Below are 144,179 nucleotides of genomic sequence, written 5' to 3'. Positions count from 1 at the left end.
GCATTCTGAATTCCAACAATCTATTCATTTTCTAACCACTTTATCCAATACAGGGTCTTGGGGGAGCCAGAGCCTATCCTGGCATGCAACAGGCACCAGGCAGATGGGTTGTCAGTCCATCACAGAGCACACACAGGCACAAACATACACAAACTCAAATAGAAGCCAATTAACTTATTGGTATGTCTTTGGACTGTGGGAGGAAACCGAAGCACCCAGAAGAAACCCACAGGTGTACACAGAGACAACAAAAACTCCACACAGATAGCACTGATAGCAGAACTAAACCCAGGGCCCCAGCACTATAGGCAGCAATGCTAATCAATAGGCCATTGTGTCACCCACAGTCAGGATTCATTCACTGACAATGCAGTGTGAAATATACTTTGGAAGAAGCTCTGGATAAAGATGTTGGCAAACAAACAAACTGATAATTAATATATGATCTGGGCATGAATACAGAGTTTCAGATGGCTGTTATTCTCTTACACTAATTGAAAATGAAAAAGATCAGATGCATCCATTTAATAATGCTACATGCATTTTTGTATGGATCTATTTCCATATAACTTTCACCTAGTTTTTTGTGGCCATATTGGTTATTACATGGTCAAAGTACAGTGTCTCAGGGTAATGTCACACTTCCTGACACGTCAGGATTTAGAACAAGACGTTCCTTCACTCTCAGCTGGGAAAGAAGCTATAAAGAGAACCTCACTCTAGTTAGAAACATCCCACGCACTCTCCCCTCTCTCCCCTTTCGTCCTCTTTCTTCAGTTCTGTGAAGCAAACAATAATGTAATCAATAAGGTAAACAGTCGTAAGAGCCAGAAAGCTTTTAGAAAAATATTTTCATAGTATGGCAGGACACAGCACACATTCATTTTGTATATAATGTAATACAAAATAATTTCACAAGTTATTGTCCAGGGTTGACTTTGCAATTCAGCAAATACATTTAGAATGCATATACTGTATTTATATACATTTGTAATCTTGCATGCAGAACAATCTCTGTCCATATATGTGAGAGATCCCCTTTACTAGTCTCCCACTGTTGCATAACGCTCCTTGTAAATGGAAGATGGGAATAATGAATTTTAAGTCCTTGCTCATAATAAAAGTGACCCTGAGATAAGACAGTAGGTATCACACTGTCAGCATCATGAAGTGCTTCCACCCACAAAGAGCTCTGAGGAGACAGCAGTGTGAAGTGGCATGTAGGAGCTCTGGACTCTAAACTGGAGGGCTCTGTGTTCAAATTCCGAGTCAGATATGGATGTTACACCCTTGAGCAAGGTACTTTTCCCAGCTGGCTCAAGTAAATGCTCTGCTGTACAAATAGGTCTCCAGGTTGTTATTGTAAATGAGCATTTGTCCTTAGCTGACTTAGTAATTACACAGTGCAGTGCCCTGAAGCATATTGTGGAGAATCCTATGAACATATGAGGCACACTGTTGGATCAAGTTCACCCTTTTTTGGCCTGCCATGGGTCATGTTCCCAAAATTTGGCAACTATCTCAAATTATTACTGCCTAAAGCAGGGCAGAGTAGGTTTGAATGGCGGAGGGAGAGTATCTTATCTTCAGTTTAAGACCTGAACCAGGGTTCTGTTGTGTTTAGTTGCAGAGATATAACAGAATGTTTGAGGAGAAAAACATTCCAGGTGGAAATTGGTTCTTGAGGGCATAAACAGCAAAAGGATAAATTGGACTATGGTGGAACTTGAGTCCAAGTGGACGGCCTGTGCATCAGTGGTAAGAATGTGAACTGTTCCTTCAAAAGCAATTTAGAATATGTGAACCCGATGCACTGTCACGCGTGTCACATCTCCTATCCATTTTGCAAGAAAACTCTTTGGCTGGATGTCGGGTGACTCAATACAACCACTATACTGGGATAGAATGAGTCTGTGGGCCACTCTGTCCCCTAAGAACGTGGGATAGATGGGTAAGGGATGATAGAGCCTTTTGTATTTTCAAGGTTAAACTTCAGATTTAACAGCCTAGACGTGGGCTAGCCATTGGAAATGGTGTCACTGGAAATTTGTGTCATTGCCAAAGCCACGGGAAAGATGTGTTAATATATTGGTGCATCTAGTTTCAGGGTCAATGAGAGAAGCCTGCACATACAGCCACGGAGCCTCACACAATGCCATCCATCTAAGTTATAGCAGAATGAGCCAGGCAGACCTGACTGTGAACAGGGACAGACTGCAATTCCATCCATCCATTTTTAAAAGCGCTTCATCCAATTCAGGGTCGTGGGGGAGTCAGGAGCCTATCCCAGTGAGCAATATGCTCAAGGCAGGAAACACCCTGGCCCGGATGCCAGTCTATCGCAGGGCACAAAAAGGCACAGACTCTCATACACCAGGGACGATTTTATCCCTATCAATGCGGCTTTGGCTTATGGGACGAACCCGAGTGCCAGGAGGACAGGCACACAAATCAAAAAGTAGTGTCCATGACAGCACCCCAGGTCTGGAACTGAACCTAGGGCCCCAGTGCTGAAAGGCAGCAATGTCAACCACTGTGCCCCCCAGCTGCAATACCATGTTAGGCAAATCAGGACTTAAGGAAACTGTTGCACAGAAACTCCCTCCCTCACATTCATTAATCGTAAATAGTTCACGTTTCATTTATCAGATTATTAAAATTCGACGGCAGCTTTCTGCAAGGTTACTCGGATTAAAAAAGGGAGCTTTTAAAACTTTACACAGCAAAAATATACTACTGTTTAGTGTTTCTAAAGGAAAATAAACCAATACAATAATTCAACGTAGGACAATAAAACAAGGAACAGAAAATATTACAATTTAAGGGTATAGAACGGTCGCTTAACTTACAGTAAAATAAAAAAACAACATGTAATGTCCATTCATACACAAGGTGTAAATAATTTCAAGGCATAGAAAGAGATGCGTCTAAGCGTTATATTTGACATTTCTTAAGTTTTAATTAGTTTTAATGACCACTAAGCTATAACCACGTGAATACACACGAACACAACAATTTATAGAACAGAGTACTATGCGTGTACAACGACCCCACAAACCTCATCGCAACCGATAACCTTTTCCTCTTAGCATTTCCTGTTCCTGAAGCTGCGCTTGTTGATGACGTTCATCCACGTGTGACAAGGAGAGGATGTGTTTCAGATGGTAAGTAATGCATAGTTAAGGGAATTCTCGTTGAGAACAGCGAAAAAATGAGGCGTTTGTGTGTTTATTATCAGTCGTATATTCAGTGGTATTTCCTCATGAGAGAAAGTGAATGTTTTAGTGTTTTTTAGAAGTACGTAAGAAGATATACATATATTATATTCGTAGGTGATTTTTTTGTAGTTTATTGAAAGGGAAGTCAGTAATTTGTTGCAAAAGATGACTGAAAGTGTACCCTTTTAAAGTTTTAAAAATGCAGTAAGCAATCACATACTGGTAGTCGATGTTTTGATAGACAGGAACACTGATAAATGAAAGGAGGTCGTTAAGCTCGTTTGTTTAGCATTTTGTAAGGCATAAGGGATCCGACAGTCTCGTCCATCAGTTTCTTAAAGGAAATCAGACTTCATCCTCTCTAATGAGTACTTTGTCCGATATTTCCACAATACATACCTGATTTTTGTGTGTTCCGTGAGAAATTTTAAAATGCGTCCCAGATTTTATTCACACCTTAAAAACCTGGTCCTTCTGAGCAAATTAACGCACAAGCTTCTCATACTGTGAAATGTGTAAACACTGTGCTGTTTCATTTCTCTGAACTGAAAGGCACAGTTTTTTAAGTATTCGAGAATGAGAGCTTGTGTTATCTAAATACTTAAGTTTTGTTTTTTTATATAGTACGTATTTTATATTTAATAAAAGCGTCAGTCATGTACTATATCTGCCTTTGCTGTTGTTATGCTATTTAAATTTTAACATGACTAGAATTGTACTAATTTGATTTACATGTATTAGGAGTCCCACCTGAAGACATGTGGCAGCAAATATGAACCACCAGCATCACTACACAGCAGACCAAGTGATTATTATGCAGTTGAATTAAGGTGAAATTTTAGCAAGGATAGATTGTTCAAGCCTTGAATGCACTTTACCCAGGACAGTGGAATTAACACCTCCTTGAACCTTACAAGAAATGTCATATTTATTGACCAAGCAGTCAGGACCTTCTGTCTCTTCAAAGCTTAGCACCTCTTACAGTGCATTGCCCCCAGTCACTACACTGCAGTATTGATTTAAGGGAAGAGTGCTATCTAGTGGCCCACCTACCCCTCTCACAGTAGCCACCTGGTTTTCTTTGGAGGTCTACTGACCCTGGTCTAACTAGGCTCAGGTTTGATTCGTTTCTGAAATCTGACAAGATCAGGTTTCAAGGTAGTAATATTGTACTGCACTATATAGTATAGTAAGTCTATACTGCATAGACTTTCTTAAAAACAGAAGCTTCTTTCTCACTACCTACTGTACATGTACTACAAAAATGCACGTGTTTATTGAGTAGTTTTTGATAGCTCATCCCATCTGTTATGCCTTTGTTGTGATTCCCTCCCAAGATTTTAAGACTAGCAGGACTGCTTTTAACAGACCACATCGATGTGGAGATTGGCAATACTGTCTATGTGCAGGTAAACCACACAGAAGTGAACAGCACGATGTCTTCTGACACAAATGATGTCGCAGACCTCGCCAAAGAAGTGGGTAAAGATACCGAGCGAAGACCTTCCGAAAATCAGCAAAATGATGTCCAAGCAGGACAGACACAGTCTCTCTCAAAGCGGCAAAGGAAGAGGTTACTAAGGAACCAACAATGGGAAGAACAGCGGGACCTTCGGAAGTAAGTGGTACTACAGTGGTGTTTGTGACATTCTGCATGCTTCATAAATCGTGCTACAAAATGAATGAGGAAAACCTCTAAAATCCAAAGGCTATCCTTATGTGTAATTGTTCTTGTACAGTTATGAATTGTGCAAAATAACAAGTAAAGTTTTACTCCATGCTAAAAGGAGATGAAAAGAAACGCAACAATTTGGCTGTGGGGGCTTCTTCGGGTGTCAGTAATGAAGTGAATTGATAACGTGAGGTACTCCACAGTGCACGGGGACTGTTCCACTGTTAGTGCCTGTAGGAAAGAGGTTCATCTGGCACAGCTGTTAATAGTGATGTTGTTTCAGCTGTTAATAGTAATGAATCATTTGGCTGACGCTTTTATGATCCAAAGTTAATTATAGAGAGCTGGGGTGAACTATGTATTAACACCTACTGCTGCGGAGTCGCTTACAATTGGTCCTCGGTTTCAGTGTTTTATGCCAAGAAGAGACGACAGGGAGGCTAAGTAACTACTTGACCTCAGCTGTTGTGTAGCTGATTTTTATTGCAAGGTCATAGGCTTCTCTGAGACATTTAATGGTGGTAAAAAAAGCCCTTTTTGTATTTTGTAACTGGCCTTTTGAATGGAAATGGCTTCTGAGTCGCAGAGATTTCCATCTGCTTTCTTGAGAACGGAAGACGAATGTTGTCCAGAAGGGGTTCTGTTCCTTCAGGGTCATTCACCTCTTCTCTTTTTTTTTTTTGCTCTGCTCTGGGGCTAGAGACAAGCTTACCCCACCTGACAGTAATGTGTAGTTTGCGTGAGTGTGTGTGTGTCCCCTGCTTTAAAGACAGAGGCGCAAGGAGAAGAAACAGAAGAGGAAGCTCGAGCGTCAGAATCAGGCGGAGGATGGCGTTGACGGAGGCTTCAGGAAACGGGTGCGGAGAGAGGCCACGCCCAGCGCCCTGCGGCTGGTGGTGGACTGCAGCTTTGACAGCCTCATGATGCTGAAGGTGGGCTGTGTTAGGTGCTTTAGACAGTAGTCTCCCACCCTGTTCCTGGAGAGGCCCAGTCTCGTATCTTTCTTCAGTTTCCCAAGACCTTGTAAAGGGTGTTAGTTCAGTTAAAGAATTAGCCAAACTGTTCATGCTCAAGCTATTAAATTAAATACATTGGAAAAAAATAATTTAATTGAATCCACTGTCCAAAGACATACTGGTAGGTTAAATTGCTTCTGGGAAAATGTGTGTGCATGTTTGAGTCTTTCTTGTGATGGACTGGCGTCCCATCAAGGCTGTATCCTGGCTTGCACCTGTTGCTTGCTGGGATAGACTCCGACTCTCCCATGAGCCTGAATTGCATAAACAGTTAGAAAATGGATGGATGAATTCATTGTCACAACACATAGTCATTTGTTTGCCCTTGAATGCTAAAGATGTACACAGGAGGGGACCATTACTGATTTTTAGCCGTTGTTTTTTGACAATGGTAGCATCTGACATTATTGAGGCCAAATGTGAGCAGTATAAGAGTACAGAGTGCTCAGAACCTTTATTATTCATATAAAGAGGGATTTTAAAAAAGTTGTATTCAAACGCAACAATATGATTAGATGGGGACAAAGCTCTTTTGCACCAATTTCAGCTTAGTAAGGCAGATCCTTTGAAAAAAGGAGCTCCAAAAACATCTCTTTTTGACCCTCCAGTAGAAACCTTTTTGGTTTGGTTTTAGAGTGATGAGGCTACAGGATGGCTTTGCATCTCAAATGCCATTATTATTTTCTAGGATGGTTAAAGAGGAGGCTTCCCTATACTAAAGGCCGATCCTGATGATTAAATGCATAAAAGTTAGGCCTGAGGCAACTATGTATGTGATATTCTATTGGTGCAAACAATTCTGAAGCGGGGATTTATTCACTCTTTAGAGAGACCGCTTCTAAACAAAATAAAGACTGTAAATAGCTCTTTAGTTTGAACTGGAGGCCCTTAAAGAAACTTAAAAGAACCATTTTCATTTTCATAACCATTTCCTGATAAATATACCAGCTGCATGCACTTCTGTAACATTATTTTCTCAGAGACTGTACATAAGATCCCAGACACCAACACAAGATTGTTTTGTTGTTTTTTATTCTTCTTAAAGCACTAACAAGATTATTCATTTACTGAAATCAGCTTATCTCTTTGAAAGCTTTACAGATTTAAGTTTGCAGCAAAGAAAAAAAACTGTTTGAATCTCGGGCATAAATGTATTAGAAGTGAGACATATATATTATATGAAATTATAACAGAAAAAAGGATTGTCTTTCTAAATTAATGATTTAGATGAGTAGAAAATAATACGGGAAATGACATTCTTAGGCGGGTTGCAAAATATTAAAAGCCTCTAGTATGACCCTGTTTCAAGTTCGATTTTAGAAAAAAGAAAACAGAACAGTTACAATAGGTCAACAGCATTTCTTTAATAACCCAGTACCTAAGACTTTTGGCTATATTTTCATTGAGAAGTAAGGGTAAAACTCTATAGATTTCTATAGCAAGAAGCTCTAAATCGATTCATGGAAGTGCTAATATTTTCTATATTTTGATCCACCCTAGTTCTACACCTTAGTTTATATAGTTGGTCAAATTAACTGATTGGCTGTTTACAGTTCTTTATAATTGTTTCACCCACGCTCCTAGGTGTTTTAGATTAAGTGGTACTTTAAATAAACTGAAGGTTTTGAGTAATCATATGTAAAGACATACAATAATCCTGTGTATGTGTAAGAAAATAATTAGTTTAATTGTTAAATATCTACTCACTGGAACTAAATGACTATTAGAACTAAACAGAAGACTAGGCCCTCATTTGTAATACCTGTTCTGTAAGTTTAAAAATGAAATGAAAAGTGCACAGAAATGTTCCAGATACAAATTTGATAGAAATACGCTCATGCTTATTTACAGTTTTTCTTTGTTTTGATGCCTGGGTGACCACCAAAAATTAATTACTATGTACTGATTAGTAGAAGTCTTGAAAAAAGACACTATCAAGTTGATCGTGTACACGACAGTTGCTGTACTTGTTTTGAATAGGATGTGAAAAAGCTCCACAAGCAAATTCAGAGGTGCTATGCTGAGAATCGCCGGGCACTGCACCCTGTCCAGGTATGAGTGTTAACCCCTTTCTTCACAGTTCTCAATTCTTAACTGCAGTCCAGTCTGGCCCATTGTAATAAAACTAAAGAGACTTAGGAAAACAAATTCTCTGCTGGAGGAGTATGATAGTGTTTCTTACAGTTTGTGTTCAGACACATAGTTTGTGTATCTCAGTGTCACGAAGGAGTGTAGGAGATTGTGGGCCAGTCTCAGACTTGACTTTAATGTACTGCATTATACTCAAACATGAATAATGCCAAATGTGGACTAAATTCATTAACCTTTTCAACTAATAAAAATGGTATCTGCATGACAAAAATTATGTATTTTTTTGTTTTTTAAATGTTCTGAGATGCTGCCAGTGTACTGAAGATTATTAATTATAAGGGACACCACCAACAATAGTTGATGGTAGTTGTTTTTGCCATTATTTGCTTATATTAATATAGCTCTTTTCATCCTATTAATCCAGTGAACATATGCAGCATTTTTTAGAAGACATTAAAGCAGTACAATAATCAAAACCCTGGTGGTAATGCATTAGTCTGTCTTAATATTCAGATATTAAAGAATCCTATTATTGAGAATTTTAAATTAAATTTAAATGCAAATCCATAACAAAGGTCATTCACATTTCCTTCAGTTTTATCTCACCAGCCACGGTGGACAGTTAAAACAGAACATGGACGAAAGCAACAAAGGATGGGTTAATTGGAAGGTAGGATATTTTTCTTTGTTACAAATGTAGGCTTTGTGGTACTGTTAGAATGACTGCTGCATTTAGTGTGAAAGAAAATAAAATAAAAGATTAACTGGGCCGATGAAAACTGTTTTTGCTACTGAATGTCTTAGGTTTTCTGTGGTGTGGTGTACATAAAATGTTCCATTTATGTAGGCAGATGAATTGGATGCAGTATAAATGGTGAAATATTTTTATTTAGTTCAATAAGAGTATTAGAAATTGATTTTCGCTTTTAGTAGATAAATACGATAAGTTATCCCCGAGATTTCCTTTCATTTGCACTTGCTCTCACCTCTCATGTCCATTTTCATGTGTTCTTCCTTTGCTTCAAAACCCTGTTCTCGGAGAGTCACGAGCATGTGGGTTTTAAAGGCTACCCTTGGATTAGTTTCTATAAGTGACAAAGTTGTGCAGGATGTTATTTCAGTTAAATAAATTTAACAAGTCAAGACTTGAGTTAAATGCATACTTGTTAACTTAATCAAAAAAGTATATTTCGTTCTATTTCTATACTATTACATTGTTAAGAAACAAGATCTTGAAGATCATAAAGCTTAGAGATAAATAGCTTGTCTCTTATGTAGCAGTTGTTAATCAGGATCTCTTATCTATGCATCACTAAGGACATCAACATCAAGTCGGAGCATTTCAGTGAAATCTTGAACAAAGAAGATCTGGTGTATTTAACATCTGACTCGCCAAATGTGCTACAGGAGCTGGAGGAGTCAAAAGCTTATGTTATTGGAGGACTTGTGGACCACAATCACCATAAGGTACTATTCACGTGAGCTGCCATCAACAAAATCTTTAAAACTTTATCTGGCCCTCTGTGATCTTCCTTACACTTGTGTTAGGCTGTTTTTTTTTTAGGTTTCTAACCTCAAAATATAAAAATAGCTTTGCAGTATCCCTTTAACTTGTATTTCTGTTCTGCAGTTTAGCAACAGATCAGTCAGTGAACTGCAGTTTAGCTTATTCGCATATGATTGTGCATGTTTTTTCTACATTTATTGGCTGAGACGTCTGACGTGGTTACCTAGATGCAATGAGTGCTAATTTCATTTTAAAAAGGTGGTATGTTGGGGGAAAAAACCCCAAAAATTCAGAACACTTCATTTGACTGAGTATAGGTCAAGTAGGAAGCTGCATCAGTATGCGTAGGCTGCAAAGTAAAAGTTTATTCCATACTAAATAGAAAAGAAAATAAACAATGTTTCGGCTGTGGAGCCTTCTTCAGGTGTCTTTGGGTCTTCTTCACACACCCAAAGAAGGCTCCACAGCCAAAACGTTGTGTTTCTTTTCTTCTCTTTTTAGCATGGAGTATAGGTCTTCTACATCAGTTTATTACAAGCTTAACCTTGACCTTTGTCACAGGGAATTACCTATCAGAAGGCTCAGGACCTGGGGATCAACCATGCTCAGCTTCCGCTTTGCAACTTTGTGAAGATGAACAGCCGAAAGGTTTTGGCAGTTAACCATGGTGAGATGTCCCACTGCATATTGCAGTGTAGAATTTGCAAAGCCATACTTTTAATTCCTCTTATCATTTCTATTAATGGATGGAAACTCGCATACCCTCAGAGTTCCTGATTTACCGTTATTACTGCAAATAGTATTTAGGTACCAAAAAATGAACAAAAATAAAAGGTTGTGCATGGAAGAACAAGAATGTCATTTGATTTGAATTCCATCGAGACATTTCTCAAAGTGTCCTACTGAATTAGCTGTGTGAAAATGGCTGGCTTGTTTCCCACACTTCCTCATCACTTCTGCCTTCTCTGATGATGATCATAAAACATTTCTTTGGTTTCACTTTGCAAATATTTGTATCAGGCCCTCTCACAATCTAAAACCCGATGAGAAATAGGTCATCCTATCTAGGAATGATTCTGGTTGCGTTTTTTGTACTTTTCTAGGGGCAAAAAAGCCCTTTTCATAGTGCAGGGGCCTGAAGCCCAATCATGAAAAGCTATTATTCTGCAGATTTTATTGGTAGCCTTGAATGGTAAATGAGCATGTTAATTCCCCCTAATGAAGTACATGCTTAATCCAATAACGGTAAATTCCTCAGAGACTAGCTATACTGAATACCAGGAAACACTAGTGCTCTACTGGACGAGGGTTGTCAAAGTGTGATAATCGATTGTACACTCAGTATTTTAAGTGTAGTCCCACAAAAGGATTGTTAATCTTGTTTACTTTTATTTAAATTCTACTTTTTTCACACTCTACGTTTTCAGTTTATTAAAGGCTTTTCTGTTGCTTCTTACCAGTGTCTGGTGTAGGAAAACGATGAGTCAACATGAACTCCCGAGTCAGTTAGGTCGCCACCCATGCACGTGCGAGTGACAAGGGGATTCTTCTCTTACAGTGTTTGAGATCATACTGGCGTACTTGGAGAAGAAAGACTGGAAGGAGGCCTTCTTCACCGTCCTGCCTCAGCGGAAAGGGGCAGTGCCAGTGGGACATGAGGGCAGCCTGGCTCAGGACACCTCTCCGGACAAAGGCGAAGAGCAGGAGTCGCTCGACTCGGACAGTGACTCAGAAACAGGCAACACTGTCGCACCAAACTCTGACGCTGATGTGCAGAGCAAACAAGGAAAACAAGACCAGAGCTACGAGGAAGTGAGCCGCAACAATTCGGAAGAGTCACCCAGGGAAGGAACCGCAGCATAGGCAAACAACGCTATAGAGACCCTGAACATTTTCTTTTTCAATAAGTAGCAGATATTCACAGAGTTGTATTTACTGAATCTACAGAATGAGGGGCTATTTTTTTGTTTGTGACATGAATTAAGGAACACGAGCAACAAAATGTGTGGTGCCTGTAGTGCATTTGTTGACCTGCCTTATACCTGATTTTTAATATATGCATTCATGGGCCATGAATTTCCTGTACATGCAAGCAAAAGAATTTATCTTCTTTTGGATCTTCTGCAAAGGTGCTGAAGTGTTGTGGTTCCATTTATCTTTGATTTTTAACTTAAAATGATTGATTTGTTTAACCTCTCTTTAAAATTATTTGTATGTAATTTGTGTTATTTTAATACTGCCAATTTATGTTAAGAACTTGCTTGTACAGTGTACAACAAAGACATTGGCTTAAGTCACAGAAAAGACTTCTTCCAGTTATTCTTGAAGTAATTTTGAGTACAGTGATAGCTAAGGTTATGATGTATTCCCAATTGCCATATATAATTAAGCCATGTTACAGGCAATATATCAATGAGCCTATTGGTTGTTTTAAACCTGTTATTTTCTTGACATCAGTCCTGAACATTTTTTATATTGTAAATATCCACCTTCATAATAATCAAAACTGCATAAAAAGTAAGCATTCTGCCATGCAGAAGAGAAATATACAATAATATTCTGAAAATAAAACATTTTTAATCTATATGGGATACTGCTGAGATATTACTTATAAAGTTGTTGACTATAAAGTAGTAGAAAAGGATGATCCATTCACCCCCTTCTAACCCCTTCTTCCAATTTAGGGTCATGGAAGAGCCAGAGCCTATCTTGGCAAGCAACAGGCATCATAAGCCAGACAGAGACACAGATATACACACACTCACACCTAGGCCTAATTTTCCCAGAAGCCACTAAACTTATCAGTATGTCCTTGGAGTGTGGGAGGAAACTGGAGCACCTGGGGGAGAACAGACAAACTCCACACAGAGATCACCCCAGGTCTCAGGCTGGGGCCCCAGTGCTGCAAGGCAGCAGTAGTAACAGCTGTGCCACCATACTGCCCAAGAAGGTTTATTTCAAATTAAAAATACTGGGGAACAAAAGCTCAAATAAGAATATGTTCTATTTCTGCCAGAATTCTTCTATAGCCTATGATATGTTATTTGAATTTCATCACTGATAAAATAATTTGCATTTAAGATAATATGGATGCAGCTATTTTTAACATGGTTTCGATGCTTTGAATGAGTTCTAAGAAAGAATATTTTCTACTCAGAGCATTGTTTTGCCAAGGTTTCCCAGTTCGTATGACCATGTCTGTATGAGTTCATAAATATTTGGTTTGGGGGCTGGCACTATATATGTAGCATAGCACTTGTCATGGAAGAAGTAAAACGCAAATCTAAATCTAAACTCAGATGTTGCTATCCATCAAAATAAAATGGCTTCCAAAAAATGATGTTTAGAGTGAGATGTTTTTCCTTTACTCCAGTATTTTTTTAGGTCTTCATTTCATAATATTCAAGAGGTTGGCTTTGAACCACTTTTTTGTGTGCATTCCTCTGCTTTCCTCAGGGCCTGAAATGCTGCCGCGCGGTCATGAGGTGATGTCAGTTTCTTGCTGTAACGGAATACAACCTTTTTATTTAATGTCAGGTTGCAGATGCTTGGGCTGGTCAGCGTTCTCGGGTTTGTCTGCCTTTCGGTGGTACAGCTATCTTGTGTAGTTGCCGATGACGACCTCTCTGTATGCTTCCTGGAGTTTTCCGTTTTCCCTTAAAAACACAGACCATTTTTTAAGTGAATATTTTACTTCATTCTTCTCTGCTGCTTATTTTTTCAGGATAAAAGTGTTTCTGTGGCCTCATGGGTACTTGCAGGATTGAGTTTGTGTAAGAGACTCATCTCTCCTCCAATCAGTGTTGAACCTCTGTTATCATTTGTTCCCGTGTGCGGTTGCAGGGTTCAAGGCAGTGCTCCAAGACACGAAAAACACAAATGGTGTTTCCACATTGGGAGGGTTTGTAACAAGGGGATTCTATTGGCGATCTAAAAATCGGCGATCCTATTTTTTGTTAAAGAAATACTTCCTCTTTAAATCAGGTGAATATCATGTTTTTTTTTGCCAGCCACGATGGTAACTCTAATCTCAAAATGCGGAGATCACATAAAATGACATCACTTTAAATCAAGAGCAGCATGAGAGTATCAGAATGATGAGACAATTAAAAATGTAATTAGTTACCATTTAGAACAAACCTCTTAAAAGAGGGATCTTAAACTAATAGAAAAAAATAATTTGGATAATTTTAGTGTAATTAACTGTGTGTGAAATTTACATATGAATTATACATACTTTAGGAATATTCAAGTTTTACCTGAATCACAGCTTAGGATTTGAGAAGGATATAGTCTGTTAAAAGAAAAGCAAAGAAAATTTAATTAATTTTTAATTAAGTTTTAGATTCTTATACATCATTAAATTGTACACTGCTGGGGAAAAGGTTATGTTATTGGAGGTATTTTAAATACAGCAAAACAAGTCTTTTATTGGATTTATATATTTCTACCCTATATGTCATACAAAGTAATAAGCATGCATCCATGCAAAATATTAGACAACAAAGACATGGAAATAGAGGATAAAAGAAGGCACTGTATATTGCCCTGAAATGCAGATACTTTCATTTTAGGCTCATAGGCGACTGACACAGAACTTGTTGGTTGCCTGTGGTGATTGTGCTTGGGATTCAAAGATTTCAATACCTGCTGCTTGGAGCTCCATAAATAGAGGGTGATCGAGAGACTGAAGAGCGAGACTCAAGTTCCACTAAAACCACCTGATTCTCCTCTGAGCTTTTCTTTAGATGAAAACCCTCTTTACCTATGGCTGCACGAATGATGTTCAGCACCAGCTCCTTTTCTGAAACAGGGAACGTTAGACATTCATGGGGAGGAATACATTGCTCTGCTGTGGTTGCCAACATGATTTGTTGATTTGTCACATTTTGCGCTTATGTAAGCATGGGCATGGAAACCAGCAACATCATCGACACCCAACAGCAGATATTAGCAAATGACGTTCAACAGTAGAGAGAAAGAAGCATATTTTTCCAAAAAAAAATAGACTATGATGTGTGTGGGCATGGGTAAAAAATGATGATCAATAATATCTCTACAAATTCTGTATGTCACGCCCTCTGGAGCCAGAGGGCGCTCCTTCTCTGTCCTGTCTCTCATTTCCGGTTCTTTGCTGTCCTCCCTGTGTTTCTCTCTCTCTGGGGCTATATATTTCCGGATCTTTCAGTCTGCCTTGGCTCAGCATTGACGTTCGGATGTCCTGAGACCTGCCTAGCTCCAGGTCGCCCCACGTCCGCTACCTGAGGGCATAGGTTTCTATACGGCATTCCCTGAACAGCTGAGCCCGGGCTAACCCCCGTCTCGCTGCTACGCAGAGGGTCTTTTCGCTCTCCTGCCATTCTACGGTTCGTCCTTTCCGACATCCGTGACACTGTAGCTACAATTGGAGTGTTATTCCTGAATAACAGATGTTTAATTCCAATATTCAGGATTCCACACAAAAAGGAAATATAGATTATGATAGGTTACTATGACTATATTAGTAAATTAATTCACCTGTAAATATAAGATATTGAATAAAACACAATTAGGAAAACTGACAAAATTAGAAACTCATTTCTGATGTTCTGTTAAATGTACTCAAAAATGTCTCCATTTTTTGCACCTTTTCATCTGGTCTCATCTCTGTGAGGTTCTGGTGTCCCTGCTGAAACCAGATTTTCACGGTGGCAATGTGTTGAAATCTAAATAAGGTTCAATTACATTTTTTAAACATCTTTTTCTAAAGATGTTTGAAACCCTTTTCAACATATGCCAATACCTTTTTATTGTTTGTTATACTAATCTGTCAGTCAGAATCTGTAAACTCTGTAAAGTAAAGTGGTCTGAAGTTTCACCCTACCTCTCTGGCCTGCAGTCAGAAGCCAGTGTTGAACAGCTGCAATGGTGTCTGTCTGGAGTATCTGGCATAGCATGTCAATGATCTATGCATTGAAGGTATAGAAAAGAAAAGGGCAAGGAAAATGATCATGCACATTACTAATTATTAATAATTACAGTATAATAATAGCAATGAGTAAAGAGTAAACTAAGCTATAAAGTTTTTGACCAATTAACTCTGATTTTTGATGGTTAAAACCATTTGCGTTTTGAGATCCAAATCAAACAACTCAAACATTTCAACTTAATTACAGTACCAGGTACTTAACTGTCATGATATTTAGAGCTCAGAGACTAGAAACAAAATATAAGACATATTAGACAGGCCTTACCAGTGGCTTGCAGGGAAAATTGTTAAAGAGTTAATCTGGAACCACCTTTTTCCAAAAAAGTTTTTACAGAAGGGAAATAAAATATAAACTCAATTATATTCAATAGCATGTCTTTGGTTCAATGAAACTCTTAATAAATCTATAATGATAATTCTATTAATATGATACCGGTGGATCACAGGCTTTTAGTATTTCTCTATTTTTAGCTTTTTGAAATATTGTGGACAATGTCTTCTCTTTGCTTTACACTGAACATTCCTATTTGTTACCACTCTGTGTATACAGGTAGAAAGCACATGGCACACATGTGGACGGTGGACACACAATTTGATCAAAAGTGCTCACCAGCAATTCCTGATTCAAATTTACTTCCTCTTCCCTTGAGCCATTTCGTCCAATCAGAGGGCTGGATTGTTGGGACCCAGAACGTGTTGATGAAGCTGTGCCACTACCTGGAGAGACTGAACAACGGGGCCTTTTCATAGGCATACTGTACATAGATCACTTATAATCCAGTGTTACTCATTTGGGAGAGAGTTATATAAGCAAAGAATATATTCTGGCAACTCTAAAGTAATGGCATTTTATTCTTCTGATTTGCATTATTCAAGTCTGGATTATTGGAATTTGCCTTATGTTTTGTACAAAAATCTTTTGTAGAAAAGGGGGAAAAAAGAATGATAGTAAAAAGAATTAGATGACTACGATGGTGGCAGAATATGGTTTCCTGTACTTTGAAGCTGATGTCCAGATTGTGCTCAGCTGATCACATCAATTAAGAAAGTTAGTTCGCTAATCAGTTAAGAAAGGTTCTACTTTTTATACAGAAAAAAAGATGAGAGCCCTTAAAAACTATACATATTCACCTCTTTCAGGTTTTGTTGGATTGAGCAGTCCTGCCTTCTCTGCTAGGTCTCTCAGTTCCTCTCTCCAGGCTTCTGACACTTCGTTAACATGTGATAAAGACACAAATGTCATCCTTTTGCTTTTTAACAACATTGCTGATGACTTTTTGCCATTTGAAGCTGGGGTGTCCAACATCCTTTGTCTTATTTGTTTTTGTTGAATTGCCAATTACGTTAAACTCCGTGTCGAATGTGACATCGGTTAAATTTCCTGGAACGAGTGTCAAAACATGACCCCTTACCAAGTAGTTATCATTTATTCCAGCACTCAGTTTGTTTTATAAATAAGCCTTTTATGTCGTTAAATCAAGAGGAAGATTCAAAACATGACCTAGGGTCATCGAGCTCTAACATTATACTCATCACAAAGTGGTGTTTTTGTAGTATAGTTAAAGGTTTGAGATGAAGCAAGACTTTTACTAGCATATGCGGTTTCCTTAATTCAGCATAAGCTTTGGTCATGTTGGTTATCAGTGAAGGAGTAGCTCTCATGAACTTATTTGAGTTTAGGGACCAACAGCAGACTATTTGCCTCTCATTACTTGTACAACCACCTAATCTATGAGTCTAATGTTAGTCTAGAAATAAAATTGTGGAAGAAGTGGACATTTTTTCCACTTCTGAAAAATAAAAATCTGTATCCTTCTAAACAAGTTCTAGCTCAGTACTGTTCAAGCTTAGTAAAAATTGCAAGGGGACCATTGATGGATTGAAGCAATGGAGGCTGGATGTACCATATGCAAAACAAATGTGAGAAGAGGTGTTTGTTTGAGATCTATTGTATGTAGTTGTATATCATGAAAGTCTGTAAAGATTATGATTTAAAACAGCTGGACAGAATTGGCTTTGCCTCTTGTTATCTCCCATGAACGTCAGTTAAGAACTTCTATTTATGCACAGAAGCGACTTTAAGACACACTGTCTATTAAAAGATGGTTAATAGTTGCTCTTAATTGTGCTTCTGGCCACTGGGATCCAATACAGATGTTTACTCTATGATTGCATTGCACAGTATGTCACTGCAGTTTATATTTGAATTCCCTTCATATTAGACAGGAACTATAGATCATTTACTTATTTCTTAGTAATAAAGTACACGAGCATGGGAAACATTCCATCATCACTCAGACAGGATTACATGATAAACTCACAAGTTAAAAAAATATATTTTCTAGGAGACTCACCATTTCAGACAGATAATGTTAAAAGCTAATGAGAATCAGACCTTTGAGAAAATTCATCATTGCATTTAGATGTGATGTCATGCAATTCACTCCACTTAATGTGTTCCATCACTGGTCTAGATTCACTTTCGGCTTAATTCCTACCAAGTGAAATCAGTCATTCCATATGGTGTACTTGTAAAATATTACACTTTTTATGACTTACATAACTGCAGGGAAGGCAAATCCATCTCTTTGAATGGGAAGAGCTGCAGACCACTGATGGTATCTCTTGTGCAAGAGGTGGGAGTTCCCATTGCACTGCTGGGGATTTTGCATTGCAATATAAGGTATTTCTCAGGTGACATGGGCTTTCCCAAGCAGTACTGTGTCGTCTGACCATAGCCCTCATCATTCACAGTGCAAATTGGAATGTCATTCAGGCCTGGAACGGAAAATTTAGTTTGATAATTTCATTATCAAATATCCTACGAAACCAAGGTTATTCAGCTCCTTAAAAACCGCTAGTTAACCCAAAAAGGATTAATTACAAGCAAGTAATGTTGAGTATATTGTATTTAAATGTGTATTTTTCACTAGATGTGAGTGCATACACATATTTCCATCACTGAAGTCAATGCATTAACCAATTAGCAAAATGTTTTTGTATTGTGAACTTATTTTGACATTTTAATTCAAATCTTAGGAAAGAAAATCATACCAATTTGTAATTCCCTGCTTTTTTCTGTTTTTGCTCTCTCCCTTCATAAGAGGTGAGTTATACTATCAGATACTGTATAGCCCACATGATGTCAACAGATGTTTGCGCAGGTGTTAGCGTTACTGTTTGCTACAGGGAAGCGCGAAACGTTACCAGTGTAGGTCTTTGGACTCTTCAATGTTCCCTTTACAGCCAGTGTGGCTGGCACAAGGTGGGGTGGGGCTGACTAACCTTTCATGTGGCGGACTCTCCGCGGGTGGGGGTTGTTTCTACAGAAGAAAGGGCTGCTACTTTGTGCCCCGAAGCGCATGCTGTGCTGGCGCAGGAGAACCAGGCAGGGCTGGGAGTTCAGGGTCTTCTTCCCCACCTTTAGAGAGACTTTACTCAGCTCGCACTTCTGTGGAGTGCCTGCTGGAAAGGTACGTCGAGGACTGGCTTGAGCCAAGACAGGCAGATTTTCCAAAGGTTTAAAAGCCCTGAAATACAGGAATGTTTCTTACTTTGTTGTTTTTTCTCTTTTGGCTCCTTGACACATTTTATGCAGACCGGACATTTTCTTATTGCATTTCTTCAGGCTGGGAACCATGTAGTGTTCAGCTACACGTCCAACAGGAGTGACTTCAGAATCTAATAGCTGTAATTTTTCAAATTCTTGAATTCTCTAAGAACACTTTTTAATTTTTTTATTTCATTTCTTGTATGCATACGCTCATGTGGTTTGTACAGAAATGAGAGAACTGACAGTCAGCATTTCAGTCTATACCGATAATTTCCCACCAAACAGAGCTAAGCCATTTAGGTACTAAAGTAAATTTTAGCTTTTGTGTGTGGGCCATTTCTCTAAATTATAAGCTTCTAATCACAGAAGACACTACACATTAGGGAATCGTCAACTCATGTTCACTCCCTCTGAGACTCTGCTTCATACATTTTTGCATATATTGATTCTAAAAGGCTGAACAAGCTCATCAGGAGAGCAAGCTCTGTCATTGGGCTGACCAGGACCCCTTGGAGGTCGTGGCTGAGAGGAGAACGGTGTCCAAACTAGAGGCCATCATGGACAACATCTCCCATGACAGGCTTGTAGAAATGAAGAGCACGTTCAGCAATAGACTGATTCATCCACGGTGCGACAGGGAGCGCTACAGGAGGTCATTCTTGCCTTCTGCCATAAGACTGTACAACGCATCCACCTTGCGTCTGGGCAGAGGCAACATCGACAGTGACCTGTTTCTGGACTGAACACATCTACTGCTACATCTGTTCTCTTTCTTTTCCTGTTTACAACAGTTTTTGTGCAATATATGCCAGGGACCCGTGCAATACATTTATATTTATATCTATATCTATATTTACATCTATATTTATATTCATATGTGTGATACGATTTTTCTGCGTACTGTTCTGTTCTAGTTTGTTCTTTGTGTGTCCTGACTGTGAGTAACTCTTTTAGTGCACCCCTCACTGTACTGATTGTATTGTATGTATTGTACTATTATTATTATTGTATCATTCGTTACACTGTGGCTGTGTTGTCTGTGTAAAGCTGCTGTTGCACTGCAATTTCCCTCACGGGATCGATAAAGTATCTATCTTTTTCATGCAATGTCAACACTTATGCAACAATCCAATGAAGCTGCAGTAGTCACTAAATTAATTAAACTCACAGGTGTCATAAAAATGAGGACATTTTCACATTTAGGACATTGAGAATTGAGTCACTCACCTTCAAGAGTGAACAGTGAACACAGGTACTGTGACTCAACTGAAACATATGCTGTAGCTATATTTTTAACATATATCACATAGCTTGCATAAAAATCATAGAAAGAAAATGTAAAAACACTACTGTTGTCAACATTTCTAAACACAATAGATTTGAAATACACAGAACTAAGATTACTCTTTCATAAGATGTTGGTATTATTAAGTAAAAAGTATAGTTTAACCTTAAAGGTAGGAGGGAAAGAAATACTGATTTTAAAATATATAAAATATGATGTTGTTTTTTTTTAAATAGTGCTGTTTAAAAAACTGAATTACCATTTGTCAATATTAAAATATATTTTCAAAAAAGAAAAACCAGCATGAACTCACTCATTTCTCTTAATGGGATGCAGTCCTGCAGTTATGGCCATTGTCCATCAGTTGTTGTGAGTTACCTGCTGAATTAAAGGAGAAAAATTCACATTTAAAAATTCTGAATACTATTAATTTATCATGTATTATTGGTTGGTCTTACTGTTATTAGTTGCATAAAAAAAGAAAGGAAAACATATGCAGTATAAGATATATACCATCATATTTCCTGTTCTTATTTTACAAATACTTGAGAAGTAGAGAGGCAGTTTCCATTAACATGAATAAAAATAAACACACTGCAAGTTTACCTTAGTAATTTTAAAGCATTGTGACATCGATGATTTATTCTTGCAGCTCCATTGTGACATCATGACTAGAAATGTATTTAGTAGCACACAGCCTTAATGCAGGGGAAATGAACACACACATACAAAATACATACATTTCTTTGCTCTTGTACAATATGTATATGAAATGTACAGTAACAATCTCGTATATATATATAAATCCAGTTTAATCTTTTGACTGAAAGTTTGGTTGTTAGCATCACCCAATTGATCTGACCAAAGCAATGAGGCAACTGGGATGTCATGCATATTTTGAAATTCAGCTCCAATCTTCAAGGGCTACAATTAAAAAACAGTTTGGATAACTTAGAGATTTGCTGTACTGCATGTCCAAAGACTAAATTACTAATATTCTTCACATAACAAAGCAAATAAGAACCAAAATTCAGTATAGTGGAATATGTTTTAAGACCTTACAGGTATATCAAACCACGTGCAGAAGAGTAAGGAGTATTAAAATAAGACACACCTGACAATTGAAAAAAGTAACTAGATTGGATCTTGAAAATTAGTTAGTGGTATTACCTCAGAACTCTTTAAACTAAAAATATCTGATAATCCACATCTTGTAGTCAGTACAGACGTAGAGAAGACCCCCAGCATTCTGAATTCTACTGTTCTTTGGTTGCTAGGGGGCATTATTTGGCCAGCAGCCATATTATCCTGCAACTCACAACTGTTAACCCACTGAAGCTAAGCAGGTGTGAGCCTGGTTAGTACCTAGATATGATACCTCCTGGGAAAATCTAAGGTTGCTGCTGGAAGAGGTGTTAGTGGGGCCAGCAGGGGGCGCTCACCCTGCGGTCCATGTGGGTCCTAATGCCCCAGTATAGTGACGGGGACACTATACTGTAAACAGGTGCCGTCCTTCGGATGAGATGTAAAACCGAGGTCCTGACTCTCTGTGGTCATTAAAAATCCCAGCGTGTTTCTTGTAAAGAGTAGGGGTGTAACCCTGGTGTACTGGCCAAATTTCCCATTGGCCCTTACCAATCATGGCCTCCTAATAATCCCCATCTATGAATTACGTCAGAAAAACGTTGTTCCATTAAGGACAGGAACGTAACTTTTTGTTCACTCTGTTGTCTCAAATGATTCTAGAGCAGCAGAAAGGCTTAACCTATCAAATTCAAGTAACGTCTTCTGTTGAAATACCACATTTACTGTAACGTACAAAGATATCAGTACGGTACAGTACAGAGATTGTTACTGCGAATATATCAGCGCGACTAAGTCCTATAGAAATTCCATTTTGAACACAAAGCTGATGAGTGATGCATTCTTCGATGCATCGCTAACAACCGTGTAAATACCGCCATCTTGTGGTAGACGTCTTTGTTATTTTCAAGATCAACAAGTAGATGGCACAAAAATAAGACAAAGCTACTCAGGGGTTTATAGAAATTCCTTCTATAGATCTTCAACAAAATGTACACAAGTATATTGATAAAATAAACAAGATTTATGTTCACAGAATATTTCTTATAGTGTTTTCTTATTTAATTTACATTTTCAAATCTGTTTTGAAACCATATACTCTAGATAATACCATTTGGTACACATCTTATTTTTTTGCTAAATATGTTAGCTATTTCAGAATTATGTATTGCAGTTTTGTCTACGATATGACAAATAAACTTAATGTAAAAAAGTTATCTAATCTTTTTAAGTTAACTTTATGGAATTAATAGGTATTGTTTTAATTTTTTTATTGATTTTACATTTTAGTATAATAATCATTTGAATTAGTTTCAAAATATATATATATACATACATACCTAGAAGGTAATAAACAACAACAACCCTAGCAGGTTGTATTGAGACACAATTGATCCTATGTTATGCACATCAACAGATCCAAATTTGTATTCATGAACATATTAAAGGATTAGTTCTTGAAGGCTGGTGGTATTCTATAATAATTTAAAAGTATTAAATTGTATTTAAGCATTTAAAAGAACTTAATAATACAGCCTTACTTAATGTAACAAGAAATTAATATCAGTTTTAAGAAGTGGTTATGATGGTAGACCTTAATTATGATAGACAGTAAAGTTCAAAAGCTCTTTGCTAGGCAGACCTGCAGGATAGCTGCTGGATTTGACCTAGTCTCCACTGTTACATTGAAGCAATGTGCAGAGCAGTTAGTCTTGGTGTTCAGTGATAAATTGTAATCAGTCTGCATCAGAGTAAGATACCCACCTGCTTTAAAACCTCCATTATTGTTCCTGTGCTAAAGAAGGACAAAATAGCTTCTTTAGCTATATATGACTATATTCTTAATTATTATAGACCAGTTGCTCTTACTTCCATTATAATAATAATTCCCTCATAATTCAAACATATGATAATTTGTTACCTCCAAACTAAAGATTCACTTCCCAATCTTCTACAGTTTGCATATAGGGCCAGCAAGTCAGTGGACAATGCTGTTAACATGGGCTGTCACTACATTTCGCAACATCTAGAATGTTTTAGTATTTTAACCCTGCATTTAATACTATCATTCCAGAACTCCTTCACAATATTTTTTTGTTACAGCTGAATGTTCTACCTTTCACCTGACAGTGGATTTCACAAATAGAAGGCAATGGGTGTGGCTAGTCCCTTCTTTGTCAGACTATCTGTTTGTGAACTCTGGCGTATCTCAAGGATGTGTGCTTTCCCCATTGCTCAATTTCTTGTACACCAAATTATTAGTTTGCAGACAACATCACCCTATAGTTCTCATCACTAATGCGCTCAAAAACACCTGGAGCTTATTACCCTTAGAACAGTGGAAATGGTGGTTGATTTCCAGAAACATTCTCCAAAACCTGTCTCCTTTTTATGTTTTATATTTTATTATGTTTTTGTGAACTCCAACACCCTTAAACAGGACATGAATATCACCAGTTGCACAAAGAATGAACAGTAGAAAATATACTTTTTGTACCAACTGAAAGACTTTAGTGTCACTCAAACAGTTCTAACACAGAGCCATTTTTGAGAGCTTTCTGACCTGCTTCTATAACCGTTTAGTTTGGCAATGCATTTGCCTGCTCCAAAGGTAAACTGCAGTGTGTTGTACACTCTGGGGAGAGGGTCATTGGCTGTCATCTGCCCTCAGTTGACAGATTGTACAATTAGAGAGCAAAAAAAATGGCAGAAAATACTGCTGATGTCCACTCCCAGGTAACCACCTGTTTCATAAACTTCCCTCACAAAGATACTACCGGTCTATTAAAAGCCACCCATTATTCTTCTTTCCTGGGGCTGTCTTTTTCCTTCACCAAAATTTCCAGTTATACAGTAGGCTCACAGTCTTGATAATGTCTATTATCTTGTTTGAATAAGGTTTGTGTGAAATGTGTTTGTAGCACCAAGTACATAAAGTCAATTCCTTGTACTGTACATGAAATATACTTGGTGAATAAAGATGATCTGGATTCTGTTTAGAGATACCCATCAGAGATTTTTAAAAACTGAAACGGAAATGGTAGACCTAGATAATGACCGTTTTCTCACAGTTTGTCTGAGCAACTGTTAGAGGAAACACCTGTTTTTAACTAGTCGTTTCAAACAATTATTACAGAATAAGGAAAAATGAGACAAGAGATGTTTTATGAAACTGAGATTATAAAATAATTACCTTTGAAGAGAATTTGAATGGTCCAAGGTACAATTAAAATCAGAAGAGAAGTGATGGCAGCATTTTAAAAAAACTTTGAAGCACAGAAAAGATTCATACAAAGAGAATGTAAATCCAAATCTAGAAATTAGTGGTCCAAATTATTTACTAAATTGCTTAAGAATCTAAAATAGACCAAAAGCACTTTTTAAAACTATTAAAAACAATAATATCCAGTTAAAGAAAATCATAAAAAACAGGGCTGTCCTGGTATCCTTGGTGCATATTGTTAACTTACATGAAAAAAGAATGTAAGATTTCTCATGTCTGAATTCATGTTAGCATTTATGGAAATTCTGGCCAGGTTACGTCACTGACTTTCAACTTGACCCAGTTAATGTAACTTGCTTGCTTAATATTAGCGGACATTACACTACATTCAGCTGGAGTATCCTGCATAAATTTAACTTCATTACTGAATTTCAAAGTTTCTTTTCAATGTTTTCGGTCTTCAGCTTGCTTATTGTTTTTTTTTTGTGACAGACATTAAACAATTGCACAAATGTAACACACTCTTCTTGTAAGGCCACATTTATTACAGGTAATAAACCGACCATGAAGATAAAGTTTGGAAATTACAAAGAGGTCTTTCAGCCATTGAATGCTAGTAGTTGCTTATTGAGCAGTTTCTTTTAAGTCTGTCTATCACCTTCAGCAACATGGCTAAGTAGGTTGAAGAAGTATATATTCTTGATATTCTTCTAGATATATATTCTTGTAGAAATATGTATATATTTATATTTCTACAGTAAATGGTCAAAACTGTACACAAACGTTGCAGATTAAGTCTTAATAATGCATTTAACAATTTTAGCATAACATCCCATAATTTAACTTCTACATTTATAACAATTTATATAACATTGCCTAGAAGTGAAAATGAAGCATCCTAATCATAACAAACAGTTGTTGTTTTTTCCATAGGCAGCCTTACCAAGCTCACTTTTTACTATTTCATATTTTAGCACGCCCATTTGTTTGCAGTGACGTAACCGGAGCCTACAGGCCAATAAAGCGAGCTTTACGGGAGAAGGGTGCCGACCAACATTGACAATAGAGCCAATAGCGAAGAAGGGACTGTATGCTGTTGACACGAGTAGCATGCGTCAGCAGAGAAACTGGGTTTACTCTCCAGACAGCACTACTGTCGCAGAAACAGACTTTTTCTGTTGGAAAACTATTGCTGAATTTGACGACAGATAAGCAGAGTCGCAATGTAGTTCAAAACGAACAACTTCATGTCGCTGACGGAAATGCAGTTTTGGCTGGAGCAGCAGCGCCTTTGGCTGCTCCCGTTTGGCTTGGCCTCGGCTGTTTTTATTCTCGTTTACTTTGTGCTGCAGTCCCTGAGGCTGAGAAGTAACGGAGAATCCTCAAATATCCCTCCTGGTCCAAAGCCTTGGCCTCTGGTAGGAAATTTTGGCTTTTTTCTCATCCCGGAGTTTATCCTGAGGAAGTTCAAGGCCGGCGGCGACAAAAATAAAGCGAAAGAACCGGTCTTGTTTTCTCCCCATGTTCTGCTGACTGAGCTGTCCAGGGTTTACGGAAACATCTACAGCATTTTCGCTGGGAACCAGCTGATAGTTATCCTAACGGGCTATGAGGTAGTCAGAGACGCGCTCGTTAACCATTCTCACGTGTTCTCTGACAGACCAGATGTTCCTCTCATCACGATCGTAACGAAGCAGAAAGGTAAGAAATACGAAGTGCCACGTTGGAGGTCAGGTGCATTAGTTCAGATATTACACTGATCCCAAATCATTTCATGCAGTAACTTTCAAATGCGATTATAACAGATAACCCAGATTATTTTGACAGCAAATGTCTTTATATTAATGGTCATTTCCCTGCACTCGCCATCCCGACTAACCCTCTGTCGAATAATAAAAGCTAAAAAAACTTGAGTTGGACAGTATGGTTGGCTATTATAGGTTCATACTCTGAATTAATATTACGTACCTGTAATTGAAAGCATTTAAGGAGGAAGACAGAAGGTGTGACTACAAATGAGGCTATTTTATTTCAGGTATAGTGTTTGCACCTTACGGTTCGGTATGGAGGCAGCAACGAAGGTTTAGTCATTCCACCCTCCGGCACTTCGGCTTGGGCAAACTGAGTCTGGAGCCCTGCATCCTGGAGGAGTCGGCTTTCATCAAGAAGGAGATGCTGAGACTCAGCGGAGACGCCGGGGAAGCCTTCAACCCTGCTCCCATCGTCGGCAACGCCGTCTCCAACGTCATCTGCACGGTCAGCTTCGGCCGACGCTTCCACCACCAGGACCAGGAGTTCAGGACCTTGCTGGGCCTCATGTCCAGGGGCCTGGAGATCTCCGTCAACAGCCCTGCCTTTCTCATTAACGTTTGTCGCTGGCTCTACTACCTGCCTTTCGGCCCCTTTCGCGAGCTCAGGAAGGTGGAGTCCGACATCACGGCTTTCCTGAAGGCTATCATCGCCCAGCACAGAGCCAGCTTGGACCCGGCTAATCCCCGTGACTTTATAGACATGTACCTCCTGGAGATGTCTCGGCTGCAGGAGCGGGGCGGAGGAGCAGGAGAGACCAGTTTCAGTGAAGATTACCTGTTCTACATCATCGGGGACCTGTTCATCGCAGGCACTGACACCACCACCAATACTCTACTCTGGAGCCTGCTCTATATGTCTCTGTACCCACACATTCAAGGTATAGAGAGACAGGCTTTGTTACCCAGCAACATTAAAAAGATTTACAAAGCTGTGGAGTGGTTACAAGTTTTCTGATAAAAATGACTTTTTTGCTGCACTTGGTATCCTATCCTAATGTATTTTTAGTTTAAAAGGTACCCACAGAATATAATATATAATTATACTTTGATTTTGTTAATCCTTCAAGAACTGAGGGATATGCATTATATATTTCTAGAACATGTTCTGAGTTATACTGTAATGTTTTCTCGATTCATTTCGAATAGGCCGATTTCTCCTCATAATTTATGACTGACTCCAAGTCATGTGAATCAGCTGCATCCCAGTATAATCACGAGCTGTAACTAGCATATGAAGGGCTGTCTTTGTTTTTACATTTTTCCTGTGGTTAGTAGAAAACCAGCTTGCATGAAAAACAGGAACTGCAAAAAGACAAAGAGCCAACTTCTCATTAAAAGACATCTTCATCAATTCTCCTCTCTCCCCAACAGTATTTAGTATTTTGGGGCGGAGCGGTGGCTCTGTGGCTAAGGATCTGTGCCTGTGACTGGAAGGTTGCCGGTTCAAATCCCGCGGCCGGCAGAGGAATCCTACTCCGTTGGGCCCCTGAGCAAGGCCCTTAACCCCAACTGCTCCAGGGGCACCATACAATGGCTTACCCTGCGCTCTGACCCCAGGCTTCTCTCCCTGTCTGTGTGTTTTTGTCTCATGGAGAAAAGCTGGGGTATGTGAAAAGACGAATTCCTAATGCAAGAAATTGTATAGGGCTAATAAAGAAACATTACATTACATTAGTACTAGATTCCTGTGTTGGTTACAGTATCATTTGCTAACTCACCTTATCGTTGATGAGAGACCAATTTACTGTGGCTTTAAAGTGAGGAACTACTTAGTAGCACACATACCAACTGCTCCTATTACAAATATAAAGTTCATGCACTGTACTGTCATGCTTTATTCCTGGTATTTCTTTTGCAGAAAAGGTGCAAGCTGAGATAGATTTGGTCGTGGGGCCGGACAGAGTCCCTTCACTAACTGACAAGCCAAGTCTGCCCTTCACAGAGGCTACAATCATGGAGGTACAGAGAATGACAGTCGTGGTGCCTCTGTCTATACCACACATGGCCTCTGAAAACACATGTGAGTACTCTTCAGACAGGTTTGGGAATATTAATTCACAGCAGTTGTGAGAAATTCAGGGTGAATTTTTTAGGCTGCTAATAAAAAAACGTTTCACAAAGTTGCAAACATTTTCCTTGAGTTTCATAACTGTAACATGGAAATATTTGGGGTAACCTATAATTGTCATTTGGAATTCTAAAAATGTATAAAATTCTGGGTTGCTTTCCTCTTTTCACATTTCGTATTATTGTAATTGCATGCCATTTCTTTTTTTCTATTCTTTTGTCTACATTTCCCTGTGTACAAAATAAGGATCTAAAACATTTTGAAAATGTCCTCATTATTTGGAATTATGATACAAAATGGCATTTTACTCTGATGCACATCAGATGAGATTTGATCATTTTTGGGCTGTTTAATGAACAAATAATGGAGACTGAACAGTAAACTTTCCAGATGAATTATCTGTTTGGCAGAATGCAGGATATATAGAAATAGGTTACTACATGTTCTCTATGAGTCAGCTCCTGTAGCCTTTGCAAATATGCAGATACATTTTTCTTAGAAGAAACTACTGGATCTTTTTAACTCATTCCAGCCTCTTTGCTGAGTATTGATCTTAAAAATATTTTAAATATGAACAAAAGCAATATGACAGATGAGTGGGCAATGATCCCAGAATCCCACCATGTCTTGTTTCAGATAATCTTGGTAACTCAGGGCTGTGTTTTTATAGAGTGCTGTTTCACCTTCAAATCTAGGTGCCACTTGGAATGCAGTGATTAGTTTGTAAAAAATACTAAATGTGCAGTTTTCATTGGATAGGTAAGGAAGCCAATTCTACTCTCCAAAGGGTAAGCATGAAAGCAAAAGCAGGTTGTCCTAAATAAGGAAGCTACATTTTACCGAGACAAATATAATTACGGAAGAAGTATAGAGGAATCAGTTTCATTTAGAAAAAACAAACATCTAGTAATCCAAAAAATGAAGACAGGGGAAAAAATGGTAAATAAAGCAGTTTAATTAATAAAAGTTTGTTTATGAATGTACTCAACTGTAGTAGTCTTTAATAGATGTAATTAACACATCAGGCATAAGAAAAGACTGCAGAAATTTAAAAAAAGTCTCAGGATGCGAACAGTGCTAAAGTGGAGTGGTATGGTGCACGGCAGCACAGCAATTAGCAGAGGAATGACAACTAATGTCTGCTTGGTTTTTCTATTATTGTTTAAGATCATTCTGATCTGTGAAACATGTCATGCCATGGTTTGACAATACTTACAGTATAAGTAGCTCTAGCAGTGGTTGTGAATGCAACACAGCATTTACTTAAACACAAACATGATGTCATCAGTTATACTAAACGTATAGTTCATGTAGGGTTGTTATTTATATTGGCCAGTTTAAAACCAGTAACCTACTGGATGAATTTGTTTTGAATTTCAAAGATCTATATTTGAATCAAACCTAAAATTGAACATTTTACAGGTAAAGTCCACACCTGTCTGTTATAAGTCCAAAGGCTTGCCCACTATGCCATTCTGCCTCCTTATAATTTGGTACCCCAATAAATCATCATAAAACAAACAAGTGTACAGTTGTGCGACTACTTTCTATACATACACGTTGAAGTCTGCTAACAATATTAGGTGGTTTTCAACCATAATTCCTCAGAATGAATGTGACAAAAATATGTAGTATGTGATCGTACACCAGCAGTATTGAAGCTGAGAATAAGAGACACCCTGAAAACTCCTCTGAATTGAAATGTCATCTTGCATTTTCACAAGACCATTTTTTTTAATTGACATTTTAATCAGGACATCAGACCAGACTGACCAGACAAAAAGTGTCTATGTGCCTTCAGATCTCCTTACAAAATACAGTGTCCACATTGTGACGTGACAGTTTGTTTTACACGTTCACAACTATAATCACTATTTACAGATGTGCCTCATGTCATCTGTTCTGTCCATGTGTTAACTTGTTTCCCCAATTAACAACCACTGTTTCTATATATAAATATACAGTACAATATATACTAACGTGTACATTATACCATTACTGTTGCTTTTATATAGCCTTCCGAGGATACACAATCCCCAAAGGAACTGTGATTGTTCCAAACCTTTGGTCTGTGCACCGAGATACCGCAGTATGGGAAAAACCTGATGACTTTAATCCCTCAAGATTCCTGGATGAAAATGGACAAATTCTTAAAAAAGAATTCTTCATCCCATTTGGAATAGGTAATCTTTTCACACTTCAGAGTTGCTGTTATGAAAGATTTTTCAGGTGATTCAGCTCGCACCTTTCAAGCTTGGATCACAAAGTTACAAACACATCAAGAATATTAAAGTGACACATTTTTTTAATTGCTGGTTTGGTTTCCAGCCTTATTGATCAGAGGCTTTCAAATTGTGTGGAGTGTGTTGGACAAGATGGCTGGCTAATATCAATGGAGAGCAGCTGCAAAATGAGACACAGCTGATTTGAATGAGTAATTGGTACACAAAGTGAGTGGAATTGTGCCCTTGTTTGTCGAGATAGGTACTGGGTCCAGCACAGTTTGAAAATGTAATATTATATCATTTTTATGTTTTAAATAAAGTAAGTTAGCTTATAGCTTGAAATGTAGAGAGGTCTTTTTGTGTCAAGGAGGGTGTTTGTGTTTGGCAGAAGCACAAATGCTTTTTAATTTCCACAAAAGGAGCAACTAATCCTGTGGCTTAAATGTCAGAAAAATAAGACACTCTGCTCTTTACTAAAAAAATGTTCACGTCCAGATGGGAATGTGGTTTGTGAGGTAGAGCAATATCTCCATCTTTTTCAAATTAAATCAGTAAAACGTCTCTTAAATGCATTTTCATTTGTTTTCTGAAATCGTTGTGGTACGATATCTCCTGTGCTGCAGTGGTCTATAACAGTGAAGGGCAGGTGTATATTGTGTCATCTAAAAACATTGCAATGTTTTGCTATAAACCAGTTCTGCCAAAAAAACGACAGCTTGTTCATTCCAGAGTATGTCTGTTTAAACACATCTATTGAGGGAGTAGGGCTTTAGCAACACACTTGCACCCTGTAGTCTCGGAAAACATAGCATATGGTATTAAATTTCCAGTATATTGCAATGATTTTGTTTGCTGCAGCACGTCAGTAAATTTTGAATGCAAAGTGCAGAAATGGATTCTTTAGGAACTTTCATACCTGTCTGGAACTCAGGAGGGCTGCCTGCTTGCAATATACCACTGCTATCTGGCTATGTGTGGAGATGACGGGGATTATAGTAAAGCTGTGATTTTTGTTTTCTCTCTAGGCCGCAGGGTGTGCATGGGTGAGCAGCTGGCCAAGATGGAGCTCTTTTTGCTGTTTTCTAACCTGATGCAGGCCTTTTCTTTCAAACTCCCACACGGGGTTCCCCCACCACCAATGCACGGAAGGTTTGGCCTGACGTTGGCTCCATGTCCCTTTACTATCTGCATAATTCCTCGTCAAAAGATGTCCAACTGAACACCTGCAGGAAGACATTAATATAATGGTCCAACCTCAACCGGTGTTGAAATAGAGCTGTTTTTGGAGAGGGATGCAGCACACACAATTGTCTGACGATGGAAGAAAGCCCAAAAGAGAAACCAGAAGAAAGAAGACATTTAATTTTGGTTTTCATAGTTCCAGTATGTCATTTTGATTCTGACTACACTGTCTTGTTGACAATCCCTGTTCCTTTAAAAAACAAAACAGCAGAATCTTCCATACTCATACCACAGGAAAAAAAAGCTTGGTTTAACTTTGTATCTGAAAAAAACCTACATTTGGTGCCTCTCTTACATATGTGATGGGCTAGCTCACATGAATTTTCTGGTTTAAAATAGAGCATCACTTATGGTATTCCTTCATTAATTTTTTTAGATTGAAATATCGCAAAAATATCTGTCATTATTTTGGTTAATGCTGTTATACAGCTGGGCATTTTACAGAAGCATTTAATGTAAAGCATCCTGTTTAAGGTTAAAATAGAAGTGACCCATCTGAGATCTGAACCCATAACCCATTACAGATTAGAGTCCTAACCAATATCAGTGCCTGATAATTGGTCTGTCATTCAAGTACAACCTATGCTCAAACAAAATTGAGATATTGAGTTCAGATGACTACCTGGGTACACAGGCAAGACATTTTAACTTACCTTAGATAAGTTTATACTTTTGATTGCTCCAAGGATATATACAGTGCATATCAGAGCAGAAGATTAAGCACTTGCTCTGAAATAAGTGGTTACATGGGAATGTTTTTTTTCTGTTTGAAAATAGTACTTGATGAGTAGTTCAGAAAAAGCATTTACAATCAATCAAGATGTGGAAGGAGACATCATTCCAACTTTGTGTCTTGAAACTGGTATTGATATATCAATTAACTTTCTAGTTCAATCATATAACCTGTTTTAGTGGTGAAGAAATTCAATGACAGGCGTAAATTTGATGTCTCCTACTATACTGTTTTGCTAGATAATTACTTTCAGATTTCCTTCTGAATTGTATTTGCTGCTCAATTTAAAAAAAAAAACAATAATGCTTATGAGTAAATAATGTGTGGAGACTTTGAATTGATGTACCATGCAATGTTCCAAAAACCTAAACTAAAACCTGTGCAGTGTCTTTACTTCCAGGTTTTAGCATATTAAATGCACTTTTTTATACCAAAGGTAAATTCATACTTTTGGGACAATTTCAAAGCAAGCACTTAAGCACCTCTCAAATAAAAAACAAACAAATCATTGTTCATTCTAAAAAAAGTTTTGTTAAGAAGATCCTGTTTAACAGATGTGTAAAAAATGATTTTAATAAAATATTTTTGACTGCACAATAAAGGTAAATAATTTTACTTGATTAACAATTTAAGAAAGCAATCTCTGAATCAAGATTATGACAGGACAATGTCGGCAGCTTTCACCATCGACCGTCCTCCTACTTTCTGAGTGCGACAGCAAGCCCTTCCAGACAATTACAGTGAATCGAGCAATTTCCCACGGTGAGTATTTACAAAGAGGTTTAATATTTTTACAACTTCGCCCTTCTAGTGTTAAGCCTGTGGTCATATGAGCAAAATCGACATCTGTATTAATAATAATGTATTTGAAAACTCTAGGCTAGAATAACTGTTATGAAATTTCCACTTTAGCATTACGTACAACAGGTATTCAAAAGAACCTTTTTAATATAAGATACACAAAATCAGACAGAGCTACGCGAAGTATTTTTTTGTGTGTGACATTACCAATGCACGCATCCAGGTTCCTGTACCTTGGATATTTACAGATGAAATGACATAGGTTAATCCGATGAAGTATTAACTAGATTGTGTGCTAAAAGGTCGCCAAGCTGCGCGGCTGTGCGCTCATGTGACCAGGGCCCGGAGTCTGACCTTCCCACTCCTCCGCGCTGCGCGCTGTCTCGGCTGGCGGAGAAGTGCGGGTTTGTCTGCGCTGCAGAGCAGGACTCGGCCCAGCCTTCACTTCATCTGCGCTTGAGAGAAATCATGGCTTTTGTCACTCACCAGATCATAAGGAGCCTTTCTTCCTCCGCCGTCAGAAGTGGCGTTATAAAACATGTCACGATTATCGGCGGCGGGCTGATGGGTGCAGGAATCGCGCAGGTAAAATTACTGTAAAACTGAACTGAAGTTGCAGCAGCTGGGAAGCTCGTTTTTATAAGGCCCCTCGCAGTCAATGCAGTGTGTAGTTTACTGTAACCGCTGTACCTTGCATTGTGTTGTGATTCAGTATTATCATAAGAAAACTGCTTACGATTTCTTATTTGAGTAATATCCTGATCCGTTATACACTTGTAAAATTAATTGTTTTGGTATTTGTTCTTGTGATTTTACAGTATCTGTGTGCACCGTCTGCAAGTTTGCAAATGAAGTGTGTCAAAGTTGAACATGGGTTAGCGCTGTTTGCCAATTTTCTTTGACCGTATTTATGCAGTTCAGTTTCTTGAAATGTCGAGAATGCGGACATATCACTGATATTATCCGTTCAGTGTGCTTAGTTCGTTATCTTTCAGTCAACAAAAATGTGAATTTTTCAAATTGATTTCACGTGTTGATGCTTTGGTTTGAGTAATTGGGTTAGGAGAAGTGACGCTTACCGTATCTTTGAAGCGGATTTTAAATATAAAGTTAACTCTCTGCGATCTTTTTTCATTTAAAAGTTATTTGTATTGCAGTTGACTTTGTCAGATTTATCTCCGCTGATACGCCCCTCAGTTTTTTTCATCTAAAACATGAATTATTAATTCCTACTTAATCGGGTCACCGGTATCAGCAAAAACATACAGAAAAGCTGGCAACGCACCGGTAGTACTGTCGTTTACTACAACAGTATCAAATGTGTATAGACCTCATGATGATTTTCAGTTACAGGTAGTTCTTGATGGCAAGTGCTCTTCATTTGCACGTTTGTGGTTTTACGTGCCTGAAAAAAAATACAGTTTCTTAATTTAGGAGGAAAGCTGTAACTACATTAGCAGGAGCTCTATGCAAAGGGACATATTTTCCTTAAACATGTTGTTTATTCTAATTAATATTTAATTCGGTGCTTGATTTGTTCAGGTGCGACAGTGTACACCAATGCTTTGTTCGTCGAGCGCAACCGATAATATTGAAAAGTTGGGGCCTATGTTTAACATTCACCATGTAAACTAATGAAATGATCAAATAAAAGTCAACAATTAATAAGAAGCTAAAACCCTAAATAAGAAAAACATTTTAGTGTTACTTAGGAGACTTTAAAATGAATGTAATTTAAAAAGGTTCACGGAGAGTAAAAGGACTGAAGACAGTTTTACAGTCCAGATTTTGCACACCGTTCAAAAAGTTTGTGAACTGCTTCCATTTGTACCTCCCTCAAATGTGTTGGACAGAGATCTGGAGATTAATGGCCAATTAAGAAAATTGATTCTGTATTCCCTTAACCATATATTACTACATTTGGAGCTTTGTTTTCAATTGTTATACCTTTGTAAAGTCCTTTTATGACCAACCTTAGAAACATTTTAGAATGGAGAGAAAGTTTTTTAAAAATAAAATATACTGTTATGCTTTTGCTATCCATTCTTCAATGCCTTAACTTTAACAAGCACAGCAGGACCAGGGGATGTAAAACAGCCCCAAGGCAGGGCATGTTAATTAATGTTTGTTCGTTATAGATGGGATCCAGTTCTTTTTCAATATGAGGTTCATCTTTCTGTACTAATCACCCTCCTGGTGGGGAAGTCTATCATTTAGCCAGTGCTGCTGTACCACATAACTCAGATTCAAATTCAAATGTTACTTTTTGAGTGTTGTGAAGATTCACAACTGTTGCCTGTACACCTGGAGAAGAGAAAATATTGCCAGGTGCTCTTTCTGGTGGACTGTAAACAATTTCATTAGCCTAAAAGAACACCGTCTTTGAAACGGAGGTGTCTAATACATTTTTTTAGCCATCGTTATTGTTGTTGAGATTGGTGTTCTTTGATGATCTTCCAACAATTCTTTGTACTTTTAGGTTGCTGCATCAACGGGCCACTCTGTAGTGCTGGTGGACCAGTCAGAAGATATACTAAAGAAGTCCACCAAAGGCATTGAGGACAGCCTGAAGAGAATTGCCAAGAAGAAGTTTGCAGACAAACCTGAGGTTAGTTTGTATTAAATAGATTAAATAAGAGAGAAGCAGTAGTTACCAAATGTAGGCATTGATATCCAGATGTCTAGTCCTTTTCTAGGAATTGTGTCTGAAGCGTAGAGAGATGTTTTATTGCACTTTCAGCAATGCAGAGAACTCTTTCCTGGCTATCTTTCAAGAGCACAGTTTGGAAGCAAGAGGCCATTTGTGCACTCAAGCTTATTTGGTTTCTGGTAGCTATTTGATTGTAGGGTCTCTTCCATAGGCTTCCTGAGTGAAATGTTGGTATTGACCACATGACTAGGTAGCTTGTTATAGACACGCACAAAATAACGGTAGTATTTCTTTTGCATATGTACAGTACAGTTAAGAGTTTTTCCAGTGGAATTAGATTTTCTGGCATGAATAATACCGACCATCCTTCCATTTTCTGACCGCTTGTTCCAGTTAAGGGTTGTGGGGGAGCCGGAGCCTATCCCAGAAAGCAACGGGCACAAGGGGGAATACACACCAGACAGGACCACCAGTCCATTGCAGGGCACACACAGACGCAGACACACACACACTCACACCTAGGGTCAGTTTTCCCAGAAACCAGTTAACCTACTAGTGTGTTTTTGGACTGTGGGAGGAAACTGCAGCACCGGGAGGGAACACAGGGAGAACATGCAAGCTCCACACAGATAGCACCCCAGGTCCAGAATTGAACCCACAGTGCCTGGCGTTGCTAAGTAGCAATGCTCCCCACCATCATGCCTCCCTGACTAATAACTTACACGTTGATATTCTTGGCACAGCTCACATTGTTTTTTATTTAAACTTTTCTACCTCGTGTAGCCATTGGATATTTGGCAGGTAAAACAGCAGTCTCCCAAAACAGGCTCCCAGTAGTTTGCTAGTGTTCATCCCTATCTTTCCCGAGTACGTGTTCATCAAACCTGGGTTTATAAGTATTCAATTCAATTCAACTTTATTGTCATTAAACTTACACAGGTGCATAGTATAATGAAAAGTGTTTCTCATTAGTCACTCAGGTGCAGTATATAAATAGGACAGAAGATAAGACAATAGACAGTTACACAATAGCAATAACAGTAACATGTAATAACATAACATAAATAACATGTAATCAAGTAATCAAAACTGTGCAAAATTCTGCAAACAGAGAAAATTTAACAGGACAAAAACAGTGCAAGGTAATTCTTGGAACAGTGCAAACAAAAAAAAAAAGTAGCATGAAGTAGTATGTAAGTAGCAAATCTGAGAAGTTATCAACAGAATATATATCTCTCGCCTCACAAGTAGCAATAATTTAGACCAGGAATGGGCAGTCCTGGTCAATGGGCCAGTTTGCCTGAAGATTTTCTATGACTCGTAAAAACACCAGGACCAGTAAAGCCTGGAGAAATTATTAAACTGGTGGTATTGGGACAAATAATGAGCTGATTTAGGTCATTACGAGGGTGGCTGCAATGAAAGCCTGCAGGTGTACTGGACTTCAGCCACCAGGTTTGCCCATCGCTGCTCTAGAGACTCAAGTTCTTCTCTTCCTCCTTGTAGGAAAAGAGTTAGTGCTGCGATTTCTCTGCTTCACTAATGTGTTGTTTTGGGGTTTCCCAGGCGGGGGCAGAGTTTATTCAGAAGGTCCTGAAGAATGTCACCACCTCCTCAGATGCTGCATCAGTGATTCACAGCACTGACCTGGTACTAGAGGCCATTGTGGAGAACCTGAAAATCAAGCAGGATCTCTTCAGTGGGCTAGACAAGTTTGCCCCAGAGTGAGTCCCGATTATATAACTAGAAAGTGTATATTTCAGCTTTTCCCTTTGTTATTGTACAGTTATACATATTGTAAAATTTTTAGTACAAGTTATTATTCTCACAGTGGTAAGGGCTCTTATGAGTGGCCAAAACATCCATAGGAATCTACTTACATATACCGTGGTATTCAGTACAGTTAGATTTTCAGAAGCCTGCTTATTAAGGTCCTCATGAAGGATGAATTTTCAAATTGGAGCCTGTAAGCTTTCAAGTAATGCTCTTATTTAGATTGTGAACTGGTGAAGGAATAAAAAAACGAAGATAAGGGATAAATGCTCAGTTGGGGGGGGGGGGGCATAATTATTGGAGTATAAAACATTAACCATAGAAATAAAATAAAAAAAGGCTGAGCTTAAAGAAACCATCAGTGCAAAAAACATGGGTTTTTGTGTCCATGCGTAATTTTCATTTGTACTTAGACAAGAAGGGAAAGCAAAAGGTGAACAAATATAAGATATACATTTATAAATGTGCGATTTAAATCAAGGGCTTGTGTTAAAAGTCTGCTATCCAGTAGTAATTTTATTCACCTTTAGAATATTGTGCACTGTAGTGGTCATTACAAAAATATATTGCTGCTCTGAAATCAGTCCAGTGAAGATCAACCAGATCCACTTCTTTGGTTTAAAGGAATGCCGTACACTGACAGGCAAAATTCACTTTTTAGTCTTGGAGCAATTAAAACTACGAAGGTGGTTCTTCAGAATCAACAATGAAAAATGAACCAGAGGATGCAAATGGAAACTATAGGGTAGTGCATTTAAAATCAAAATGAGGCATTTCTTGACACAGAGGGTTGTGAAAGTTTGAAACAAGCTGCCCAGGATGGGCTCTCGTCTAGTTTGTAGCTTTTCTTATGTTCTTAAGAGGGGAAGGATTATGTAAAAAGCTGCAGTCAACTGAGTTCATAGCAGCTTTCGACTTGAACCGCTTGACACCTTCTGACCCATTAACCCAACATAGCCCAAATGTCTCACTTGACCTTAGCAACTGTTTTCATGACCTGGTTTCACAACAGATTCCAGACAGGTAATTGAGAGTCAAATCAAATATGAATATACAGTGTATTCTAAATCTGTATTTGGTTAACACTAACACTTCTAATGTAACATGTTAAGGCAAATTACTGTAAGATAATCTGCATTTGGTGCTGTTGCTGTGATGACAATAGTTAATGTGTTTCCCATTAGAATTTTGAAGAGATGAATGTTAAAAATGTTAAAAATCATGACCAATTGAAAAGTTGTTGAAGTAACGCCACTGTTTGTCCTCTTTTCCAGTAGCAGTTTATTGTAGGACCTCGACAGGTTCTAGTTAAATACGTTTTTTCAAAAAGCAATGCAAGTTCAAAAACACTGTGCATCTTTGGTTATGAATTTAAGATTTTATCAATCAGGTATTACGTTTACAAGCTGTTTTATCGAGAGTGTTACAGGATGATGTCTGTTTCCTTCCTTCTTCTTTCCAGTCACACTATATTTGCCAGCAACACCTCTTCGCTGCCCATCACTGACATAGCCAATTCAACCTCCAGACAGGACCGGTTTGGAGGACTTCACTTCTTCAACCCGGTGCCTTTAATGAAACTTGTGGAAGTAAGTGCACAGTCACAGCAGTGTAGGAAGTCAGCATCATTCTGCTGTGTATTGCCGTGGGACCACTGATGTCCATTTGCCCGATCTTTAATGTGATCACATTTGAGAATTTGAGAAGTTGTAAAAGAAAAGTGTAACTCCTCTGTTCTGAGAGTAGTAAAAGACAAAGACATAAATATTAAAAGTCCTGCTTGTTGCAAAGAGTGCTGCAAACAAAAGGGAGAGATGTATTTTTTAAATTGGTGTGTAATTGCTAGAGCTCTGGGCTAAGGACTGGATGGTCATGGGTTCATTGTTGCGTCTTTGAGGCACAAGGTATTTCATTCAAACTTGCTACCATAAATGCATCACTATAGACACTGTATATCACTCTTGAGATCTAGGTGATCTTTTGTAAATGCAAATTTGTTTTCCCATGACATGTTCACTTCCTGGTTAACTAAATGATCTTAACTATGTCTTAAAATAAGGAAAGGCAAGACTTGTTTTCACGTTTTGGATTTGAGCAATAGCTAATCACAGTATATCAAACGGGTAAATCCAGCATTAAACCAGTGTGTACTGTATGTGATAGTGGATGAGAAGCCTGTTGCTCATAGTGGGGGTATTTTTAATTGATAATGTCTTAGTCTATGTTTTAAAATGTTGTTGAATGTCTTATTGGAAGTTGCTGTTTAATATTTGTTTCTTTTATATCTAGGTCATTCGAACACCAATGACTAATCAGAAGACCTTTGACGCTCTTCTGGAATTCAGCAAAGCTCTGGGGAAACATCCAGTTTCTTGCAAAGTAAAGTTTTATTTAAATATGTATTATTGGTTTTTAATCACAGAAAGGAGCAGTCTCTCATAAGTATGCTGCAGGCTGTGGAGGATGTTTGATTAGAGCAGTGAGAATGAAAGTCACCCACGTTGAAATACTGGCAGTCAGTACTGCCTAGTCCCCATGTCTGAAGACACTGGTTCTACTACTGTTTAAAGTTTCCACAAATTTTGAATGATAAAGAATTTAAGTGTTTTAACAGTCAGCCATGTTAATTGTCCAAAATAATTCACACCTGATGCTTCAGTTGTCTTGTTTTTTATTGTTGAGATTTTGGTATTTTGGAAGATCAGCCAGTATTAATGTTTAGTCAATCAGGGCCTTAAGTGGCAGTGTGACTGGCAGGTCCTTTTTATTACATCAATTAACACCACTGTTTAAAAACAATGATAGGTTTGTTAGTGTACACTGCTTCTACAAATTGCTCTTGGTACATGTTTGCTTTATTGGAAATGTATATTAGAAGAATTTTATTTATCCCAAACCTCATCAGCATGTTTATTTTTGTTCTTCCAAGGATACTCCTGGCTTTATTGTGAATCGTCTGCTAGTTCCATACATGATGGAAGCCATTAGGCTACATGAGAAAGGTAAATCTGTCATTCTGGCGTCACCTGAAGAAATCTCTACAGGTGAAATGTTGCATCTCTTTTCTTTTCCTTTCAGCATGGAATAACTTTTACCTGTTCCTTATCCTGCTGTAGGTGTAAAACTGCCAGAACATTAAAAATTGAAATATTTAGTTTGTTCTCTGCTTATATAAAAATGTTGGTTCCCTATCGCTGATAGTCTAAATGACTCGCATTGTACCGATTAATGATAGTGACTTTTTACGAACATTCCTTTATAAGGCATTCTTAGTTCTATACGGACCAAAAATTTAAATGATAAACACCCGTTCATTGACACACAGAACACTTAAAATGAGAGGAAAATGGGTATGTTGTTCAGAATTAATGCTAATTACTAACCTGGAAAGTACAGAATGTTCATCTTCGTTACTGCTGCATCTTATTAATGCTTACACTTGGAGAATGAGTGAAGTATCGTGGGATGTGAGTCTGAATCCATCTTCTGTTCCCAAGGTCATGGATCAAAGGAGGATATAGATGTTGCCATGAAGCTGGGAGCTGGCTACCCAATGGGCCCCTTTGAGCTGCTGGATTATGTTGGGTTGGACACCTCTAAATTTATCATCGATGGCAAGTATAATCTTTTGGGGAGCAGTGGTAGAAAGTTAATATTTTTGCGAGGGGGTTAGGGTTAAAATATAACAGTGTATGATTAATCAATAACTTGTTCACTTTCAAATCCAAGTACCTTCCTCTGTCTTGAAGGTTACCCCCTTAATTGTTTTCTAAATTCTGGAGTCTGCAGGTTTGAATTACTTCTCTAATTTTCACTGTTAACAGTCTCTCTGTTCAATAAATATGTAGACTTCATTTGTAGAAAGAACAAACTGCGAACCAAGACATTTTTGTTAAAAGTTGTGTGTAGCTGGCAGAGTGGCACAATAGTTAGCATTGCTGCCTTGCAGTTCGAGGGCCCTGGGTTCAATTCCTGGGGTACATTTGGCGTGCAATGTGTGTTCTCCCATGATCACATTAGTTACTCTAGATGTATAAATAATGAACGAAGTGGACATTTTTTCCCACATTTGAAAAATAAAAATATGTATCTATCTAAACGCTGGGGCCCTGGGTTCAATTCCAGACCTGGAATGTGTTCTCTCCATGTTCTTGTGGGTTTTCTCCAGGTGCTCCAGTTTCCTCCCACAGTCTAAAGGCATTTTGGTTGGTTAACTGGCTACTTGTAAGATTGACCCTGGTCCGTGCCCGTGCCCTGCAATGAACTGGTGTCCCATACTCCCCCTGCTTGCTGGGTTAGGCTCGGCATTCCCTGCGACTAGTATTGGATAAGGCGATTTGGAAAATGGCTGGATATATATGTCAAAAATGTCACTTTGTGATGCTCTAGAACCCTTCAAAACTGCAGAACAACCCACAGTAATATTTAGGAGGGCTTAAAAATGTGTATTGTTCTCGGTTTTATTCTGAGAATTGTTGTGGTTCTGTGTTGCAGGCTGGCATGAAAGGGATCCAGACAACCCCTTATTCGCTCCCAGCCCCATGCTGAATCAACTCGTGGAGCAAGGGAAGCTGGGGAAGAAGACTGGAGAGGGATTCTACAAGTACAAGTAACAGGCGGCCTTCCATAACGGCTAAGGGGCTGCCTCTCTTCCGCCCTTTAGAACGCTGACATTGGCTTGGAAAGAGAAAAGGGACAGCGACTGAAAGTAAAATGTGAAAGGTGCTGTGAATCTGAAGGGGGTGTGTTGCGCTATGCATTCGAAGGTTGTATTGTTGTCGCACTTATGAAATTTCAGGTGCAGCCTCGGTGCCTTCTGAAGCACTAAAATGAAACGTTGTTGTGGTGGAACTTCTTTGCCTTTTGTTGTTCTTCTGGATGTCATCTTTGTGACTGACGTTTTTGCAGGTGTTTGTGTCATTAAAGGTTCATTGAAGATACTTGTGTTGCCTACCTAATATGTTTTATGTTTTGACTCCTAATTTAGTGAATTGGTACATTTTCTCAAGCATAGGGGGTTACTCATCATTTGAAGTTAACTTTCTGTGTTCATTGGTTATGCGTTTTTTGTCTTTCATTGTTGTGGGGCTACTTCTGTATTTGAGCAGGGTTTCGGTTGAGAAATGTACAGGTCTGCGGGAAAAGCTATTAGTCAATAGCAGCTCAACCTAACAAAAAGGAATCTACCAGCTTCTTATTGTTTTATTCTTCTGGCATTTAAGTTTTAAAGATTTTGAAGGGCAGTGAATGCCCAAAAAGACAGTAGTGAATTTTAGTCTTTTAGTAAAACATAATATGTTCCTAGTTTAGTGGTCTTTATCAAAGGCTGCCTTTTTGTATAAACTGTTTCATTTAAAAATGTTGACACCAATATATGCATATAGATTGGTACACTTAAATTTGTGCATGTGTTGTTGTAAGTCTCAAAATATGTTAATGATGTGTGAGGCTCTAGTTCTATAAGTGAGACTAAGCCCTTTTAAACAGTATGTAGTCTATGGTAGAATAAGAAACGTCATTAAGATGCAGTTGGAGAGTAGGGCCACAAGAGGGCGAGGTGGCATCACAAATAAAAGCAGAGGCAGGTCCTTGACTCAACTGGATTTAAGCATCTGGTTTTGTTTATGCTGACTTGTGACTTTTGTGAAATCACTAATTACTTCTACGACTTTTCAGAGATGCCTTTTGTATTGATACACTTTGGCAAATTTGATTTTGTCTGGCACAAGCTCTTTAAAAAATGACGAATGAAAAAAACATCTGCCTCATTTTATGACACTTTCTGAAATGATGGCCTCGTGTGTCACTGGTTGGAACAGGAGTAATATCTTTGGTACTGGGGAGGTGCCCGAACCAGAGGGTGGGATGAGGGGAGATGCAGATATCTTGAAATGTGCACTGTAATCCCCAGAGCAGAGGTTAAAAGTATCATGCTCTGGGATGCCTTATTTCAGACTGTTTATTGTTCCATCTTGGTCCTTCATAATTACATTAATTAAGCTATTTTCTTCCCTCCATTTCCTTATCAGTCCTTAGCAGACCCTTCATAGATGGAGGAATACAGTTTAAGGAACAGAAGTGAGTACCACTGGACATAGCCAAGTACAGATCATTTTTCCTATTACTGTACTTATTACATAGCCTGTTTCTTGTTTTACAGGATTGTTTTCTTTGTACAGTAGGTTAAATGTGATATTAAGTAATCCAGTATAGTGCTTTTCAAAATATGGCAAAAATTTGTAAGCTAAGAGGCATACTGCTGTATTGGTGAACCTTAGACTAGTAAGACAAATATATCTGGCCTACATACACAGATCTTTTTATACTACAGAGCAGTATGAGGAGAAAAATCTAAAAAATAAATAGTTTTTTGTAATAGTACCTTTTTTACCATTTAATAACAGTGCAATCAGTTAATAACCTTATTTTAGTTCTTTCTAACAAATGGTCATTTAAAATTGTACCAACCTACAAACTTGGATTTTGAAACTGTACTGTCCCAACATGTAGGTGTATAAAAAAATAGATGTTTGAAAGTGGGCTAGTCATCCTAGAAACTGTGCCTTAAACACACTTAAAAATATATATATTTATATTTGAAAACTAAGTACTTGCAGGTCTTGAACAATATGTTTTGGCATGAGCACATTGTCTCTGAGTCTGTCACAGTGTCATGATGAGAATTTAATTGCCCTTCCCATTCCTACTCATAATTCAATCAGAAATTCAATCAACAGTTACCCATACTCAAGCCGTTCCTTATCTGGCATTTCTAATTGCTGGATGTCTCACTTGTGGAAGGACAGACCACCCATGATATTGACCAGTCCTGCTTTTGAGGCTTTAATCTCAAAATGGTAAAAAAACCTTTGTGAAGAAGTGTAGTGAAATTCAGGATATTTCACCATGTGATAACTGCAGCCTTGCTGGGATCTGTGGGTAAGAAACAGCGCAAAATTAACACACGCTTTTAAATTATTCAAAAATGTATTCTCTTTGATGGCTGGCTGGAAACAGCTCGGAGACCTGTTTTATAATGGCAGAAGAAAGCTGACCAAGGCTAAAGGGATATCTGTCAACCTGCAACGCCTCTCTACTTATAAGTGTTCTTGTAAGACAATGCTGAGGGCAAGATCATAGCATCAAAGGTGCCATATTAAGTGATGAAAAGAGCTGAGGAACATGGAGGTTTGGCTAATCTGCATTTGTCCAGCACAGCAAAGTGAATTATAATTGATTCAACTCATCCTTCTGAGACTGAATACATTGAGTGGGAGAGGTAGAAGAATGGAAGGAAAGATCTATACTCAGTGTTCTATCTTTAATGTGACCAAACAGCAGGTTTACATCAAGATTTAAATGACTGTTCCTTCAGCGCTTTGAAGTCATCTCCACATTTCAGCTAAGGCCATTCAGAAATGAACTGCCTGTTCTTTTTGCGCTGCATCAGAAGTGTAATTAAAGAGTCAGAATTCAGTGGAGATGGTTAAAAGTGTGTACTCTTCTTAGGAGCTGCTCTGAGTGAGATTCCAAGTTAGAAGATGGTGTGCAGTAGCTCCTGTACTGTAAAAGTGAAAAACAGATCTGCAGTTCAGTTAATGCAGAGGCAGTTAGCATGAATTGTGTGGGATGCTGGAAAACAGAAAAAATGTTTAAATGCATGACCTCTTCATTCACACATGGTACACTTGAAGTTGCAAGTTACAATAGTTCATGTGGACAATAAATAACTATAAGGAGTGCCGATAGTTTTCACATTATTTCATGCTCTCGGCAAAAGGCAGGAATCAAATGTCCTCAAGGCTCATCACAATGGTTGTGTGGCCACAAACCCTTTTACCACGTGTTGACATCAATCATTTGTTGGAGGAAAAAGAGATGAATACTGTACCTATGCAATCAACATGTTTTTTTCTTTGCAGTTCCTGCAGCCATTTCACTTCTTTCACCCTTAAATTATGTTTGAGCACTCAATGTTTAATTGAAAACACATTCATGTTTATTCATTATGCAAATTGACAAAATGTGACATCATTGTAAGGGAGTGAAGAACTTTTTTGCAAGGCACCATACTGTACATGTGGTCATTTTGAATAATGGGGAACGATTGCACAAAACACATTTCTCATCCATTTCTTTTGGCAATCAAAATGTAGTAAACTACTGTAAGTATTGTAATTATCCTGATAGACTGTACTGACAATGCATTGTTAAAAACTGTAACACAGAGACTCAATTTTCAGTCAATGCTGTCTTTTTATTTTCTTAAAAAAACAAAAATATGTTTAAACACATTTAAAATGTAACCACTTGGAAGCAAAGTGCTATCCCAAGTTGACAGTGATTCAAAAATAAAGGAAAAATGTATCAGTTAATACTAAAAATGTTACAGAAATGCTTGCATGGAGTAGAAATGGCATAAGATCACTATTAGCTACCAGAAACAGAAGACAAATACATTGCAATAAAATAGACTGCCAAGTGCTGGGATATATATATATATTTGTTCCATTTGTTTGTTGAGAAAGGAAAATATAGGCTTCTGGTTGCCTATTTTAACTGCTTGTTCATATAATCACCTGCAAAAATACCAAGAAAAGTATAACTGACATATCTTGACAACTTTTTAAAAAAGTACACGTATTGAGCTCTAATGTACATTTGACAAAGACTGAGAGGTCACTATTTGTTACAAATAGTTATCAAAAGAAGCCTTTATTTTTTCTCATTTCTGCAAGACGCTTCAACAGGAAAAACAAAAAACATGGCCTTCCTGTTTCCAAAGCTTATTTATTTTCCGTATAAAAAAATAAAAACAAAAACAACCACTGAAAATATACACCAAGAAATTAAAACTTAAAAGTTAAAATATAAAAGCATTCAAAATAAACTTGAACCCCAAAAAAACTAATCGGCATTGATCCTTTTGCACCATTTTGTTTTAACTAACAGAGGTTTGAGTGTCCGTTTCCTTGACAACACATGATCCCTCTATGTTCTGCGTGGCAATGTAGTCTGAACAGGGTGTGTGCCAAGGTGAAAACAAGGGGGGGGCATGCTTTCTAGCCAAATGTGGATAAAAATATCTAGTGTGCCAGGCAGAAGGAGTGCTGTAGAGGGCAGTAGGATGAAAAAAACAAAAAAACTGAGGTGTTCGTAAACAGCTTAGACACAGGCATGTGCGACTGTGAGAATCCAGGAATTTGTACTCTTCAAAACAGGTGGCGAGTTTGTGGCTGTGAGAACGTTGATATTTTGTTGGGTTTTTTTTTGTGTGCATACTGTGTTCAAGTGAGGGTCAGAGTGTGATTGTCTTTACAGTTCAGTGTCTCTAAAGCAGTGACTGCAGGATGAAGAACGTTGTCAATGCTCTGGGTTCCTCTTGGGGTGGACTGGGCCATTTGGGTCTAGCAGGCTTCCATCTCTAAAAGGGGCCCCGAAGCTGCTGCCTTCGCTTTGCACGTGGAGAAAGTGTTTCGTTTTCCTCCTGGGAAGAGCAGAGAACAACACTAAAGCCAAGCTTACAGTCAACACAGTCTCAACTCAATACAGTCCTCATTTATTTGCTGCATAGAATCCAAATTCTAAAGCTGATGAACATCCCTTACTGGACTTCGAGCATGCAAAATTGTTCTTCAGTCTGTTCCTGATGAGATATTTATGTGCAGGAGGTTTGTGGAGACACAAAAAATTAATACTTTTTGATCACACAGAAAACAGGTTTTGAAAGACAGTATTTTAAGATACTTCTGTTCCCATTACAGCACCATAGTATTACCATAGGTTCTGTTGTTCCTATAGTAATACTAATCTTCATAGATAAACAGATGTTCTGTTAGAGCAAAAATAAAATGTACAGAAATTAACAGAAAGATTACTTCTGCAGCACAGTTTCTACCTGTAGAATGGCAGCATATTCACTCTGAAGATAACCACAGTCTTTATAGTTTATTCAGATGAACGGTATGAACTAGAAATAATCGCATGGAATTACACTGTATCCTTGGCAAAAACCTGCAGCTCACGGTGGTAAGTAAAGCACAAAACAAACCCATGGGAATGAGCCATTTAAGACGATTGCCAGTCATGCTGGAAGTTCATTTTAAGTCTCTCACTGCATGGTTGTGCTCCTCATTGGTATCTAGCATTTTGCATTCAGTCTCTGTTGACAGTTTCCCAAGTTTAACACTATATAGATAAAACTTTCATCTCTGTAGTCTGCAGGTCACTCTGACACATAAGGTAATCTCCTCCACTGTGGTGCAATTTCTAACTAAATGTTTATCTCTGCTACCCTGCAGTTGAATATTTGGCAGTTACCATACAGAGAAGAGGGGAAAGTAAAACTCACATTTCCAGCTTTCCGAAATAAAGCAGACCAACAAAGCAAGATGATTTTAAATTCCCTAAGCAAAAAAAAAGCTATGCAACCAAAAATAGTTTTAAAATGGCTAAAAGCATGTATTCATACGTACTGAAGCTTGTTTCAGCATGGGTTGTAAACTAGTGCAAGTGATGTGCGCTATATACTGTATATAAAATATTAAAAAAGCTTAATTTCACAAAGAAAGTTCACAAACCAGCCATACTTTGTTTAGTTATAAGGACATCAGAGGGTTGGTAGTACAGATCATAATATTCAAAATACAATTAGATTTTGCTTACCAATATGCAAAATTATGCTACAATTTCAAAACTCCAGGGAAAAGGAGAAATCTCGGTATTGACAGTAAACTCTTTTGTAATTCAAAATTGAGTTTTTTCCAAGCTTTGTGCAAGACCAAAAACAAAGACCAAAGCGACGCTCAGGCAGTCGCTTGGGAGAACCCGAAACTCGATCTCTACTTCTTGACATTTCAGTGAAAGCCTCCCGACTTCCCACCCCCCACCCCTCCTCAGTTCCCGTCCAGACGGCTTTGCCACATGTGGATGAAAGAGGCTGAGGAGAGCCGCCTTTCCCAGGGAGAGCTGACCCCGAGCCGCGGAAAACGGGGCAGGCAGTGCCGGTGAGAGCACCCTGTCGCTTTTATTTACCTCCTCTCCCCTTTTCATCCCAGGATTTCAAAGCCCTGCTCTGACCGGCTCTTCCTGGGAAGGTTTTTCCTCTCGGCCTCAGATGAAAACACTGGGCTTCCTGTCGAGGAAGAAGGCTGTGAGGGGGGGTGGGGGGCGCCAGTCCAGGCCTTCACAGCCTCTCGGACACAAACGCCGGGATTCAAGAGCTACTCCCCATTAGCACTCAGGAATGCCGACTGGACGAGGAGGAAATGAAACACTCTTCTGTTTCAAGGGCTGGCTTCTCCTGGCCAGGGCGGCGGGCTGTCTTTGAAGTGTGGGAGGTTAAGATAACTGGCCCGGCCCTACGGTTCTCAATCGTGGCCTTCATCTCCGACTACAAATCAAAGGGTCGCAGCTGTGCTGCTCTCCTGCCTGCACTCTTCTCCCCTCGGCTTGGGTCTCTTTCAAACTCGTACGCTTGAAAAAAACATTTGAAAATTTGCTTGCAGAAAAAAAAATCTAGCAGCAGGAAGTAATAAAATTGAACAAAATAGCGTGCTATTGGCTACATCTTTTAAGCTTTCTGCAGACGTTATAGCTGAATTAAGTTATTGAGTGAATCGAATTCTGGTGTCGCAAAAAAGTCTTGGATAGGAGGTTACAGAGAATATTTCCTGATGTAAAGTTTCAAAATCAGCTGTGCAGCAGCTCTCGTCCTTTAGGTATTTCTTATGAGCTGATCTCAAACTGGTCAGATGATTCTGAAGAGACCAAGTCAAGCTGCACTTTAGCAGCTATGCATCCTGTTTTAATTAAGGCAGCACTACCTAATTATATATCTTTGTTTCTGCACCGATAGGAAAAAAGGAAGATTCTAATTAGAAATTACCCCCATAACTTCCTTAAATATGGAAATGAAATATGACCTCACTAAATGCTTGTTACCCCAACCATCTTAAACTGTGTCTTGGGAGATCAGTGGGGTGTTGAGAGTGCCATGTTTGTAGTAAAATCTGTGGTGGATCACTTGCAAGGCTGTCTTCTTAAGGAGTGCTCTATGGTTTAGCAGTGTATATAGTGCATAGAGAAATCTGATGCAAAACAACATCTATTCCCTTAACTGTGAAAAGTACCTGTCCCATTGGTAAATGCTGAAAACAAAAGACTAAAGAATTGCTCTTCTGACTTTTACTATTCTCTGTGTACACTTATGAAGATTATAGAGTTTCAGTGTCTTTATTATACTACATAATAAACTGTATGTGAAAGACCTGTTGCCTGCTGGGAGGAATCCGAAAACTATCATTCTTGCTTATAAATCCATCAGCATTTGGCTCTCCTGAACGACAAAACATCTGACTACGTCACGAACAGCAGATTCTTAGGAAGCCTAAATACAAAACCAGGCGTCCAACAACACATTCCTTTTACAGGTTTTTAAAGTAACTTTTCCCTTTTCATTAGTTAACTTTTAACATTCTTCCCTTCACCCAGAAAATAAAGTACAGTAAGTAACGTGTATTTGTTTTACCTCCGTTAGGAACATAGTTTGAGGGGGGAAAAGGTTGAAACTCCTCCTGAAAAACTGGGGGGGAACAAAACAAAGCCGGACTGGAGACTTGGGAGTGTAAACACCCCTCAGCTCCTCAGCAAGCGAGAACTGTGCAGACTAGTTACATCAGGATCCCTCCAAGAAACCACAGACATGTGCTGAAGAGACTGGGGATTGCCCACATCTGAGACATTGCTGGGGGCCACAGCTGAAGTCTAGCCAAGCCAGGCATGCCCCTGCACGGCCTGATCCGCAGGCCAGGGCGGCACAATCAAAGGATCACTGTGACTGCTCCCTCTGCTGTGGTTAGGCTTCAAAGAAACTGCTGTGAGTCGCAGATTTCAGGGAAGGAACAGGGAGGGCGGAGGGGGGGGGGGGGATTCAGACTGCATTGACTGTAGGAGCCAGAACTTCTCCCAAAAAGACCTCCAGTACAAACAGAACAGACCTCACAGTAAACAGCTGACTGCGAGCTGCCTCCCACCCTCTCCCTCCCTCTACCTGGACACCTTTCTTCCAGACGCCATAATCAAAGGAAGACTACATTAACAATGGCAGACCGCAACCAGTGATGCAGGTCAAGTAAAAACAGAAAAAAAACAGACCCTCTGGATGCAACAGGGGAAGCAGAGGAAGTGGCACAGGAAGCAAAAAAAAAAAAGCACAAGGGAATACACTTTTTGTGCCAATCTCCTACCATTTCCTTCACCGCTTAGCTGGGTTTGCGTGCACCAAGTCCATGATTCGTCAACAACACTTTGTAAAGATGTAATTATTTAATAATTACTTTGTAGAGATGTAATTAAAAATGTCCAAGGCAAAAAAAAAATCTTTGTTTAACAAGCTTGGTTGCTTTCATGGTCTTAGTTGTTACTCACATCACCTATTACAGTAAAGGATAACTGTGCACCATAGTTTTTACAGTGAGGAGCCATATTTCAACATGCCACATACGGTACACGTTTAAGAATGCATTTCAGTTACTGGAATCAACACCACAGTCACAGAAATTCTGCCCGTAGGCATATGTATCTTGACCTATCCTTTTTTTTTTAAATAGAACTTTCCATGCAATTTCACAATGGATGAAATTGTTGAGTTTACTTCTATTGTGAAGTAAAAATACAATATAAAATGTTAAAAGACACATCTTCACATGTATACCGTTACACTGTGAAACATTTTCTTTAAAAAAAAATAATTGTATCATTTTATAATCCACAGGACAAGCTTTCCAGTCCACACCACATACTGGGTGGCTGAACCCACTTCACTTTATGTCTCATCCACATGCAGTGGGATATTTTATAGAAACGCCTTGGCTTGTCCTATATTAAAGCTTACCAATACATAGGTAATCACTGACAAACCTAATTCATAAAACATCCCAACTATTTTAATAAATTCAAACCGAATGAATTCCATCATTCATTCCACAACAGGCAAAACAAAAGACTGTTACACTATTCAAAAATCTATTGCCAAAAGAGGGGGCATGCTGTGGGAAGATTTGATATTCCATAAAATATATATATATATTTTTTTTTAAGTAACTCACTTTTCAGGCTAAGAGGTAGACTACAATATTTTGACCATAAATGATCCACGAAAATCCACATAAGGAGAAAGAGTCCATAAAAAACAAAACAAGAACAGCTAAACGTCTATGGATGTTTCTTCTGAAAAAAAAAAAGTTTAGAACACATACATTTTGCTTTGCCTTCCTTGCTAACACTATCTTCAAACTGGGAACAGACAGGGGCTTAAACATCCACAAATAAGAAGAAACCTACCAAGAAAAGACTGGAGTCTGGAGAAAATTTGAATAATTGTGGGAAACGAAATGCAAAGTACCAAGACATACAATTGACCACAATTATACCCAGTGGTTGTAGGCTCCCTGACAGTTTCAAATTCCAACATAACGTTTAAAACCATGCATTTCTAAAGAGGAAAACAAACAAAATGCTACCAGAATGTTCTGGGTGGACCTGATAGAAGCCAGGAGTGCCAAGAAAGCCCACCAATCTCAATGAACACATGGAACAAAAATTTCACAGAACCAATGCCGATATGTTAACCAGTCCAGACAGTGAGAAAAATAGGTGTACAGTATGCTTCCATACCATCAAAGAAAAAACACACTATCGATTTAGTATTCACAAAAAACTATACTCTTATACACAAAATTCTAAATTTTGTATTCTTATTTTCTTTACAATTAATACAAAGCAGCAAATTTAATCTTAAAAAAGCACATTTTTCTTTTTGCAGCATTGATTCAGGAGAGTAAATTCCTTGGTCTATGACTCTGCTATGACTCTGCTATGACTGCAGTCCTGACCCATAGTCAGGTTCAATTTATTTGGAAAAAAGACTGAGATTTCTGTGGCATTCTAAAGATCCTTGTCAAGACTATGATTACAACTATTATTAATAATATTAATGAGAAAATCATGAAAGGAGTTATGCTATTTTAGAAACTTCTCAAGTGTTGTGACTTAAAATGACAAGATGAAAATGTAAATCAGACTTAAAAGATGCAGATGGATTAGGCAAATAAAAGCATTAAAAAAGGTAAAAGTATTAGTCGCAAATAATTATCTACATGAATATTAAGCAGATCTTCATTCAATCATAATGCTACTAGACATAGACCAGACTTAGGCTGCTGCTAACTTGACTTTACATGCACAGGAGAAGGAGCTAATTAAAGTTATATAAGGTCTGTAACTTACTGCTTTTTCTCATCTAAGCTCTGCTAAAAGAAATATCAGGTAACACTTCAATGAAGATTCTTTTTAAAGTATTAGTAGGAAAACATCCTTTGATTTCAATTCAGACTTCCCTTTGTCAAACATGCTATATAATGACTTGTGCTATTAAAAGGTGTGAGATGCATGCATTTTATAGGACTGTTTCAGAGTCTCATCTTCGCTCCAATGCTCATGGCAAGACGAAGCCACTGCTGAACAGTGTGGTGCATTCAGACATCCTATACCAATTATAACAGGTCAGAAATAACAAAATGAAACTCAGCTGCTGCATATGATTGTGTCCTGAAGGTAAGGTTTCAATTTGAAAAAGCTCTGAAATTAAGGGAAGCTCAGGACCTTGCCTAATTGCAGCTAGCAAGTGGATTTCAGTGCTTAGAGGGTTGAGGAGCTAAGAGAACAAGTGAAGTATAAGACCATTTGTTTTTCTCCCATCAAAGTCTGACAGCTGAATCCTTTAACTACAGTCACTGATACAGGACACAGCAAGTGGTGGTTACAGTTAGCAGAGTGTTGCAAGCTCATAAATGATAAATTATAGACATTCCTGTATCACACTTTTCATCTATCAGTTCTGAAATGTTTTCACACACTTCCTTTCTGCACACACTGTATTCATTCTTACCCTGTGGCATGAAACCTTATTAATCTGATCGCCAGAAGGTCTTTTGCAGAGATTTATACTGTAGGTGGTCTTCTTCCAGTTATGGTGAAAGAAAACTAATATTCTGACCATAATGTTGGACCCATAGAAAACAAAAAAGTAGGAATCTGACAGATTTTGAGTGTAGCTGGGTTTCTTTTTTCCTTGTGCAAATATTTATATATATATATTCAAGGCATTGTGAACACTTCTTCAGGAGATCTGTTTGGTTCATTTCCATAGTAGACCATAATTTTATAGATTTTATTTCAAAGGTCCCAAACCAGGACCATAAAAATAGTTCTAGTGTGAAGACAGGCTAACATTACAAAGCAGAAAGAAAAATACAAGGCATAAGATTTGAAATTAATGTCAAAACCAAGTTCGTGTCAGCTTATGCTCACTAGTTCCAGCTGGGTAGCCACGTAGTAGGCCAACATCAGTCAGGTCCTGGCCTAATTGTAGCTAAACTTCAACTTCAAATGTGCTGGGCTACACAAGAAAGCCACAAAACCATCTGGAATAATCTACATTGAGTTTGCTATCATTTGCAACTCTTTGACCAAACCAATGAAGTCTAAAAACATCTTTACTGCATTAAAGTTCTCTGGGTGAAAATGCACAGTGGCAGAAGTAGAAACCTTGAGGGAATCTGCATGTCATACATTGATAAAAATCTCCAGGCTGGTATATGAAAAGGATTATTCGGACCAGACTAAACAGAGAAAACGGGAGAGATTTGGGTTTCACGAATTCAAAGCAACCAATTCAGCAAGGACATGTTTTTTGCACAAAGAAACAGCCAATTCTGCTGTGAGAGTGGAAGCAGCTGGTTGAAAGGCGTACTATTTTACGTCTTTCTTGATCAGAGGAGGAAAGAAATTTGACTGGATTCCAGCTCCTCAACTGCAGTGTTAACATCTGCTGCACATGAACATACAGTATCCATCTTTCGTATCTCTGCATACTGTAATTTGGTGTTATAACCCTTCAACTTCCTGGCATCATTCTTCTCTATTCAGTCTACACTAATCTTTTTCAATACATGAGGCCAATCACTTGGTAAGATGGAAGAAATCACTGATCATCTTCATAACCAGAAAGATACTGTACATAATGAATAAGTTCAGACTTGCCTAAATCCTTGTCCGAAGAAATAGAACAGAAAAATAAAACCCCCAAACTGGACTGACATAAGGCTGTAATAGAAATTGTGGTACCCCTGCATATAACATTTGATACTTTAGTAAGCAGCAGCTATTGCACAGTATGCTACACTATTTTTCTTATTCAATTTAATGGAAGGTCATCAACACAAGCCATTCTCACACAATCCAATATTGTCTACTGTATGTGCGGTACAACAAACCTGATTTATAGACATCCGTTTTTCCTTTTAAATTTAAAATCAATTTTCTTTTAAGGCATCCAATTTGTAAATAACAAGACTTAATCAACTTAACTCACTGCCAGCAATCCACATACCAGTGATGACAAAAACGGCGTCTTCTGAAACGCACACTGTCAGGCTTCTTTTTCATATATCAAGTACAGTCGCCATTGACAACATCGATGGCGGAAGTAAGGCACGAGAGAGGGGAAAGATGTCACTGTAAGCTGACAGGTTCCTGGCAAGACACCAAGCCAACTGCTATGTGCCAGGGATATCTCCACAACCCTGCACCAGATTCCAACCACCGATCTCAAGACTACAATCGGCACTCATCCAAAATCCAAATCCAAAGACACAAGTTTTATCAGAAATGCTTCAAGTTCTCAATAGAGTAAAGTGTCAACAAAGAAAGTAAGAGTGTTCAAAGGTTGTGCATATTGAGACATAAATACACTATATCCGTTTTGGTTCATGAATTCACATTGTTTTTGAAGGTGTTCTTCCAATTTGTTTTCTACACTTTTTAGTGGCCAATCAAAAGAAAAGACATCTGTTTTGAATTTTTTAATTCTTCTTAAATCTTATTTTTTTGGTTTGATACAACTCTTAATAAAGGGGAATTAAAATTAATCACATATGTGCAATATTAAAATAAATTAGCAATTCTGTTCAATTAAAAAGTAAAATAAAGTTTTCTCTTGAACTCTTAAGTAGGTAATTTTCAAAATTTCTGTACTATTCTACACCCAACATGACTGTAGACTATTTTTACAATTGATCATAGAGCTGTTTATTTTGTAATATTAATACATTGTTTATCATAGAACAAACACTCTTAAAAATGCTTCTTGCTGAATAGTTATATGTTGTAACAAGCAAAACATGAAACAGAAAATAAACACCACAAATGACTATTAAATTCCTAATTTTATGTGACCCAAGAACAGAAATTACAATCTAATTAAAAGAATCTCATTAAACATTCTCAATGAAATGACAAAATAACAGGCAGGAATATTGAAACTTTTGCTTTATGATTGCTGAGAAGGTTTAATATGATTTATATAAATTATGTGGAAAACGTATATACACTATTAGAAAATCCATGTCATGTACTGATCAAATGAGAAAGGATAAAGACAATAACCAAAAAGTTCATTTAGCAATGTTTTCTGTAGTCTATGCTAAACCAGCTTCAATCCAGCTCTTGGGATATGCATAAATTGACTGCTTTTGAATTGCTCCAGTATTCTTGGTATTATGCATATTTGTTTCAGGTTGTCATGATAAATCAGTCAAGGTGTCAATCTACCTTCTGCCTGGCACTGCTAATTATGGGATCAGTGCTGAAGTATGTTTGCTAGCATATTCAATGATTTTCCGAACCAATCTCAATAAATACAGCTCACGGGAAGACAAGGGACCATCTTTTGTCAAGGAAATGGTTTCATTAATCAAATTGTGTCAGCATTTTGCTAAGCCTCACAGTTCTGGAGAAAGCACAGTAAAATGCACTTGAAGAGATAGTTACATGCTAATAAGAAGGGTTTACAGTAAAAGGGAAAAATCAAACAAGAAAGCAAAACGATTGGTAACTAGCTAGATACAATCACTTCAACCTGAAACTCTGCACAAGTTTAACATTCCTAACTGTGGACTGTTAGAACAGTGTTATTTTAAGTACTATTAAGGCTTGCTTTGAGATTTTAATCTGTTTAAATGAATCCTTCTTGACTGCTGCAGACTGTATAAAAACTGTCTCTGCCCTCCCCCCCCAAAAGGGCATTTTGCAAAACAATTTTCCATCACTTCAAATGCTGAATATTTGTAGTTTTATAGACATGCACTGGAACCCCTCTTTAAAAAGTAGGAATTCACTTTGAATCTAAGTACCTTCACTCCTATTTGCTAAGATGAATCATCTGCCATTAGAGTCTAAAAACATCTATCCTATTCATTATCAGGCTGTTTATTTCTGAGAAGGATCCCAGTTACCTTGTGCCTATCCTAGAGAAGACATGACTGTACAGTGGATGGGATGTCAGAATTTAAAGACACAAATGAACCTAGTCAGCATGTCTTTGAAAAGTGGGAGGTGCCCCCTCAGAGAAAACCCACAGAGATACAGGGAAACCATGCAAACTCCTGTCTTGCTTTGACAGCGTCGTGCCAACCTCGTGTCGAAAAGGTATTGCTAGAATGGTTTATAATGCCATTTACCATTTGAAAATGATGTCTCAAATGAAGACCGTCAAAATTATCTCAAAATTACTCGCTACTACACTCTTCTGTTAGAGCCATTCATCTTTCGTCTCCCTGTGCACTACAGCAGTTGTAGTTTTACAATAATACATTCGATAAATTTATCATCTAATCATGGTTATCTTTCATGAAATGCTATCACATGGTTTGTGGATCAAAAGCCTCATTTTTAAAACATTTCTATACATACCAATCTAGATATTATGACAGCCTTGTATGAAATATACATAAAGTTAAACTAAAGCTGCTGAAAAAGAAATCAGCTAATAGCAATCTAAAGAGCTACATGGGCCAAAGACCTTCCCTAAATTCAGGAATATGTATACAACATTTTTTTAAGGTAGACTTTTAGGATTAGTCTGTAAATTCATATTATTCAAAGTAATGTGTTTAGAACACAACATGTCACTAATAACAAACGTATCTGTCAGCAGATAAACCAATACATAATGTAGTTGAGATTTTCTTACCATTGCTCAGATGTACGCAGTTTTCATTCTCTGGCTTGTACCTGTAGAAAATGTTGGTCTTTTTAATGTTTTTTCCCCCCAACAAAAAAAGAGAAAACATCTACCGTATACATTTGTGTATGTACATCGTACTTTATATACACAAGTGAGGATTAAAGATTTTCAATATACATATAAATTGCTGTCATTGCAAATAAGGGAACATACACAATTACACACGGTAGCAAAAACATAGCGAAAAGGACATTATGCAGTGTTAAGCCATTAATAGTGAATAACAATTGTGTGCTTTTTTCCTCCCCGGGTAAACCTCTTCACAGACTAATCCTATAAGTCTAGGTTCTGTGTAGAAGATGGGCAGGAATAAAGATCAGAGGCACATAGAAAAGGCAAGAGACTATTGTTTAGGAAGTCACAATATACCTGCGCAACAGGCAGCACGTGCTTACTCAATGAATGCCAAACAAGGTTAGACTGCAATGGGGATATAGGAGGAGGGTCCATTGAAGAGTGTTTTTGCAAAAATTGGAATGAAAACTCCAAAAAACGATACACGTCAGAGGGCCGTCCTCCCACAAAAACAAACAGCTAACTATTTCTTCTGTTTCACGTTTGCCTTTTGTCTGCACATTACACACAAGCGCAAGAAATGCAAGGAATTACGTCACACCCAGTATTCTGACCTCATTAGTGTCGACAAAAGGGGAAAGCAGTCTGGTTACCTGATGCAGGCTCTTGTAACTTCTCTCTCTTCCTCTTCTTCTTCTTTCCCTGCAAAATATCCAGGTGAACGCTTAAAGTGCGGCTCCAGCACTCATACTCACTAAACCACTTCTTTCCATTGGCGTTTGCCATGTCCATTCATCCCCGGGAGGACCTCTCTGGCATTTTTCCCTTTTGCTCTTGAATAATTTCCTCCAAGAAAAATGGAACTGCTGAGTTTTCGCATTCAAGCCCTGTGCTGTTGATTGATCTGTGTATTGTTACATTCCATCCAGCATCTGAGCCCAGCTTCTGCTACACTACTGTTAAGTGATGGTCACTGTACATTGCTGTACTCTTCTATGAAATCCACTGTGTGGTTAAAAGAAAGTAATTATGTTAGAGATGGGGTGAATAGCCTCCCTCATTTTTAACCCTTTATGTTTTTAAATGAACTACTATTATGTCACAAGCTATGAGGAGATCCCTGTATGTTACCAGCTAAATGTACTAGAAAGCATAATAGCATGTAGACACTTTCAATCCTGGAATAATATTGTGCTTTATAGGCAACTTGTCACTGCAGGTTATTACTGCAGTACAATTCACTATGCAGAAGTATTGTGAAAATGTCACTGAGATTGTTTGGAGTACACTTTCCACTTTAGTTAGCTTAGAATTGGAAGATCTTTGCATTAGCAAACAATCATTCATTAATTCATAATGAAGGACTATATAAACACAAACATTTTAATTTCAAGGTGTCCTTAGTTAATGGAGACTTATCCAGCTGCATATGAAGAATCCTATTAGCATGTAAATTCAGGAAGAGCAGTTTACGCCCACCTAGTCATAAACTAGACTGGTTAACCTCCAGTGAACACCTATGAGAATGACATGACTGTTTAAAGTAAGGCATCCTGGTTAATAAACTAGCATTTCCTACTTGTGTACAGTGATTTTTTTGAGCTGCTGAACAGTGTTTAATGATGTTGGAGCAGCATATTTTCTGCTACATAGCCAGTATTAAATTGTTTTTTTTTCAAGGATGGAACGCAGTCTTCACCAAGGGGGAAGCATCATGTCACTGACCTCTGCTGAGCTACACTTCAGATCATATACAGTATAGCCAGAAGGCAGCTGAGCAAGGCTGTGCCAAACTGAAATGATCTCATTCACCACCTCGTCCAAGAGCCCATCCCTTAACTGAACCAACTGTAACGTTCCAGCCAGACCCTGTTACACAGGGACACTCTGAAAGAAGGCCTGAGTAAAAAAACATCACAAGATCTTGGAGCAGCTGCTGATGGCCTCTATTGCCATTGTGACTTGAAGCACACCACCACTTCCCTTGTCGGTGTCACATACTCCACTGTTTGCAGGGGAGAAGACTGAATAACTGCATTGTGCAGGGACATAGAGGCTGCCCTCTCAGAAGAGGCCACTACTCCCTTGGTATTTGGCACCAAGACTCTGCAGCCAGATGACATTTTTAAGGAATCATGAGGTGTGTTGGCTGCTGTACAGTTAGTTACCTTGGCTGGTATCAGCCCAAATAAGAGGACTCGATCCATGGTATCAACCCAGATAAGAGGACTCAATACAGATGACTGCAGAGATCTTTGGAGAATCAACCAGGCCTAACCCTGGCACGTATATCTCCCAAGCTGGTGGTTCCTTTATGGGCAGCAGCATGGCAGAGTCTTCTCCTTGCCCAACATGGTTCTCCGTTGGGTCTGTGAAAGCACTACCAGTGCACACTTGGCCAGGAAAGATCCTTTATGCCTTTTCCAGCTATGCCTCTCCTTCGACAGGGTGTTCGGCGTCAGAAGGTAAACTATGCCCAGGTTGTGAACCCAGCTCCCACTCTTGGGCACCCCTTTGTGGAGGGCAACCATAACAGCTGCTTACGAGCACTGACTTCTCTGGGACACCAGTTCAGAAATCCTGGACCTGTGGGTCTGGCACCCAAACGGAAAAGACTTGTGAGCTTAGTCCCTGCCAGTAGTCTAACCTCTGCAAGGCACTTGCAGAGATTCTACCTGGAGCCAGTAAGCTTACAAGTGGGAGATTTTCTGACATACAACTTGCAAACACCTCCCAATTTCCATAGTGCTCATGGTCCTACAATCCATGTTGGGTCTTGCTGCAGTGCAACCCAGTATTCTGGACTAAGGTGGTCTTAATATGTTGGCTGAATTTGGCTGAATTTTCCAGAGTCAGGGTAAGAATTGGTCTATAACCATATCACACATTTACACCAAAAAGGGTGAACCAGAGAGTTGTAGCAGATTCCCACTTTACTGAATACTAGTTCAGCAAAGGCCAGTGTTATGATCCCCATTCACACATTGGGGAGGACTGCATTCCTTTTTCAGGAAAACAGATATGTTAAGAAAATATATATTTTAGCAATAGTATGCAATAGTTGACTTAGAAACAGTTTGTTGATCCTTTGACGGTCAGTACTGAATAAAACAAAGCTAGAATCACTTAAATACCCTTATGGATGCTAGTCAGTATTTTATTTTAGAAATTAAAACATGTATTTTTTGCATGTGGTAGAAATGATACAGTATAATTTGCCAGTCCTGCAGGTATAGGCCAAGTTGATCTCTTAAATAATGCATAAGAACAGTCAATCGGCAGTTAACATACTGTAACCACATGGTTTATTAATGTAATAGGCACTATGGAGTTTGAAAGCACCATTATTCTAAAAGCAGCAAACCATTTTAAAAAGGAAACTTGGGGCCCCTAACAACTGTATAAAAGACATTACACAGGTAAAATGCATAAAATATCAGAAATAAATTCAAGACATTCAGAGTCTTGTTCATTTTAACTAGGAATATTTTTAGATGATCAGAACCTATTTCAAACTATCATAACCAATTCTGCAATCAATTCCCCAAATAGTTTAGCTCAGTCAAGGTAAGACATTTATAATTAATCTATCACAGCCTTTCTATTTTGAAAGATAAGGTTTTTCAACAACAGCAAGAATTAATATTCTAAAAAATATATTTTGGTGTGTGTTTTTGAAAGTTGTACTGGTATTGATCGTTACAGTTGCTCTAATACTATTTTTAGGGTGTATGATGACAATAAGTCTGCCAGCATAAACTGTGGTAAACACCTTGTTTTGCCATTTGTCTAGAAGGAAATAATGAGTACAGTATTAATGAGGCCTTAGTTCCATTAGTTTTCCAACAATAGGCTGAATTTAGTCCTCACTGTGCACAATGCAAAAAATGTAAAAATTACACAGCATGGTAACACACAGCATGTTGAACAATTTTTTAAATGTCTTCCAGAATGGTAAAACTTTCCCCTTTAACAAAGGTAGAAAAATGCCTGAGGTGTCCAAAAGGAGGCAGATAAACACCACAAACTACACTTTCAAATGGTGTAGTGAATATGAGTGCTGGAGCCACACTTTTAACAACATCAGTCATGCGCACACACACTCGCACACAAACACACTGTCCAAAACAACAGCTTAAAATTCAGCCAGGTGCTATAGCATTTTTTTGTACCTATTTTTTCGTTTTTCTTACAAAAGGTTAAAAGGTTAAAAAAAATACTCTGGCCTTACATTGCATGGTAGTACTGAATCAGAGACAAAGAATGAATACTGTGCTCTGTACAAGACATTAATGTCAGACCACCGAGGGTATTATTGTCTTTTTGATTACAGGGTATGTTCTGTGCTACAAGAAGATATAAGGGGACTCCAGAAACCTTGCTTTTAGCCATGGGCTCTGGCTTTTGGTTGCTAATTTCCATGTGGTTAATTGATACTGTTAGTATGGTATACTTGTATTTAACAAATTATAGTAACATTTATTTTTACTAATGTAAGAAGAGAGATGTGTTATTCATGCTCCTTTATCATTAAAATGAGTCTACATTTCAAATCTTACTTTCTGGTACAAATACTTGTACTGGCTTTTGGATAGCTCAATTCAAATTTTACTGTAAAGATGGCAGTAAAACAAAAATGTGTCCTCAACATATCCTTAAGCTCACTTTGTCTCATCCATTTAAACGCTAAATGGAATATGACAGGCTGTTTAACCAGAAAGAATTATCCTTTGTAATTTACTTTCCCAAATTCCCATCAAAATGTCCCTCCATAGAAGTTTTTAGAGAATTTGTCTTTGTGGAATTTGTGGAAAAAGCCACATTATTGGAAAATAAAAATGAGAGGCAAGTAGTTGAGCTCCAGCAAATATCAATAAAGACATAAAATTCAATTGAGTTTATTAAATCATTTTTTGTGCCCCTGTAAAACAAATTTTAGAATATCTACCTGAAAGCCCTGATTTTGAAAGATTTGAAAACTTCCCAGGTGCTTTAGCTAGTAAATGTGTTCAGTCAGACCACAGAGCTATAACTATAGATTTTCACCCATTTATTTCTGGGATTTGTTGCTAACCAACAGCAAACTATTTCAGAAGCAACAAAGCACAACTATGCAAAAGTTTCTGGGTCTGGGTGGGCTCAAGCAGACCAGGGTACCCTCTGCTGGTCAAACAGCAGCATCTCCTGGTGTTGTGCTCGTTTGCACAGACGTCAGTAATCAATACGTTTACAGTTCTGACTGACTGACGGGTGGTCATGGTGGAATGTGTCGACAGTTCCTCACTCTCTTCAGACTCCACAGGGTGGTAACTATGTTTTTGAGCAGCGGTTGAGGGTTTAATAAAACTGAATATCGGCAATTCCAAATTCAGATACAATTCTCTCCTTAAATCTGAGGTGGGTTAAGCCAAGACGAGTGAAAACTCAAACAAAACTGGCACTGGTGAAAAGAGACAGAGCCACTAGATAAGCATCAGTATTCCAGAACAGCTGACTGAGGCTATAAAAAAAAATGGTTGCAACACTGTGCGCTGGGTTTTGGAGGTTCACACTTCACACACCTTTCTGTCTCCAATCTGTATGATGGTACTCACATAATTGTCTCTTGCAGACCAGCCAGGGTAAAGCTGCATGTGAAGCTGCCGTTCCTTACGGGCTAATTCATAATACTTAGCTTGCTCTTCCCGAGATAAAGCGTGCCACTGTTGAGAACAAGCCGCATTAAAGTAAACGTTAGAAAAAAAAAACAGCAGTCAATTACTGGCATTCACTTTAAAGTTCCTTCCAAAGAGACGCGTGCTAGTGTTTTTGTAAAATCCTTTTTAACTTCCAAATGATTTAGACAAAAAAGGAGAACATGATGAAGAGATTAGCATGTCTGATTTCATATCTAAACACTGTTACTAATTTAACTGCCTTTTTTTAAGTATGTTAGTGAGCAATTACGGTATAGTCATAAATTGGGCTTCTCCGTGGCACACTGCCTAGACTGCTGTAGCTTAAGTTAATCGTAGAAGGAGGTACTTCACTTTTCAGTGTTGTCATATTTTAAGAAATATATAGAGTTCCAACTCCTTTATCATGTAAGTTGTTATAGATCATTTATGGAACGTATACTTTAGGCTTATAAGTTCAGGCATAAAATGAGAGATAATTGTTCAAGACTTTGTTTCCTAAAGAGATGCTAATTAGAAACATAAGCTGGTGCAGAACTGGTATGAATTATTAGGCTGGCGATACCCACCCTCCTTCCCAGAATCTGGTTGATAGCAGCACTCTCTTTCAGCGTACACTCTGCTACGACGTTTGCTCTCATTTCTTTCATGTACAACATGAAAGCATTTAGAGGTTTCTTGATGTGAGGTCTTTTGGGCTCCTGCTCTTTTCTCTGTTCATGCTGAGGTTTCCTACAGAAAATGCAAGGAGAGGGATAAAAATAAACCAACACAAACAATACCACTCATAAGCCTCTATGGTTGTCCTATAAAAATGCGAGACTGTTTCAGAACTGTCCTCCTTTTCCTACCTATTTCTCTGCAATGTTTGTAAGATGCACTAGCCATTCATTGACAAAAACAGTTTTAAGACCAAAATGCAACTAAGTGTACAATTACCTAATTTGGAGACGCAAAGCACTAATGCTACAAAAAGCTACTGATCTCGTCTGATCTTTTCAAGGTCAGAAAGAAATTTTGGCAGTTTTCAGGTTTTAGTTAAATGGACAAAACAATTACACAAAAACTTAAGCAACAAAAATATTAATTTAAAAATGTTTGTATGTAAGTCTCATATGAAAAATGTCATCTTTGGGTAACAATTTTGAGCTAATAATAAAAACGGTTGTCATCACAGAAGACATAGGAACGAATACTTTAAGTCCCTTCAAGGCAGTTAAAAGGCAGAAATCTGGTTGCGTTTCTGTGAGTACTATTACGCTGGCAATCGAGAACTGGACGAAACTATGCAAACCCGTGCTGGAAGTTATGATAAACACAAACATAATTCAAAGAATAATAATGTGGGCAGTCATGAAGGAAGCCTTTTGGCATTCCCATGTTATTCTGAATAGGATCTAGTAAAAGCATTGGCACTCTGTTTTCTGGCTAATATGAAGCAACAAGATGAGAGCTACAAAGGAATTACAATTACAAACCACACATAATGTGAAATGGCTGAACCCGGCTAAAAAAAAAAGAGAGAGACTTACATGTGCATGAGGTCGCTGTCGTGAGGATGCTCATGTTTGACCTGGGGATTGACAATAGCAGGATGAGGGATTCCAGTAGTGTGGGGTCCTGGGGGTCCTGGCACCATGTGATGTGAAAACCTTACAAGAGTGGGATAAAAAGAAGAGGAAGAGTATGTCACACGTCTTTTCTTGAGAGACCACTCAAATTTTAGAGAGCTCCCTCTTCCGATAGGTTGTACAGTTTAGTGCTCAGCAGTGAAACAAAAAGGCAATGGCAGAGTTGTTGGATAAAGCATACAGAAGAGACACCACCAATGAAGTAACGTGAATGGGACAAGGTTTGAATCACCTGTTAAAAAACAATGTTAAGGTGCGTCTGTGGATGAACTGATGAATAATCATGTCTCACCTCTTGTATCGATAAAAAAGGCAAATTATTCCTGTTTGCAATCACATGCATTTACATTTGCAATCATATTTGCAAAGATTTAGAGGTTTCAGCAGTGGTAAAAGCTGAGCATATGTTAAAGCAAACTGATAAAGTCACTGAAACTCAGGACCAGATTCCAAAACCTCAATTATTAATACTGTTCAAGGTGGATGTTCAGTGCTTAAAGAACTTTCAGACACTATGGACAAGTAGTCTTACCCAACAATTTGCTTATTTTATTTTTCAGAATGAACCCTGAAAAAAAATATACTACCACACTGCTTAGATTCCTCCACAGAGTAAACAGGCCACATCAAGGTCACATCTATAGTTTTTCCTTTTGACAGTCAGATATTTTTGGATGTTCATTTTGAGCCATAATCCTTTTTTCCCCAATTTAACAAGTCACACAAAATTGCTTAAATGTTTTTGTAAGCACAGTTTTTTACAGTAACTCACATTCATTTCTAAAAGATACAGAACCTTAGAAAGATTTTTCTTTCTAATTATCTTCTTAAAAGCATACCACAGTTCACACTTCATATGCACACCTTACAGACCTTTTCCAGGAATAAACTGCTTTAAGGTTTCGTTCCAAGTTTTGCTTTAAAACTCTGTATTATTAAAGTATTAAAGTGACATATTATAGTATTAAAGTGAAGTTTAAAGGACAGGGCATTACCACAATAGTTTGGAAAAATAAGAAGAGCGCTGAAGCTTGTTACTGTATCGAGTTAGCAGTATGTTTTGGCTGCTGCCTCTTAACAAGAAATGATGCAGCAGTGATAGCTTTAGAAAGACACTGGAAAAAAAACATTCAAGAGATTCAAGAATTCAGACATTTTACCTACCAAACAAAGATACTGTCTGAAACGAAAAAGCCAAAGAGCAAGGCTTGTCAAAGCAGGATTTAATAGCTCAGAAAAGCTGGTATTGCGATTCCCATTGAAATGACAGGGCTTTTACCACCTTCCCATTTCATAGCTGCAGTATGCATGAATCACACATCTGCGACTGATCCAGAGCCCCACAGTAGCACTACAGTCTCATAGGAACATTTCTCATAGGATCCAATTTAACACTGCCTGGGGAGGAGTTAATGAAGTGCTAATTAAATTTACCTGAGATTTCCCAAACAGGACAAAGTGCAGTATTGCTGATGAGAAACGATGTGCACAAATGAATCTTATCCTGATCTACAGTGAGAAGACTCCTTTTTCCTCCTTGAGGATGAGTTGTAAAGTACATATGTTTCCTAACCTAATAAAAGCTTATATATGACCAAACCTGGGTAATCTTATTTATTTAAATTCCAGGGAGCTACTGCACTTTCCTTCTTCAGTATGGTCTTCCTTTATATACAATACAATTTAGGGCATAGTTTTCCAGATGGGTTAAACAAGAGATCTTGCTGTTCCAGTAGAAGAGACAAAAGCACCAAACTGCTCTAAACCACCCCCAATGAAATGCAGAGATCACAATTATGGAACAGGATAAAAAACCATTAAACCTGTTAAAATAAAGGGCTTATTAAAACTACTAATGAGGCTCAAACAAGCAGGTCAATTAGGCCTGGTTAAAAAGAAAAAAACATTGGTTTGGAGACAAAAGTACAGATTCTTCTCCAGTCCATCGTGCCAGCATGATGGTGGTGAAACAGTGAATTGACCCAGGCCCCGCTTAAAGCTTCCCTGCAGGCAAGCACAGGCACTGGGAGAGGAAGCAGGGCAGCCTTCTCTAAGCCCGCAGAGCCAGGCCCACCTACCTGGCCATAGGGGTGTCGACTGGGAGGGCAGATGGGTAGGGTTCCCTAAATCCACCTGAGATTGGATACACAGGCTGACCTTGCCTGAGGTTCCAGAGAAAAACAAGAGGGATGATCAAAACCAGCATCAGCCTCCACTCTCATTTTAGTCTGGCACAGTACACCATTGGAAAGTTAACAGCACGTTCAACAATACAGCAGAAAAAGGCACCATCCCATATTTTCCTCAACAGTACCTAGATTAATTGAGTGTGGATTTTAATCTCCATGTGATTTCCCAAAGAACCTTGTGAAAATGGAGGCTACGGTGTTATTTTATTACACACCAAAACTCTAGGAGAATCAATAAATGCCCCACTAGGATATTTTTGGGATTTGTAAAGTGAAATCCTGTACAATTCAATCCCCTGAAGAAAGCTCCACCACATTCATTGTACCAAAAAACTGGTACTTTCATCGATAGCTTTATTGGTTGAATGAGACGGGTTTAGGCTTCATTTCCACCAGGCCTTGACCACGTAATATTTATAACCTCATCTTCCTTTGAAACCTCAATGATGTTATGGCATCATCTGTTGGCTATCAGTCCCATGTTTGCACATTCCCACACTGCTGGATAAAACTCAAGAGAATGAAAGGCTGAAAATACCTACCATCCCAATGGAGGGGTGATCTGCCCAACTCCTCCAGGAGACAGTGGATAGAAATTGGCAATGTCAGGACCAGGGTGATGCCTGGGCATACCTGGAGGATGACAAGCTGGTTAAATTCCCCACCAATTATTTGTAATCATTTATTGGACACATTACACTTTTTGCAGTGTTCCACCTCGATTCTTTAGCTAAGAAGCACCTCCTCATCTCTTGAAGACAACAGCAGGGAGAGAGACACCGAAGAGCTGGCAGCAGGGGTGCTACTGAGACACTTCACTTATGGAAATGAAATCTTGGAACACCCGGCCATCCACCTTGAGACGTAAAGAACAGTTATTTGATTTTAAATTAAAAGCTGAACTCTGGTTCAACCATTTTATTCAAAAGAAACAAATCGCCTAACATGTAAATGCATTTGGTGTCTGCTAGATAAAATTGTATAATATATATTGAAAGTGAAACACAAATGGATTTATGTGTCCAAAATATGGCTGTTTTGGACATATTTTAGTTTAGTTTAGTCTGAACCATAGATAAACATTCTGAAACAAGATCCCAATGTGAAAAATACCCTGGATCACCATTCCCAATCTTTCTCCTGGTGACACTGAGCAAATTGTCCGCCTGGGGAATTGAGTCTAGTATTGTTGACTCAAATTTCCAATGCCAGAATCACAAAGCTCAAACCAAGCACCTTTACCAGTTGAGCTACTTGGAAACCCCTTGTATTCTTTATTCTAACCATGTTTCTTAATGTGCTACCAGTCAACTAAGCAGAGATTGTGGAAACTGTTGCCAAACCTTAAGCTAATAGGGTGACTTTTTCCGTTTTCCCCAATTGTTAAAATAGTTACAAACCAATCACAAACTCAAGGCATTCAATAACTTATCTTCCAAAAAACATCTGTTTATAATTTCTTCCAATCTGACCCCTCGGCCCCCACTCCTAAGAATAGAAAAATCCCAACAGAGATGTTGCAATATGTTGGATAAAGCCAGGAACCTAAAACAGTGTTAAATGGAACAACAGAAGGGATGCAGAATGAAAAGGCTGCTAGAAGTTGAGTTAATTATGACTTGCCTATTTCCATCTGATTCCCCAAAGGTCTGTGCAGGTTTTTGAAATTTGCCACCAAAGCGGATCACTAGTTAATTAAGAGCCGTTTTTGGTCCTCATAATGCTCACGCTTGATATGATTCATTTGGCTCATGATTGTCACTCCAGTTTCCACTAAGCTCTTCTGCAAGGCGACTCCTCTGGGCTTCAAGGTCAAGTGCTTCCTGCATTTTGTAGTATTTAACAGGGGAAAAGCAGTCTCCACTGAATGGATCTGTCAACTGGCAACTCCAACATACAAAGCTCTACATCTGTACATAAAAAAGCAACTGCCTCAAGATTAATACTAGGTCTTAATCCCAAATGGAGCAAACACCCCCATGTACAAACTTGTCTCAGAAGGCCTACCCCTAAAGTGAAGAACACCAAGGGTATCCAGCTCAAGGCTACTACTGCAGCCAAACCTTTCTTCACACCAAATAAGGCTCTGGCTGTTAATATTGTTTATAATAGATGGAAATTAAGAATTGAGAGGTTGGGAGAAAGAATATACCACAGAGGCTTACAACCCTTATAATCTATGGCAGTGCATGATTTTTTGCACAAGCTCCTTATCTAAATAGCCTATAGTGGTCATGTCCTTTAAATGAACAGATTTATGGGGTCAATATTCATTTACACTAGTCTAAGTGTCTAGCCACGCCAGATTCGTTTGTCAACTCACATTCTTCAACACAATGTTTTGTTTGAAGCGTCCTAGCAGGTAATCCTGTAAAAACTAAATTTAATCCTTAATATTATTCACATATTATAAAACTTTAAAGGGAAGTGCATTAAAAAAAGAAAGAAAAAAATACACATAAAGCAGAGTTCAATCCAAACTTCTTTAAAAGAGCCAGCTGGATGAATTGGCCTGCTCTTTTGTAGCTTATGTTTTCATTAAATTCTAACCGAGGGACAAAAAACATCACCTGTGCGTTTGAACTGTATTGTAATTAAACAATCTCAATCGAACTTAGAAATGATTCAGTTTCACAAAGTCATACTCTGAAAACAACTATAATAAAAACTAAAGGAACAAACTGAACTGCTAACTTGGTTTTATTCTTCAGGCACCCAACTACCAAGGGATCTCATTTGCAACAAATTTTCTAAGAATTCCTTTAAAGCAATCACTTTGCTGGGATGCTCTTTTCAATGGGGGTTCTCAAGATGGTGATCGATGGAAAGCGGGACGTATTCTCTTAGGTTTACATTACTCATGAATTAATCGACTCTGCAACCACTATGACTACAGAGAGTTGTCATGTCATGGGAATCTAACTTATTCATATAGGTTTATCACATTATACTTTCAAAATATGTTTTTAATTCACTCAATTCATAAGCAATAATGATGATGATTTTCGACCTGAAGCTATTAACAGCTAACCATATTTCCACTTTATTAAATTCAGAAATTCTTCAGAGCCGTAGCAACAAAGACAATGCAAATAAATTGTAAACCTGCAAGATAAGCCAATGACTGGATTGCCAACAGGTTACTGTGCATTAAATGTACAACAGGGGTGCCCAAGTGCAGTCCTCAAGGGACACTGTCCAGCAATTCCAATTAGGTAGTTAAGGACTCATGTGGAAAGAATAGCAGAAACCTTTTGGCCCTCCAGGACTGGAGTGTGCCCCCTAATTTATACCACTTAGTACACACACATAAGATATTATAAATTCCTCTTTCCCCCAAAATATCTAAAATGCTGCTAAAAGGATGGCAATACCCTTATTGCAAACACTGTTACTGAAAAGTGTAAGGCCACTGAAGTGTTTATGGATAACAAACCAAAACTGGGCTTAAAAACAATTCTGAAAAACAGATTAAATATGCCTACAATATTTCCAAGGTATTTTCAAGGAAATCACACTCATATTTGTGGACAGAAAGGAAATATAAATATTTGCAGAAAGCCTTTTCAGATTTAACTTGTCAGTTTTCATTACAACCAAAAACTGTTGAAGAAAATAATTGGGGGAAAAAAAGGGTATGGGTGTTTTTCTAAGCCTTCAGATCACACTGCATGTTAAGCTTGAAGTACAAGATGAAGCTGCCTCTAGGCTATATGTGAAAGATGTTTAATGTCTGGTTGGCATACAGTCTTCTTGGGCTATTTATATCCCACCAAACTTCATTGTGGCATCACATCCTGTTTTGTCCCAGGCCCTTTTAAGTGGTATATGTTGAATGTCAGCCGGAAGGAAAAAGCACACAGGGAGTTTAAGAACTGCTGCCAATAATCACCCTAAACAGCTTTGAAAACTCCTCCAACTCAGCTCATGTGCTGGCAATGCCCTGCACAGTTTACCATCATGATGTTTAAACAAAAACAAAAAGGCCTGCAAGTTAGTTCAAGTGTAGTAAACCACAAACACTGTTCTCTGAAAGGCAGGCTGCTTAACAAGAGGTGTGAAATACTGTATAGTGGAAAATATCTTGGGTTGTTCCTCAACTGCCTTTAACCTCCCCTGTCACAACCTCCACCCCCAAAACGTACAGTAACTACCGCTAGATTTTACACATGTTAAGTTAAATATTCTGTTTGTAAAAGCTTATCCTATGCAAAACAGAGGTCCAAATTTAGGTCTTTCTAATATTTTGCTTTGTGCATTTCAAGGAAATTGTGGTGTACAAAAAGCACACTACAGATTACTCGGTTAGGAGAAATGCATATCAAATCTAATCCTTCACCACACTGTGACCGTGTGACCTCCGCCACATTTTGTGAGCAACTGCGTTAATTACATTGACTGAGGTAGCACAAAAACAATATCTTTAACAAGGGGTTTCTGAACTCATTAGATTTGCATTGAAAAATATACAAATCTAGTCTTGAAATCACCTTTTTCAAATGTTGGCTTATATATATATACCTGCAGCTCTGAAAAACTGAAATATACCAAACTTTTATGCAGCAGAATGCAAGTGTAACAACTAATTAATTATTTAAAAAATGCAAAGGTAATCATGTTTCAAGCACAAACAAAAAGACTACTGGTGTATTACAGTTAGGATGACAGTCCTAAGAACATTTATAGGTAGCAGTTATATCACAACTGGCAAACCAATGGAGCTCAGCAGGTGTGAGCCTGGCCAGTACCTGGATGGGAAAGCCAAGGTCCTGACTCTCTGTGGTCATTGACATTCACAGGGCATTTCTCAAAAACAGTAGGGGTGTTACCTCTGTGTCCTGACCAAATTTTTAATTGATATTTACCAATCATGGCCAATCCTTCTAATAATCCCCATCTATTAACTGGCCTCATCACTCTGTTCTCCTCCCCACTGACAGCTGATTTGTTATGAGCATACTGGCGCACTTTGGCTGCCATCTCATCATCTAGGTGGGGCTGCACATTTGTGGTGGTGGAGGGGAGTCCCCATTACCCATGAAGAGCTTTGAGTGGAGTGTCCAGAAGAACACTATACTGTATAAGTGTAAGGAATTATTATTAATAATAACTAATTATTATTCAGAAAGGGCAAGGCCCTGAATAGTTCCACAAAACAGGATATACTTGATGGGCTCTCAACCTTTTAAACATCCACTTCAATAAGTGACAAACATCTGGGATATCTAGAATTACATGGAAAAGAGGTCCAAATTTAGAATAACAGTATTTTCTAAATTAACGCTGGACTACAATCAAGATGTGGTCAGGACTAGTGTTGGCTCTGGCTCTGAGAAATGTGCAAGATATCTTTGGAAAAAGCTGGAAGAAACCAAACAGACACTATGATATCTAGTGACCCCAAAAACTAAAGAGAGGCCTTGTGTACCTTGTTTGGAGTTGACATCCTGGGGGTGGTGTCCAGAGTGTGGTCCAGGTGCAAAGTGCTCATCACTATACGTAATCAGGGGGGTCAGGGGGTGCACTGCGTGAGATGGCTGGACTACTGGTACCTTGTTCGACTGGAGAGGAAGACAAAAAAATAGAGAAACAAATTCAACATTTTGATGACCATTTATAATGTTGTAAAACATAACATAAGGGAATGTTAAAAAAATTATCTTGTAATATCTGCATACATGTAGGACACAGATGAAAAGGTGATGTCTAAAAGCATAAGAAAAATATTCAGACAGATTACCCATAAAAAGTTGGCTGGTTCACCAGTTCCCGAAAATTCAAATATGGTCCAAAACACCCAAGGAGCATCCTGTTTATTCAGATGTTCCTTACACTCAGTAAGGCTGATATTGCCTTATGTTAAACAGCATTCTCCAAATAGCTTTACTTGAGTCTGTAAAATCCGACATTTTTCCCTTTATAATCCATTAGAGTCACAAGACCAGCAGGACAGCATTCAGTCTTCCAGACACACTAAAATAATATGTATGTTTAATTCTTTCATCACAAAAAATGTAACTGGATTCATCACTGGAATCTTAAAGCTTTTTTCCAAATATCCTGTACTCAGTGCAGAGAATAAATTCCCTTCGGTCTCAGCTTTTCATGTTGATTGGACATCCATCTACATTTCTGAAAACACAAGTTTTGCAGTCTGTCCTATACTAACAGGTAGACAAACTTTAAAGCCAATCTAAAACTATGAAAACTCGCTGCTTAAAAGTCAGGCCTTTAAATTCCATGATGTAATTGGGTTAAGAAGCTTTTTTTTTGTTAACTCATTAATGTAACGAAAACCCCTTCTGTGTTTTCTTTATACACCCCTAAAGTGAGCACAGGCAGGACCCAGACTATAAGCATGTTAATGGCAGCTGTTAAAAAAGGACAATTTGCTTTAAGGGAATAAACCCAAAGGGCAAAAAAGCATAAGAGAAGTCTTAAGTTAATGATCAAGGGAAGTCATTAACTCACGAAATAGGTAGTTCATTACACCAAATGTAGAGGGCTTTAAATAAAGTATTTCCCGTGGAACTAAGAAGGGTTTAAGGACGTCAACTGAGAAGTGCTGCATGGAAAGGAGATGGATGATTACTGTACCACTGAGAAATTTACACCTTGGGGCTTGATTCTTGAAGATATGAACCTTAACTGCTTGTACCCCAACAAGAAGTGTAATAGAGCATTGCTGCCACATTGCAATCACTTTTGGTCAGCAACAAATGAGAAAAATGCCCATTAATAAAAAAAGGTTTCCTAGAAAACACAAAAAACAATTAGCAAGTATGTAGCCATTATACTAATTGTGAGCTAAACAAGACCCAAGAGGTAAGCAAGATGAACTGCTCTTTGTCTTTGACAAATCTTAAGTCTTAAATGGATCGTCAGGGACATTTTATTAACATGAATGCCACTGTAGCTTATGATGTCCTACACGTGCAGTCACAAGTTTGTCACTGTGGCTTCTCAAGAAGAAACAGCCACAAGAACACCTTTGTTAGTGGGTGACCAGGATTCATTAACTCTCAAGAGCACCTGTTCCCATGTTCTGCATTGACTACAGGACAGGTGTCCCGAAACTAAAAACGAAAAAAAATAATTGTTTCTTGACCTTGGACTACAGACAGGAGGTCATGCTCACTTTGAAACTTTGACCAACCCAGACACCTCAAATTCCAAACTTGCTGGCAGCTTTTCCTTCTGTATTCAACCTCTTATGTGTATACGCAAAGGAAACATACAGCAAGCAAAGGACTTTTGTTAAAGTTAAATCTTATTTAATTGATCTGAATTTGTACATGGACAACTGTTTCACAGTTCATAGGTTTAACTAAAATTCCATTAATTCCTTCACTACCAATTGTTAATTTGACAGAATTTCCACTGCCCTGTGCTCGACTAGTAAAGCATTCATGATTAATTAGCCTGTGGTGGAAGGTGTACTAAAGGTCACATTCAGAAGAGTCAATGTGTTTTAAGCAGGTCATTAAGAGCTGTGCCACAGGAATTTCAGTCATTCAAAGCATCAGGTTACAGACAGTGCAGCAGTTCTACAGTCTACAATAGGCCTGCTACCAAAGATACAAATCCTGCTTGAGTATCTGAACAATGTAATTTCAGGACTGATGGGCATTTGTCATCAGTGAATCCCCGTCTCTACCCTGCCAGAATCACCCACATCACTGCACTGAGTGTGTGAGAGCCACAGTGCAGGGAAGTCAAGCTGGCACCAGTGACCAGCTGACTGGGTGTTGAGAGGTATCTTTGTCTCACATAAAAAAAACAAGAATCACATAAACAGTAGAATGTCATTAAAAATTGCTACAGGAACTCAGCAGAAGTATTCATCTTGTGGTCTTTGCCTCCCTGAACCACCTTGCCTGCTTAGTAAATGGCTGTTCAAGGCTTTTTGGAATATTAAAGGATGTATTTGCGTTTTCCCCATCATGAAATACAGAGGAAGTCCAGGAGCAGCGCATGATTACAATTGGCCAAAGTATTAGTAACATCCAAGTTAATACGTATAGACTACCTCCATGACAGAGTCAGGCTAATGAAACCCATAGTCACCTTAATTTTTACCAAGTCCAGAATGTAGCTATCCCTCGGTGACAAGGACCTTGATCCACACCTGTATGACTAAACAGTGAAGTGACACTTGTTGACAACAGCGGGGAAATTCACAGACAGTCATATGTTGTACATGTCTGAAACTGAGCATCAGCTGAGCGTTGCACAACAATTAACTATTATTATCATACCCCATGACAACAGGTTGAGGGTGAACAATACGGCAGCTGGTCATCACGCAGCAAGGCAGAGTTTGGTTTATTTCTTGAATACCAGCATGATTTTTAAACTACATGTTCTCGTCATCTTCACTAGTTTTTTATGCCTGTGAAGAAACTGACAAGTCTATCAACTAGTTGTGAAAACCCAGTCCGACTCTCCCAGCCAGGAAAATAGAATTTGAAGATGATGACGGAGTTACTCAACAGGTAATTGCTTCTTGCAGGCATGAGAATGATGAACAGCATGTAGCTATTTTAAATGAGGCAGAAGACAATAAACGACAGTAGTGCCTTTTAACTACAAAATTCCCCCCTGGGCCTGAGTATAGTCAAAATTCCCGATTATGGACCACAGAGCAATGAAATTCAGAGATATTTTTCACAGATATGTGTTGCACATATGACAGTTTTTCAGTCTCAGCTGATATAAACAATAGTCTTAGTTACATTCAGTATTCAATACATGAATTAGACACCATGTTTCACCTTTACCCATGACTCATGAGAAATTGGAGGAAAGCAAATGTCAACTGTACAATCAAGGTGTTCAAGAAGTGTTTTGGAAAAATGAGTGCCATGCAGCATATGTGCAAATCAAATCAATGTTATTTAGGGTGATGTGTTCAAAAACTGCAAATGGTTACAGAGTATTTTTTAACATGATTCACATGGATCAAACTTCTTTTCAGGATCAACTATGAATGACCTGGTCATTCAATAGTTAATAAATTGTATCCCACAAAAAGCAAGAAGAACTGAAATAAATTCAAAACTTATAAAAAAAACACCTGACAGCTATATGAGCAAGGCATCATTAACCAGTCAAATGCTCACAGAACAACTGAGGCGCGGACACTGAATACACTAAGTGGATATTTCAAAGGTTGGTGGTATACATTAGACCGTTTCCCCCTATATTAAAGCAAACTGAGATACTTTGGGATGATGAGCGCTACAGAAATGCAAGTATGCATTATTTATAATCAATTTCACTACGATGAAAAAAGTTCTCTTGATATGATCTTGTTTACTTGGTCTTTTCTGTACTTAAGGATAAAGCCAGTAAGCCAGTGAAGAGGGATTTGCTCTAGCCTAGGAAGGGGAGCACCAGGTCCTTAACTAGAAGTTATGTAAACAAATTAGTGCAGTACTGGGGATGCTCCATTGGAAAAGAGGAAAGAGAGAGGGTAGATTCAAGAGGAATAAAGATGGAGAGATCGAGAGCAGAAAAAGAAGAGGTAGGAAAGAAAAGGAGGTCAGGTTTAGAGATGATGAGATGTTTGCAATGGGACTATATCCAAGAGGAAATGACACATGCATTAATGGGGAAGGAGAGAAGGGTGACAGACACAGAAAAATATCAGTATAAAAGTGGTATAAAAAGCCATGGGAATAGATCAGAATTCCTAAGGAGCCCTTTTAAAGAGAGAATATTATGGGATACAGAGGCTGGACCACTCCAAGAGTTCTGGACATGTGATCAGCAAGGTACAATGAGAACCAGGTGTTAAGTGGTGCCAGAGATTCCCTGGTCAGAAAGTGCTGAAAGAATCGTAGTGTGATTTGCCATGTCAACGGCAGGAGAGAGGTCAAGGGGGATTAATACAGATGAAAAGGAAGCGGTGGTAGCTGAGTGAACAATATCAGCAAGTGAGAGAAAAACAGTTCCACTGGAGGAAGGAAATCAGTCATCAGCTAAGATAGAGGAAAGGGCACAAGGACTGAGACTGTGGAGAAGAATGTCTGTGGATTACTAGAAAAACTGGATGATTGATTGGTAAGAGGAATGTTTGTCAGAGGCGAGAGGTGAAGAAAAAGATGAGAGAAAGAAATGATAAAGGTCTAAACCAGAGGATCTCCATTTATTATCAGCAGAGCATTGCTTGAATTTGGCCAAGCAAAAGGGAGAGAGACAAGTGGACAGTGGAAGTGAAGAAATTAGATGCTGAAAGTGGATGTGTCAGAGTCCTAGTCAGACACAGTGTCAATAAGAAGAATGTTGGACCATTAGGGTAAAGCAAAGGTAGAGGGAGACAGAGGAGGTGAGTCATGAAGGAGAAAGACAAGGGAGTGAGAGGGAAGGAGATGAGTGATTGGAGTAGTCATATGTAGTGACAAAAGGCTGAGGGGAAGGCCTGAAGAAAACAAAATTGAGTTGACACCCAACTTTGACAGCAGGTGGAGATGGGAAAAGAAGATGTGTAGAGAGTGCAGGAGAAGAAACAGAACAGTTATAATTAGAAAGGCAGATGCTGAAATCGCCAAATATAATTACGAGAGTAGAGAGCGAGAGGAGAAAATCCAATTTATCAAAAAAAAAACGGAGCGAGAAGAACGGGAGGGCACTAAAGACCAATGAAAACTAACTGATTAAAGGAAGTTCCTTCAATGACAAGAAACTCAAAGGGGAGTAAGTGAGAGTGGGGCAGGGACAGAGAACTGCCATGAGGGAGAGAGCAGGACTCTGATGCCACTGTCTGTCCAGAGGTGCAAGAAGAATGGGATAAGATGGAGGTAAAAGAGAGGACAGCTGAGGTAGTGGAACCTTCAGGGGAAATTCATGGCTCAGTGAGAGCAAAAAAAAGCCAGAGCAAAATGTACAGCAAAACTTATTGGATATGAAATCCTCTTTATCTGAACCCAATTGGCAGTTCCAGAGAGAGTCTGGAATGATGCAAGGCCTGGACATGGGAGACAGAGGTAAGGAGATCAGGTTGGAAGAGGTGGAGCATGAATTAGGGTCAGTCATAGCAGGGAACAGCGGGGCAGGAGATGAGGAGAAGAGCTGAGACTAGGGTAGGAGTGGTGAGAGCAGGAGGTGAGACAGAAGAAAGGACTAGAGCCTATCTAGAGGCAGGAGCAGCACTAAGCATCTGCCCTAACTACTCTGTAGTTTTCCTTTCTGTCCTTTTCTCGGTAGACTCCGAGGAGAAGACTCCCTGGGACCTGCATCCAAGGGTATGAGATATAAGTGTCACTTGCTGCTGGCACTGCCACCCACCTGTGGTCTTAAAGACAAAGTCCTTAACACCAGTGTGGGATTGAGGGTGAAACCTTTGACACGCCTGTGAGTGACTCAAAAACTGCTTACGGCGAGTGGCAGCTAAGGAACTTAAACCAGCAATTTCTGCAGCAATTTCAAGTGGACAACTGGAGCTAATGCAGTAACGGCAGCGCCAGTTCCTGACTAGCGCTATACAACAAAGTGAAACTAGCTAACACAGGAAAAGAACTTCAAGCAGGTACTTGAGTGAGATCCAGTTCAGAGCATCTGTGTGGTTTCTATCCTGTGGCTCCTCTGAATGAGCTCCATGAGGGACAGAAGGCTGTTACAGCTTGTAATGCCCCTCCCCCATTCACTTAAACACTGCTTACACTGCATGGCAGTCAAGTTAGTCTTTTTTTGTCTAGGTCTCTTTAATCCAGCAGTACTTAAAAAGCTTGTAGATGTTGGTAAACAGACCTCCTAAGCCAATAGTTAGCTGATTAAGGTTATTAAGAGATGAGTCAAAGGGAAGTCTGCAGGGACGAGCCCTCCAGGTCCAAAATTGGACCTCTGTGCCATCACATCCCAATGTAAACTTGAAGAGAGGGAAGGAACTTGAAACAAATTTACAGCACCATGTTTACTTTTCTACACAGCTGTTGGACTTTTTTCTGAAACAACTTGCCCAATATTTAATAATTTAATCCTAGTGTAGATCAAAACCTTTCCTGCATGGTCTAGAAAGTATGAATTTAATCTGGTCCTATTACAGTAATACAAATGTAGGCGGGTTTGGGATAAAAATCCATATTGTCCTTCAGTTTCACTGTTTTATTGCACTTTATATCCAACTTTATCTAAAAGAAAGATATTGAGGTAAGCAGAGCAACCTAAATCAGAACAAACCTGGTCTATGGCACAACAGTATTTCAGACATACAAAGAGGCATTAAAAAGATATTGTATCTCTCAGGAATGAGAGGGTACACACACGTTTGCATTTTAACTTAACCACCAAATAAAATCAACCCTAACATTTTCCAGAAAGATGCCACTGTAACCATATGAAAACAAACAACTCAAGGCAAGTGGCTGTAATTATACAGCTTCCTTAACACTGAAGTCCATTCCTTTAGTCATTGGTTCATATTTACCCCATTTGGCATTTCAACACAAGCATGCAGCTTGTTTTTATCATGGGAACAGATGCTTTTATACTTGCATTGAAACTTAATTAACTTGATATACAGGCCCTAGAGCAATATGCTGAGGTGTGTCAATTCCCACAGCGACACTTGTAATCTGACCTGCCTGATGCAGAATTTTCCACTGGGCACTTACAGACCAGACGAGGATGATTCATTTACAATAGGTTAAACACAAGAACTGTATCACTCAAATACACTGCATATGAAGTATTCAGATCAAAATACAAGGTCATACATTCCAGCACTTTTACAATTGGAATCACTCAAACACAGGTTTGTAAAAGGCTGAATGAATAGAAATGCAGAATCAAATAACATAAAATGAAACATTATTTTATACTTTGTAAATATGACCAACTAAGGGTCTTGAAAGATGGATTGTGCAAGCTCCACATTTTTTACCGAGTATTACTGTTAAAAATTCTAAACTAACTACTTGTATTTAAGACATTTAGGAAAATACTTAAATGTCTTATCAAAGACATTTAAGAGAAAAACAGGTTCAATCTGTGCAATAAACAAAGGGGAAATCATTCTAAAATGATTTAGAATGTGGTGCCATTCACTTAGAGCAGTCTTTGTTCAAATGTGACATGTAGAGTATGATTCTGCAAATTAATAAAGGCTCTATGAAATCAGAGGTATAAGATACCACTGTATAGATTTTTAGCTGCACATGAAATACTACTTTAAGCAGGTCACAATTATAAAGTGACCCATTTAATACAGAAATAAGAATTCAGATACAGCAAACAAACAGGTTTCCTAAACAGAAGAATAAATAAATCAGACACAAGCATATGTTTTTCTACTTACAGATTTTTTTAAACTGCAAGGCAAAGCTGTAGCTTTTCAACTTATGGCACATCTGTAAGCATCAGCAGAAAATGGTTAGATTCCTAATGACAAACAATTCAGATGCTTCTAGGAGAGGTAAATGAAAGAAAAGGCAATTTAGATTTCACTGCAGTGAATACATACACTATAGGATAAGAGCGATACATTAATATCCAAGCCACCCGAATAATTAAAACAAATCTTGGCGAATAGGGTCAAAGGGAACAAAATAATCTTGGCAAAATAAAAAAAAATAAGTATGTTTAATTTGTCTTATCCCACCTTAAGAAAACGTTATCAGCAGCTAGTCTCCCTATTAATGTCTGACCTACCCTCGGAGGCATACACGCAGCTCCACAGAGAAGCCACTAGTTGGCTAAATGATACCATCCCCGCTCTTCTTAATTTTACGCTTTTCAACTCAGATTTGCTTTCCTGTGGGAAGGAGATAAGAACCTTGAGGATTTTAATTTAAGCTCCAGTCTTGTCTTTTACTTGGTGAAAGAAAGCAAGCATATGAGAGAGAGAGAGCAGCATCTTCGCTTTCAATGCCATAAATGCAAACGAGTGTCATGCCTGTCTGCTAAAAAGGAAAAACGCAAGAGCAGCATACTCTCACAAGAGCCCTTGGCTTTGAATATATTCAACTTTGAAAACCTAACCAGTTTACCTATCTCCCCCCCCCGCCCCCTCCTCCAAACTCTCCAAATGGCAAAATGAAACAAAAGGTTGACGCACTGTAACCCTTCTCCATCAAAGCAGAGACCCGCAGGAGATTAGATACACGAGCTCCGCCATTCGGGGAGGACTTCTTTTGTGCTTTCCAGTTGCAGCTGTCAGGCCTCATTTTTCTCAGATTCTTAATAAATACACAGCTCTGCGCCCTACTCAGGAGCTCCACAGCAAAAAAAAAAAACTTCTGGCTTCTGTGACCAGTACAACAGCATCAAAGTCTGGGCACATGAATGGAAAAAATCAGGGAAAGTAGCCATAACAGAAGCAAACAGAGGGCAGAAGAATCCAGCAGTCACTTCAGAGTGTATGCCATTACGTCCTTGCATATACGGTACTTCAGAGTAAAGTGGACTATGATGAAGACACTGGCATTGAGTAAATAAATCAAGCTATTTTTCAGAATCACACACACGAGCAATGTGTCAACACTCTTCCCCCCAACTCCCCACCCCCTCCTAAGAACATACATCTCTGCCTAAGTGCTGCACTGTTGTAACCAGAAGAGCTCATCTAAGTCTTCACTGAGTTTTATAATTCCAAATTCATTTGGTCTCCGAGATCATAGTTAATTACGTGATTAAAAAAAGGAGGTCTTCACGAGCACTTGAAAATGAGCTGTGAACATTTAAAGCTTTACAAATCTGTGTTTCTGGGGTCTTTGTCACGTCAATCACTACTGCTCCTGGGAGCTAATTTGGGTCAGTGGTTCATTCCTACCAGTCCTCAAACCCTCTGAAAAGAGGATCCTGTGAGAAAAAACTCCTACTTTCACAACAGCACAAGGAAGGGTCTCTTTCAGGTACTATAGCTGCCACAATTTGCATTTTTTGCTAATCTGTTAACATTTTAAATTAACTTTCCGTTATCCAGTTAACCCGATTAATTGTAATCCTAGGATTTAATCCTAGGGTTTTTGAGTGCCTTTGGAGACAGCAAAGAAAACCACAACGGTTACATAAACAATCGATGAGCAGAAATGTTTCTTACTGAAGAGAATGTACAAGTATAACATTTTTTATGTATGTTCAAAATTTGAACTGCTCAAGAAAAACTAACATCGCTAAATCAAAATAAAATGAAAATACACACATTTCTGAATGTCTCTCCTGGAGTGCACATGATTGTGCAGGCAGAACTGGACCTCTACAAAATGTCTGAATGGACATTAAGATACTGCACATCCCAGTGGGTATTTTCTGAAGAAACCAAACGTACAGAAATGAAAGGCAAAATCGATTATGAGGAACGTCTTGATATTGTTTAAGTCACATCAAGAAAAAGAGATCCTACGACTGCAGTATCCATTGTACATACTAAATACTAAATATCTCTCTCATTTAAATTAACCTGTTGATGTTGCACTCACAAGTGACCACACCGAACAATTACTCTAATCTTGAAAACAATTAAGTCCTAAATGCCATTCACCCAAAATAAGACAACTCGGGTTTACAGTTCAAACATTTCCATACCAAATTATCCCTTTAAAATGATGTGACCATTCATTGTTTTCTAATCCCAGTTTTACTAGGATGTAACACTAAAACTAGTATGACTGTAAAGTACTACCTACCAGTCAGGAGTCGGTTAATTTTCCTAAACACCAATAATTTTTGACAATAAATATAAACATGTAAAATAAAGCATTTGCCTTTTACTAAACTGTATGACTGGTTGTGCATTCTGGCTGTTAGCACGCAAACACAGAACAATTTCTTTTTTGCTCTATCCACTTCTTCCTAGCAGAAGGAGAAGCCAGAGTGACAGTTTCTAATACTGCCACAAGTCCCAGAAAAGCCTGGGGCCAGGAGATTCTGAGTATTACTGCTCCACTACGCCTCTTAGCCCACCATCCCTGACATGAACCAGACAGGCTGGTTTCATGAGCTCCCGGTAGCTATGCTGATTTGTGCTGTGCTGCTGTGTATAATTAAAGAGAAGGGTTCCCTTCCTTAAGGCAGAACAGTCAACAGTGGGCTTACATGTAGAAGCACCACTGACACGACTCTGACCAGATGATGGGTTATCCATGGGTCAGCCTTAACATTCCATTACCACGCTCAGAAATTAGGCTTCCTGAAGACAGAGGAGGAAATGTCACAAACCAGCCATCTCTCTGCTCTCCTTTTAATGCGCATTTGGCTAGACAGCTGCAGACTCCATTTTCATAGACCTTTCATAGACCACAAAACCTTTCCATTGGTGGCTCAGTTTGCTTTGCAATGAAATAATACACACATTACTCTGCAGAATCATGCCTTGATAATGGCAAGGCATAACTCAGATTATTTCTGTTGGGAAATGGATGGAGAAAAAGGTAATCTCAAAAGATGAGAAAGATTTCAGCTTCAAAGAAAAGCAATGATGCCATACATTCGATAGTACTGCAAGAAAGCACAAGGTTTTCAAACTAATAGGAAACATCGGGCTAGCTAATCAGAAACAGCAAAAGAGAAACATTAATAGGTCTCCCTATGGGTTGTTATCAATTGCAGCTATGTTTTCCCACACTGACAGTTATATCACATTACCTTTACTTCCAAAGCTCAGCACTGATTGACTGTCTCTGACCACAATTCTACCCTTTCCATATGAAAAGCATCGCTAGATATTCCACCCAAATTCTTCAAGCTAACGTTTTCAAAAGAAGTGCGGCAAAGATGGAAAATGTCCATGTCCGAGGTCCCTTTCTTGTTAAAAGAAAATAATAAGCTTAGGTTCTTCAATTCATTTTCAGAGAAGTAGCACAGATTGAAAATAAATGTTCCGTTTCATACTTCAAAATAAGCCTTGGTCTACCCTTTTATACGCTCAGATGTGGTTTGTAAGAGAAATTAATTGTGCAGATCTCAAACTGGCCAGCTGCCGGTTACAATCCAAGAATTGCATTGTTGGCTTGGGGCCTACAGGGAAAGTGAGATGTAGGCCTGATTGTTCTCTGGGGTTTCAGTAATTTTCAGTGATGGCTTGTAGACACTGCTCAGGAAGGCATGGCTGAGCCTCAGCTCAGGGGTATTTTCTTCAGTGATGCGGACGCAAAAAGCACTGTTGAGATCATGACACTGAACATTTACTATATAAGCATTCTGCATCTCAAGTCAAACGAAGAAATGTTTTTGAACTCTAGGCCAAGACTTATAAATTATAAAACTCCACTTTGAAAGAAGAATTAATGGCTGAAAAGGAGCTATATTTAAAATGAGCTCAAGTTGGGTAGCTGCGTCAGCATGCATAGGCTGCAAAGGAACAAATTAAAGGTTTATTCCATGCTGAAAAGAGAAGAAAGGAAACAACGTTTCGGCTGTGGAGCCTTCTTCGGCTGAAAGGTGTAAGCCAAAACGCTGTGCTTCCTTTCTTCTCTTTTCAGCGTGGAATAAACCTATTACTTGTGCCTGTATATTTAGAATTATACAAGAAGACATAAGTTTAGTAAAATGTGGTTATACAATCTCCAGTGAACTAGTTGCACCAACACTGTCTGCCAGTAGAACACAAGATTCACAAAACAGCGAGACCAAGAAGGAGAATGACACTGGTGTACCTCCACTTGTCTGTAACTTAGCATCAACAGATACGCACTGCTGAAGTTTAAAATGAGCGTATGAAGCAGGTTTTACCAGATTATGGCCGCCAATCCGAACTGCTTTGCCCAGTGCAGGTCACCGTATCCTGCACTCTGCAGATGACGGGATCAGTGGGTTATTTAATCCTCAGAGAAGAGAGATCAACACTGTGAATTCTGTTCAGTGGGTAAGCTGCTAGACTTGTTACACAAGACGTCCATTAGTCATGGCTAGTGTCTGGAGTCATCGTGAGAACAGAGGCAACTTCTTTGCGCATATGCCCTAGAATTTTTTTTCTCCCCATTACCCATCTTCTGTACTTTAGCCAATTATCACCCTTTGCAGAGTGGGAAATGGAAAGCGGGATTTTAATAATTACTTCCCACTTCAGTAATTTATATGCAATGAGGACTGCTTTAGCCCATGGCTACAATCAAGAGAGTGTTAAACCACGTGAAGTGTTTTGCTAACAATTTGAAAGATGGAAAATTAACAAGCAGTAGCAACATATTCTCAGACTAGTCAATGTTTCTGAGTCACAGCTGTCATCACTGTCCTAACATTTTCACATCAGACTATTAGTTACGTTAATCTCGGTGTGCTTGCGATCACATACACTCTGCTGGTATTTCTTTTAAAAAGAAGCACTAAATGTCTAATATACTTTCATGCTTCTATTTATTGCTTGCTAAAAGGACAACACAAGTTGCTGAAAGATGTATATATATATATCTTTCAATAAGTACTTATGTACTTATTTTTCTTCAGAGGTAAATGATGATGAGAGATCAGTGAATCCTGGGTACAAACCATGAACAATGTTGCTTGCTGGGAACCTACATAATGACAGCTCAAATAAAGGGCTAAAATGTCCACTGCAGGGGTATTATAAAACAAAATCAATACACTGGTGATCTAAAAGTTTACTAAAATCCCCAGTTTTCTCAACCAAATGAAGTTATACGTTGTACTTTAAAACTTAAATTTAGTGCCTTACTTATTGCTTTTCTTTTGAATTTTTCAAATGGGGAAAAAAAAACTTTGTATAATACAAAAATGGAATTGGGTCAAGAGAATACATTAATGAGACTTTGCTCTTTATCACTGCTCAATTAAACAGCACCACAGCTGTATCTGTAAGTCGGTATTGCTTAAAGCCACTGTGCTACTTTGACACATTTTTTTTATTGGGAAAATGTTGTTCCCAAAACAGGCATTTCAAGAATGTGCTTGTTCCAGATGGGTATATTAAAGTCTCTGTGCATATTGCAAATAAAAATAGTTGCCATTCAAAAGTATGATTCAGAAAGACACTGACTCATATTTGTTCAACAAAATGTGTCAAATAAAAGCATAAATAAACCGTACACAATTAAAAACTCAGTACTACAAATCAGGCCTGCATAGTACAACACTGGTACGGTATTTCAACTACAACTATGCAGAAATTTTAAGGTGATATTTCAAGTGTAGATGAAAAGAACGCATAGAAAATGTAAAGCACTGAAAAGGCAATGCCTCAGTTTAAGAAGAATTATAATAGAGAGGGTCCATCTAGCTAACTGATCCAAGGAACTTACCCAATTAATTCATGAAGATAATATCCTGTCTACTTTCAAAAACATGGCTGTGTAGCTTATTCCATACTACCACAATCCTTTATGCAAAAAACGTTTCTCCTGTTCTTATTTTTAAATGGATTTGAATCCTCTGGTTCTGGTTTCACTGTTGATTTTAAAAAAGACCATGATTGAACACTTGTATTAGGTCCCATTGTAGTATTCGCTGTTCGAAACAAAAATTGTTCAGTACTTTTAGCCTGTCAGTATAGGACATTTCTTTAAGCTCAGGAATGCATCTGGTTGCTCTTCTCTGGATGGATTCCAATCAATATCTTGATGACTAAAATTTCACACAATATTATAAAGGATCTTGCTAAAGCATTGCACAATTGTACCGAACAATCTTTGATTCAAAATCTACATTTTAACCAGGTATCTTATTATTGTTTGCCTTTATTACTTCCCCACTAAATAAAGGCAAAAAATAAGCATACAGTAGTGTATGTTAGATGTACAGAAACATTAGTATCTTCTTCAAATGCAGTGTCTTACATTTTATATCAGCAATTAATATTTTGTGACCTGCATGTAAGTACTTTTGAAAGTGTTGTAGTTTCTAGTGCTTGCTCTTCCTCTTATTTTGGTATGTGCAAATTTGACTAGTTTGCCAACTATATCAGAATCTAGATCACTAATATAAATTAGGACTGTTATAGTTTCCAAGTTTCATAACTGCATCCGGAGGTTCAAAACTGAAATAGCTACGGACCGTTAAGTCAAAAGGGTAATACTGAAAGGGCATCTATGCTCAGCTGAAGTGCACTAGTCAAGCAGCAATGGTTTAAAGAGTATAGTTTAAGCACCGAAAAATGTGAAAAAACACATTTACAGGAAAAAGTCAGCCAAAATGGAAGATGTTGTATTGTCTGCTATTCTACAGAAACTATCAAGAACATTTTTAAATTAGAGCAAAAAATAAAAAGTGTTTATTTACCACAGTATCAACCTGTATTTTCCAGGTTATTACTACTGCTTTATCTGATCTCAAACTTAATTAATTATTGTGGATTTTGATATACACTCATGCATTGATTTCTTAGCTACTTTTTATATTGTTTCAACATTACTCAGTATGTCCACTTCCTAAGCATGGCCATACATCACACATACAGTCTTTGTGGTGCATTTGCGATCACATGGCTGTCTTACTGACCCTGACACCACGCATTAATAAGAAACAATCATGACCTACCATAGACTGAACTCACGTATTAAAGCTCAGTCCATTTCCCTCAATAAATGAGTTGTTCTTTAAAATATTGAAACTAATTTCTGATCAGCATTCTTTCCCTAGTACACAGATGAACTGTGCTGTATAAAGGCAGTAGGGCAATGTTTTGAGGGTTAGTGGAAGAAGACGAGACTGTCTGTTCATCTTCAGGCTTATTAACATCAGCAGTCCTACAGGGGTGTCCTGTCCCTGAGAACAAAAAAACTATTGGGCTGATTCATTCCAAAGTTGGTAACTGTTCTTAACTGTATTATAATTTTAAAATGTCACTGTTTTAACAGCCAATACATTGATCAACATGAAATCTGTTATGATTCTTCACATTAAAACTAGTTTCAAACTTGTATGTTATATGCTGCAGTTATAATTCACAGCACCAGCTTTGGGAAACTTCAAACAAACAAGCAAGGAATTATTCTTGTTTCCCCTACATGTGCTCTCAGTTCAATCATTGTGTGAAAGGGGGTAGGGATTTGCTTGGAAACCTCTAACACTAAATCTCATTGTTATAGCCATTTACAATAAGTCTTTACTTACAAATGGGTTATTCTATGCAGCTGAAAATTGTCACAAAATAAAGATTCATAACCGCTTCTCCTATCACTCTGTTATCATCTTCACAAATGTCAAGATGACAGTTTCCTCTAACAGATTGGACACATTGTACCACCAAACTCCTACTGCATCCCTCTGGCATTTGTAGAAAGTGGTGTCATGTAGGAGATAAAAAAGGAATGCACTTTAGTGTAAAAACATTTTCTGCATGCATTTCTAAGGACTTTTCTTCCTTTCCACAGCCATTAATAGAAAGTTAATTTTATCAAAATATGTCTTCAGACATTTGAGCTCAGGGACTTTGGGAAGTGTTGGGGAGGGGAACAAAAACGAAGCACAAAAGACGCAGTTGTACTTTGATGCAGTTTTGACACAAGCCCCTGCAGGACAAAAATCAAGGCCTTTTTAGAGTCCACAAAATGTCAACAGTACTACTGAAAAGCACAGGGTTGACATCTACTTCCATCTCCCCTACACACCCTCTAGAAAAGCACAGCATTCTTGCTTGTGTGATGGAAAGTAAGATAGAGTTGCTCAACAGCAGGCTCTGCTATCTACAGATAGCTATCACTGCCACTGTAGGTGCCTATATCTCAGAGCTGCAGTGGAAACAGACCTGTACACATTTTTCAGACCTGAGACGGGGGCCCTGTTTGTTTATTGTGATCAGTCTCAGACAACCGCAATGGAAAACAACTTCAGCTGTGCCTTGGCAAACCTGACCTGATTCAAACCACTTCTAGATTACATGTTCAACAGAACATGTTCAGGGTTCAACAGAAGGAGGCTTAACCCTCGCTGTGCCTTCTGTGTGGAAACACTGCTGTAGAAGACTGCAACCTGTACATAATTGGTAGACGAGTTCAATAGCTAATACCATGCCCAACCCAACTGGTCATGCTTTAAAATCCCGTATAGGACTGAAACAAGATGGAGGAAAAGCCACTCCCAGAAGCTGGAAAGCCAGTGTGCACTGCAATTCACCTACTATTGCAGCCCTGATGCATCTACTGTGGAATAACCATGTTAATATAAAGCTGCATAAAATCCAAAATTAATGTTTGGAATGCAAACAGTTTTGTTGATGGGTTCATAGTGTGTCTGCAAATGTTTTCACAATGTCAAATAATGACCACAATATAGAAAAGGTATTACTATGTTAAAGAACGATACAGTAAGTTCAATCTAAAAGGCATCCTACATTTAGTGGTACCATATCTGAAAACAAGAGTGCAAAAAATTAACTTGAACTCCTGTAGAACTGATTGCTATTCTACACCAGAGCAAAATAAACCAGCATTAAATTAAAAGCAATTATCTTTAATCAATGCCACTGCAGTTATGTTAAGAGAAACTGCACTCTCTAATATTTCTTTTCTATATAAAGGATCCTACATTGGAATAATGGGAGCACTAATTTGGTGTAAAACTTGGAGCAATCTGAAACTGAAACAGAAATGCAACTAGCAACAAGACTTGCTGCATTTGCTGTTATTGAAATGTAGCATCCAGCACATTTTACAATTAGTAGGCTATAAGCAAAATGATTAGGATTACTGGCTATTACCTATTATTAAGTTTAGACATGTAAGTATTAAAATACAGATGGGACTGACACACCCTGCCATACAGGAAACATCTGTCCAGGTATTCTCTGTTACAGAAAACCACCCCAATATGTGAACTTTAAAAAGAAAAGGCATACAGTCTTTGATATAACGGGTGGCGGTTTTAGTAGTTACAAACTAAGATGTTGTTTAAATGCACAAGGGCTGTATGTTCACTAATAAGCAAGGATAGCAGTGTTTATTTTTAATTTCCAGGTAATTTCTCTCTATGCTTGTTTTGGACAGGTGTTTCAACCAGGGTGTACTCCCACCCTGACAATACTTTTAAGAGGAGTTTGACTTCCTTCAGTTAAGTGTTGGAAATGTGATGCCTATGTAATGTAAGGATAGGCATGAAAGATTGGAAACTGCTGAAGAAGAGTGAAGAAGAGAAGAGTTATGTCAGTGAAACCATTCACCCCACTCCCAAAGTATAATATGGCACATATCTAATAAAGCATTTGAAATGTTCTGAAGCCGATGATCTGCGGTTAGTTACTGAACACTGCACAATCCATGCACATTAAACATACATACTTCCTAAATTTAGACCTCTGCTAATGATAAAGGACTTAAATACTTTGCATCTTTATTTTGCACATTGCTTTTAAGGTTAAAAATAGATCTCTGGGAGGTAAAGCCATTGGCACAGAAGGCCTGAAAGCCATATGTACTGCATTTAGAACCCAAAAAAAAACAACACTGGAGTTCTTGCATTGCAAAGCTCCTTTTCATCATAGTACTGCAATATCCTGGCCTATGAGAGAGCAGGGATTAGGGATTACTAATCAAACTTGATCAATGTAAATTCTGTAAACACTGAAATTCTTTTTTCATTATAAATGCCAAACAGAAGACAAATCAGTTAACAATGACAACTTAAAGCTACAGAAAAACAGAAAACAGTGAAAACATTCTGTACAGTTAGACAGTTCCCCAAAGCTATTTCTCTCAACTGATAACAGTCAAACAATTGGGTAGGAAATGGAAAAATGGTTTGGAAAATTGTGAACATAGGCCTGCCAGCCCTTTTGTGAGCAGTCTGTGTTTAAAGGATCTGTGGGACATGCAGTCTGGTTTTGAGGTTTTCTTAAATGTACACTACAATTTTTAGTAGAGTGCATACACTGCTAGGACGGCAGCGGGTGCTTTTCTTGGGTAAGCTTTAAAGTACTTGACATTAAAGAAACAGTATTTTGTTTCCACCAGTCAAAACTAAGTTGGGGTGGGGGGGGGGGGGGGGTGGAGAAAATCACAAGTGTTATAAGAAGAAATAAAAACTCAATGTAAAGGGAGTAAATTAAGTTATAACTAATGTAATGCATGGTATTTTTTCTGTTTGGGGGGAGGGGAGCATCCCAATACATGACAAACAAAAGAATTTCTGCAGAACAAGTTATTTGGAAGAATGGCTAAGCAGGACTGTAGGAACATTTGTGCTGACCCTTTGAAAAACACTTTTTAAACAACTTTGGTGGCACAAAATGGCACAATGGTGCAGAGAATTACATGTGTGCAAACAATAGACATAGCACATGTATCCCACAAACAAATTTCAGGTTTGACACTTGACAATATTTCATGTTTAGAGACAGGACTCTCAAGTCCCCCTTGAAAGCAAAAACAATTGTAGTGACAAATGTGTTTGGTACTACTTCTCTATAAATGGGAAAATGCCTGATCCATATCATTACAAAGTGTTAAAAAGACCTTGTTCTAGTAATGGAACTTATCCACCTTAATTATTTCACCAAGTAAAACATCCTCATGAGAAGAATATGGCTCAGCTCAGCACCAGCTAAACTGTGTTGTGCTCCTGCCACCAGCCCGACATCCCATGTTTTAGACTTTAAAAAAAGAACAAAACAATTTACATCAGAAACAATTTTCTGAAAATCTTGAATGTATGTTTAATAAGGTGATGGGCTATTTAGGAATTTTGTATCTGAAAAGTACACACATTCACGTGCTTCAAAGTTACCCTTCAGGTAATTTCTGTCTGTGCCATAAATAAATCTTTTAATCCCAAAAAACAGGTCTATCCCTTTAGTACAATCACTGAGCGATAGCAAATCTTGAATACCCAATGGTTTAACTGTGGTCAGTTAGTAAACAGACTTATCTTCCCTCCAAAAAACGAGCAGATAAACCGCTAACCACATATCTCAGCAGCACAGCAACACGAAACTGAAGGACTTTTATCATTTTTCATTCATTACTTGATCAATTCATATTAAAAAGGCAATCTGAATTCATCTCACAAATGACTGATCAATTAAGTGACCACTTCCACATATGGAAGCATTTCTTCTCAAATTATGAAGATGCTTATTTTAATAAAAGCCAGCTACACAGATATTCTACCTTAACACAATGGGGGGAAAGTAATGGGGCTATTTCATTTTACCACACCAAAATGAGTCAAGTAACAGAGTAGTTTGCCTGAAGGCACTGCTATCGTCAAGAAATGGAACCAAACCAGTTTAAGACCTTGATTAAATCCTGATTGCAAAAACTTACAAAAATGTATGCATTTATCAATGTTTTTCAATTATACCATCAAGAGCATCAACCAGCATTAAATCCTACTGGCCTGATACTGATGGATCTCAAAGTGTAAAGTACCAAGCACCTGAGGGTAAAGCTACTCATGTCAGTATGAGTCTGATAATTATTTGCAGCCTTTTCCTTTCCTTGGTTAACATAGGAAACACTAATCTCTTCCTTTTTCAATGAAGGTGTAAGCAGTCATGCTTATGATGCAAAACACTCGTTTTAGTGCAAGGGCTCCAGAAGGCAAGGAAGTCATCTCAACAACAGAAAGACTGCGATTTGCCTGTCTGCACAGGATAACACCCAGATCTGGCAAATACAATTGGCAAACACAAATAACGTGGGGTAGGAGGATAATAGTGAGAAAAAAACGGATGCCTAATTCTCGGGTACAGAGGAGAGGGCTGCTTTTCACCCTCTTCCTCCCTAGCAGATCCTCACCTTGTGGCTGGGTGCACTGCTCATTATCTCTGCCGGAGACTGTCAGATCAAAGGCCTGGGAAAGGTCAAACATTCCACAGGAGTGACACTCAGCTGTCGGCAGCACTACCAGGGCTCACTGATCTTCCCCTGCCTCTCTCCCTCTCCCTCCCTGAGAGAAAAACAAACAAAACCCTGCCGCCTGGACACCAGACTTCAATTACAGCTGTGGAAACCAACAGGAAAAAAAAACCCAAATGAAGTCAGAATAACCCAGGCTATAAAAATGAACACCTGGAGCCTCCCCTCTCCCTCAAGCTAAGGGAACTTTTTGTTTTAGATCAGCCTCCATTTTAATTTGAAGGCATTCTCATTAGTAAAGTTCCCAAATATGGGGCCAAAATGACCAGTGCTGACTGGACCGATAACATTCTGTATTCCTCCAAACTTGATGCAAAGCAGAACTGTTTCAACGGCACATGTATAACATTTATTGCTGTGGGTGTGAGTCTGGTGGAGTACGGAAATATTTTGCAGTCACCGAGCGGTTCTGGGTTACACTTCACAGTTGTTGAGAAATTTTAGACATGATGCACAGAAATGGGCAGTCGGAGTTTTTAAATCAGTGTCACTTGAAGCAGATCTGTACCTGTAATCGTGCGAAAACAACCGGAAATGTGCTTGCAAGACAGGCTATAGAATAAGGATGACAAAAAAAATGCTGAGAGGCAGCTTTATTTACTTTTTTTTTTTTTTAAATGATCAGAAGTGGGATTTGTCTGCTAACACTAGATAGCATTTTAGCTTCCTTTAGTCAGGTATTCTCTCAACGAATGGCTGTCGGTTTCAATTTAGGACAGCGAGGTAGAAAAAAATATAATAAAGCTCATTCTTTGCATCTTTACCTGTAGAGGCATCTCACTTACAGACGTCTTGTTACGTCTGCTCAGCATAAGTTGAAATTTCATCAGGTGAATAACAAAAGCCATGGGGTAAAGATTTAAGCTGACATTGTGGAAAGCACGGAGAAGACGGGGGAGAGAGGAGCCGGCTTGCAATGTTCTTTTAAGCGTAACCAATCGTACATTGAAATGTCTATGAGGATGGATTTGAATACGAGGGGAGGGGGGGTTAGAGCAACAAATAAGCTTCCATCACACTCAGCACAAATCTGCCAGGTGAGATTCTAGACTGGTGGTGGAATGACCTACTTTTAAACATCACTGCACTTGTACCCAACCACTGCAGACAACTGCGATGCAAACGCCTAGCCAAAAAACCTGAGAAAAATACTGAGTTGATCCTTCTTTGATGGTTCAGTGGGAGGTTAAAAATTGATCTTATAGTAGCAGTCTTTTGGAGAAAGGGCTGAGACGCCATTAAGACAAAACCGCGGGGAACTGCACCTTTGATGCAAAAGTTGCAGTATTTTTCAAAACCAGCCTTTTAGCGTAAACTTTTAAGTGCCTTTGAAATTTAATAGGACTTGAATCTTTATGAATTTTTACCCTCCTGCCTACACTGCTCCCATGTGCTCACCGGACATGAATTATATGTTTGTTATTCAATTGCTCCACAATTGGTGCCTGATCAAGAACTAAAAGGTAACTATTATTTCTAATAATAAGTTCTGATCATCTAGAACTGTTCAACTCTGGTCCATAACCAGAAATACCAATTGATCAGAATTAATATTTAATGAAATCAAAGCCCTTGTCAAAGGATGTCTTTTCTTTAGGGAAACTAATACATTTCCAAAATGAAGTCACAAAAAAGGTTAAACTGATTATAATAGACAACTAACTTGGTTTCTTACCTAAAACCATCATTGCCACAATTACACCTCGCAATAAACACCTAAAACAATTAAAATACATTTCATACCAAAAATGTTTGCATTTCTTTATTGCAATATTATCCCCAGAAACTAAATCTTTGAAACCCCTCATTCAGGGGAACCCATTCAACTGGAAGCTTAAACAAGTTCTGATAGATTAACAAGCAAAGACACAAAACATCCGCTTTTCAGCTACAAATTAGTCATTGAAACAACTTTCAGTGTTTTTCCATCTTAACACATGTTTCTCTTATGAAATCAGGATGAACAGTATTCTTCCAATTGAACGTAATCTCCCTTGAACAAATAGCTATTCACTCAGAATCTAGTGGGCTCTAACTATTGCACTTCATGAGCCACTTGAGATTCTATGCCTTAAGATCGCTCCTCCCCCACTTCACTTCTGCAGGACAAACCTTATAAGCGACCTCATTTGAAAAATTACCAATGCAGCTCCATCTCGTACACAGCCAGATAAAAAGGCAAGCTACTGGCAAGTTTCTTACAATGCTATCAAATTCAGAAATCTAACAATTTGAGCAAAACTGAAAACGAGGTCATTTTTACTCCTTCAACAATTTTCTATGCCTCCTGATATACTGATTTCTTAAACCAAAATGCGGCTAGCAGACAACCACAGTGCACATATTCTATTACAAATATTAAACACATAGTTCTAGGACTACTATATGGCCATTTTTCTGTGGTCCCTCAAGACCGAAGGATGGCCAGCTTTTTGTATACTTTTGTGCTTTAGGATGCTTTACAAAAATTACATTGCAACAATACATCATGTTCATTCAGTGTTTTTAAGCCTGTTTCTGCTAATGTAAGGCCAAATGTTTTGGGTTCTGAGCAGCACAGCGTAATCAAAGGCACAACATAAGGTTACCACTCTAGCTAAGCAGTTAAGATTTTGGGGGAAATGTTTCTTTTTTTACTTGTGCTGTAAATAAGCTGCATTTCATTGATACCATCATTGACATATTAAACAGCACTGCTTAATTATGGACCGCTGGGACGTGAAAGTTCTGCAAGAAGCAAAAGGACTTTTCGTATTTAAGACTCAAATACCATCATTTTTTCACTGCTCCCCTTTTGTCTGCATAAACTGATATTTACAAAAAATGTAAACCTCTTCAGTTCTAAGTAAAACCTATAATAACGAACAAAAATTGACACCCACTATTCCCTCAAACCTCCTTAATTGCACACCCTTAAAACTAAAACAGAAGAGGGCAGAATATGGTCTGACCCCAGTGTTTGAAGTAAGGGTTCCATCTCGATTGCATTTACCTTCATTCCATAGATTCTTCTTAAGATTGTGAGCAGCTTAGTTGTTCATGCAATGATGTTAACAAATAAATAAAATTGCAGAGCAATGCACAGGCCAAGGACATTCAGAACACCTGCTGCACAGGAGACAATTGACTAAAAGTAAAACGACCCTTCTGGGAAAAACAAAAGTTCTGGATTATTGGACTGTGCAAAGGAAACACTTAAGAAATACTTTCCAAACTGTTTTTTTTCCATTCAACTGTTGGGAGCAGGCAGTTAGCTCTTTGATACTTGGGGATTTGAAGGACCAGAAGAAAACAGGAGGACCAGTGATGCTCGGCAAGCTACGAGTAAGTCAGGAAGCAAGACAGGAAGAGGTGAAAGAAACCAGAAAGTACTTTGTAAGGGAAGCCTTTAGAGTTCTATTATTTTCCATACATGATGTGAGGCAGAGAGTAAATCTATAAACCAGGAATACCACAATCCACAAAATAGTGTAATCAACAACATGGCAAATGGGCATTTAACTGTGCTATTAGCAAGCTTTCCAAGCAGCACCTGACTGTCTACTACTCAATAGAGTTTTAATGGCTTTACTTTTTTAAGCAATTTGAAGGCTAGGGTAGCATTAAAGGATAACACTTCTCCTAAAAGGGCTGCATTTCTGACACAGCTTATTGCCCATTCTATAAAGGACAATTATCTATCTATTTTAGTTCTAAAAGTGGAACTAAAATAGAGTGGTCGCAAACTTGATACAAATTCTCAAAAGAAAGCTGCTCCTTCCCCACAATGCTCTTTAACATATTCTTCTGCAGAACTTGAAAAATGTAGTACACATGTAGTGGTTTCCCATCTCCTCCCCTCCATTCACTCACTCAGCTTTTTTGTCCCTCCAACAAGTGCAAAAATTACACATCTAAACTATATAAAACAGCAGTGAGTGCCAGTTGGTGTCACTGCCAGATCCTGTGGTGGTTAGCACTGAGAGAAAAGGAGAAGGAATTCAAACAGACCAAAAATGTTGATCGGAATCCGCCTAGCTTTCAGATGGTCATTCCTTATTTTCGTGGCTTACCAGGGCCTAATGGTTCCAGCTATAACTCAGATTTGACACAGCATGTCATATTTTCAATGCTAGTGCAATTCAATCAGAACATCTGAATCACACATCTACATTACAAGCAATGAAGAATGGATGAAACAGTCAATTCTGCTTTTTATTAGCCTTTAATATCGTTTAGGAAAATGGAGGCATACGTCTATAAAACAGTTGGCAGTTGTATCAGCAAGCTCATGGTCTGTAAGGCGCAAAGGAGTTTCCAAATCAGAGCAGGTGTGTGTGTGTGTGTAAGGGGTATTAAAACAAACAAGGAAGCCAGAGGCTAGAGCATTGCCTGAAGTACTTAAAGATGAATCCTGGTTGAAATCGCCCTTGAAACATTCAGTTAAAAATGAGACTCATTGATGTTGGCTCACAGTTAGGCCTTCCTTGGCCTGGAAAGGCATAACGTTATTCCACAAGGTTCCCTCAGTTCCCCCCTTTGCAGTTTTAACTTGCTTTCTGTCTTCCCCCCCCTCCTCCTTTCATCTCAAAGCGAGCCGCACACAGGGACTGGACAGATTGATTTTATGTTTTTACTTATTGTTTGAAGATCGGTAACTCAAAGTGGCACACGTTCCTCTGATGTCTCTGCTTGGAGAACATAAAAAGCCTCACCTGGGCCTAGTGCAATAACCACACATCGATGGAGCCCTACAGGTTTCTGCACATACTCATTGGGGGCGGAAGGCTGTTTCATATATGCGCGCAGGGTGGCCTGGGAACTTCCAAAGCTAACAACATGACAGGTTTACCACCAGCTTCACAAAGCTTAATTTGCACCTTTTTCTCCCTTTTAGGACATGTTCAAGCTCATAATCTTGTTCAATCATAATCGGATCATTTTCAACTCCCTTCAGGAGTCATAAATTTACAAGTTTAACAGGCTACACAAGTTTAGTTTGGTATTAAAAGTGCTTAAGATGAATGCACTGAACAGGTAAATTGACACAAGAAAATACAATGTAAAGCTTTTTTGGCCAAGCACTGCCACACTTCCATTTTTATCTTGTGCTAGCTTATTTTACATAAACTTTGGTTTAATTAACCTGAGGCATACAAACCTAAAAAGGAAAACAGTCAAAAACAGATAATCTTGAATGTATGTTTAATAAGGTGATGGGCTATTCAAGAATTTAGTGCAAATTTTCTGCAAAGTACACACATTCACTTGCTTCAAAGTTACCCTTCAGGTACATTTTACCTATGCCATAAATAAATCTTTTAATTCCCAAAAATAGGTCTATCCCTTTAGAACAATCACTTGGCTATAGCAAATCTTGAATACCCAATGGTTTAACTGTTGTCAGTTAGTAAACAGGCTCATCTTCCCTCCAAAAAACCAGCAGAAAAACCACTAACCACATATCTCAGCAGCACAGCAACATGAAACTGAAGGACTTTCATCACTTTTCAATTCAATACTTGATCAATTAATATTAAAAAGGCAACCTGAATTCATCTCACAAATGACTGATCAATGAAATGACCACTTCCACATTTCTTCTCAAATTATGAAGATGTTAATTTTAATAAAAGCCAGCTACACAGATATTCTACCTTAACATAATAGGAAAGTAATGGGGCTATTTCATTTTACCACACCAAAATGAGTCAAGTAACTGAGTAAGTTGCCTGAAGGCACTGCTATCTTCAAGAAACGGAACCAAACCAGTTTAAGACAGATTAAATCTGAGATAATGCTATCAGCTATTAACAGTGTTTGTGATGTGATGACTATAATTTGAATGCACCAAAGCATACCAAAATGCACCCCAATTTAGAACAGAGTTAGTTCAGCCTTCACTTCATGTCCTGCAACATATATACCTGAAACTAAATTAAGCATATCAAAGGCTAAAACAATTGCTAACATCAGAGTGATATACAGTGACGTATCCTGCATGAGGAATTTCTTACGCAGGAATAAGATCATCAAAAAACGGGATGCCACGACAAGATTAGTTCCTGAAAAATGTTATTGAGGACTGCACACATGGCCTCCTAGGGGTCAATGTCTAATCAATTTTAAAAGGTGGATAAAGCCAACAAAGGAAGCAAGAGGGACTGTTTCTGGTGCACTCTGTTGTAGAAATTTCTGCTTAATCAATAGACCAGAACCACTCGAAAAAGGTCCAAAAAGTCTCTTTCAAGCTCGCGAAAAAGTATAGAACAAAAATAACCTATTCGCTTTTTTGGAGGGTGCATACGTCATTTGTAAGGAAGGTGGCAGCTGTACTGCACAAGCAGCTGGTCCCAAATGATGTCTTCCAATTCCACTACAAAGTCTGGCGTCAATACTGGCTTTTCCCTTTATTTAACTGTCACAGAATTACTGCCAGGTATTGGAAAGTCAGGCCTTGTGGAGCTGGTCTCGTTTTACTCCGGAACAACTCTGCTTCACACCGCAAGCATTCGAGGAGTAGAAACGAGGGGACTGAAAAGACGCAGGGTGGAGGCAATCCGCGGCACGCGTTTCGTGACAAAGGACGGCCTCATTAGCTCGATGGAGATTTCTGCCTCATAAAAAAAAAAAGGGGGCAGAAATATGGTTACATCTGCAAGTGTAATCACTCTATTGTAGACTGATTTTCTGCTCTGCTGGACAGCATGACTGCCAGTTTTCAGCACCGGCTCCCTCCCTCTACCACCCCTTCGTCTGCTCTGCCACCGCATTTATCGCCACCGAGACACAGCAATGCCAGCGTGATTACGGAGCCCACTCCTCCTTTCGTCTCCTTGTCTGAACGAGAGCCTCCCTCTCTTTCTAGTCCCAGTCACTCAGGTAACAAACCCCCTAATCTAAGCCTGTTGAATTACACATAATTGCCTCTGCACAGAGATTGATTTCAGCCTAGGAAAAAAAGCCCCCCTCCTTCAGCACCCCCCCCTTAATTCTCCCCCTCCCTCCAACTTCCAGCGAACAGCAGCCAAGAGCCTCCATCTAGTAGGAGGCAGGAGGCTTTGAAGAGATCAAAGCCAAGGCCGCAAGCAGTTGTGCGCCCTGGGAATATGGAGAGGCTTCATGCTCCTCAGCCTTATTTTCCAGCGTCATGTCGGATTGCAGCTGTATTGCATTTTGCCAGCTTTCCTAATGCTCTTGGTATTGACTCTGACACCGGCGATCCTCAGCTTTGCAAGAAGAGAGTTGAGGGAAAGAGAAAGAGACTGAGCGAGAAAGCAGGGGGGAAGAAAAAAGGGGGCAGCTACGGGCTGATTTTTATTTTCACAACTCCATAATTGGGCAGTTCAAAGGGAAAGAAAGAAAAACGCAGCATTTGTTTTCAATTCTGAGGACAATATGAAAGGAAAAGCAAAGTTTTATGAGTTTCCCTAAAATTAAAAACACGTTTTTTTTTCATATGCAAAGAAGGGGTGGGGGGGGGGGTGTTTTTTATAGACTAGACCACACATAACGAATTGATAGCTATTCCAGCACTTTTCCTCTCCCCTTCCCCTCCTTCTGCAGGCTGGAAGAGAGCTCTGTATAAAAATAAGGCCAGACAAGAAGGGGTTTGATGTGCTCTAAAAAATATCTTAAAGCTGAACAGCTCGGTTAATCAAGCCTGCTGGCGACCATATTTGCAAACAAATGATCACTAGCTGTCAGGCACAAAATAGGAAGCTCAAATTCTCTACTCTCACAACAAGAAATAAAAGAATGAGCTTCTGGGAAAAGAGTTATTTTGCTGGAACTAAAGAAGAGTAATTGGCTTGGATAATCTACCCCTCCTTGAGAACATTAAACCCAGCGAAAAAACTCAACAAGGAGATGAACATCCTCTTCATCCTTCTCTATGGCTTTGCGAAGAAATGGAACCAGTGAACAGGCCTCTGGTTCTTGAATTGCTGGGAGGCAGGACAGAGGAGCTTAAATGCCTTAACAATAAAGGAGACTCTCACCATTCCTTGAACAAAAGAAAGGTTACAAAGGAGAGGTCATCATTTGGCCCATCAAATCTCTTTGGCAGTTAGCTAACTCATCCAAATAACTCATCCAGCCATTTTGTTTTTCAAAGCCAGGGTATTAGCATCCAAAACATGGCTGAGTAACTCGTTCCATACTCACACCCTCTTGTGTGAAGAAGTGCCTTATGTTCTCATTCTAAATGTATTTCCCCATAGTTTTTACTAGTCCCCCCTGGCTTCAGCATATTACTGCATGTTTCTGTTTGTTTAACTTTTTATTCTTAAGTACACTAGTTGCCTTTGTCACTGCCTTTGAAGATTTAGAGCACTTGTATCAGGTTACCTTGAGCATCATATGAAAAGGCATTTGCCGTATAACAAAATGAACAACTCCAATGCTTAAATAATGCAGAAAGAGTATTTATCTTTTCTTACTTACAACCAAGATCATCCCTACAAACACAACTATTTCATAATAAAGGAAAGGATCAATGGAGGGCAAACAGTAATCTCAAGTAGCTTTCGTTTCAAATTATGTACAATTTGTGGACTGCAAAATAGCACTGGAAAAGTTTCCAGTCCCAGAAAAGTTTCAGACAGGAGATTTACCTTTATTAAGCCTGTAGAATTAAAAAAAAACTGCTTCTACCCCTTAAGAACAGCTGAACACAAGGGGAGCGAGCTGGCATGTCGCCCAAAATGCACTGTCCTGCTGTGATCACTGAAAAATTTCTCCATGTACAATTTTGGGTTCAGATGGAACTATAATAATGCAAATGATTGTTTAGGATGCAAATATCTTATCACCAATTAAAAATAGCAGTGCTGAATATGTTAAAAGACCTGGCAGAAAAAGTTGGCTGTGGTGCTCAAGGAAATTTCCAGAAGGCACAAGTTTCTGGCTCAGCTGTGAAGTTAAAAGAACACACACCCCAGGGAGTGTTTGAGCTTACTTGGTATGAATGAAGGAGGCCTTACCCAAATGCTCATTGACTAGCCTCGTAAATGAGGTAAATGATTGCTGCCGCAGCCAAGGTTTTTATGGGGAGGTATGCGGGTGGGAGGGGGGCAAAGTTAATTTGTTCTCCCACAATTGGAGGACCACAATTAATTGTTTGCCTTTTCTTTGCTTGTGAGTCAATTAGCCTTAGGCACCTCTGTCTCATTGGTCTTTACTCCAAACCAATCCTAGTCTTGAGTAATTTACATCTGTAGCTACCTTACTGAAATTGTGCACAAGCTCTCACAGAACCAACATTTTTTATTCATGGCCCTTTTCAGTCTAAGGTTGTTATTGTTAAGGACGAATGCATGATCAGTTGACCAAACTGGCTAAATCAGGGTGTTTCTCATTTTTTGGTCAAGTGTATGGAGACTATAACTGTTTTTTGCAATAAACTAAAATATAAAATATTTTGGATACAATTAGGCCAATAGTTCGAGAAAGATGCAAGAGTCTGTTAGATCTGGCTGTACATTGCGCCTCTTCATCAAAAACACAGATGTACACTTCTGAGGTCTCATCTAGAGGGGAAAGTGAGGGCACAGTTCATGTAGTTAAAACGGCACATTTACCAAAAGACTTACTGTATCTGCACGCTTTTCATTGAGCCCATACCAAAGAGCAATGGCAAGAACGCAAAACAAGCTGCTATCTGCCACCACCCCCCCATTCCCCCACCCTCTCTGAGCCCACCAGACCACATAGACTGAAAGAAAAACAAGCTCCACTCCAGTACTACATCAGGAAGAGAGCACAGTATTGCCCAGGTGCTCTTGTGGTTTAGCGGTGACTATTTCATTTTCGAGCTTACACTGCAGGGCTGCAGGCTCTGAGCTCACCTTGCTATCTCCACCCCCAACCCCCTCCAAACCTCAGATAAGACAAGAGCTCGAGAGTTGGCGCTTTCAACACTGCAGCTCTCCAAGGTTTTGCAACACATGACGGAGGCAATGCACTGGTCGCAGTAAAAAAGGCAACACGACAGATGCCACTTTCCACTCAGCAGTCAAATTTGCATCAGATGCTGAGGGCGCCGTTGAGTGACAATTCTAAATCAGAAATTAAATCTGGATAACACCCATCCTATAAATAAGCATTTGATTGTTAAGGATACCAAAATCTTTTTGTTGCGCAGAAACAGATGTTGAGTTTACGTGTGCAAATGTCAACTTTACAATGAAAGGCAGCACTGTCAAAAATACTATGCTGGTGAAGATTAAATACCATTTTATGACATTTACAATGATTTTAATTAAAGAAGAATGGTACTGACTGTATTAGACAGTACATGCAGATCTCAAAAGATACTGTAAACAAAATGCAGGTCTCTAGATAAAGTAGATCTACCTCCAGTTATTTTTTTTAGGCCAAGACATCACAAATCATCTAGGGGGTTTGAACCCAGGGCTCCAGATTTGAAGGCAAAGGGATATAATGTTTTTGGGCATCGTCTTACTAAATATTCATGAATATCTCAGGATAGAGGAGGAAAGATTTCCGATCTATATGCCTTAATTTACAGGATGTCCTTGATAGCACAAGGCCAACAAAAATAAACAATTGTATACTGAATATTAAATAAGCTGTGGAAAGGCAGACCTTAAAAATCAGAGGGAGGTAGTGCTTTGAGATAGTCTGGATGGCAAACGACTATATAAATTGAAGGAATTGTTTTTAATTCCTTGAGGTGCTCTGGTTTCCTCCTACAGTCCAAACACGTACTGGTAGGTTAATTGGCTCCTAGGAAAATTGGCCCTTGTACGAGTGTGAGACTGTCTGTGTGTGCGCCCTGTAATGGACTGGCATCCCATCGGTGGTGTACCCCGCTAGCTCCCATTGCTTGCTGGGATAGGCCTTGCTCATCCGCTACCCTGAATTGGATAAAAGCAGTTAGGAAATGCATGGATGGGAAGAAGGCTGGAGATCAGAGGCCAGGTGAGGATATTCAGACCAGGGCTCTAGTTTATAAAGATACCAAATCTATGCAATCATGTCTAACTTACTCCTTATGAGATTGTCCTCATACTGAATGGAAGAGAAAGGCTGTCCATGTCTTTTATCAGCATCACATTTAGGGAATCACATAAGCACAAACACTGATGTGTGGTGCGAGGGTTTTTTCCAGCCCAAAAATAAAAACCAAAGTGCATGTCTTGGCATTTGCAATGTTGTAAAGACAGAGCCGTTGTGTTTCCAGCAGACAGCCACGCACCTACAGTGAGAGACCTGCCCTTCCGAGCTGCTCCTCCTACCTCATCTGGGCAGCACAGACTGCAGAGAGAAAGGGCTCTGTGCAGGCAGCTGGGAAAAAACACAGGTAAAACCACCACAAGGCAAGGGGACAAATTTACCACCCATGGAGGGGTAGTCGGTAAAGCAGCTGTGAGAACAAGGAAAATCAGGGGGGGGGAGGCAGCAGCTGAAGACCAATTTACCCAACAAGTCTTGTGACGCTGCTGAAACTGGTTCTTACACTTGAGCCTCTTCAAGCATTTAATCAACCATTTAATCAACCACAGAAAACGGACCATAAATCAAAATGGGGCAAACGGCTCCTTTCTCAAAGAAAAGGACTTCAAAATGAATCCCAGCTCGTTTTACAGTTCTAATTGGAAATTTGGATGTTTATGCAGTCTATTAAGGACTCCCAATTCTACTACAAAGGAGTCCACAAACTGCATGCCAGACATATTTGTTCTATATTGTACCCAGATGATAAACAAAAAGGCACTCTCATAAAAAGGCTGCTTCTTTAATGTAAAATATAGCTCCCATCCAATTAATAATTTCTACCATCTCTTTGCAGAGAGCCATTATAATACGTTACTATTGTCAGCCCTAACATCCAAAATAACCAGATCTGCATCTCTGTATTTATGCTTAGCAATAAAAGTGGCATTTGTCAATACAGATCAATCCGAAACAGGAGTATAAATAAAAGCACCTTCACTTTTAAAGCAGTGACACAGAAATCAAACACCCTGAGTAAAGCAACATTAAACATAAAAAACAGCAAACAGAAGGGTTGACTGAATGTTGGAGGCATCTGGGAGACTACACTTCTATGCTTTAAGACAGAACTTAGGTATGATCAACACACAGCAATATTTGAATCTACAAACCAAGGTGCATGAAGTCATAGTAAACATATCTCAGGTTCAAAACCCATCACATGAACATGAGGAAAATCATAGAAATCCCTTTCGGTTTGCTCGTGTATCCAAATCTGTACCGCCAACAGTATCAGATCAGTCATGCTGCATTTCACAGCACTAAGAACATGTATGACCACATTAAAAACAAACACCTGCACTGCACTGGAAAGCTTGTTTAGAAAGTGAAAGCTATATGTTCATGCCTGCAAGGAAACTTGTTAAGTGGTATAACATGGCTGTTATATTGCATGTTCAATGGAGAAGTAGGGTTCTACATGAAGCTAGGTAGGAGAATCCTGGCTTGTTTAAAAGATGCTATTGACTTGTATCTGTCCAACTACAAAAACAGTAAAAGAATCAAAACATTTCATATTTAGAAGAACATGACAACATTGGCCAGTCAGAGATTTATATATAAAAAAAAATGATAATCACGGTCACAACCCTAACAGCAACACTTGCACAATGTACTGCAAGCTTAACAGTTGCCTGTTGGTCCTTGAAATGGAACTGACAAACGATCACAAATGCAAGGAGAGAAAACAAAAAAAAAAATCATTCATCAGACCTTATAGTCTATTTTTCCCTATGGTGGCGTTAATGCCATGGATTTTCATTTTCATGTCTCTCAATATTCACTGTGGCCAAAGTGGAAAAAAAAAAAAGTCATCCATATTATGATTGGAACACACAAGTCGAAACTGGTCATAATTTCATGATGTCTAAACAGTTGTTGTGGCAAAAAAAAATATGCCAAAACAAAGCTCACAAAGCAACCAGAAATATGTCTTTTGTACAATTTTTTGGTGTTGTGTCGTCCAGTCATCACCGCTGGACCACAGGGATGTGGAAGCTGTGATAGTGACTAAACTACCATTGTTCAGAGAACCAAGAGTACTCCTTCATTTTCTACTTTGTTGTAGACAAAAGAGTTGAGGCTTTTCATTCAAAATGCCACCCTTCAAAAAAAAAGGTAATTCTGCATTTCAGTTTTTTTTCTGGACTTTTTGAAAAACAAAATAGGGAGCAGACAGCAGTTTTTTTTTACACATTGCACGTGTAAATAACTGCAAAACTAGTCTTTTTAAAATGTAAGCACTGACTTTCTGCAAAAGATGGTCACACCCCACCCTTATATCATACTGCATAAGGAATGACATACAAGTCTCTGTTTATAGTCTTTGTCCTGACTCAGAATTTCCCCGCGTAGATTAAACTCCAAAAGCAATGACCACAGGCTGATTTAGTAAAGTGGCTTAAAGAGACAGCAGCCTTTTTGTCATAAGTAATGTGGTGAAATTTGAGCTCTCCAGATCCTTAAATTACTTTAAACAAGAGCCAGTATTTTTTCAAAGAAATCCCAATGTGGCCTCAAAGCAATTTTGCTTAAATTCATCGTTGGAGACCCCAAATTGGAAATCAAGCCAAAGGGGAGCCTACATCCATTATAATTTCCAATTCAGAACACATTGTCGGGAAGATCAAACCCCAAATAAAAAGAGAAAAAAATTAAAGAAATGGTGTAGACTGCTGACTGAAAATGAGGACAACTTAAAATGCACCTGGGTGACGTATAGTGAACTGCAATAATACTACCTTTCATTTGTATAGTATTTTACACATTTCAAAGCATCCCAAATTGCGACCGACGGTAATCAATTTGAAATCACTTTCCTAAGCATTCATTACATTCCAGAGTTTGATTTCTGTACACATCGCTGGCAAACACTTAAAATCCTTCATGTTTTGCAGTTCTAACACACTTTCTAATGAGTAAGTGGTCACACACTACAATAAAGGATGTGTAGCATAACAGTTTCCAGGCAATCACATTCATAGTGAAAGGTGAATTCCTTTGAAATGAACTTTTTACAGGCTCTGGTTAAAAAGAATTACACATTCCATAAAACATTTAATCATGCAAATATTTTTACTACTTAAAGAATGACGATTAAAGTTGGCAAATTAACAATACATTACAAATTCTGAATGGAAATTGCATAGAAAACACTCCTGGATCAATTCAACAGCATAACAAAGATGTCCTCTTACAGAAATAATTCAGGACCAGGAAGAGAATTCCAGTAGGGGATAAAGTAACAAAATGATTAAAACATATTAAAACAATCGTTTTTGTAATTAACCCTTACAATAATTAAAAAAACCTCTGGGGAATCTCATTAGCCAACGAGAAGCTAACCAATTTAAAAATAAGGGGTATCCAATATACTTTCCCATTCTAAGCCATTCTTGTTAGCAAAAAACAAAAACAGTGAAATCAAATAAGCAGCTCATATCTCCAGCTTTATATATGTATAATCCTCATCAATTTGTATTATATAAAACATTTTCTAAATAAAATCCATTTCTGAGCGTCATTAAAAAAAAAATCACACCAAGACCTAGCAGTATAGATTCAAACTGAGTTCTAACTAAATCATTTTCACTATGCAGAAACTCATTTTGAGGCTGTTACTTGACTGTAGCAACTTCATCTTCAACCCTGTTCAGCTAAAGCGGCATTCTTCATCATATTCCATAATCTGCCAGACAATCAGCGAAATGCTACCAGCTGCTTGTTTTAATGATAGGGTTGAGAAATTTAGGAGCACTGTAAATTGGCCAAAACCTGTAGAAAATAAAGGATACCTCCAAATGATCTCAATGAGTAGTTCAGGCACAATAATAGATATAGTAATACATTACAGTGCTTCATATGTTTACAATGCACTGAGCATTATCTAAGCACAATGGGAAAAGAAAGCACTCAACCAGACCTTGTGAAAGCTCTAAGAAAGTTGAATAAAATGCAAGGGAGATGGATTAAGAGTAAAAAATAGGATCAGAATCTGGGTTACCATATGGTTATTAAAATTAAAAGACTAAACCATTGAACACCAAATAACGGTAAAGAAAGTGCCGTGTATACGTTTTAAAAATTGTTTAATTCTTAATTTTATTGTGACAATAAAAACCATTAGGAAGATGCATGCTTCAAAACGGATTCACATTTCTTCACGTTTTATTCCCTTTCTTCTACATGATGCGTTCAAAATCCAGCCACCTTCAAAACGGGATCACAAATAAAGCATTACCTTTTGGGGAAGCCTAAAATCAGCATGCAACACAGGCCTGCAGAGACTTCTAGAATGTCTGACGAGCATCCTGTACACAATATTATTAACGATCTTTCTAATTACATCTTCCTTGAGTAAAATACAGTACAAAAAAAAAATAACTAGCCGTCAAGATTTCAAACTGAAATCAGACAGGCACATCTAAGGCTATTACTTCTGTCAGATTTGGTTTCCTCCTCTTTTTTTTTTCTTTTACTAGCTGTAAAAATACTCGAGTTAGTTTGTAGCACCACCTCCTACCTCTTTGCATATGTGACCCTTGTTTTGTAACCAACCCCATTTGTTAAGATACCAGCAGAACTCACAGGTCATTACAAGCTTCTGTGAACTATTATGTCTGTCACCACTTTAAGCATCAAGTATCAGTCGTGCCTTTGGAAGCCCATTTTAAATAACTTTGGGTTTGCAAAAAGTACAGGAGCAGGGAGACAAAAAATGCAAGCTATAAAACATTCCTCTCCTCAAATCATCAACAATCAAACAGAAACCAAATGCTAAAGATGGAAGCCCTTATAGTATGATCGAGGTTGCAGTACAGACGAGACAAATGAGGAAAAGGACTCATTCCCTTACATGTTACCTCTCTGTCCAAGAGGTAAAGACAGACTCCCTGACATTCTCCCTTTGCCTTTTATTCCCCCTTCAGGGTGCAATAAGCTACCGGACACACAGAAATCCAAGGGGCAGGAAAATCCGGAAGAAACATTTTCAGAATATATGAAACCTCAGAAGCAGCAAAGCAACATTTACAAATGCTGCATGAACCCAACTGCACAAGTATCCACGTGTTTTTTTTTTTCCCCCCACAGGAAAGGTATTGAAAGTTTATGTTATTATCAATAGAACACTAAACTTATGTAGCCTTCCACTTGAAAGGGACGGTGCAAAAGCAGAACCTGACTGTTGGCGTTCAACAGCGACCGACAGCATACACTATACACGCTTTCTGGGGAAGGGAAAAACAAGCTTATAGTGAATAACTGCCCATGTGGCTCTTTTCTCCGACTGGCTTTCACACATGATCTTCGTGTAAAGAGTCAAACCGATCAAGTGGACAAAACACACAAAATCAAAACCCAAACAGGAAGTTGCCCTTCTGAATGAAATAAGCAGGAAGCTGAAAGCTCATAACGGCAATTTATAAAGCGTGCACTACATGCTTTACACTTCTATGTCTCATCTTAAAATCACAAGCATAATCCCATTATTTTACAAGTTTGCAGGTTCCAAGCAACTAGGTATTACCATTACAGACATTCCGTGAAATGTTTAACTACAAATTACATCTTCTGGACACATTCCTTACAATTTGGTAAATTGGTGACACAATAATGTTGCATGGTTATGAACTGAATGCAATGCAGGCGAGAGATTTAAGGGACTGCATCACACTAAAGACCTCACTAAAGACTGGAGGTTTTACTACATTCATTACAGTTCAGTTTGTCTGGAAAACGGCCTTCACAACAGTTCAATTTCCAAGTGAATCGAACCGAAACAAGACCACAAGATGACTGGCAACTGGACTAGGCACAGCTGGCTTTCCAAACTTGAATGCTAACAAAATGAAGGATTCGGCTCATTTGCAAACAGGAAATTAGTTATATGGTAACGGCATTACAGCAATGTCAAGGGGAAGAAAATGAAGGGGAACAGTTCAGGAAATATGGTCAGACAGCAGAAGTCAGATGAAGTTTGGAAAGCACAAAACAAGTGTTTTCTATTTTTTTTTTCCTCAGAGGCTCAAAGAGGCAAGGTTTACAAGAGGATGCAAAGAAGAGTCAAAGTAAAAAAAGACATTTCGAAGTTTAAGATGGCAAAGTTAGAAATGCATCGTAGGTAACGGACAATATAAAGTTCACTTAATTAGAGCATGAAAACGAGTAAACCAAGTTCCCGAAAAAAAACAAGAAGAAAAAGAAAATGCAAACCACTTCTCTACCAAACACGCTCTTCATAACTAAATCTCAACGGCAAGTACATTTCAATCCAATGAAGCTGACTCCAACCTGGTCTGTTACAACAAGCCCAACCTAACATACATCCCCACCCAACCTCCCTTCTTTACTGACAAAAAGGGATAGTGGGTAATTTCAGCAGCCATTGAGGTTGATGAACAATAAACACACAAATGCAGTTACAAGCTGCTTTTTAAGGAAGCGGTTAGTTAATGGAGGAATTTGGCAAAGTGAAGTTCCAGACGAAACTCACCGTTCTGGGCATGGGTGGAGACAAGGATCCGTTGCTCAAGTAGGAGTCATTGTTCATGTTTGACATCATGATGTAGCCTGGATAGCCTTGGTAAGGATGTCCTTTGTTGTATAAGCTTCCATCTTGCTTCCCTGCAAAAATAAAAGAAATGTTAAGTAATTTGTGGGCAGCCCAGTTTACACGCAAGCATACATACATCGACAGTTACTGGTATAGAGTTCAGATTTATGCTGGATCTGAACAGAATTCCAGCTTAATTTATGATCAAAATTAAACTGGTCTTTTAATGTATTCACTGCTATCAAATGCTGTCACAAACTAAAGAATAACCCAATAATTCCAGTTTTGACCAATATAATTGATATTTTCAAAAAATACACAAAACAAGACAAAGTAGAGCTTCCTCAAAAAGCAATTTATTTTTTAAGAGCAGATTAGACAAAATTAAGCATCTCTGGGAATCCTTCCATAAAGGCTTTTTTAAACATAACTAAGTCACTGTAAAGGGGTTCAGCTCATTCACTTTAGTTCATTTTAAATATAATCTGTAAATTGTCTAACGTACATTCTTGTTTCCCCATTACATAATACCAGAAATGGAATAACCACGATAGAAATACTTGAATGATCTAGAAATTAAAATAAAAGCTGTTTTTGTTAACCCAATTTAACAAAGTGAATTAATGCCTTTGCGCAGTTTAGCACATCACACAGTGTTAATGTTACACTTGCCCACTGTTTGCCAACGTCAATCATTTAAACACTCCGTTTTCCTTCTAAGCAGAAGAAGTATTATTCTGCAGAACAATACAGCCCCTCCATGCCAATTAGGAGCAATTAAAAAGAACAGACAGATCCTGTCAAACAGGGATGCCCCACTGTTTGCCTTGGCCTTTGACACTAAAGGGGTTCATTCCCGGAGGCTCTCTCTCCAGATCGGAATAACAACTCACGCTCGACTTTGGAGATCACAGTCAGAACTACAACGAGATTGATGGCAGCACTTCTTAACTGTGGCCCTCACCCTGCTTTACATGTTGTAGAACTATTTAGTAGCTGCCTTTTCAACACCCATCTTCAGCGTGTGCTGTATCTCTATTCATGGGGGCACACAGCCAAGATACTTCTGTGCCTCCATCCTAATCCATTCTCATCCACTGTGGTATACCAGAAACAGAAACTCCTCACATGCAACACTTGCAGCAGCGACATGTCCGTCGAGTTCATAATGATGACGTTTGGAGAACTCCGGCAGAAAACAATACCTTCAAATGTTTCACTTCATCAATAATATGGGACAAAAGATAACCAAAAACGAACATGCGAATGTCTTCACTTTCATTCTTAGGTTTTAAAAAATAAAACTTAAAAGAATGTAAAAAATTATATTTTTAAAATTTGATGTTAAAAAAATAAATTTGACAAATGGAGCACTAAATTAGATATTCCTTAAAACTAGAGTATTATTCAACAAATTTGGGTCACAAATGACTAACGTAAGAAAAGAAAAATTGCTTATTAGTAGTGTTACACCAGGTTACAATACAAACAATGACTGCCTTTATCTTACCACAAGTAGCAACACAAATGCCATCCTCTGATGTATACCTGCACATTTTGCACCATTCGGCACATTTTTTTTCCTATTTCTTTGATTTTAAATTGAAAAGATTTCCACTTCTCAAAGCTGCCATGATTCATAAAGGTTTCTTCCGGTTTGTGAATTTGCTCACGCCTTACAAAATTACCCTTTGCATATTCTCATTCTATTGCTGTTCCCCTTCTCTCTGCTTGACCTTCAATTTCATGGTTAAACCTAGAAAACTTGCTGAACCTTAAAAATATATATTTTTAATTTAAGCCAGTTGTACTACAAGCGATGTTATTTTACATTGCTAGTACCTATCACATGATTTACAGCATCGTATATTTGAGTGTTTTAATATGCAACATTGGAACATTACAAGAGACTTGCAACTCAAAACTAGCATTCTGAAAATTTGCCATCTTTTTTTCCCCCAACTGTAAGAAAAGTGCACAGTATTAAAAGGACGTAGCTTTTAAAAAAGCATCTTATTTAAGTAATGCATATGGCATACTGGTTATTTACCTATGGCAACCAACTCAGACAGCAGCTGGTGGGTAATTCGCTGGCCTAATGCAGTCTATACTTACCATCATCAGAATGTTCTCTGTGTTTTTCATGGTATGAATCCTGGGGTACTTGGGACTGTCTAGCTGCCTGCAAGGAACAAGGCAAAACCAGATGCATAGTTAGGGTGCTAATTCAACAACCTCAAAAAAACAAAACAAATGGCTACTCTGAGTTTCAGAGCTTGGTCTCACAGTTCCCCAAAAATGCTCAATTTGTTTTGTTCTGAGAAGAGGGGGGGCAACTTCTTTATCTATAATAACATAAGACAGCATAATACAATGAAGAATATTGGTGGTCGCGGATGGTCTTCAATAGAATGCTATGACTTCAGAGGACAGATGAGAGTTGGGTTCAGATGCTTTGTAATGATAGTTTTCGTGCAGTCTCCCCACTCCCACCCCCCACCCCCTTTGACACATGCCAAAAATGAGATCCTGATTTTGGTCTTCAGTATCATCTCCCATAATAAAGTGGCAAAAGCAAAAATAACACCTGCTGACGTTCTTTCAGAACCATCCATAATTTAAATAACATTTCCTTATTTATGCCTTCAAAATCCTTGCCCAAAAATCTCAAGAATTATACTAGATAGCAGATGAGTGGTTAGTTTCCTTCATTGACAGAACAGGAATCAAAGCAAAATAACTGTACTGTATATACTGTACTTACAGAGAGAAACCCAGAACGTGGTTGTACAAAAATGTTACAACTATTAAATCAACGTTTACACTACATATCGACCTTATTAAAATAAGTCTCGTGTGCTTTGTCTATCAACATTCTTTAAAAGGTGAAAGTTGTCTCATCAGGCCCATTTCACTGTTACTAGAGAAACAGTATAGCAGGCGCCTGTAGGGTACGTCAGGGATTAAAAAAAAAAACATGTACGTGTGTCTGTCAGCGGTGTTTTTGAAGTGACATGCAGCCACATACACACTAATCACACCATACATAAGACTGGCAGTGCACCAGTACGTTTAAAATTGAATTAAGCTTTAAAATTCGGCAGTGCATTGGGGTTATATACGATGTAATCCAAACTACTGAAATACACCGATATTTTTCACTGTTGTGCTGCCAACAAACGCAACATTATTGTGTTTTTTTTTTCGCTGTAACAAGAATGTCTACGGTTAATAAGCGATTTGGTCTACAATTTGTAAATACAAAAGACATTATGTGCTCAGTGTATCTTAGAAATTCTTTGAAATGTAGCATTTTAAATAAAATCTTCCCCAAAGATAAAGGCGTAGGGAGAGACAGATACAGTTGTAATACGAACGTCATTAGGGGATTTATTGACAACGTTTACATGCGTGGTTTTAAGCAAATGAACTGATGATTAGAAACCTCGATTTCCTTTTACACAACGGTGGAATTCCAGAGTGAGCACTTAGTACGGCACATGTCACGTCCTTAGTTTTTGGAAAAACTTTTTTTCAGCTGAAAATGTTTGACTGTAGATGTCACAGATTATAATGCACATTTATAAAGACCGCTTAATCCGGTAAATGAGTTTAAATAACATTTCTTGGTAAACAGCAACAAACTATCTGGGGTAAGGGAAAATGAAAGGCGATTGCTATACTTGTTTTGCTGGTAGCGATTGTGTAAATGCTGTACTTTAAACTGAAAAACCGCCACCAATAAATCTTAACTCGTTCGAAGTACTGTCACCAATTCATTTACTCAAAAGAGACACTAATAAGACATCCCGCCGCGTTTGAAATACACAACCTAGCAGGCCTATTGGTTACATAGTGACCACCTCCTTAAGAGCAGGATAGAAAATAACAGCAATTTTATTCTCCAAAACATTCGAGCGTGACTTTCAGATTTTAGTAGATCACCTATTTATTTAAGTTATTTAACTGGCATCATATTGCAAAAATACCTGGAGATAAATTAAATGTCGCCATTAAGAAAGAAACAACTCTTGGAACTACATGCCTAGTGAAGAAACTGCAAAAGGTAACTTCACAGCGCCGGAGCTGGAGCTGTATCTAAGCCTCCGCATCTGACAGATGGAAAAGCACCAGGTTTTATTAAACGGGCTAGGCTGTCAAGAGACGAGAATCTAACAATTTTCTTGCAGTGCAAGTCACGAAAGGCAGGCAGTTCTTTCCCTCTCTGTGGCATTTCTGCACATTGAAAAGAACAGAAACCTCTCCAACGAAGTCATACCGAGTACGAACCGCACTGACAGTAAAGGAGGTGTTTTGCAAATAACTTCCACGTGTCTTGGCCAGGTTTGCGTAAATACGCTGACAGGTTGTTAAATGCCTTATCCTCCCGACTTTCCAAAAGATGGAGTGTGACGATAACTATCGATGGACGTAAACTGCACAAAACCTTCAGCAATTCACAATCTTCTTTTATAACAGGTCGTGTACTTCATTCACGGCGTCTTCTTCCTTTATCAACATGGAAATTGTTTAAGCCGCCTGTCCTGAGCAAAGACGTTCACGAGAAAGCCAAGACCTCACAGATTAAATGACGTTAAAAAAACAGCAGATCGTCATTTAAACTGATTAAAGACTAATCAATGTGTTTGGAGTGTTGGATCATAGATTCGGCTTTTAAAAACTAAGCCAGTCTAAAGTTAAATCAGTGTAAACATACGGAAGGATAACCAAGATTTTTGAAAAACAAACGTGAAAAAAAGGTGTGACAAGTGTATAAACTTGGTTCAGCCTGCGCTTTGTTATGGAAATCATTTAAAGAGTTAACCTACTGAACCTGAGTAATTCTCGAGTGCCTTCTTTTTAGGCACAAATACCCCACGTTTTACAAAAAACACAAGTCGTATCCCCGTAAACCCAACAACGTCAGTTTCGTACACTTAAAAAAACTCACCTCATGGCTGTTACTGTTGGGGTTTATCTCCGTCTCGTTCACTAGAGATGACTTGATATCAGCCAAATCGCCCTCCTCCTCTGGGTGACTAATTTCGGCAAAAATCTTCTCCTTCTGTGGATCCCCTTCATCTTTGAAAGGGATCATTTCATCGTTTGCGCACAGTTCCGGGTCTCCGCCGCCGCCACCCCCTCCAGCTAGCTGGGGCATATTTGTTTTTCAAATGAACGCAAGCACTCCCGTTCAATAATATTAAAAAAATAACTGTTCTTAATCCCAAAGTGAAAGTGGAAGAGTTCCCGTTAAGGAAAAACGTATCGTACTCGAGTCTTAGTGTGAGTGCTCTGTCTGCAACACCGCTTGTATTGACTACAGCAACAGGAGCGTTTTCGACGGTGTTTTCGACTTTTTTCAGTATCGTGAATTCTTAAAATTATTCAGAACCAAAATACCCAATGCAGTTTAAACATTTTATAGGTAAAGGTAAAAATCAAAATCTCACATTGAGTGAAGAAAGAGGGGAAAAAAAACAAATACTGAAGAAACGTTTTTGTACGGCAGTCCGCAGTTTGTGGGGTTTTCAGTTGCCAAAACGCTGCCCAAACTCCGTGGACTTGACTCGGATACCAGTTTTTGTTCAAGAACAATAATCGATACGTGCTGAAAAACACGCTAGATTTTTCCGTGAGTATGCGGTGTACAATAAATAACCCACTATATAAAATTGAAGACAACCTTAAAATATTTCCTCTTCAGCGCCCCAGATAATGTTAAAATTCGTTTCTACGTCGGATTCCACTCCCGTAAAAAACAACCGTGAAGTACAAAAAAGTGCAACCTGCTTGGTGTGTTTTTTAGGCTTCACAAACCGCGTTCTTTCAAAAAAAAGCTACTATTTCAAGTCTTTTTGTCCCCGCTGTGTTTACAAACGGCGCAGCATGACACTTTTTGTACACCTATAACGCATCCTTGTTCATTCGTTCAAAACAACCTAAACACGAATTTGTAAAAAAAAAATCCCAAAAGTCCAAAAGTTCTTGTATCTTATATCAATACGTCGTAAAATGACTCCAAACTGGAGCTCCGCTCCTTGTAATGCAGTGCTTCTGTAATGTGTGTTGGTAATGTAACTCTCCTCCCCCCTCCCTCTCTCTCTCTCTCGCTGCGTCTTGCTAAGAGTGCGAGAGGAAAGATGAAAGAGAAGCCGTCGCTGTGATTGACACCACACTGATTGACACTCCTGAGAGAGCAAGGGGAGAGAGAGATTTATACATACAACACACACGGCAAAAGGGTAGACAGGGAAAAAGAGGGGGGGCGGGGGTGGAGTGGTGCATACGAAGCTGACACCAGGCTGAAGACAGACTTACTACTGTTCTGTTAAAAAAAAAAGACAGAAAAATACAGAAGCACTGCCTTGCCGCGCATTAGACTTCAATAAATCCGAGGTGTGTAACTATAACCGCGGAACTTGGCGCAGGTCGGGCTGTTGAAAATAAAATCTTGTATTTTACTTTGCAGCCAATTTTTTTGAAGTTATTACAGTTATTGTGAAGAATAAACGATTTTTGTAACAGAACGCATTCAGGCTACCGAGTTGGTAGATTATACGGTTATTAAGTAACGATCTAAAATCAATCGGTGAACAAATTGCCGCAATAACCTCCAAAAGCCTGCTTCATCATAATGCTACAAAGAGGCTGAAAAAAAATATTTCCTACTGCGATTATTATGGTTCGTTAGTTAATATAATACGTTAGAAGCAAGAACCTGAAGAAATTCACATAACAATGTGCAATTCATTTTACCAATTACTACTATAACTCATCTTAAATGCTATTAAAATGTGATTTATGCGTCGATAAAAATTGTGTAGATTCATTGCCATTTAATGCAGAAGATGTAGTTAATTCCTAGCTAGCGAAGGGTTTTTTATATTGTTATTGAAAGCCTTTAAATAGATCGTTATAAATCCGGAACATTTGGTATAGCTTTCAGTTTACAACACAAGCAGAGACGGGCAAAGTAAAAGACCAGCGCAGCAAATCAGTTGAAGTAACTTGAAAAGGTTAAAATATCTATACCTCCGGAGCCAACGTGCAAAAATGATTGAACTTAAATTTGATGAGGTTCCCGTTACTTTTATTGCCAAATAAAAATGTGTAACCTCATCTTTATTTAAGAAAATGTTTATTTTGAAAAGATTACATGTGCGAAGAACATCAAACGAGAATATTTACATTAGACTTAATAACTCTTAAAATAGTAATGAGTATGCCTGACATTTATTTGATATGGATATATAAGCATAGCATTGGAAAAATACATGAAATTTCGTATAATTAATTTCTCTCGGATTCAGCCTTTGATTTGGCTAACTTTTCCGGACATGTATGCAAGTATTTGCGTCGTTAAAATAAGATAAAAAGGGGGATGTACCATGTGTTTAAGCTCAAGTAATCAAATAAGCATGGCCTTTTAACAGCAATACAGACAGCGACAGGAATGTTTATGAACTCATTGGGTATTGCAACAAAAGCATTTTCGGGAGGCATGCAATTAACTTAATGTTAAAATCAGCGTTAATTCATATGATAACATTATCATTATCACATTCATATTATTTCTGTCTTAAAACATCACTCAATTTACACAAAGAAAAGTATTTGTAAACGAATTGTAACTTGCCCATATTATTTAAAGTGTTTGTGCAGTTAATCATACAAAAAGGTATAGGATATTGGAAGCACATCTCATATTAATTCCCTTTAAAAAAATTAAAGATGATTACACACGTAATGTTAATGTAAAGATACAATTGGCTATGATAAATGTCAATGGAGTCATACTGAACCATTAAGTGAAAGCTGTAGTGTGGGTCTTGCAACATGTGTGATGCTTAAGCCTAATTCTTCTGCGATTTCTGAACCATAGAAATAAAATTATACCAGAATGTTCATTCACACCTCCAAAGCTGCGGCAGTGTTACAGTTGATTGTAATCTGTTATACAGTATACATCGTATAAACCTGAAGAGCTGCACAGGGTCAATAAACTTAACAGCACGTGTAAAGAAGTAGAGGGTGGAGTTAAACACGGAGAATAATTGGTGGAAAATTGCCTAATTTAGGCAAATTGGAGGATATTGTTTTGTGATGTCCCATCAATTAGTTTCGATACTTTCTAAACAGCAGTGTAGGCTATCAGCTCTTTCGCACGTAACTAATGTCTCTTTCTCAGCGTGAAGAGCTTGCCACTTTGTTCCCGGAGAAAATTGAGGTATTTGAAACGAATTAAATACAAGGCTGGAGTTGTTACTCCCCTAATCATTAGTGCCTTTACCGGATACAAATATTGCACCGTATCAAGTCGGCGCTTGTTTGTAATTTACGTACTTCCAAGATTTAATAAAGCAGGACGGATTAAACCCTTATCTAACAAAAACTGTAATTGCACAACTGTTTTAATGTACCTTTTTTGGTCTGGTTATGTGCGCTTTGAGGTAGAAAACCGTTTTCTTTTGCTAGACACAAGTCTCTCCAAGAGTCTCCGAACTGCTAAAGACAAAAACACAAAAAGAGAAGAGACGGGACGCACGCTCTTTTCCCCTCTGTATACATCCAAAGCCATTTAGTCTTTACCCCACAGAAAAGAAAGAAACGAGAAACATTTTTACTGCCAAATTATTTCAATCTCCCAAAAACTGTGCATTTAATTAAAGAGATATGTCCCTTTTAAGTTTTTTTCTCTCCTTTCTGCATCTGTCTTTTCCCCTTTATGTGGGCTGGAGTATTTCCCAGTCTTTTTTTTCTGGTGCTAGCGTTGTAAAGAAAGAAGATAGTGGGGGCGGATAATGATTTATGACAAGAGGATAAACTCAGGAAGCCATAACCCCAAGCTCCAGATTTTTGGGGCCACAGAGCAATTTGCATGAACTTAGAAAAACGTCCCTAGTTGTGACATCAACGGAAAAACAAAGTCAAATTAAAATTGTTCTGTTAATGAGAAAAATTGAAAATCTGAAAGAAAGCATTGCAAAAATACTGACTCGTTAAAGAAGAGATTCTGGACAATGAAGAGCGATTACAGATTTTCTTATCACCATTTTGAAACTGTAATCGAAAGTATACAAAAATCAAGCGCGGAAAAAGCAGACCTCGTGAAACAACGAGTGATTTAAATGACATGTAAAGCCTGTATTCTAAATTCATCGCTTTTGTGCTTTAAAAAGGACAATTATGTAGGGGCACTGACAAAATGCGCTTGGCAGAACTAAAATATGTACAATAAAAAAAATACAAAACATGTACAATAAAAAAATACATAAAAAACATGTACCGGAGTTATGAAACCAAACCTACCAATTCACTTTTTTAGTATAGAGCGTCTAGGATTTTTTAATCTATACAATTGGCAGAGACTATCGGAGCAGTTTTGTTACAACGTCTGCTGAATAAAAAGACGTGGTACATTCATAAGTAACTAAAATGGAACTCTTTCGTCCGGTAAATGTTTTAAGGAAAGAAAAGATTGGGGAAAGCGCTTCAGCGGCTAGCTGTGGAAAGATTGCGTGAGAATAACTTGGGAGTAAGAGGCAGATCTTTATAAAGCTCGGAGGTGGGGTTAGCAGGCGGAGTTGCGGCTGCCTTTGATCTTCCAGCGGCTGGCTCTTTCATCCTCGGTTTTCCCCCTTCTCCGGTTTGCCTTTGTATGACTAAATTTGGGAAGAACATGGAGACGAGCCAGGTTTTCCACGTGTGCGCTCGCTCCCAGCTGAGAAGGCAAGGGTTCTCTTCCGGGTAAGGAGACAGAAAAAAAGATCAAAGGCTTTGGATTTGGATCTGAAATGCGGATTGAAAGGCAGAGACTGGCTGCATTCCAGAGTTTCACAGAAAGTCGCTCCACAAATACATACACAAGAGACGCGCAAATGAGAAGCAATATCACAAAGGCTATTGGATGAAAAATGGTTAAAATCTAGCCTGCTGTAAAGCCCACCCACATGAGTTCTTTCTTTTTGTTCTGTAATATACTGTGGAAAGATGTACAACAGTCTGAAACGCACTGAATGTGTTAAACCAAAGCGTTTTATTTGTCACCCCTATTACCAAACCCAGCTGCTTTCAATTTAAAATTGAAGCGCGTTTTGATGGTCTTTTTCGGTCAGCACACAGATAAAGACACGAGTTGCGCTTAGAATGACAGTGCTGAAGACCTGCCTGCCCTCATCTGGGGCTCAAACATCTTTTTTATATAAAAATATTGAACAAGAAAAGCTTTAACTTGCGGCTGCCTTTGAGCACCAACACCATAGATGGCCATTAGTGTTCGAGATCGATTATTTTAATTCTTAGATTTGTTCTCTTTTTTTCCCCCTCACAATCTGCAATTGCCTCACCACTCTTTTTATGTATTCAGGTACTACCCTGAAGTCTTTGCATGCGTCATTAGCAATAATGTAAAAAAAACGGAATTATACATTAGCCTCATCTTAGATACAGCATATTTGATTAAAACGTTTTCTAGTGCATAGGGAGTGATGTTAGTGCGTACGTTCTAACTTCATTGTTTCTTACGCATCGCGAATTGTAAAAACATATGTTGCCGCTTTTGTTTATTGTCTTTTGGAATTAAGTTGCTTTGTTGCTTTACTTTAAACTGAGTTTGGATGAGATTTTGTTTTTTAATGGATATGCCTAAGTGTGAAGGGTAGTAAAACGAGCACTTTATGGGTTGACATTACTTCGGAGACTCTCACAGGCCTTTTAACTGGACTAGATGGCTAGAACTGGTAAACAGAGGATCGAACTGCTGTGCTAACAGGATCTCAGAAAGCAGTGAATGAAAGGCTTCCCCACTCCTCTGTTCCAAATGAGATTTTAACCCCTTTGGTACGGTCTGTTACGGCAGAAACCCATGTATAGTTACATAACGGAGCTTCAGTCAAATCCTCCATTCAAATAGACAGGATTTTGTGAAATAGCACTGTGGATGACAAGGCTAGTAACAGCTTTTTAAAAAAATCAGATCGATGAATGAGTCAGGAAAGCAAATAGCAGGCAGTAATATAAACCAAAAGCACTGGACAGCTCTGTTTTGCATGTTCATCTTTGTTAGTATTTTCCCAATATTATGCTCTATGAGTTGCAGTTGGATGGTAGTGCTTGTGTATGTAATTTGTATTTTAGAATTTTAGGCTGACAGTTATAAAATGCAGACCAGTGGCCTTGCTTTTGTTGCAAACCCATGCTTCTGTGGTTATCTAGGATGCAAATCTGTTTCTGTGCTGTTAGAGGAACGTTGAGATTCATGGCAGACAAATGCATGATTAAGTATTTGTTCCATGTCTTTTCCCAGGCTTTGCAAGGGTGCTTGCAGTGGACCATGGACATGCCACTTTCCTTTTGGAGACTCACACCCTATTTGTACATGCTGCTCTGAGTCTGGCTCTTTCTCAGGAAGCAGGGAAACACCTCATTAAATGCTTAAAGATAAATCTGTGTACTTCTCATTTAGTCATGCATTCCTTGCACAGGATTTAGATGGCATAATCTTTGTGATTGTAGTTCCACAAGGCACAGCATACATCTTTAAAAGGGTATCTAGATTTATCTACACATCAAAAAATACCTTCAGATTTCTGTAGATTATCATCATTTAAGGGAATATTGGCACAACATTTTATGAACACTAAGTAACTGTTCACAAATCCATGTGTTGATTCATAGTGATTCCCGTATAATATTTCCTAATGTAACCTGCATATTTTATTTCTATGTTGTATTTTGCTTCTAGTCTGCACGCATTTGTCTGTTAACACTGATGGTAAGTACATACAAGTATTTGCTGTAAGTATCTCCTGAAGTCTTGTAAGAGTGAATCTGTATATTCTTATTGATTTGTAATGAATAATGAAAAATGGTGTACTGTAGGTGGATAAGCTATTGAACTTTGGTCACGTAGGGCTTTTGGGTTGGCGTTCTGGAAAACCTCTAAGTAGCCTGACCTGACCTTCAACCGAGGAACAGACCATAATAGGGTATGAATTTAATAATAGGCAAAACCTATTCAAGATCCTTGAAAAGCCTTTTCTTTACAGAAAACGTGCTGAAAGGAAGAATGTGACAAAGGCTCTTTATTGACTGTAGCCTGGTTTAGCATTTGTACCAGATGAAAACAAAATGATAAAGAGCATAATATTACTTGGTGGTAGCTCACGGCTTTACCTTTCCTGTAATTGTTTAAAAGAAACATCAAACATTGCTAAACAGCTATATAGCTAAACTTTTAAAATGTGTATTTGGCTATGGAGGAAGTGATCTAGATGATCACGTCTAATTGAGTAATTTGCTATTTTGAACAAGACTTATTAAGATCACTTTATTGGCCATATACTGTACAATTTCTTGTATTGGGAATTTGCCTTTTCACATACCCCAACTTGGTCTCCATGAGACACACAGACATGGAGAGAAGCTTTGGGTCAAAGCACAGGGTCAGCCATTTATACAGCATCCTCTAGAGCAGTTGGGGTTAAGGGCCTTGCTCAGGAGCCCCATGGAGAAGGTTTCCTCTGCCGGCTGCGGGATATGAACCAGCAACCTTATAGTCACAGGTGCAGATCCTTAGCCACAGAGCCACTGCACCGCAGTGCTTTTTTTAAGATCACTCTTTTTATGATGAAGGTTCATGTCTAGAAAATTGCATTAAAATCGATTGCCATGCAGTTTTCATATAGTGTATACATCAACCTCAGGGTGCTCCAGAATAGCACAAGAACAATGTAGTGTGCATTGCTACAGTCATGGAAAACAATCCCAAACTATCAATGTCTTTCCCGCAAATTTTCATTCATCTAAAATGTGTTCATAGGTTGCTTATTAATGGTATTTTGCACAGCTCTTCCTTAAAATAATATTCAAGGCAGATGATTCTTCAGATTGATGTGTGATACTGTCAGGAATGAGACAATTTAGGTATTTGGATGATACATGCTAGGAATTTGATTCTTTACCAGAAGTTTTATCTGCTGTCATCAAAGCCTGGTATGTCAAGACTTTTATCTTGTCGTTACTCCTCTTAACATTAAACAATGTTATCTTCTGGTTCCAATAATATTCTGTACAAATGACTCGAATTGCTTAGTAATACTATGCACATCCATATTTATTAACCTGTATTTGACAGAAATTCCCCAGAACAAGTTTATAAGATCATGTATTCTTGACAATAACCGAACATTTCTCCAGAAGTTTACACAGCCAACAAAGAAATGAGCCCTGGAAGATGAAATGGATTTCTATTAAATATTTCAGTAATTAAACAGGTATATACAACCAAAACGTTGTTTTTGAAGGGACATTTAAGTAGTTACAGTACTGGTGCAGTCAGTATTCTCTAATGGGCTTTGGATGGGCTGAGGTTGTCTACCTGTAACCTATGGGCTTCTTCTAGTAATCTAATAGTAGTAGTAAATTAATCTAGTATATAATCGGACGTATTGAATTACCTCTAAAACACGGCCATAGACGGTCCCAAGCCCGTTTGCGAAAGGAGGAGGGACTTCAGCGACAGGCCGTGCAACAAGCCGGCTGAAGAAAAATTCCTTGTTGCGTCAAAATGCACACGACAACTCAACGACATATGGGAAATGCTAGGGCGTCCCCCGCAGGCGACGCGCAGCGTCTTCGCCTGGACGCTACAAGAAATGGGCGAGGGCTACCGGCTCAAGGATGGATCCGGTTAAAGAAGCTAGTCCATCATCACCACCATACGACATGCGCCTCGCAAAAGTCACCTGCCGAGACCCCACAGACCGTATGAAGTGGAAAAATCGGTGCAAACAAGCAGACCCAACATAAGTGGGAAAATGCGAAAAAGAAGAAGAAGAAGATTGAATTACCTCTAAAACAATTATATTTGTTCAGGAACTGTACATATTTGTTTCACTTTTCCGAAGACTGTTACAGTTCAGATCTGAGATGTAATCTTATGTTCTACAGCAGGACATTTACCATTTTTCTTTTCTCATTTTCACGCGCAATACCAGGTCTGTACATTTTCCTAATATTGTACAAAATATTGTTCAATATTACATAAACAACCCAGTAAGAGATGATGTAGCAGTGTATAGAAACCGACCTAATTAAGTCTTGTCTGTATCAGTTACAGGTACAGCACAAGAGATTGGAGTAAAAAAAAGACAGGAATGATCATTGCTTTTCAAAATATTAGTGTGCTCTTCTTGCGTACAAGATTGAGAAAACAAATTATTGAACACACATTGATCTTACAGACAAAAAATACCTCACAAGCCAACAATTCTGCAATACAGGTGGAATTGTAGACATCAGAGAAAGGAGTACTTCAGCAACACAAAGAAATACTTTAATTATGAAGTTAGCTTTTTTTCTGTAAGAAAGCCTGCTGCATGAAAAACAGCCATTAATGTCAATTTAGTGGCAAATGACTAAATGTAGGAATTTTGATGTAGCAATGGAATGACAGCCATTTTCCATCTAACTAGGTAGTGAACGCTAGTACCATTGAGTTGTGTGGCATTGCCAAGGACATATCAAATTAGGCCTGCCTTTCAGGTTGATTCATAATGATGGTTAAACCAATCAAAAGATTCACTGGTGAAGAATGTTGCTGTAGGACACATAGATTATGCATGGATTATTTTAAATTATTGAGCAGTACATTGAGATGCAAGATCCACTCCACATGCCAGGATTGATAACAATGCCAAAAAAAAAGTAAAAAAAAAATTGAAGACATGCAAGCGAATGAAAGACAGCAATATTAGCCCAAGGGGTACAGAGGTACAGACTCCCACTAACCTCAGGCTTAGGTCTTAGGAAGGTTTTTTCTTTTCCAGCCTTTTGTAGGCTCTGCAGCATACAGCCCTGAAAAAACTTTACCTTTATTTTGAAGAAGATGGAGGCATAACAAAGCCTCATCTCTGTAATTTCCTTTTTCTAAATGTGAAATATTTGTGTTTATTATCCAGTGACTGCCGCAGTAGCTTGTAGCATGCTTATTAAACGTATTGTTTCTCGGATTGCTAGGAATCACAGACATGAGTGCCAATGTGCTAAGCTCCAGGCAGAGGATTTAAGATGGGCACCCTTGAAATTCTCCGAGATTGGCTGGCACAAAGTGTGCCATTTTATTAAGTTAGAAGCAGAAGAGTATGCAGCTTTAAATTGCAAAAAGGTTTGGCTGTTTGTTACATTGTTTAATAAGAAGAGTTAAAGGGCATGTTGGTTATAGTAGCATTGGTCCTATGTTACTACTACTCAATACTGACAATTAAAAACTTTGTGCATATGTAGTTTTCATATAATATCCAGTATCATCCAGTGTCTTTCAGTATCATGTAAGACCAAATAATGTAATGTATAAACAGTAACACAAAACAATTGCTAAAGATGAAAAAGAGAAAAACAAAGAAACGAAAAAAGGTTTTATGATGTTGTGAATGTTGGTGTACTCTCAGCATATTGGTCCAAACTGGCTTTTCGGTCTTTAATTTTCCATTTTTTTGCGAGCATGTTTTGTTTATTTGAACATAAATCACATACAGAACCAAAACAAAAACATAAAGTTGTAATTAAGTACGTAATTATGGGGGCAAAATGGAATATACAATGTCTAAGGGGAAAAACTAGTGTAAAGTAAATCCTGAACTCTATATGCAGAAGCCAGACCTTCTTCAAGTGAATGCCAAGATACAGAAGTGTCAGCATTAAACCACAGCAGACAGTGATCTCAGGACAAAGCAGTAGAAATATAATTTAACATTTGGTAGAACTAGGCCTCCTGCAAGTCTTTCATGCTGTAGAATGGAGAATTGCTTCCCTTTCCATATGCATTTAGAAAATTCTAGCAGGTAATGTATCTCAAAACCTGCAAGAGATTAAAAGAGGTATGCTAGAACTAAAACAATAAAGTGATTAAGAGTCATACATTGAGCTAGCACATATTTTAAAGGACAGGAATGCAAGGATACCGTTCTCAAGACATGATAACAATCTTTCAGCGGCATTTGAGTTTCATGTTTGTACAGTAACTCAAAAGTAAAAAGATGAAGATATAAAGCCATCTATAGGTACAAAGAAATAAAAAAATACACAAATGGCACTTTGTGCCATATAGAAATGTGTAAAAAATAAATGCTTTTGAAAGCACCAGCAAGTACAATTCAGGGCTGTTAATACCTTCAGCTAATAACCATATGTGAGATGAAAGAGCAAAGATTCAGCCACAAAAATACTGAACATAATAGCCAGACTTATTCAGGGATTATACAGTACACTAATGATTTTTAAATGCTGTTCCATTTTCAGTGGGCTTCTTGTAAAATGTATCACATAACTTGCCTAATGAGTTCAAGAGAATAACCTCTTAAAATCTTACATCAAACGTGCTTTTTATTCCTGCTGTGTACTGACCTGAAATCTTTTTGTCTTTTAGCCTGGATTTTTAATGGGATATGAATCCCAGAAGTTACAGGATTTTTTTATGTGCCACAGTGCTATTGCAATATTTTCATCTTTTTTTTTTACGATGGAGTTGTATGCCGAAGCACGTGTGTGATGAAATCTTGCATCCGCCACCTTTTTTTTTAACTGTGCAGACCGAAAGATTGTCAAGCTCAACAAGGAAAAAGACATTCCGAGATCTCACCTTTCCTGATGATGAAGATGGTCCCTGTCAAAGCTGACACAAGAGATTTGGAAGAGGGGCGAAAGGAATATAGATATCTGGGCTGTGGGCATACGAGTTTCGAAGATTATACCGCAACCACATGACTTTTTAAAGAAACTTGGCAGGACTGCAAGAGAAACAGCAAAAAAAAAGCTACTGTATTACTCCAGGAAGAATGTTTAGGACTCAAAACCCATAGAATTAAAAAATACAAGGTGTGCAATAGTGTGAGATGCTACTGTATATCCTTCCTTCTCTTATTATAAACTACCTTTAGAGAAAATGTAAATGGCCAAGTCTAACTTAGAAAGGTTTCAGTTTTGATTACTACATTATCTTGTTATATAATGTTATTACTATGTTTGCCTGCCAAACTGAAACTAGTAGCCATTATGAAAACTTATCAAGGTAAATGTATCTGGATTTTAATGGATTTTTAAGATTTATCTCAATTATTATGGATTCCTAGGGTTTTAGCACATGTTTTCACTGTTCTTTCTTCACACTAGACTACTTGAATACATAAATGTACTATAATAGATGTTTCTAAAGAATCTGTGCCGTGGCACACCATGGTTAATTTAAGTGTAGTAAAGAACAGTAAATGCATGTGAAAATCAGCAAAGGGAAAAACTGGTAAAAACACAAAATACAAAATACATTACATTCAACATGGCAATGTTGTATGTGCTTGCAATCTAATTTTGTGCCCAAACATCAGTGTTTACCTAGTCAGCATTGTCAACTTAAAAAGCAATCCTTAAATACTAAAAGGTGGGTGACATTCTGGAGTGTCAAAAACAGGATCATTTATAAGCGGGTGTAAATAAAGAGGTTTCTTACAGTGTGTGCCAAAACAATAAAAACAAAACAAAAAAAAACCAACACCAACAATAGTCTAAGGTCCTCTTTAAGCTTCTAACTAAACTTTTTCTTGAGCTATCTCTATAAATTCAGTTGTTCAGCTAATCTGTTTACCAGGTCCAAACAGTACGGCTCCCAATGAGACTTCTTCAAAATTCCAAAAGTCCAAAACTCACAAAAGTTTCATCATTTACTAGTTCAGTCAGAATATTCCTTATTTATACGTAAACTGGTTTGTAAACTGTCACATGACCAAATTTCTTAAGACCAATTGGTCAGTTGACTGAGGATGGCAGGTTATTCCTCACAGATTTGTCTGAACCTACGGCATATTACCAAATGTCATCACATTGGCATGATCAAGTGAGGAAGAAAAAGTCCTAGGCATTAAATCAGACCAATTCATTTAATCGATGGCTGGTGTTATATGGCCTAAAATGCCATTGCTAAGTATCAAATGCAGTACATGGAGGTTTTGTATTGCCAAACATGTTGCTAAGGGTTTTACACTAGTTGAAAATTCATACTTATCAATCTCAGTGTCATTTTCATTGGAGCATTTGTCATTGATGCTGCTAAGTCACATTGCACTATCCCTAACTAAACAATGTTTAGCTTAGTGTTGTGTATGCTGTATGACGTTCTTCAGGAATGTAATTTCTTTTTTTTAGAATTACACATGTTGTGTCCATAGCTTCTAAATAACCACTCGTAAATTGCAACCAAATTGTGGTTATTTTTAATTAATCACAACCACAACATATAAGCTACTATGGATTGGCAGCATGAGTATAGTAGTACCAACTGCAGTGCATGTAGTTTAGTGGTAACTGAAAAATAAATTACTAAAGAAAGATTCAAATACAGGAGACAATTCCATGAGGCACATAATGCATCACTGATGGTGACATACAGTATCTGAAACATATAACATTACCCCACTTTCATCTCTCCATTCCCAGAAATTCTACAAATAACAGTACGGTGTCTTAAATTTAAGGAATGATCCCTTTTAATATTACTTACTACCTCAAAAATGTGTTATTCATTTTTAAAGTTAAATTTGACAATTATTTCACAAATATTTCATTAAAAAGTTTGGAACAGCAAATTTTTATAATTCAGCCCAAATTATTGCTGAGATAAACAACTTAGGCGGAATAAGGACACCACGTTCTATGTGAGTGTGTCCACAAGGGACCTGTTTGGGACACAGTGAAACATGAACCAGTGGACGCAAGTGGAAACTAAGATTATTAAATTATTGCTGATTATGGCTACCTTTGCTGTTGCTCAGCTAACTAAAGGGTTATTACGTGGGCAACAACCAGAAGATCAAGATTACACATCCCCAGTCTCATGTTGTACGCCCCATTCAGCCCACACCTTCACTGCAAAAGCCTGTCTGCAGTCAACACATATCACAGTCACAGCCTGAATTTAAACCCACCATCTAGGCTAGAAAACTCACTGGCATTCACAAGTCCACTTTCGAATGCAATTCAGAACTCCTATTTCTTAAGAATATCTAAACGAATCACCCGATCGTTGCTTTCCATTGCTGGCAAGTTCTTCTGCAATTTGGAAAGTCTGCCTGATAACATGTTAAAGGTTTGAATGATTTCACAAAGGTGTTTACAATTCCCAGCGCTGACAATGGTATCCCCAAATCTTAGAATACTGTGCCTTTTTTAATATCAATGCCAATAGCTTGGGGGAGAAATTCATATAAAACCGTAAGTTAAACCAAACTCAGGGTTAGCTTCCAAACATATAGAAAATATATTTGATAAATATCCACATCTGTCCATTCCTTTCACTTTAGTTTTGAAAACCTTCAATGAAAAAATGGAAAAACCCTGAATTCCCATGTTCAGTATGCGTCTTCCACTAGTTATGCCTCCTTGTCTCTAAAAAATTTGCCTCCATGTCAGAAAAACACCCATTTCATCTCCTATTTTTTTCAGCCTCACTCCCAACTCTCCAATATTCTGAAAACAATTTTCTGGAAAAAAAATGCATATAACCTGAGTAGTTCTGAAAAATTATTCATGAGCAGATAATTTCAAATCTTCCAAAAGATTAATAAGACGAATTATTTCTAGAATGAGAGGGTGGTATGGTTTATTTTGCAGTGTCAGTTAGAAGCATTAAATCAATACAGTATGGCTAGGATACAATACTTTATATTAATATGTTTAAATTAAGCAGATCTTAATTTAGCACTGTGTGATGGTGCTTTGATTTTTGTACATGTATTAAGCCAATCCCCTGCTGAACATTAAATGCTCAGTTCTTTTTCACATGACATTTTAATTTAAAATATCTAAATGGCTGATTGGAGTTGCAAGAAGGAAGGAGTAAACGAAAATGGAAAACTGTCCATTTCTTTCATTCTGAATCACACTAGGAGCATTTTGTAGCATGTGCACTAAACTTTCCTTATTTTAGAATGTTGCCTGAATCATTCTGGCATGGATCACATGTACAAACATGAAAAGCTTTTGTGAAAAAATAGCAGCAGCAAAATATGCAAAATGTAATTTCTATTACGTATCATATTTAGTGATCTTAAAACTTCATGCATTGATTCAGTTTTAAACGAACAAACCTATGATTTTTTCATGAATTTCTTGATTTTCTTTACATTTTCCAGCCACGAAGGGAGAAGATAGTATGGAGCCACCTACTGTCTCAGGATCTAAACAGATCAATGAGTACAATAAACATCATCTTCCCTCCAGCTAGTGAAATGGCTGTACACGATAGGTGATTTTGATTCCACCTGGCTCAACAGTGATATTTTGAAGGTAATCTAGATTTATTAGAACAGGTTTCAGGCAGCATCCAAATAAAGAACAGGAAACAACAATTAAAATTAAGCTTGAAACAGTTTGCAATTAAAGTTAAAAAAGAAGCCACTTATCTCTGACAAAACCTAAGGTAGAGGAGGTCCACAGTGAATTATTATTATTTTTTTGTTTCTCTTTGATAGCTAAAAAAATAAATCACCATGCAAGCTATTGAAGTAAAAGTCCCAAGGCTGTAGTTTTCTCAAGAAGAGCTCGGCCTAGCCTCTGATCTGTTGATTTATGGGAGCACCAGTTAGGGTGTGAGACATGATGTTATTATAAAGAAATTATCACCTTGACGGAACTTCTCATGAGTTGCGGGACCCTGTCATGCAACCTACAGGTAAGGAGCCACCTTTGAAGCCCTTCATTTTCAAACAGCCACAGTTTGCCTAAACAGGTCTGCAAAAAAAGACAGATCCAAGACACTGCAGGGTATTAGGGCAACATGTCTGTGTCTGCTTAAAACAAACACATTTTTCAGTACACCTGAATTCATTAATTAGCAACATCCGCAACATTTTAATAGATTATATATATACATTTTTTTTTACGTGTGCAAGGTCAAAATCAAACCTGTTGATGCTTAGGGTTGTATGCTCAAAAATTAGGTTTTCAATCTTTATATAATAATAAAATTGCACATTTATTAAGATGTTATTCTTTACAGCTTTCATTCATATACGAAACCCTGCCACTTCAGAATAATTGGTCTCAACAAATTGCCAAAAGTATCACATGTAGTAGAAACAAACAAAACAGTCACTATAAATCGCATTTTTAGTGTAATTCCAATTATTTTAAGCTCTCAGGTGTGATTATTTTCTATTTTCAATATATAAATGCATGTAAATGTTGAAACAAATTGGCATTTGAGAAGCGGCTTCTTTCTCACTTGTGGCTGGTGCTCATTGGCTGTGCTTTTCAAACTTTTCTTTGAAACATTTTGCACTGAATATGTAAGGTCAGCATAAAATATCACAAAATAACCCCACCTCAACCACGCTCCTTGCCTTTATTTAAAAAACAAATAGTTAACAAAAACCAATGACACATCAAGCTGTTTTGATTTGGCCTCCAATTCAGACTAACCCATTCCAGTTCAACCCATCTGTGATGCATATTGCTCAGAAGATATTGAGTAAGCTTTGTTCTACAAAAAAGGAAAAAAAAGGGGGGGGGGGGGCTATGTGTGTGTAAGGATCACTTCTGTCATGCTTCAGCTTTTCTCTGGAAAGACGGTATAGGGTTACATTTTCCATCCCTCAAAAAGGAGCGCCAGCATTCTGGCCCTCTGTTGTGAAATGTAGATGGTGCAAATCCACATCTGCACGACTTCATTATTCTGCACAATGCTGTAGGTACACTGCGTTTCACAGAAACATGAAATTAATTATTCTCCTGTCATTATCGAAGATAAATAGGCAGATTAGCACTTGGCTGACCCCTAGTCCTGCAAAGAAAGGTTTACACGATGGAATGGGTATGTACCAAACAAACCTCAAATGGATTGGTGCACTTTTATCCACATTCACATTGCTGGATGCTTAGAAATATTTAGAAACTGCCAGAATCCATTCACTCCCTTCAAATATTAGTCTACCAATCTGAAAGGGACAGGATTCTTAACCCTTTTGATACCTTTATCTCATTTTGCTGTAAGTACCTATGGGGCACTAGAAAAGCTATTGCCAGGAAAGAAAGATGAGTCCCCCAAGACAAAACTGAATGATCTAGTTTTGTGTCTTCGTTTTATTTCTCAGAATGGGAAACTCTCGAAATACCGGTGTGGAACACTTCTTAAAGCACAAAAGGCTAGTTTTGGTTTTAACACTAGACATGCTAGGATCGCATTGCTAGCATTGTACTCAAATTGCTGTGGACACCACAAAAGACTGCGTGAATCCCGTTAATGAGAAATCATATATTTCCTGCAGCTGTATGAAAACCCTGACTGTGATCACATTACCGGTTCTGTACATGAATGGGTGATATACCTGAAGCACTTAATTATTTGCTCAAATCGTTTCATAAAAACATCAGTAACTGCAAGGAAAATAAACTTCAGCTCCCATACAAGGAAAGTTAGTTTTAAGAACACTTAATTTTTTAGGAGGACTGTCCTATGCTTGTGAACCCCTAAGGCCTTGGCTTTAGAGGCCGTAAATGGCTTAATGACCCTGTTTGCTTGTAAAAGGTATCCTGTGAGGGCTGTCATGTGAGGCCTCGTGCGAAGTGCTGTAGTCTGGGAGCTGGGAGAGGAAATCCTCCAACAGCCTTGCACATGTCTGCCTTTCATCCTGCACAGCCGCCTCCGAAACAAGCGAGTGTGTACATGAGCTGCACAGACATATCGTTATGGGTCACAACAGACATGCTGTGAGGTCGCACAGCCTCCTGCCCGGCATGTAATCACTCTCACTACACTAACAGGGCGCACGTTCTTTGGCTCACTTGTATCATATATTTTCAGTGACATCTCATCAGTCACTTCCATTGCAGCGCAGAGCCTTCGATTCCAAAAAGCTTTTCATACAATATTTCACTTAAAAAAAACAACTATCTAGTAACAAAAGAGCTCATTTTAATTATCCTTTGTACTGTTGGGATAGGAACCGATTTACGAATTTAAGGAGACATTTTACAGTGATGTGACAGGAAAGCCCAGAAAAGTGTGGGGGGTTGTAAAGTGAATGTACCTGCACTGTAAGTCAAGCAAAATGGAAATTAAGATATCTGTCAGGCAACAAATAGAACCCAAAGATTTTTCTTTGGAAAATGAAGCATTTTGTAATGGTAATTTTGGAGCTTCTCAATCAAATCAAGCAAATCTTAAAGGGTCTAATGACTATCAGGTGATACAATCAGATATAATCACACAGAGGCCATTATTCAGTATTATAGGAACCCTTGTATTTATCTGTCTTAAACCAGTGCTCTACACAAAGAAAAACTGATACTTACAGTCATTTCATATTTTCAAAGCTTTTTTGGCATGTTATACTTATTTTCAGTATGGGTTCCTATACATTAATTTCCCTCAAATTGTAAGCAAATACCTCATGCAAAATTCCTTTCGTAATTTAAGTGTCCATGCTATTTTGAGAAATATACAATAGATTACTGATATCCAAAATTATTTTAAATTGACTGAAATGACCAGCATGAAATGTTTTTTTTGTTGTTTTGACATATTGTGGCTTTTAAAGCACATTCCCTTCATACACATGATTTTTATGTGTGTGCACACGCTATTTTAATGCATTGAATTGCTTCCAGAAATAATGCTCTGCTAGACACAAGCACATGCAGACACTCTGACAAGTATAGACAGGCACACGTGCTCTAAGCACTTGGCAAATTAAAATATGATCAAATGAATCTGTTCAGCTTGTGGCATTTCACATGAAGTGAGCTTCCGCTATTTCTCTTTGATTTTGGTTATTTCTCTAACTGGTACCTGCAGGAAGGGATCCTAACATTTTGATTAATCGTTTCTTGGCTGTCTCACAATGCAAACATAAATTAAAAATAATAACATAATTCCTTGTTCTCAGAGTAGCTCTACGGAATTAAGGAGTAAGAGCTATTTATTTGTAAGCATTTGTATAACTTAATCTGAATTTGCTAAGTTAATGTACTGCTGTGGTACTTATATCCTCTATATTTTGTTATAATAATTTTGTTATGTTGACCCAATTTTCTCAGATGATAGCGTTGCTGAATACATACCAGGCTAAAATTTAGCTCCTAGTTAGCTGTGTACAGGAAATGTACTTGAAATGTCCTACCACCTATTCTGTTATCGCAAACATATATCAGTCGAAATCCTATCACGTTTTAAATTAGACCCACAAAATCAAGGTCTTTATTAGAACCAAACACGGCAAGCATCAGATATCAATCTAGCTCCCCTTAATTCCCTATATAATTTTTTTTAAAAGGAACAGTGCTGATTTTTCCTAATCGTTCAAATTAAATTTTTGCAGCAACAACTGCAAATATAAAAAATGTCTATAAAACCCTAACTTTATGGTTGTTTTTAGTGGGAAAGCAGGCATGAAGAGAGAAAGTGTGCTAGGATTCTTATCGTGCTCTGCTGAATTCTGCTCTGAAGTGGAAACCTTTTGCTTCACCTCTCCAACACCTCCTTCGGAAAGCAGAATGAAGCAACCAGTGCATAGAATTTTCAAAGGCAACATTACTCTCAGCAGTAGCCTGGAAACTGGCATTGTTGCACGGCTAGTGATGGTGTGACAAAAGTTCTAGAAACACGTGTCTAAGGCAGCATGCCTTTCCCCTAGAGAATTCCCCCATTGAAGCACATGCGCAGCTCCTCACTGAACCACTTGTCTCATAAGGTTCAGATGTGTGTATAAAACCTCTGGCAGGAGTAAAATTTCTGAAGAGTATGTAAATATAAGGGTCTACATTTGTTTTACACGGTTTATTTTTTGAAAACTTTTGGCTGGACTTAATTCCCCCTCCCCCCCACACACACATATTTCTGTACATCCACACATGGACCTCTCTCCGTTACAGAAACCTGCTCTTTTTGAATTTTTGTTCTATCAACATTATAAACGCAGTGGAGAAAGGGGCACACTTGGACAGATCTGCAGGCCATGTGTTCCCATTTTAAGCTACTACAGCCTTATTAGGAAAGCTTAACCTGCTAATATGAGAATTCCCAAGGAAATCATATGTTTTGCATTAGTTCAAATCACCTAGTTCTTTACTTTCCAGGGAGCAGTGGGTGGGTCAGGTCAGAAACAATATGTCTGCAACAGCACTATAGGGGCATAGAGTGGAACTGTATATAGTATAGTAGCACATATTGGCACAGTAACTTCAGTAGCTTTAAGGGCCACACAGTATACCAACACTTTTGCTGTTTCACTGTCTTGTACATCACTTGGCCATTGAATTTTCAGCCTGGGTAACTGTCTCCTGTGGCAGGCATGGCTAACCTAGCTCCAGACATGCCTACATAATACTCCAATGAATACATGAGCCCAGGAAAAATATTCAGTAAGAAAAAGGGTCATTCATATCCATCTTGCCCCTCTGGCTTCTATCAACTAAGGGAAGATCTCACTTAGCTTACTTAAAGGATTCCAGGGAATGTGTTCAATGTCATGACATGGTATCTTATACCGGATGTCTAACCCCATGTACCTCCTGTTGTCTGTCTTAAATATATTTCATCTTAGGTTCCATTTGTGGAACGTATGTGGAAGTGCATTTTAAACTGGTGAGCAGGAGGCACTTCTTTACACAGTGCTGCGTGTGTTTGGAACAAGCTATTGAAAGGGGAAAGATTCCACCATGAAAAGGCCCTAACTGTGAAGTCCTTTGTCAACTGCTTTGTAAGCACACATTGACATCTTTTCAATACATTATTTGGTTTTACGTGGGAAAGCGGTATAATACAGTATTATGAGGAAGCCAGAGGTTTAAATGTTTTCCCGGGATGTTTATAGGCAACTAAGGCTAACAATGCTCCTTAGCTCTGGACACACTATTGTTCCGATATTGGACACACTAATGCACAGCAAGTGCTTGAACACAGATAAACAGTGATGAAGGATGCCCTAGTCATACATCTACTCTTACCATGATCCCTGTGTGCAGAAACTCCTCCTTTAACACACCTCCTCTGGGGGAGAATGGAAGAATATGTAAGGGGTGCCTTCTGGCAATGAGCTAGAAGCCAAAACACCCACCATCTCAGACAAAGACTTTATTTCGATGAAGAAGCATCCCTCACGCCTTCTTGTACACATTAACACCTGCACACCCTCCCTAACCCCCAGCATCTCTGTGACCCACACAACCTGACATGGGTGTGCCACTGCTACAATATGATTTAAAATGAAGTGTCTTTAATAAACAAAACGAAAGAAACGACAGCTGGTTAAAGAAATCATCAAATACGTTCTCAATATTTTCCCACCTGGCTTGATATTCTGGATTACAAGAATTAACGAGAGGTTTAATTTGAGATGCATAATAATAATCTTTCAAATCTGGTAAGGCTATTCCCCCTTTATCTTTTGAAAGTTGCAATGTTTTGAATCTAATTCTAGGTTTTCCCCCCTGCCAAATATCATATCCCATTTTGAAAATTGTTTTGCAGAGACTTCTACAGGGAGAGCTTGAAATAGGAAGAGTGATTGTGGCAGTAGATTCCTTCTTAAAGATTCAATTCTAGAACTAAAACTCATAAAGGGGATTAGGTTCCATTTCAGTATATCGGCTTTAATTTTAATTATAGGGGGTCTATAATTAATTCTTGCTAATGTAGAAATATATTTTGGTAAATAGACTCCTAGATATCTATTTGAACTTGGGTCCCACTTAATCTGGTATCATCAAATACTCTCTAAATGAAAACAGACAGGTGAACATAAAATATTATGGAGCAAAGCAAATTAACACTGAGGCTAACCTCAAGGAAGGTAATAAAGGTATTTGTATGAGAAAGGGTCTAGAGACTCTTAAATATCTGATGCACTCATTCTATTTTGTATTTTGCAGGAAGAATTAAATCATTTTATATTGTGTGGGGGACAAGCCCCAACTCCTTTAAAGGCAGCTTTAGAAATCTCAAGACCACGCAGACATTATCTGGGGTCACCATGGGCCAATGTAAATTCTTTAAGGCTCATCAAATCCTCTATCTGTCCTCAGAGTTGTGTCTGTAAAGTGATTCCAGCTGCAGTCTGCATTATGATACAGAAAACAAAATAAAAACAAAAACTCAGTGTCAACAATCGAAAACCTAAGAGTGAGAATTATCTATTGTTATGGTACCTGTTATTGAAGAGAAGATCTTTCTCTGATGCCCTCAAGCTTTTTTCTAACCAGGAATTGTGCACATCAAAAATGAAAACTATTGCATTTGATTTTAAATCCAAGCACACTGTAACAATGAAGTTTGTGAATCAAAACTTTTACATGTATAAAATATCTTGTTGGGTTTAGTAAAAAAAAAAGAAGCAATTTTTTAATATTTTTGCTTCTGAAAAACTACCAGCGCCAGACTAAAGTTTATGTTCATTTTTGTAATTGGTGCTTTTTTATCTTCATAGATTTCTGCAGTTAAACTGAATTTGCACTGTTCCTCTTGTCAAACAATAAGCGGGAAATTATTCTGCTCTCAGACGATAAGACACACAGAGAAAATGCCGTCTGAAAGTATAATATGGCCAAAATTAAATGTGTAATTGAGTCCAAGGACAAACATAAAAAATCATCATATGATGTTGTAATTCACAGATTTCAAGCCAAGACATAAGTTGGAACACAATCACAGAACAACTTCCACAGCTTTCTGCATCATTGAATATATGACTTCACTTTTTCTCACTTCAAATACACTAACATAAAGATTTAAAAAAAAAAGGCAAAATAAGAATTAGGCAGCAAAGCCTGATTTATGTGAAAAAATACCATTATTTACTTTAATGACATATAATGGCATAGAAACCCTCTGAGAACTGTGCTATTAGAGTCTAAAAGCAGACCTTAGAAACTGCTAAACTGAAACCTAAATCTTCACGGGTTTTTTGAAGATAGATTTTTACAGTAAGAGCCACAATTTGCAGAGGAATTCAAGTAAAATAAGGACAATCAGACACCTTCATGGTATTAGCTACTTCTTAAATAGCCCTACAATAAGAATTAACACCATTTTGTTTTCACTTGAATATTTCATATTCTCACCTCCAAGAAAATGCAAATATCCTTTCTACCTTAGCAGTCTGTAGATTCATCAAATTATTGAATTGATCTTTGAAAGATGTAGCCATTTCAAAACATGGCTGTTCCCCTGGGGTCATCTGTAAAAGGATTTTGCAGAGCAAATCTGATATGTCACCGATTCCAGCTTTAAACCTTTTGACTTCTAAGGGCATTTTTTTTTTCTTATTCTTCTTATTCATTAGGAAAACAGAAGGCGGCCTTTATGGTTACTTTGCCTGATAAATGTCAGAAATGTATTATTTACATCAAAATATTCACAATATGTTTGATATCAAGTAAAATCCTAAATCTTTGATCAATTTTCAATTACTTCTTAGTACAATACAGGGTAGCGGATAAGAAGCCTGTCCATCTCCGGAGTTCATACTCTGTAATACCGGCCCTTGCCTAGTGCAAAGAGGACACACATTCAACGTGTGTGAATAATATCATTGACTTTGTTGATTATGATTTTTAGCCCATTCCCAGGACACAGTCTGTATTAATGAGTGCGGGTGAGCGCATTTCTGTTGTTTTTTTCCGTGACATTGTTCAGGAGTGCTCACTGCGGCAGATCCCAGTAGAGTTTACTTCTAGTCTTGTTGTCGCGTTTGACCGAACCAAGCGATACTTGTGATTTCTTTGTAATCAATTCAAGGGAAGTGAGTTTTTAAGGATTTCCACACTTTCCCTAACGTTAGTTTTTGAGGTCAGCATTCAGGAGTCGTTAGCTGAAAAGCACCAGTGCTGCTTTGTAGTGAGCTGGTGTTTTCCAGTAGCTTCTGTCCACGGAGTCATTCTTCATGTATTTTTACAGTGCTGTATCATTTCACATAAGGGAGTTAAAATCGTCAGGCAAAATTAACTGCAGTTACCGCTACTTCGAAAGCTACATTTTAATAGTTTAAGTACAATGGAAGTATTCCCTGTTTTTCTCTGCAGATGTAAATGTATCCTTTGCATTCAATTCTATTTACCCAATTATACTAACTCCCAATCTTCTGTCTTCTGTGTTATATTCACAGACGCGAAAAAACATCTACAGAAAATCTTTCTGTAGGGACTTTTTCTAAGCATTTAATCAACGATTAAATCCCAGCATTTAATAATTTAATCAAGTGCTATCTTGTGTAATACTATCAGTATTATTGTTTCCCCCCTGTTATATTGGTACTTTAAATGTGCCATTTAAATGGCATTTTTTATACATAATGTATTCCATGGTCAATATAAGTGCTTTTTAAAACAATATTAAGTAATATTAACACTACAGTTAATAACAATAAATATTGTTTTATCACTGTTGCTATTTGGTCTTAAAATACAATATTTGTTACAGTATTTCACAATTTGTCTTGCCTTCAGGAAGACGTTTTCACAGTCCACAATTCAAGTCAAATAAAAGGCATGAGGCTTGCAAACAATGCCTGTAGAGGTCTTATCAATATGATGTCTATTGGACAGAGCCTGCTTTTCAAATATGCATGTACTTTAACACCTTCTTAAATACCACACACTGTTACCTTCAACCAATTCTGTGGCCCATTTACTGTTTTTATCTATGTATATAGTTTTTTCTTAGCAAATTTATTTTATTTGTTATGTGCTGTATGATGTACAGTATGTTGCACCGCTTCCTGCTTAAACACCTCTTTGAAATGAATATAGTCTGTATCTCTTCCTACATGGGACAAGAGATTTCTGGACATCTGTACTTAAAGTGTTTGAAACTGACACAAGTTCTTGGGTGATCGGTTAGGAGTTACAGAAGCCCTTTTTGAATGTTTTGAAATAAAAAAAAAAATATTTGCTTTGTGTACTGCTAAAGAAACTAGCATAAATTCATAATCTCAATTACATCAAGTCTCAAATTAAAAAATACTCCCGAATCCAGTAATACATCTAAACCAATTATGTTATAATTATATAATAATAATAATAATAATAATAATAATAATAATAATAATAATAATAATTATATTTTCAAAATGAATGCATGAAAGTATATATATTACGTGAGTAACAGATGTATGGATGAAAGTAATATATATTATATGTGGGACACAGACATATAGATGGAAGTACATATATATTACATATTAGCCACAGACATATAGTCATAGACCCTTCTATTATCCCCTGGTGTTCATCAGTTTAAAGTACTGTGGAATTAACTCAAACTCATAACAATCCATATAAATGAAACACATATCAGAAATGTCTTTGTGTTTAACACATCTGAAATTGAATGAAATTGCCACAGTGTTTGCTCAAGGCCCTATATCCATGAATCACAGGGATGCCTCTTCATGAGTGTGGTCAATAGTTGCCAGTGGGTTGGCATTCTGCGCCAGGGAATCAAACATTAATCCTTGTCTCCACAGAAAAGTGTGTTTCCTCATTGTTAACATACCGGGATCACCTGGTAACACACCCCTTTCTATCATCTATACACCACTGTGGTGGTGGTGCTCATAAGGTAATAATCTCCCAGTGACCCACTAGAACAGCAACACAGCACAGCAAATATCCTTTCAGGAACACTTTCGTGTGCATGTGCATGAAAATGACACCATGCACTCACACTCACATTAAAACAGGTGATGCATGTATGGCAACCATCATTCTGATGTTACCTGTCACAAATAATCATTTCTTTACAGCATAATAATATCACTTACATGAGGGAGAACCATGTAAAATTACCATGTTTTTTTCAGAGTAGAAGAAATCATTTACTGTGATCAAGTACTTGCCAATATATTCTTTCTAATGATACAGTATACAGTACAGCAATTTAATTAGTTTTAGGACAGTTTGTTATAATAATACCATGTGGGTTGCTCCAAAACGTTACTTGTCATGTATACAGGATCTGTGCATATATATATAACATTTTTTGGTGGTTATTTGAATAGGTCCAATATATTGTGGCCTATTAGTGTATGTTCATGAGTGTTTGATAACTGGTAATGGAAGAGCCTAAACACATCTTGCAATCTTGTAACAAACATTACTGTGTTTTTTGGGGGGAGGGGGTCAGTGCTAAAGCAGATGAATTAGGGAGTGATTGTTCTTGCCTTTTCTCACGTCTTGCCTGAACATGAAAACAGAAGAAGGAAGGATGTCTATACTATTATATATTTTATTTTCGGCCTTTGCTGGACTCACTAACTTCTTATGATAAGAACTTAAGCTCTGGAGAAGTGAATGTGAGTCACAACTTTCCTGTTCTTTCCTGGTATCTCTATCCTCCAGTGATAAAAGGAACGCCAGGAGGCGGGGGTAAAAAAACGACCAAAAAAAGTGCTGTGTTTGTGATTTGAATGATAAATATCTAATACAATATGCATTTTCAGACAGCTCTGCTATTGTAAACACAAGATGGGGCATTGGACAGTACATTGTTTGCAAATGGGTTAACAGCTGAAGATTTTATATGAAGCACAAAAGTATGACAAGAGCTTTACTAATGACATATTCAACACAACAGAGGACAAAAGGCAAACAAAATAAAAAAAACAAGCTAGATTAATTCACCTTAGTAAAATATTTCAATGCATAGAATGTGATGGTTCATTATGCCTTATCACATAAATTGTTGGTGTGGGCTGATTATAATCAAGGAGTTCTGTGTAGGGCCTCATGTTTGATTCTGTTTTTGTTGGTTTAATTATTGTTGGATATCACGAATCACCTCTTTCATGTAAAGAAAACAGTTTTATTACTTTTTCAAGTGGCACAATCTGATAAACTGATGTTTATCTGGAATGTGCAACCTTGAGGTCTCCTTTCCTTACATCGAAATTCTGAGATTAACTCAACCTCAATAACATATTGGTGGTGGTGGAGGGGAGTCCCCATTACCTTTAAAGCGCTTTGAGTGGAATGTCCAGAAAAGCGCTATATAAGTGTAATGTTTAATGTTTCTTTATTAGCCCTATACAATTTCTTGCATTAGGAATTCATCTTTTCGCATACCCCAGCTTTTCTCCATGGAGACACAGACAGGGAGAGAAGCTTGGGGTCAGAGCGCAGGGTCAGCCATTGTACAGCGCCCCTGGACCAGTTAGGGTTAAGGGCCTTGCTCAGGGGCCCAACGGAGTAGGATTCCTCTGCCAGCCGCGGGATTTGAACCAGCAACCTTCCAGTCACAGGCACAGATCCTTAGCCACAGAGCCACCGCGCCGCCCCAATTATTATTATTATAAGCAATTATAATAATAATAATAATTATTATTATTATTATTATTATTATTATTATTATTATTATTATTATTAGTATTATTATTAACATTTTCTGAAGATCTGGAATTTTACTTTGGGTAAAACGTCTTATATACATCTGATATTTTGATGCCCTTCTTAGTCAATAGTTGTATTGACTTTTGCCGTTGACCAGGAATTGATGTCATCAGCTGGATCCCAGCTTTCATCAGGCATTTCGAGCCCTTATTCATAAAGCCCTCTGTCGGTGGGTCAGCTGTGATAGCCCATCATGGGTATCTCTTATATTGTTAGCAACCACAGGCAGCAGTCCATGCTGGTAAAATCATGTCTTAAATTTCCCTGGGAATTCTGATCCATCCATCTTCCTCAGCCACTCACTTACCTATATTCTCTGTTCTGTGTTGGTGATGTTTCCTCTTTCCGATAATGTCTTGTTGAATCATTTACCCAGGCACTGGACTGGATCTGCATCTACTGAAGGAACTGCTTCTTCTTGGATCTGGAGTTTGAATCTATTGGTCACTCTAACTCTACATTTCCTGCTCACCATACATCTTGACTTCTTGCTATAATTGACAAATTAAAGAAAAGATAACACGTAATATTTTCTATGCCAAATAAAACTTTTTTTAAGATTAGTAAATCAGGATGTAGTACAAAGAAAACTTGGAAATGTCTGCTTAAATTTAGTATTTTCAAATACTAAATGAATAATGCTATCCTTCCCCCTGGTGCATCAAAAAGACACCATTGTCATTTAATTTCATACAAAATTCACTATCTTCTATCTGTCTGAGCAAATGTCTAAATATAACTTTTTAAAATTCAGATGGATACACAGAAATGACTGAAGATATAGTGATTAAGTACTAACATGGAGTGTTAGTACTTAACTCTTTGCAAATTAGGTACCTTGACTGTCTCATCTATCTATCTGTTATCTCCTTGCTATA

At 38.2% G+C, this 144,179-nt stretch overlaps 6 protein-coding genes across 19 annotated transcripts in view; 3 read left to right on the top strand and 3 right to left on the bottom strand.

The window, feature by feature from the left end:
• Positions 1-3,125, bottom strand: part of mttp (microsomal triglyceride transfer protein) — a 31,887-nt gene extending 28,762 nt beyond the window's left edge. The window contains exons 1-2 of one of the 2 annotated variants that reach the window (XM_015345200.2): positions 3,059-3,125; positions 1-779 (exon numbers count right to left, since the gene is read on the bottom strand). The exon at positions 1-779 is cut by the window's left edge and continues 719 nt beyond it. The gene's annotated coding sequence lies outside the window, so the exon portion shown is untranslated. The remainder of the gene's footprint in view (positions 780-3,058) is intronic. The other variant, XM_015345201.2, reaches the window with a different exon arrangement.
• Positions 3,083-12,844, top strand: trmt10a (tRNA methyltransferase 10A). Of its 3 annotated transcripts, XM_069191088.1 has the most exons (9): positions 3,083-3,164; positions 3,960-4,048; positions 4,628-4,836; positions 5,660-5,822; positions 7,887-7,958; positions 8,593-8,667; positions 9,315-9,464; positions 10,066-10,171; positions 11,063-12,844. In XM_069191088.1, exons 3-9 carry the CDS (start codon positions 4,655-4,657, stop codon positions 11,365-11,367), a joined length of 1,053 nt encoding a protein of 350 aa, XP_069047189.1. In that variant the 5' UTR covers positions 3,083-3,164; positions 3,960-4,048; positions 4,628-4,654; the 3' UTR covers positions 11,368-12,844. The 3 variants fall into 3 exon arrangements, with proteins under 3 accessions (XP_069047189.1, XP_006629928.3, XP_015200695.2); XM_006629865.3 differs by lacking the exon at positions 3,960-4,048 and having other exon boundaries at positions 3,098-3,164; XM_015345209.2 differs by lacking the exon at positions 3,083-3,164 and having other exon boundaries at positions 3,762-4,048.
• Positions 12,842-20,897, bottom strand: LOC107077126 (protein TBATA-like). Of its 4 annotated transcripts, none has more exons than XM_015345203.2 (10): positions 20,824-20,897; positions 20,624-20,691; positions 18,758-19,002; positions 18,032-18,250; positions 16,604-16,681; positions 16,083-16,198; positions 15,368-15,449; positions 14,152-14,308; positions 13,764-13,798; positions 12,842-13,160 (listed from the first exon to the last, which is right to left on the bottom strand). In XM_015345203.2, the coding sequence occupies exons 2-10, from the start codon at positions 20,662-20,664 to the stop codon at positions 12,907-12,909; spliced, it is 1,227 nt and encodes a 408-aa protein (XP_015200689.2). In that variant the 5' UTR covers positions 20,665-20,691; positions 20,824-20,897; the 3' UTR covers positions 12,842-12,906. The 4 variants fall into 4 exon arrangements, with proteins under 4 accessions (XP_015200689.2, XP_015200691.2, XP_015200690.2 ...); XM_015345205.2 differs by having other exon boundaries at positions 20,624-20,688; positions 20,824-20,890; XM_015345204.2 differs by having other exon boundaries at positions 20,769-20,858.
• A 4,787-nt stretch (positions 20,898-25,684) lies between these two features.
• cyp2u1 (cytochrome P450, family 2, subfamily U, polypeptide 1) lies at positions 25,685-33,313 on the top strand. The gene is made up of 5 exons (XM_006629864.3): positions 25,685-26,317; positions 26,652-27,305; positions 28,286-28,447; positions 30,511-30,678; positions 31,746-33,313. The coding sequence occupies exons 1-5, from the start codon at positions 25,864-25,866 to the stop codon at positions 31,937-31,939; spliced, it is 1,632 nt and encodes a 543-aa protein (XP_006629927.2). The 5' UTR covers positions 25,685-25,863; the 3' UTR covers positions 31,940-33,313.
• Positions 33,314-33,840: 527 nt separating this feature from the next.
• On the top strand, positions 33,841-42,859 carry hadh (hydroxyacyl-CoA dehydrogenase). The gene is made up of 8 exons (XM_006629816.3): positions 33,841-34,081; positions 35,976-36,104; positions 37,713-37,870; positions 39,382-39,508; positions 40,209-40,298; positions 40,849-40,921; positions 41,417-41,533; positions 42,414-42,859. Exons 1-8 carry the CDS (start codon positions 33,965-33,967, stop codon positions 42,530-42,532), a joined length of 930 nt encoding a protein of 309 aa, XP_006629879.1. The 5' UTR covers positions 33,841-33,964; the 3' UTR covers positions 42,533-42,859.
• Positions 42,860-45,895: 3,036 nt separating this feature from the next.
• On the bottom strand, positions 45,896-117,024 carry lef1 (lymphoid enhancer-binding factor 1). Of its 8 annotated transcripts, none has more exons than XM_069191056.1 (12): positions 115,823-117,023; positions 112,987-113,053; positions 110,812-110,942; positions 73,004-73,136; positions 68,118-68,208; positions 67,465-67,548; positions 65,288-65,407; positions 64,325-64,487; positions 63,675-63,782; positions 58,734-58,776; positions 58,012-58,052; positions 47,318-47,406 (listed from the first exon to the last, which is right to left on the bottom strand). In XM_069191056.1, exons 1-11 carry the CDS (start codon positions 116,030-116,032, stop codon positions 58,018-58,020), a joined length of 1,185 nt encoding a protein of 394 aa, XP_069047157.1. In that variant the 5' UTR covers positions 116,033-117,023; the 3' UTR covers positions 47,318-47,406; positions 58,012-58,017. The 8 variants fall into 8 exon arrangements, with proteins under 8 accessions (XP_015200680.1, XP_069047151.1, XP_015200681.1 ...); XM_015345198.2 differs by having other exon boundaries at positions 58,734-58,773; XM_015345197.2 differs by having other exon boundaries at positions 58,734-58,782; positions 115,823-117,022.
• Between the last annotated feature and the right edge of the window lie 27,155 nt (positions 117,025-144,179).

The sequence above is a fragment of the Lepisosteus oculatus genome, chromosome 1 (genome assembly GCF_040954835.1).
Source record: "Lepisosteus oculatus isolate fLepOcu1 chromosome 1, fLepOcu1.hap2, whole genome shotgun sequence".
NCBI lineage: Eukaryota > Metazoa > Chordata > Actinopteri > Semionotiformes > Lepisosteidae > Lepisosteus > Lepisosteus oculatus.
Note: the sequence above shows the minus strand (reverse complement) of the source record. Positions and strands in the feature narration are given on the sequence as shown.

Bases quoted from the DNA above. Each gene is read 5' to 3' on its own strand.
- trmt10a (XM_006629865.3), top strand. The intron at 7,959-8,592 runs GTATGAGTGTTA...CATTTCCTTCAG, and splicing joins GGGCACTGCACCCTGTCCAG to TTTTATCTCACCAGCCACGG. The intron at 9,465-10,065 runs GTACTATTCACG...CCTTTGTCACAG, and splicing joins TGGACCACAATCACCATAAG to GGAATTACCTATCAGAAGGC.
- LOC107077126 (XM_015345203.2), bottom strand. From the start codon at position 20,664: ATGGCCATAACTGCAGGACTGCATCCCATTAAGAGAAATGA. The intron at 19,003-20,623 runs GTGAGTTCATGC...CCTGTATTTCAG, and splicing joins CATCCCATTAAGAGAAATGA to GGCTTTTAAACCTTTGGAAA. The intron at 16,682-18,031 runs GTAAGTCATAAA...ATGTTAACGAAG, and splicing joins TTTGCCTTCCCTGCAGTTAT to TGTCAGAAGCCTGGAGAGAG.
- cyp2u1 (XM_006629864.3), top strand. From the start codon at position 25,864: ATGTCGCTGACGGAAATGCAGTTTTGGCTGGAGCAGCAGCGCCTTTGG. The intron at 27,306-28,285 runs GTATAGAGAGAC...TTTCTTTTGCAG, and splicing joins TCTGTACCCACACATTCAAG to AAAAGGTGCAAGCTGAGATA. The intron at 30,679-31,745 runs GTAATCTTTTCA...TTTTCTCTCTAG, and splicing joins CTTCATCCCATTTGGAATAG to GCCGCAGGGTGTGCATGGGT.
- hadh (XM_006629816.3), top strand. From the start codon at position 33,965: ATGGCTTTTGTCACTCACCAGATCATAAGGAGCCTTTCTTCCTCCGCC. The intron at 36,105-37,712 runs GTTAGTTTGTAT...GGGGTTTCCCAG, and splicing joins AGTTTGCAGACAAACCTGAG to GCGGGGGCAGAGTTTATTCA. The intron at 37,871-39,381 runs GTGAGTCCCGAT...TCTTCTTTCCAG, and splicing joins CTAGACAAGTTTGCCCCAGA to TCACACTATATTTGCCAGCA.
- lef1 (XM_015345194.2), bottom strand. From the start codon at position 116,032: ATGCCCCAGCTAGCTGGAGGGGGTGGCGGCGGCGGAGACCCGGAACTG. The intron at 65,408-67,464 runs GTAGGTGGGCCT...CACTCTTGTAAG, and splicing joins GTCGACACCCCTATGGCCAG to GTTTTCACATCACATGGTGC. The intron at 47,407-58,733 runs GTAACCAGACTG...TGCTCTTCCCAG, and splicing joins GTTACAAGAGCCTGCATCAG to GAGGAAAACGAAACACTTTC.